A 112,503-nucleotide genomic window follows, 5' to 3' on the forward strand; every position below is an offset into this window, starting at 1 on the left:
AAACTGCGAAATATTAAAATTATTAAACTAGAATATTAGGTAACACAATTAACGACAGGGGGAGAAGAGGAAAAGGGGGGGGTCCAGCGAAAAGGGAGGTTTTAGAGGCCTTGAAATTACGGAGAACGACGGGGTGGGGGCGCTGCTATACAGTCTTTGTAATGGCCCATGAAAATCAGACAAAGATAGGAAAGAAGACTGTCATTGCATAAACTTAATTCTCAGGTTTCTCATGGAAAGGCTGTTTTTCAGTGACTGACCGTTATATGCAATAATGGAGCGTCTGTTGATCTCTACACGGGTCCCTGTTATCATTTGTCAGCGGTTTGTGCCCGTGAATACCAAACTTTGCTGCCAGCATGTGGTCATGCGAGACAACGGCAAGAGTTTACTGTCTTTGGAAGTACTTGAAAGGCAGACAATAAATGTGCTCAGAAATTATGCATTCAGATAGATAGTGTTTTGTTTCAAGTAGCAATACAAAATAGTATTCACCAAATTGATAAAAAGGCCAGTACAAGTACGTGAAGTAATACAGCAGAACTTGAAAGTTTGGCAGAAACTTTTTACAAGCTACAAGTATGTCGGTGAAAGGTTCGCAGAAAGTTCCTGTATTTGAAACTATGAGCTGTGAATAAGTCGTTTTCATGAATAATTTCCACATGACCTTTAATCCTGATATTTTGTTGATATGCATTCCACTTGTTCGATTGCAAAATCTGTAAAAGCAAACAACCCTTATCCTATTGTACTGTAGCGTTGCTGCACTCGTGCTGCACAGATATGGTAGGGCATCGTGAAACGACTTTTTTAGCCGTTGCCGCACTGGTAGATGCAGTAGCTAGCTCTGCAGTTGCTGCGGATCCGTAGCCCTACCACTCCCTTTGCTGGTTGTGTCCCCACTCCCCCAACACAACCAGCAAAGGGAGTGGTAGGGCTACGGATCCGCAGCAAGCTCTGCAGCTACTTTTGGCAGTGAGAAGGAATTCTGCAGATCAGCGATGTGATGAAACTGCACATCGAGTTCCCATTGACAGTTGCTGTGCAGTGTCATAGTACTGGGCAGCAGGTATCTTTCACGACAGGTGAAGGGTTGTCTCAGTTCATGGCACTAGTACCTGCTCGAAGGGGTAGCGATGACATATACACAAGTATGGCGTGTGTACAGAGTGAAAAATTTGGAGGTACTTTATCAACAGAAACAATATACATCATCAACTTGCAAATATTAATATATCAGTAACAATTTATAAGAGATTGAATATGCTAAACAGTGAAGTGACGCTGAAAACCAGAGAAACTCAGTTGCATTTATATTATATGTCGTTCAACATTTTAATTTTCCCAATAATAAACTCAAAGTTCAGATCATGTGTACGTGAAATTTGTTATGCAGACATGACTGATAACATGTATTGATACGCATTGAACTTGAATGGCTCTATCACAGCAAAATTGAGACAGAACTGAGTATTTCAGAAAGCTGGACAAGGATGTTCAAGAAAATAAAAGTTAAACAACCCTAAAACACAAAACAAAAACAAATGGTTCATAATTTCAATTTTGGGTACATTTCATGTTCAGTTCATGCAATGTCTTTTTGACTGGCGGTTGCTTAAACTTCAACTTGACTTAATAAGAACAATTTAAACAAAGAAACCAAAGGCATAAACATGTGTTCGATTCACGGACAACCCGCCTGTATGTATGTCATGATCATGACATACACTGATACGCGACGATGACAATCGGTAAGTATCTCGGTAAGTTGCTATTATTTATGTATTCTCAACCATGCTACAGAAGAATAATAAATTCAGTATGAATCGGTAATCGCATGAGTTTCGAAAAAAAAAAGCATCTGTGGTTAAACGTAGCGATATGAAATCATGAATAGATCATGACTAGATCATCAGATCAGAATTAATGGTAGTCTACAATATAATATTGATTTACCGACATTTCAGTTGTAACGCCAAGCATGCAGTTCCAGGAATGTACAGTACAGGTTACTCAGACAATACGAACAGGTAATGTGTACAGCCTAAGTAATAAAACTTCAACAAACAAACAAACAAACAAACAAAACGCAAACAAAGAATACACATGTAGTCAAACTGTTCACACAAAACGTAACTTCAGAGATTGAGTAGACAATTTATGTCAAGGTGTTTTTGTGTATATTTTACCACAATCTTACATGTTTAGTTTATTTATTCATTCATTTCATTTCCATAATTAAAAGAAGTGTAATTGCATCACAATCTATGATTACAAGATACAAAGACTTCTATTCTTATGAGGTATAAAGACCTCACGTTATAAACTCTCACTGTGTATTACAAAAGTATATACAACAGAAAATGTTTCAGTATATAAATAAATAGATAGATAAACTTATATATAATTAAATCAATAAGTCAATAAATAAATGCTCTTACAAGGAAATACAATTCTTATGAAGCGTTCGTTCTCTTTTTGAAAGACGAATGAGCTAATGCCAAGCTAATGAGTGTCTAGCACTTCGCCTGATTGTTTTCGATCGGTTCCATTTTTGGTGAGATCATTTCGGTCTCTTTGAGAAATTCTCTCGAATCTTTCCTACAATAATTCCCTTGTATCATAAGTTCTCTTCTGTAAAAGCATACAGTCGGAACCAAATTCGAAATTATAGAGCAAACTTAGCGAGTGATATACACCGGTCTCCGTGCTCTGCATGGGGGGCTGCATGTTACCGGCTACGCCTCCCACTACAGGCGTACGGTAGTCCTGCCATTGTGCGCGCCATGCTACCTACTAGTACTGTGCGACTGCTGTACTGGCTTGCTCTACGCGGTGTAAACGCGTTCTGGTTCAGAATTTGGACGATTATTGATAGGAATACGACAACTTGACATCGAGAGATATATTTTGCAAGATCTAACATGGGCATCATAACAACAAATGCATGTAACGTGTGTACGTTGCGATTTTACGGGACCGTGTTTGAACTACATCCCAGTGGTACATTCCGGATCTCAGAACACCATGACTTGCTGGAGTTGACATTTGCCGTCGCAATCTTCAGTAGGAGGCCGACAAACGACTGTGAATTACACCTGACATAAACTGAACATAAATTGTCTTCCCATCTTACGCCTATACTTTACTTGAGTGAGTTACAAGCACTGCATCAGGAAGCTGCTACGGTTATATGAAAAACAAGCACATGTCCAGCCAGACATAGCGGTTGCATGCAGAACGGTTCGGAGGGAAGCTGTACACGATCGTGTAACAGCTGATGTAAATAAACAACAGCTGACGGCGTGGTGAAAACCCGCGGAATTTTCAAGCTCCAATCATCGACGAGGTTGAAATTGATCCAAGAAGCTATTTTTAGCGGTAATAGCTAATTTTCACGATGTAAGCCCACTGATTGGCTACAAGAGCATTCCATTCATTGATGTCATTGACCGAAAAATGACGGGAGAATATTATTATAAACAAATCATACATTACCATTCTTAACGTACTCGTGTCCTTGATCTGCTGTGGAACGGTATTTTGTCACATTGACGATAGAGTAATGATTGTTACCGAAGAATCTAATATGATCTTTTCGGAAAAGATCAGGGAATACGCTGGCCTCTCCAGTATGTAATTATTCAATCCAAAGTAAATTCTCCTAACCTTTTATTGAATGGAATTTCACACAGCTGTTAACATTATTTGCTTGTTTCCCGCGCCATGCCAACTGTCAGCTGATCCAGGAGACAACAGATATCCGTCACATGTAATATTCATCCGCCTAAAATGTACCTAAAATATGAAGGAAATTTTGTTCCATTTCATCCCATAGTTTAACGAAAAAATAAATGTCTCTAATTTATATACTTGTTTGTGATCATGAGATAATTTAGGATATTTTTAGACGATAGTCTTTGGAAACAATTTCCAGACATATCGTAGTAAGCGGAAGGATAACTTCGTGAAGCGTCGTCGCAGCTGAGTGCCGGTCCAGCTGTTTCCCGCCAGAAAAGCACACCATTTACTCAACTATATACGAAGCCGGTAGTGAGGAGCCTAAATTTGGTTATTTCACGCCAGTAGCAGTATCTGGATTTACGAAGCATCAGTACGGGAATATTCAATAGCAATGGCATTTCAGGTCAGAAATCCCGAAAAAGCCAAAGGATTGCATGATTACCGCGTACAACACGATGCCGTCGGCGGACTGTGCAGGTAGGGGTTTAAAAAGCAGCCATGTCAGCTGTTCGAATCGTAGTATTTTCTAGTAAATTTAATTATTATTTTTTTGCAAAGCGTATAATGTATTTTAACCCGTCATACACCCAAATTTTCAATTTTTAGCTTGAAAAAAAATATTTGAGGGGAAGCAGTGCAATTTACACGCAAAATTTGGGAAGGGCAACACGAACGGAAAAGACGAGAAAATTCAGATGTATGTTTTGAAAATGCGATCACATGGTCTGTGTTGACATTATGTATTACGCGAATTTTGCGAAATAGCGATCGGCAGAAAATGCGTTTTTTGCCAATATGTGGATAATTTTACAGCTTAGACCAACAGTAACAGTAACTTGTAACTTTCATCAAGAATCTGTGTTCCAATGATTTTTAGTAAATTTTTATTTACATTTTTACTAGGGCGTTACGTGCAAGCATGGTTTCATTGACTGTCCACCAAAAAGCGTAGCAAGCATGTTTCTATTAAATCCTACGTCCAAACAAATCTTTTGGAATAGAAAGTACTGTGTTTGACTATGGGAAATGGTATTATCATTTAGTTGCTTATGAAAGGGGGTATTTTTCTAAATTTTATATAAAAATATGGAACAAAATAGATGGTCGATCATGGTCTTTGTTGTGAATGATATGAGGCGTATGCAAATGAGATCTTATGTGTAGTTGATCAGCTGTGCTCTTCGTTGCGTTGGGCAATGCAAGCACCGAGAAAAGTGAAGTTACAAGAAAGTCATCCGGGAGAGGATTCTATGTTTGTTTGTAATGCGCCTTGGCTATGTCTACCTAGCTGCAGCGCACCTTTGATTCGGTTTTGAAATTTTGCCAGGTTTGTGTCGGAGGTATAAGCCTCGTGCTTGTGAAGACAGTTCTGAAATATTTTGATGGTATTTGTTCCACAGTAAGAAGTGTTTTAGGTTTATGTAAGGAATATCTAATAAATCTATGAAGTATTTTGAAAAATTTCTGCATTTTATTCGAATGTTTAATCATTTTCATTTTATATGCCTACTGAGCTGAAAACGGAAGACTGACATCGCTCACTGAAACTTGGCAGTGTGCCAACGCGACATTGCTATTTCAATGGAACGTACCACACACGTTGTGGGTTTGGGTAGTCAAGCTAAAGATGAGGGACTGCACTTAGTAGTGGCTAAAAGAAATGAGGGGCCTAACAATAATACATTTTTGCCGATTATTTCCGCAAGATTTTTTAAAAGTGTTTTAAATTATGTAATTTATTGCAATACCTGACTCTGCAAATTGATGTTAATGTGGAACAAGAATTTTTTGATAATTGTGGCACTGATTAATTTTTTGCATTTATTTAAGACCAATTGCAGTTCAACTGCTTTTCTCTCCATCGTCTTTGAAGGTGATTTTTTGAGAGCGAGTATGACATATAAGTTATAAAACCGAATTGAAATTTAAGTTACAAAGAGTCCCTTCTCAGCCTCAATGTGATATGATGTTTGGCCTTCAGCCAACTGCTAGGCTAATGAATAACTGTCAGACAGACCTTGATTGGCCAGTCTTTGCCAAGATAATCTATGATACTATGAATGGTGTGAACATTCTATACACACTTTATTTAAATTGTACATGAGGAATATTACTTTTGATGCAAAGTCAGTCTTCAAAACATCCCCATGTGTTAAATATTTTCATCACGATAGTTGGATGTTTTAATTAACATTGAGATAGAAAATTTTGTTTTTTAAAAATGAGGGCAGCTTTAAATATCTGTATGGTTATTTGTCAAATTGTCTTACCTATAACAAGGTAATGTCCATACTTGTCTATTGCCAGTAAGGTGTTCTGATTGAGAAAAAAATTGAAAAGCAGCAGCACTGTCTGTATTAATTAGACGGTATTCTGTATGTTTTGGCTGGAGTATGATTCCAACCCAAACATTTGTTGGGCCACACCTTAAAATGTGTTGAAGGGGCTTGGGGCCAAAGGGGAAACTTGGCCTCTTGACTTTGCTATGAGCTCTTTGTACATATGAGGAACAGAGGTACTGATTGAAATTCCATCTGACTGCGTGACACAAGGGTGTGTCTAGTGCAGGCTATCAGTCACATGACTTGAATGTTATGTTTTGAGGATTGGGTCAATGAAAGGTCAATAAAAAAAATGCACAATCCCCAGCATGCAAGGAGGAAGTAAACAAACAGTGACCTAGATGTTTTGTTAGTTGTTGTTGTTGTGGTGGTGGTGGTTTGGTCAAGATTTTTTGTTGGGCAGTATTTCCGTTGCTGTGTTGGCTGTGAAGAGCATTTTAAATTTAGATGAGGAAGTTTGCTGTCAGTCTTAGCATCCTGCTGGCTGAGTACATGGCTGAGTATGGACAGGTCATAGTACCTAGCAAGTAGTTAATAGATTGACAATGGAAGAATAGTGCAAGTGCTGGGATATTGGCAGGACATCTGTCACTGAGGCAAACATATGACAGTGATGAACCAGATGATGTTATTTAAAACCAGCTTGGATGTCACTAAAGGGTCAAAAGAGAAATAGGACAGGCATTGCCCTCCCCTCCACTTTGGTTGACCTGTTACCCCCTCTGAATGAAATAGATTAGAGAGACTAGACTACATACTTTGCATAATAATGGGACTCTTTATGCATGACAGGTGGAGGGTTGGCACATTGCCATGTGAAATGTTTATGATGACATCACCATGTATGGCTTGTACAGATGGGAGGAATATAATCTCCATCTACTTAGACATTTAAATGTTATTCATATTGAATGCACAGTATATTTATCATAGAGGCAGCTGTGCCTATGCCTTGGCAATTTGCCAAGTGTGTGGGCAGGCGTCCAGATTATTTTTCCCAGGTGAATATTTTTATCTAATATTTCTGCTCATGTACCATAAGGTGTATTGAACATTAGATTTTACTAAAAAATATTGAAAATACAGATTTATGTGGTTCAGTTTGAATTTTACGTCTAGTAATAATAATAATTATGTTGGAATTTGAGACAATACTATCATTGATAACAGTTGTCATAATGGAATGGAATTTTCCCAGGAAGTAGTGAAGTGTAACCAATGTTGATGACAGGTCAGACAACAGAGATAAATCAGCTCCATAGAAAATATTAAGTTCATGTCCTACTGTATATTATAAGTTTATTAAATTTTAGCTTTCTGCTACAACAATCAATGTTACATGCCTGTTATATGCCGTAGTAACATGACACAGGAAGCTATGCATTGGTATTGTAATTCAAGTCATGTGTGTACTTGGGGAATTATGGAGAATGTACATCCATTGTAAATTGCATGGAATATCAAACAGATTTATTTCATTTATCACACAGCTGTGTTAGTACATAGTCCAGCCTTGTCTGTTTCGTTACTGTGCCAGCAGTTTTACTGTAGTTGCATTTCCTAATAAGGTTTTTAAAATAAATAAATCAACTTTCATTTGCTAATGACAGTTGTCTTTTTTTGGTAACCAGCTTGTTTAAATCACTATTCAACCAAGTACAACATGTGACTTGAAAACTTTGTCAAATAAATGTATGCAGGCGATGAGCAGAAAAGTTTTGAAATGGATGCATCTATATTTTATTTTCTAAGAAAAGAGGTGAATATATCTGCATTGATTAATGGTTCATTGAAAACTTTGATGTATTCACAGTTTGGGAAGAATGTCTCCAAACAGCCAAAGGGAGCAAGAAAGGAAGATTAGAAGAGAAATTGCAAATAGCAATGAAAGGCGTCGTATGCAAAGTATTAATTCTGGATTCCAGTCTTTGAAGACTTTGCTACCACATTCAGATGGTGAAAAATTGAGCAAGGTAAAGATAGGGCTGAATAGATTTCAGATTTTATTGTACATTGTAACTTCATATGGGTTGTTTTATCTCTTATGAATCATGCTATGTTTTTATTGAACTATGAACCACAACAGTGAAACATAAATCAAAACATTACTGCTCAGATACTTCCTATTCAAATGTGGATATATGATTGTTAATGCAAAGTTATTTGCATGATTAATTCATCACATTTTAAGTGGTTTTAAGAAGAGCCAATCTAAGTGAAACCAGTATTTTCTGTAGTGTATCATTTTAATAAATTCTATTATATTGATGGATGCATTGCTTGGTCCTACATCCATAACATTGATGAGAATCATGTCAAAAGTAGAACAAAGGTATAAAAATAGATGACTTATTTGCAGTATTTGATAGGTGATGGTAGTTTCTATTTTGAGCTCATCATTAGCTCATCTGGGATGACCTGAAAGTCAGTGACCTTTGCAACTGGTGACCTTCCTGATATGTATTGTGGTCAGTGACCTGTGTTACTGATGGCTGTCAGTGTAGCTCACAAGCATGGTCAATAAACTGTTGTATTGAAAGTGTCAAGTCATTGTATAGGTCATGGTCAGTGCATTGCCAAAACAGGCCTGTGGATTTCATAGTGTGAGTAAGGCCACACTCAGTGCCCTTCAAATTAATTAAAATGTTGAGGTCTGACTTTGTGGTCTGAACTTAAGATGATTTGTATTTTGCTGTTGTAGAAACTAAATGATTTGAGCAATGTGCCTAATTCATGTCATCAGTTACCATGTTTAATTACACTATAAAGATATCACAGTCTGATTTTATTTTAACTGTGTTAATCAGACTAACCTTAGCTATCACGTGCATTCTTTGTCTTATACAGGCTGCTATTCTGCAACAAACATCTGATTATATATTCAACCTGGAGCAGGACAAGACTAGATTACTTCAGCAGAACACACAGATGAAGGCCATGCTGAGTAAGAGAGGCATTGAGTTTGGCAGCAAAGAGTCTCCACCAAAGCGAAGGAAGAATGATGACAGTATTTCATCAGATGAAGGCATTGGTAGTCCAGAAATAGAGGAATTATCCGTAAGTATACAATACTTTTCTGTTGCAAAATTTCAGAAACTTCTGAGATCACAACATAATAGACTATTTGTGTCACACTAGAATATTTATTATGCTTATACAGTGTGTAAATAATGCACTGATCTTCAGTTATGGAAAAGATAATATGAATTTTTCTGAGCAGTTAGTGCTGTATGTGTCGTTCATCTTATAATATTTATTTCCATGGCAACAAACAGATGGAAGAAATGCAGAAGGAGATGGTGGATTTACGTCAACAGCTGGACCGTGAGAGAAGACTTCGTATGTTACTGGAGGAACAGAATCGCAGCTTAGAAGCCCAGCTGTATCCTGAAAAACTTCGAGAGATTGCAAAACATGTAAGTGATTAAAAACCTTCCTTGATACAAGTATCAGCATTATTGAAATTAATAGTGCGGTTAAATAATTAATGTTATTTTTGTTGTCATTTCAACATTTTTTAATTCTATTTTTTTGTGCTTATAGGTTCAACTCCAAGAGCAACAAAAGTTGATGGAAACACAGAGGCTGCGAGAACTTCAAGCAGTGAAAAGCCTTCAGTTGAGCCAACCTCCTGTACCAGTACACATCATTCAAAATCCACCAGTCATCACAGCCACAAACACCGCCAGGCAAAACCTAGATGCAATCGTACAAGCCATCAAACACCTTGAAGGGGCTAAAGAAACACCAACTCCAGAAGATAATGAAAGGAACAACAACTATGAAAGTGATGATGATATGAGTGAAAAAGAACTGGATAATGCAGAGCCAACAGATATTGTGGATGGACCCATCACTGAAGTGCAAACAGAAGAAGTAATTAGTACATCTGGAACTGTAGAAGTTAAACATGAAGCAGTCACAGTAGAGTTAGTTCATCCACAATTTGGAAAACCTCAAGAGTTAACATCTACACCAGGAATTTTTGTTTCATGAAACAAACTATAATTTCATAGAAATATTATATTATCAGTGCAAATTTCTGTATTTGTTTTAATATAAAGTGTATAAAAGAGAATTTTTGGGTTCCCAATATTTGTTTGTTATTGTCTTGTCCATATTGCAGCTGACTGCATCTTATTTTGGTACAAATATTTCAAGTCTTTTGGATAAACTAAAACAAACTCTGGGAATACTTTTTCAACTATTTAACGGTAAATATTTTGAATGCAGAGCAAAGCTGTCTGTATATCTCTTCTTCTTCAGAGTCCCACTTTTCTGGGAGAATTTTGACCACATTTGAAACTTAAAAAAAAACCCAAAGGAAAACAGAAAAGCATTTGTCAAAATGACTAGTGTATATTTTTAATCAGTTTTTTAAGTTAGTTCATATTTTGGACTTATTAATACTTAAATGCATGTACAGGCAAAAGGCAGTTACTGTCCCAGCGTTCCTAATTCCAGTCTGTCATACTGCTTTTGGGCTCTGAATGTTTTTTCATGAAATGCCAAATTGTTACAAATAGAGACCCGTGGTCCTTTTTATTGCAAAAAAATAGTGCAAAAAGACATAAATTGACTTGTAGCCTGACAGTGCAGAATGTATTGTTGTTCTGATTGCGTAGATAGCTAGGTAGGTGTGTCCTTTGACACTTTGTGTATTTCAGGCTGTCTTTGTCAATGCAACGATGTTCAATGCAGACAGACTAGTAGAGTTAGTTGGTTATTTAAACTGCAGACATGCCTCTGATTGACCATATATCCCTAAATCTGTGATTGCTTTCAACAGTCAAGAACTATCAGTGGAGAGAGATCTGATACAGTGCTGCCATACAAAGATGATACAGGGTAGAAAATTCCAACAATGCTATGAGGAAAACATTTGGATCACTCCACTGCTGCAAAACATTGTGAACTAATTTTCAACAGATCAGTTCATCAGTATTGCGGCCATGTCAAAACTTTGGACTTCTTACTGTGGCATCTCTATATTGTGCAATGGATTATCCTGCTTTGAATTCTACAAAACATTATTTTTGTACAAGAAACTGCTTGATTTTTTTCTTGATATATTTTTTGAATTGGACACAAGTAAATTGAAAAATAGTAATGGAAACTAGCAGCAGTGGAGTTTTGTGGTATTTTCAGAGGTGATGTATTTCTTGCAGTAGAAGATTATTCAATTCTAACGTATACCTGGTAACATTTTGGAATACACTTCAACACAGTAGTTATCTCACTGACATAATTTTGACCCTCTTTCTAGTTGGAAACACTCTCCCAGTCTGCCAGTAAACCCCCTATTAAACAAAAACAACTTTTACTGTTTTAAAGAAAACATCTTGTAAATTTCACTTTCTATATTGTGTATCCTGTCATTGGCGTATTGACAAATATTTTGTGTATTTATTTATATTTGAACAAAAATATACAATGTTGTTATGGTAAGGTGCAAATGTACCCTTATTTATATATAATACCCAGGATGTCGAAGTAGTTTATTAGATTATTTCTTAAACTGAAAGTCTATAATCTGTGTGGTGTATTTGTTTGTACTTTCTATGTATTTGCTGTGAGTCCTGTTCAAGTAATACTGTGTAAAATGGTTGATATATCACATTGTGACAAGTAATGCATTACATCTCAAATGAATCAACTACAGTCATTTTCTTTCCATTTTGTCTTAGGACTGTTTGTAAAAGTCTTGTTTTCTCTTCTTCACTTACACTGTATAAGGTTTGGTTTTAAGATGTTTGCTTCACAAATGAGCACATTACTGCTTGGATATTTTGTTCCTGCAAATTGTCTAGTCAGGAAATTCGCTGTGGTACACTTTACAAAATTGTTAGCACATCAACAGATGTTGTTACAAGATTTTGACACATCAGATGTTGTTACAAGATTTTGACACATCAGATGTTGTGACAAAATTGTGACAGCAGATCTTTGACAATTTCATAAAGATACTATCTGCAAAGTTTTGCAAGTGTTTCATGTTTGTGCTGTAAATCTGTGAAACAAAATAGTTTGGAAAGTCAGCTTAAGAAATCGTACTCTTGTAAAAATTGATATGACAATTGTAGCAATGTTATCAGAAGCCTTGAATGAGTCTGTTTCTTTGGTTGCAGGATTTTATTTGGCTATTCTTTGTTCTTTATATGGTTTGTGGCATCAGAAGTTGCTCTTCTTCAACTTTGACAAAAAGAGTTATTTAATGTGGCATGTGATGCCTGTCTATATTGTATATATCCTTTGAATTGAAGCACATTTTCTGTTGTTTTTCCCCGAGTCAATGATATATTTTGCTGTATGTAACAAAGTTAGTTTGTCTAATCGGTTCATTTAAATTTAAACATTAATTAAGAAATGGAAGAAAAGATACTGCCGTGAGTGTGTGGGGGTTCGAATCCTGTTTGGGTTATAGTAAAAAAATTATATTCTTTAACCTGAGTGGACAGTATTGCTGGTGGATATTTACTTGTCCCCGAGTCTGTCTGATAGCTCAGTAAAAAGCTTCGTGCTTTTCCGATTACTATATGTGTGTGTACTGTGTCTGTGTGTGTACTGTGTCTGTGTGTCGTCTGCTCCACGCACACCGTGTTGTTCGGTCGCGCACAGAATTGCAACATCTAAGTCGGTTACTGTGACCAACTCTTTTAGGGTTGGAAGCAGTGGCCGACTGGTTTTGTGTGAGGCCTATCAGCTAGGCGATGTTGCCGTGAGTGTGTGGGGGTTCGAATCCCGTTTGGGTTATAGTAAAAAAATTATACTTATTTTGATACTTCATTGTAAACTTGAATGTGATATGGTTTCAATGCCGTAAAACTGACAATAAACTGATACTTTTTTGGTTCTGTTAGGAATGGCAAAATACCAATTTCACTATGCTTGAGTTACCTATTTGTTGCCATAAAAGATTCTTGTTCTGTAAGAAAAAATGCTGTTTTTTCCAGAATATGAGATCCACACAGTATCATGTATGAAACATCTTATAAAAAGATATGAAATTTGTGGAAACATACAGATTTATGTTGTATGTGAAGTATTGAGTCAATATCTGTATGTAAGTGCAAAAAGTCTCAGTAATTGTGTAAAAGTTTTTGGTTTTTTTGACAAGCATCACAGAGATTGTGGAATTTCATTCATGTGACAAATGGTCTGTGCATGTGCACTTCCATTGAGAATATGGTGAGAAACTCTTACAGAAATACTCAGATTTTGTGATGTATTCACATTGTAGTGGTAACAGTACATTGAATAAAACCCCATATATCCTCAAAAGAATGCTCATGTATTTGTCTTGCATCTTAAAATCTAGTTTCATACTATCATGTTGGACGTGGTACTATTGCAAATACAAAATCAGATCTGAATAATTTATGTTAACTTGAATGGAACTCTTTCACCAATCATGCTATTTGAGTTAGTATGCAGACACATATTTTAAACTCATAGTACCATCGTAGTCAAGGCAGCCATGATCCTTAGTCACAGTGAGTCATGACCCGCCCACACAGCAAATTTCTGTGTGTACACCAGTCAGCTTCTGGTGCAAATCTATACAGTGTTGAGAAATTAATCAGTAACTGCAGTGCGCTCCCCTCTGAATTCAGCTATCTTTGTAGGTTGTTAGCAGCATATCCCAGCCGCCCAGCCCTCTCAAATGAGGCGGAAGGGCATATCCCATCCACCCACTTTGCCCTCTCAAAAAGGAGACAAGTAAGCGCACAAGGAACGACGCCCTCTTATGGATAATACCAGATCGCCTTCGTTTCGATTGCTATCCCCTTTTAAATTGTCAAACTCTCACGTATCACGAACATTACAGACCGTTGAAAGGGAATTTTAAATGCACAGTCCACATATGGAGGGACCGTGATTGAGTCAACGTAGTGTTTACTTCATTTTTCACTAAAATTTTGTTGAAGTCCTGTGCAGCTTGTGCAAAGGTCCTGCCTACGACACAAAGTTGGCCACTGGCACTGCAGCGTTCTAGCTAAAGTAACTTCTGTGGTACGATGGAAGTTGTGGAAACTACTTTCTAGTGCCCAGTGTTCCCCTTATAGCATTTCGCTGTTCGAAAGTATCGTGTAAATACTAGTATTCTGTTCAGGGTACTAGGATTATACCGACCGGGCTGTGCAAGTTGTGCGTTCACATGTCATCAAGGGGACTAACAGTAACACGAAAATCAAGATATATATCCTTTCGATGATATATGTGATATATATATGAGATGTATGTTTTTCTTCATTGGAAGTATCCAATGAAGACATACAAAGGAGCAACGAACTGAGTTTATTGGGAGATTAAATTAGTCGTCAACATTTCGCGATACACTAATGACCTGAAAGAAAGAGTCATTTAGGTCAGTATATCGCGAGTCATTAACCGACTGATTCAATCCGCTGATAATTTCAACATGGTATAGCTCATTTGTATTAGGCAGTGTTTTGGTAGGTCACTGTGCTCAGTTTTTTACAAAATGACAATTAGCCAGAATTCACGATTTGCCCACTCTCTCATGATCGTCATTTTGTGTGCTCTTCGACACTAGCAATTGACCTGGCCAGAGTTGGATTAACTCAAGTTGGCTTAGACTGGGAAACCCAAAAAGTTCACTGATGCGTTTATTTAATAACTTGCCTTAGGAATATGACTTTACAAACTGCTAATAACAGGTCGTGTTGAACACCTGTGAGCGGAACGGCACGATACGTGTTTACTTTTTCTGCGCGCACATCCTTTACTGATATACGGACTTGTGATAGTTTTGGGGAGACTTGAAAAATTTTGATCATATAGAGGGGGGATTTTAATTTTTTAGGTTATTGAGGGGGATCTGAAAAAAAAGATAAGATTTCAATCGCGATCCCCCCCCCCCCCCCCCCAAATCGTTATTTGTGAACGCAGCCTAAAGTATTAAATATAGAGAGAAGACCATTGAGGAAAAACACGATAGAGTAGCAGTGAAAAAGAACAGAGTTCTTTATTTGGAAATATCACGGGTTGCAATGAAAGTGTTTAGTAAAAAATCCATAGAAGATACATATCATTATTGAAAATATTACATTTGAACTACCCACACTTCCTTGTGATGTCATCTCATGTGAACCTGTGTGATCTTGCCACAGGCGCCCGTGTGCTGGGTTGTCTCCGGGGAGTAGTCTGCAAGATCGATCGATTTTCTACTCGATCTGCCCGCCACTGCTTGTGGATCTTGCGATATTGTACAGGTGTGAAGTGATCACCTTTTCCGTACGGAATAAACTGATTGTTGTTATTAGTTCTGGGTTGTTACACATGTAGCTCTATGTACCTCTTAAAGCCCACGTGACCCTCTTTCTGATATGCAAGGTCATGAATGCGTTAGGCAAGAGACTTTCATTGTATCTGTAGCCTTATTTAAAACTATTGGATTTTACTTTAAATTGTTGATCTTTATTGTCATAGTTGAGCATGTTGCCTGCAAGTGCAAATAAAACAGGATTTTAATTAGATCACTTTTTCGATCTAGTGTTGACGATTCACGTTTTTTGAAATGAAATTCAGAGAGTGAATTCGAGACAAGATTTTCAAATTCAGGTACGACAATGCAAACGCAATCAAAACACAAGCCGAGGCACGAAAAGCCGTACAGTTATAATAATAGCTGATCAAAATCTATCCCCCACCTCCTGCAGGGTGCACTCAATAATTGATACTGAATACAGGGTCACTCCACAAACTTTGTGAAATGACATGTTGTGTAATATATTCACTATAAAACGAAGACCTCTCCTTTAGTAGGACGAGTATCAAGAGATACTCCGTAAAATCCAGTTCGTTTTGTAGTAAGAAAACAGACTGACAGTTACCCGTGTCACTAATCGGAAATTTTGAGACGCCATCGTAAGGGTTCACTCAGTGATCTTTGGAGGGGCGGTCAAAATGGGGAAAAATCATAAGACACTGAGAAAAAAAAACCAGTTTACTGTTCTCACGAAAAAAAGCGTACAATATTTTTTGGGTTGGTTCGAGTTTGGAAAGCGAAAAAAATGCATCTCGGATGGTTTCAGGTTTTTTGAAATAAAATTCAGAGAGAGTATTCTAATCACAGGCGTTCGACTGGATGCAAGCAAACCGTCACTGATGCGACCAGTAAAGATAATTATTACTATTACTGGTTGCATCCACTAGTGACGGTTTGCTTGCATTGAGTCGAATGCCTGTGATTCTAATGGTATTCTAACGTATTAAAGATACCGTGAAACAAACTCCAAATATGAGTGTAAATTTGGTAAGGGAACACGTTTTCATGTTTTCTGCATGCGATCTGATGTGCCAATTGCACAAATGGAATGGCTTTCAAAAAAGCTCATCATTCTGAAAAAGCAAACAAACACACATGATGAACCATAACTGTAAGCTTAGAGAAATATCTATTTATGAATAAAATTTGTGAAATGCCATTATATGAACTATTGCAGACCCTAATTAATTCAAAAGCCCCATAATACTATCAAGGCTTACGCAATGTGTATTAACAACACCGTGAACGGATTCATCATCATCATCATTTTGAAATACACAGTGTACATCGAAGCATGATTCATCGACGTAGCTTGCAAGGAGATATATGTATATACATGTATTATTGATCGTATAAGTGTATCATAACACACGCTCCATTAAATCTATTGTCAAAATTAAACCGATGCCTTGAATAGTTTCACATGATGATTCATTCATGATGACGGGTCTGTGAATCATGGCTTATCTATGACGAACTTGAACATGATCGATGTTTGCATCTCAGCTAAGCATTGCAGTACATATTCGTTTTAACTGTTAATTGGAAATCCAACGAATGCTGAAGAAGGCTTCTGTAGATATAATGGCGAATATTATAATATGTCATTCCCGCAGTAACCACTATACCGCGGGCTTGGGGTTTATTCCAAAGAATGAACAATTATATATGCGTTTTGAAGATTAGCATATAATCGATATCTATTCGCTGATAATATCATTCCTTTGATTGGCGTTTGCGTTGCCAGTTGTTGAATGCATATATATATATATATATATATATTATATATATATATATATATATATATATATATATATATATATATATATATATATATATATATATATATATATGATATTACAATCATTGGAATTATACTAGTAAACAAAAAAGACGACAAATTAAGAAAACAAATTGAATCACTGTGGATCAAAAAACTAGACACTCTCTTTCCTACCGGGATGAATGTCCGTCCAATATTCAAATGAGCTTCAAACAGCGCCACCATACATCAGTGTATAAAGCAGTTACGCTAACACATCCACACGCCACTTTCCATCCTAGGCGTAGGACCAACAAGTGTCGTATTTTCCTTGTAACCTCCAGGTCAGTCCCTTTACTCTCTCTACTCATGTATATTTTCAGACAAACGAGTTTTTTGTCACACAATCCCGTCTGGGTAAAATGTACTTTAACTCAACTTCATCTTTGTATTTCCCGTTTTCAGTATACACCTGACGAAGCCCTAACTTTAGAGCGAAACGTTGTGTTTTTGAGATATAATAAAGACGTCATGATCTGAACAACCAGGTGTGGAAGTGTGTTTCAATCCATCCACTTTCTACTATATATATATATATATATATATATATAATATATATATATATATATATATATATTGTTGTAAAGCTCTTTTGTCTTCAGTCTCGGTCGAAACTCCGCGATGTCGACACAAGCACTTTTTTCCTACATCTTGTAATGCAGTTTTGTAGGTCTTGTAAGTCAACTTGCTTTTGACAATACGATGTAAGGGGGAATTTTTTGTAATACTTGTAAACATGATGAGTTTTTCGAGGGTACGCTGTACGCTCGTTTGATGTGACGACCACCGCATACCACATATTATCTCTGTTGTGTATCATTTGTTTCTCATTTCTCGAAGTTAGTATAGATCTGCTATGTTGGTATGCGCTATCCAATTGTAGCGTTTACCATCAGTAAAAACTCTTTTTATGCAAAATGTCTCCGCAGAGTGATAGTGTACCGAATGTAAAGAAATTCATTTTATTATCAGCATCAAAACGGAAGAAAGGTTGGATGCGGGTACCCATACCACAGGGAATGGAGTAATCTTGTTGTTGTTGTTGTTGTTGTTGTTGTTGTTGTTGATGGTGGTGATGATGATGATGATGATGATGATGATGACGATAATAAAAAATATTAAAAAACAATGTGTCATTCCTTGCTGTTGTTTGTCGATGTTGTAGATAATTGTAAAAGAAAACTGTAATCGTGACCAAAAAACGACGTAGGTCGCCCAACGTCACTCCCGTCCTATTATACAACCGACGGGAGTGACGTTGGGCGACCTAAGGAATGACACATTGTTTTTTAATATTTTTTATTATCGTCATCATCATCATCATCATCATCACCATCAACAACAACAACAACAACAACAACAACAACAACAACAACAACAACAAGAAGATTACTCATTCCCTGTGCCCATACAACTCAAGGATTCGTGCTACGAAACTTTTGACACTGATAGGGGTAGTCTTCAATCCCTGGTTCTCGCATGTAGTTCTTGTTGATATTCAGTATTTACGTTATGCCATTGTTTTCCATTGCAAAATTGTATCAAGTCCATTGTAAGCTTATAGGACACAACATTCTCGTTGTTCACAGAAAATATTGTGATGGCGAAAATGGCTAAATGCACTATTATATAAGAAGAATTTACCTGTTTCGTTTTGTTTTTGTTTTCGTTTGCTTGCGGTGGGGGGGGGGGGGGGTGCACAACAAGTTTCCGTATGCCATATTTCCTCAACTTGTGCTTGGGTATTGTAAAGACTCATATACTAAAGGTCAATTTCCAAAGGACGATGGGAACCAACAGCTCTTGCCATATGGTTTCACTTGTAGTAATTTCAAACATTTTCACTGACTTGTTGCCAAGCAAAATGTAGTCTTCTTACTCCATTCTACGGTTGACTGTCTCATTTCAAGTCGGTCATAGATTATGAAAAGTAACATAGCGTATATGAAGTCATCAATCTGAGATGGTTTGCCACTTATATTTAAAGCCATATTTCAAGTCACGGTGTGGTACTTTGGATCAGAAAGTAGGAAATACACTTTGGTAATTTTATTAGCTTAGCATTATATTTATGTTTAATTGACCTGTGTATGTACCGACAAGAGATCTACGATCTGAGAAATTGCGCGTGACTCCTACACGCGGCTATTTTAATAAGTCCTACGGTGAGAGAGCATTTTCGGTATGTGCTCCTTTGCTGTGGAATGCACTGCATGCGGAAATTCGTTGCGCCAGAAATATTCTTTAAACACTCACCTTTTTACTAAATTTTACCCGTGATTGTAGTTTTTCAATTTTTTAGCTGCCTTTTTGTATCTTTTTAAACAATTGTGTACAACGCACTGAGACGTTTGTTGAGTGCGTTCTGTAAGAATTAAATATTATTACTATTATCATTATTATTATTATATGAGTTACTGTGATGGTAGATATGGAATTTATTCGGAAACATAGTGGATGATGGGGCTGATGTCTTTCTTCCAATTTGTAGTCATACTTTGCTATTGCCTAAGGGATCCTTTTCGTAGCCCCAATGACGTTTATTCTGCGAGTATTGTGTTGCCGCGCCCCCGAATTTAATTTCTAATGACCGCGTGCGGTCCTCAAACTCCGGACAGTCCCATAGGAACGGGTTTTCACTGAAATTCCAAGAGTTTGGTTTCGAGGAGGCTACAGTTTCAACCAGAATGGCCGCACCTATACTTGCCCAAAACCACAGTTCCGTGTGTTTCGATACATAGCGGCCGCCGCGTGGTATGCATAGAAAAGTAGGCTACCTGCCCAAAACCTATTGATCTACATTTCCATGTTTAAGTTTCTTCATAGTGTTCTTCTAAATAATGGAAAACCGTGTCAGTAGGAAAAGGTTTACACTAAGTTATGTTTGTTTTGTGACATTGTTGAAACACAGAAGCATATGTTCTGGGATTGTACCGGACTCCATTTTTGGCTGAAAGTAACTGGCTTGATTCATGGCATGAGAAAGATTAAATGCAACACGTGTTTTCATGACTTCAAGCCGCTTGGAAAATGATGCAGATAATCGTATCACAACCACGTTCTTGTTATTGATATATGTATACGTACAATATACGAAACATGGCGGATTTGCCAAAGCAAGGATATTGCACTATTGAAAACCTTGCAGTTGTATATTTACTGCGTTCAAAGAAGAGTTGATGCGTAGAATAAGAATTGAAAATAACATAAACAGTGAAACAGGGTGAAACAAATGGACGGGTTTGGTTTCTTACATTTGCTGAACTAAATTATATTGACGTTTTAAACGTGTGTAATTTTGTTTTATGGTATATTAATATGACAGTAAAAGACCGCAGGGAGGGGTGTATGAATGCGGGCAGCAAAATACGTGAGTGTCACTGCTCGACCGTATGCTATCTCAAAAAAATCTTGATACTAAACTTGCAAAAGATGAAATACAATAAGATTCGGATGATGCAGTAGCAGTGTTCCGCCTGCAAGAATGAAAAGCCAACGATCGATGCTTTTAGTTCATTGATAATAGCACAGTCCCTCTATCCACATAAGTGAGGCAAGTAATTAATGTGTAATTTTCAAACGATACACTTCATAACTTATTGATGAAATGACCCTTTATTTAATTAAGTTTAGACACTGGTACGTTAGGAGACTAACACGATCGTCAAATGTTGTGTCTTCAGTGTCTTTATCTGGCAACTTCGTGGGTTTGCAATGCCCAACTATTATCTTGAGCGAATGATAATTTTCAAGTTTACACATGATATGGTTATCCTATGACATGCTTGTATATGTCAGCCTTGTCAATTTATTATAACCCATTATTATTTTAAGAACAACTTTGGTATAGGGCTTTTCTTTGACTGTATAGGAAGGTTTGTCACGCTGGAGGATAGAATCCAAATTATTATTTAAACCAAGTGATATTTGTATTCATAAATTTCAAACGGACAATGAAACAATTGAGTAGCAGCGTTGACAATAAAGGAATGCCCAACTTGTTCACAAAAGTGTGTTGTTGTGATTTAATTGGTGGTAATTAATTATATATCGATATGCCCACTTAATATGTCTATTGGCCGCACACGGATTATCCGACATAAAGAAATTTTAAGGTGATACATTCACACATTGACCCAAGGAAGCGTTCTAGGGGTGGGCCAGCAAAATCGGAGGGGGGGCCTTAAATTTGAAAACTGCAAGGGGGTCATATATCTTTCAAACAGCACAGAGGGGGTCACTTGATTTTTATAAGTATTCATCCCATAAAAAAGCAGTTTATTGTACAAAAACATTTTGGGAAATAAAACGACTGCATAATTTCATTCTCTGAAGTCATTCACTGTAATTTGAATAAAAGTATACATATTATCTGTCACATAAACATTTTGCCTTGGCAACTCTATACAGGCGTGTCTTCTTGTAAATTAAGTTGCTGAGGACAATGAACAATTCCAATCAGCCGTAGGCTGAGGTAAGGCAATGATTAGATGCAAGCTATATGTTTAACTGAAACCTGGCTTACATTGAAGGGTTTACCTTGAGCTGTTCCATATACTGTTGATATCTGACCAGTTTTCAGGAAAAAAGATGTGCAATACTCATCTGGATAAATAAACACAAAGGCCGGAATATAAGTGAAAAGTTTCAATGACTTTTTTGTGTCGATTAGCAATAAGGAAGAAATACATAGATATACCTATTTGTGTAATTATAACTCTTAAAATAAATATAAAATATGTGTATATACTATACATTGGTGAACTGTATATGGAGTACTAGAAGGAGGGCTGTCTTGAAAAAGGAGCAAAATGTGAGTTCTGTAACCTCCAACCCGTCACTGGACCCAAAATGGACAGAATAGCGCAACCTGTTCCAGATCCAAATAGGCCTTATCACTTCAGAGATGTATTTCACATTCCAAAATGTAACTGCTGATGGTCAACCAAGACAACCCGATGACTGGCAGCCCACAGAGAACATTACCAGACTCTACAGACAAAACCAAGTATCACTTGCTGACCATGACAGCATCAAGGAAGTGTCACAGAAATATGCAGTGAAAGAAGAGCATGTCATCAGTTGTCTTCAACATCTGACATTGTTGAAACAAACACGAGTGATAAGAGAAAGTCGAAGAAGGCAGCAAAAGAAGGAAGAACAAGAAAAAAGTACGACTTCAGGATTACGACTGGATCTCCATGGTAATGAATAGCTCACTTAAGAAGTTCTCTGTAAAAGAACTGAACAAATACTAGTAACAACTCATCACAATCTGTCAACCAAAGGGAAAAGGGAGACAAAATAAAAGCAGTTACCTGTGATGTACTCAGGAGAACACGATTGGAACTAATTTGGGAGAATTGGATCTTCATATTTTTCAGATTTCTCAAACGTGTTAGGTGCCCCATGGCTGAATGTTGCAATATTGCAAATTACCCATAAAAACAAGTGTATAACGTAAAAAGAAAGGCAGATGAGCAAATGAACTGACATTACTCACTATCCAATTATGCCAAATTAGTTCCAATCGTGTTGGAGAGAACAAAAAACCCAAAAACATGGAATCTCAGCGAAAGATAATAAATCATTTGGAAACTGTTCAAAATACAGATAGTGACAGCGGCAGTGACATATCTAGTCTTTTCCCTAGCCGGAGTATTTTTGCCTTCGGAGAGTTTTGAACCTTCGCCCAAAGTAGGGCCTAAGCTAATAGACTATGACATATCAGATTCGAACTCACAGCTTTTTGCCAAGGAGGAGGATGATTATGTTGTAATCCATGAAACTGGCAGCACTATAAGTGATGAAGAAGTTTTTGAACTTTCCGAGACACAGTATACAATGTATACGAGAGCTGGAAGAAGAGCAGGATCTTTGAAAAAAATATGTTTTCCATTTTAAGATGTTATAGTGTATCTATGCAGCGGTAATGGCCAAGGGTAAGAGCTTATCATTTAAAATTTAATCAATTCTTTAATATCGGGTGAGGGTCATGAAATTGTTGTCATCTTTAAAATGGGTCATCATTTTTTGACCAATGGGTGGGGGCTCACTTATTTTGACTGATGCACAAGAAGAATTTGCCGGTCCGACCCCCGGCGATAATAACTGAACGCTCCCGTATCTCTTTGACCCTATTTGGACAGAAAGCTCTGACAGTTGTAAGAGTAGGAGCGGTTTCTACCCACAATGCAATTCGCCGGAAATAAACATTTTCCGGAGTATCTGCCATTTTGGGAGCGTTCGTTCGCTCACAGGAAGTGATGAAGTGACTGAAATAACGTGAAATGTTCCCCTAGTGTAACAACTTCAGTATTTTCACACACTGCTATCTACAGGGTAAGTGTTGTCCATGTACAATTTACAGAAGAAACGCATTTTCGCCGTCGCGGACATAGTTTTGAGGGAATGTTGATTATGATACTATAGCGTCGCGTCGTCGTCTCGCAGTCTGGATCCTTACAGCGTTTTTAATCGGGTCGGTTAATAACACTTTTCGTTGTTATTCGAATGAAAATCAGCTTCTCTTTCACCTGTGTATTGATGAAGTATTTTGTCGAAATTCTGAATTCTGCATATGTTGGTGAAACTGGGTGTATCATATGCATTTGACTTCGAATTCAGTGTACGCAGGTACGAGTACTGAGCTAGTTTTCAATTCATGTTTACGTTATATGAAGTCAACCAGGTACAAGTCGACATATCTTTCTTTTGGTATAAGTGACAGAATTGAAGATTATGAAAGATACGCCGTAACTCTGAGATGATTTGTCTCATACAACTAAATGGCTGCTCACAAGCCTTCATCGTGTATGTAGTACCTTTTGTGTACTAACAGTATTGTCACGTAAAATACACACTCTTATCTTGGTTTTATCTTAAGTTTAATTCAAGTACAATACATTCAGAGACGGCTCTGTAATACTTGTACTTTTGTGAATTGTACTTGTTTATAAATGAACACAACATTTCGAATTCACACTACATGAATTGAAAATGACCTTTAGCCCTATTAGTTCTTGATGGTACTCTGACAATGTTTTTGTTAAAAGCTGAAAACTAGCGGATTGTGCTGCTGTTATTGATACATTTTACCAGTGTTTTTCAACCTATCTGCAAAGTCCCTTTCATATGTCAGAAAATTGCAACACCAGTATCAGGTTGTGTGTACAACATGCTTAGAGACATGGTCTTTTAAAAAAGAACATGTACACTTGGTATGGTCAGGTTTTCTCCAAGACTTGTAAACAAAGTAGATATCAACAGAGTTTCAAAGTCATTGTACAGTGCAATAAGATTCCCCTTTGTAAATTAACATATACTTGTTATAACAGGTAACAGTAGAAAAACAAATAAGCGATAGAAAAACAAAACAAGTTGCTAAATCAAAGTTCCCATACCTGATTAAGATTGACTGGATATGTTCATGGTCACTTCAAAAATATCTGTACTTACAGACAAGATGAATTCATCCGTGTCACAGCCATTTAGTTGTATATTTTTTCAAAGTTTGATCAATGTCAAAATCAGGATAGGAAGGGCATGCCTATGCAAAACACATGATACGAAGTTAGAATGTTGTCAAGTCAACAAATATAGTGCCCTTGTTATTTGAATTGATGGTTGAGCAGATATACCATGATTTTTGAATGAAAAATGTTACAAGGAAATGATGATTTAACCAGGAATTCACTAAGTGTATGTCATATTGTTATGCTATAATAGGACCCCAAGGAAGAGAAACTGTCAAAATGTCAACTCATATAAGCCTAGAAGATGCACTTTCCAATGTGGACCTATTGGAAGAATTGCCACTACCAGATCAACAACCATGCATAGAAGCCCCAGCAGCAACTCTCACATATCAAGCCAATTTTAATACTAACTTTGAAGACAGAAATGCATTTGTTACTGGCGTTTCAAAGTATATAGAAGAGGCAACTGTCCATTCACAGTTGGTAGGTATCAGTATTCAACATTTATACCAACTGTTTCACTTGCTTCTTGTTTCTTATTTAAACATGGAAATCAATTTCTGCATATTGCTATGATAAATATGTGGTTACAAAGTGGGATTAACCATTTGGGATTCATAATAACATTCTTTGTTTGTTTGACCACTGCATCACGCTGTTTCCAAATTACACAAGTTGCATACATCTAAAATTGCCATTTATGATGTACATGTGACTACTTAAACCAATAAGAAGACAGTTCATGAAAATTGGTCAGAAACAGTGAGGGTTTTGAAAAATCAATAATCTAAATTGTTTATAAGAAAACTAAATGATTTAGCTGGCTGAAGTGGTGACCTTGCTTGAGTTATGACCAGCCTGTTGGCAGTTGCAAATGGGATAAGTATAGCATGAAGATTATTTTCTCTGCCGCTGAAAAATAAACATGTAAGGTTTGTGCATGATAAACCGTCATTTGTACTTCTTTGTATAATTGCATTCATATTGTGCAACACAATAGTCTGATTGTACACCCAGCAGGAGTCCTGTTACTACCTGAGACTTGTAATTTTACTGTCATAATTCTACTATTAAATCTCACCATCCATACAATAACGTTGCAGCTTCATTCAGGATGCCTACTGGAGGTAATACTTTCAACAAACACCGCTTCTCTTACTTGATAAGCATTTCCCCTTGTAACATTATATTTTTAAATTAGTTTGTGCGTTTTGACATTCACCATGCATTAGCAGTCAACTGATCTACGCCTGCTGTTATTCATGTCAACTGACTGGATTTTTTTCTGTGGTGTTGCGTTCTGCCAAAATGCACGCAATAGAGTGAACCCTCTGACGTCTACCCCCGTTTTTGTTCCAGAGTAGCTACATGTATGTCTTATGTGCTGAAAAGTATTTCAAAAATGTTTATTTTAGAAATTTGTGTGTTGCAATATACTCTGTCATAGCACTCACAACAAACAAAAAACCTGACTTCACTCTTTTTTGTTGTCTTTGAATTTGTACGTTTTTATGTGAGAAATGCATGCTTGGTATGTGTGGTCTGTATTATATATACCAATTTTTAATACAAGGATAATTTAAAACTTCTCAAAATATTATTGATGTCTTATAGTTGCGTTATTTTAGCTTTGTAAAGTGTTCTATTCTGGATGCATTTTACTGCCAATGAGTGTTGTTATGAAATCATTAGATTATTTCAGTGAAACTAGTGAAAGGTGTTACACACCAAATTCATTAGTACTTTTTTGAAAACTTTTGACTTTTGGAAAGGAGTATGATACCACTACAGAATTTAATGAATCAACCAATCATCCTCAAATGTATTCAAATATGTATTAAGTATGTTTAGGACACAGGTTGATATTGATGTTATGTGTCAGTTGTTACTATTTGTGCTACACTGTTAAATATAGAGTGTTAGTTTCAATAAGGAATTAAGAACTTGCAAACAAGGAAATGTTCCATAAGAATCTACAGTTAATTCAATAAAAATATTACAATTTGGTTGTAGATAATCTTCACCAAGTCTCATTCCACAGTGGAGAATTATAGCACCTCTTAAAAGCAATATGCTTGATTTAATGTACAATCCATTCCAGTTTACACTTAGAATAAAGAAATATACTACAAATAATATAGACTTTAAAAATTATAATAATATATAAATAACAAAACTTTAGTAATTTCAAATTACCTTCACCCAATTTTTTTCAACCTGTTTCCTTGTTCATTCATAAACAATCAAAATAGGTTATGAGATGAAGTGACTTGTTTGTGTACCTCTCTGATTGACTATCTGACATGCATCAGGAAAATAACAATTTTGCAGTCGGAATGTGTCAGTCATGTTCAAAGAGATTTGGTAATGAATCTACATTCCTCAATACATAGTCATGTGTAACAATAGGGTACTGAACTTTAAAAATATCATTGACTTTGTATACGATGTACAGCGGACTGAATTTTTTTGTCTCAAACGCAAATATTCAAATGATACACATTTAAAGAATTGGGGAAATATTTACAAATAGTTGGCCTGAAAAAAATGTTTGGTTTTCACAGATTCATATTGTAAAACACTTCATGCTATTCACTTTTTGATATTAATGTCATTTATTTTTCAGTGAAGAGGCTTGAATTAAATGTTTATGAACACATAATACAAAAAAGTACATTAGGCAGCAGGAAAATTATGTCATTTGGTTTTATTACCCGAGTATTTTCCAATTTAATTTAATTTTGAGAGAAGTAGATTTCTAGAACTCTGCCACAAATTGTGATTATGAAGGAATCTGATAAATAGAGGGATAAACAGACTTTTAACCTGTTCACCTCAATTGCCAGTGAACAAAGCCAGAATCACTATTATGTCAAACCATGGTCATAGATAGAATGTGCATTGGGAACATTTTTTCAGATGCTTCAAATTTAAGAATACTTTCTGATCTGCTGCGTTTACAGATTCATTTGGAAACCTGTGAAGTAAATAAAGTTCCAAATATTTTGTTCTCTGAAAATCAATTTTTTTTTTCACATAGAGTCAACACAGGGCTGTGGCAATTTTGAATTTCAAGTATCAGTTAATCTTAGGTAATTTTTTCCTGTAATCCTAAACTTTGCAAAGTGACCCCTGATTTTTCTTCTTGATTATTAAAGAGCAGTTTTCAGTTTCCAAATATGAGGCAAGTAACCTTAAATGTTATAAAATATTTAGAAACAAACAAACAAACATTGAGAAAATGGAAATTGCACTTCAAATGCATGGCTGTTAGCTGTTTTTATACAGCTGTATGGACTTCTTACTGCACAGCTTTGTAAATACTTGAGGCAAGTGGAAGGAAAAAAAGAGAAGTAAATGTGATCTCTACAAATCAGCCTTAGGCAATTGAATGAGTCAACTTCACAAAAATGTACAGAAACAATAATGAAAAACTGTAGAACATGTTTGTAACGTGAAATGCATCCAGAAAGACACTTTGAAGATTATCAAGCATGTTATGAAAAAGCAAATATTTGTGAAAGCTGATTAGTTAGTGGTAGGTAGAAGTTAGATACCAGAATATGTGTACATGTGGCTGTGATTTGCATGTCTTTCTAACATTCTCATAAAATTAATGTGTAGTTTAATCTTCAGTTAGACCTTACCAGTGTCTACTTCTCTTTATGTCTTTGGTACACTTTGAAGAAATAAATACACCAGTATCTTGCATGCAAGATTGGTATTTTGCATGGTGTTACACAGGTATATTTTACAAGATTCTGTCAGGCATGTCAAAATTATTAAGTTCAAATTTCTTGCTACAAAAAAATTCACCAAGCCTCCCAGAAAAGTTGTCAATGATAGAGGAGAAGCCATATTGTAATTTTAATCATTCATACTTCAGTATTCTTGAAAATCTGAATGCAAGTGAACTTTGTGAACTTTATTGATAAATGACATATATTTTGTAGGGGTATCATGTATGAATGATTGACAAATTTCTGTCAGTGTGTACTGTGATGTACCATGTTAGGCTAAATGCTTAGAATATGGTATCTTCTTTATATCTTACAGTATTTTATGAACTTTTTGAGTCAACTTCATGAAGTGTTACCTTCATGAATTAGACCTACACTAATCTCTGCTATGAAAAAAGATGTCACTATTACATGGTACTGACATGAAAATGATAATACTCATGTCATCTACGAAGAATTTCTAGCTGCACAGACCAACGTTACATGAAATTATTTTTAGAATACAGACACCCAAGATGTTTTCATTGAAAATTTGACATGAAGAAATAGCAGGCTGCAGTTGACTCCAATGTCTACCCAAGATAGTAAAGGGCCACTGTGTACCATTGAAAGTTTTATTTGCATTCAGGTTTCAAACAATGAAAATGTCTTTCTGTATTAAAACTGGTAGATAAGGTTACAGGTGCCACTAATCTACAAGTTCTCTATCCTAGCAGCCTGAAACTGAATTTAAATGCTTTGTTTTCTGGTCATTTTCAGAATGAGATGTTGGAAGAAGGGAATGAGTATGCTGTTATGTTGTACACATGGCGCAGCTGTGCTAGGGCTATCCCTGCAGTAAGTCAATCAGTTTTATTTCAGTTAATTCTGTCTCCACAGTTGCACCAATCAATTTAGCTCACCAATCTCTACCTTGCACCACATAAATAGAACTCTACTGAGTCCATTTTCACAAGAGATGGAATATTTGACATGGCAGTGCAATAAGTTTAACAACTTCTAAAGACCTCGTTCCAGGCTCCACTAATAGTTAACCTTTCCTTCAAATGACTTACCAGTCAGGACAAACTATGTTACTAACCTTAATCATTACTCTTTGTTGATAAGCATTCTTTTTTGATAGAATCAAAGAATCCAAACCTTTTCTCAAATTTTAACTTGCCAATAGAAACGTTAACAGTTCAAGCAGGTTTAACTCAACATTGAAATGTATGAACCTATGGTTTTCAACACTTTTTAAGACGGCGCTGCACCCAACACTGCGTATTTTGCTCAAAAATAACTTTTTTGAAAATATTCATTCAATTTTAATTAATTTGTTAACCCAAGATTAAAATATTGGCTAGGTTTACCTTTTAGCTTGTCAAGCAGTTGTAAGTTGCTTGATACACAAGTGTTAATTTATGCAAATATATGCAAATCACCGTATTTCCTTGTTTCTTTTCCTCCCAATTTCAAAATTTCCAAAGAATTTAACTCCATTCTGGCTGGGTCTAATTTTCTGAAATTTTCAAATTCTTTAAATACTATATAACAAAATGAGTATTTTGTTTGGCAATAACGTTCTTACATTTTAATAAGAGGCATTTTAATTTTTCTTATCATGATTTTGATCACTTTTTTTAGTGTCAGTCTTTCAACCCATGCCATTTTAGAATGAGGAGACAATGGCAAATAAAATGGTCATTTTGTGCTACGTATACTCTTCTTTCAAGTGAAATATTACATTTCAGAAAATAGTGTCAAGTTTTTTACTTAAATTTTATTTTTATCATTAATACCGAAATTGAGATTTTTTACCCCAAATATACACCCACTACATCTTTCAAGTAAACTACTACTGCTATACTAAACTTTAGATTCTTTGCTGTTTGAAAATTATAGTATGAGGGGTTTCCTTGTCATCTTTGATGAGAAATATTGCTTTGAAAAAAACTGTGTTGGCAACATGCAGCTCCACCTTAATTTGTATTAGAATCATAAAGATATGCCATGTTGTTTGATGTACAAGTTGGTTCATTGACACTGGTGCCTTGTGTTCTAGTATTCTGGGTCGTCGGTAATACTAAAAAGTCTACTTCTGTTAGCTGGACACTGTTTGGATCTTCACTTTTTTGAATTGTTGAAGTGACCATTGTGACTTTTGATGTCCAAAATGTTAGATGGTATAAGTTGACATTTGTTGATCATGTTTGCTAACAAAGTCGAAATTCTATAGTATTACTTGATTTACTTGCAGTATTTTGCAATTAAGGATTTTATATACTTGATGAGAAATTGAATGTGTCTTTTACAAATCACATTGATAAAGTCATTCCTAATACTCATCAAAGATTTTGTTAGAATACAGCTTATCAATGAGAGTTATGTGGGTTTCTTTTTTTGCCCTGAATCCTACATTTACATGTAGAAAGTAATTTTTCTGTACCATTTGGTTGTATCGAGAATTTTTGTAAATTGAAGTTGAATAATCCTGTTTGTCCTTACAGTTGCAAAGACTTTCATTCCTATGTTGTTCATGAACGGTGAATAGTCAATACAACTTCAAAACTATGTACGTAGAGAGAAATACTGCCAGTCTACAGGGTAGTATGACCAATGGTCAATGCATTATCATGTCAACCTTAATGCTGAGAATTACAGCAATCATGTTGTTAAATGAATTACAATTATTTACCATAGCTATCTAATCATTTTTCAGATCAAATCCAATGAACAGCCTAACAGAGTTGAAATTTATGAGAAGACAGTGGCTGTATTAGAACCAGAAGTCTCTAAACTAATGAACTACATGTATTTTCAGGTAAGGAACTGTTTTTCTCACATTCCAGGCCACTGGGAATGTGGGATCGACGGTGTGGGAAAAATCGATCCAACACTCTTAGAAACTGTTCCACACTCTGCAGTAAATATTACACGAGCTCTGATAGGGTTATAAGTAGCCTTTCCTTCCACGCGCAAAATATTATCCAATGACACGATGAGTAACACACGCACAGGAACTAAAGAGTAAGCAGGTCAGAGTACGGGGGCAGACGACAGCATTGTCATTATTTTGGGTAACGTTGTACGTTTTTTGTGACCCCGAAATGGTGACAGACGCACAAAAAAAACGGACGAATTTTCCAAATAATTAGTGAACATAGGCTACTTGGAACATATGGCTAATTTTTTTTTCTGTTGGACATCTCGTCCGTAGCAGAAGTTGAAGTATCGGCAGCAGAACTCGCCACAGAGCTCGCGTATAATTGACACGGAATACTGTAGATGGCCACTAAGTAGGATAGTCGCCTATACAGTGAGACATTCAATGTTTCCAGTATGAATTTAACGCATTTTGTGGTCATGTGAGAAAAAGAATCTCACACACCAAGGACCTGGGATCAGATTTCTCACACTCGTTGGGGATATTTTGTCTCACACGAGCCTGCGGCTAGTGTGAGACAAAATATCGCCAACTCCCCAACGAGCCTGCGGCTAGTGTGAGACAAAATATCCCCAACTCCCCAACGAGCCTGCGGCTAGTGTGAGACAAAATATCCCCAACTCCCCAACGAGCCTGCGGCTAGTGTGAGACAAAATATCCCCAACTCGTGTGAGAAATCTGATCCCAGGTCCTTGGGGGTGTGAGATTCTATTATTCCCTCCATCACAAGTGGGTTATCAACAAATATTTTCACAACATTTCTGGCAAATATGTAGATCCAGATACCAGTATATTGAGCTATGTAAGTGGTCTGAAATCACCAAAGTGCGCCTGCAAACTGCGCCGGCGCATTTCAAACTGCGCCCCCATTTTGCGCCGGTATATTGCGCCGCCCAAACTGCGCCCTTACTCTGCGCCGCGCCATTGCGAAGTTTCAATGTCAAGCACGTATATTCTATTTTGGTTTAGTCAGGCGATTTCAAAGAAATATTCATGTTTTTCGTGGGGAATATGGTGAAATGTGTCGCTAAAATGCGGAGGATGGGAGTAATTTTTTCCGACACGTATGTGAAGTATGAAATAACATCACCCGAGAGGGAAGGTAACTCGGCCAGTCGAGTGTCATTTGCATCGTAAATCGACCTTTGAATCTGTTGTAGTTTCCACCCGAACCTTGTCGGTAAATACTTTCACAGTTAAAAAGGACGCTAAATTTTACTCTCAAACTATTTCGATGGCCAAATATCTCTGCCATTATACGTTTCGTAGGGTAACTCTATACTCAGTATATGGCGAGAGTGTCCTAGCTGTCTCAGTGTCTGAATAGGCGGTGCAGCCGTAAACCGGACACTCCATACTTTCCTTGTTTGATCGGAACCTCGTGGACCGTAATTCTTGCTCTAATTCTGCGACCTTTGAATCGCCCAATAATTGCTACTTCCAACTCCTGACGACCCCAAATGATAAGGAATGCGACTGATTCTGAGACTCTCAGTTCATAGAAGAGTCAAAGTACGATCACTTTGCGACTGAACTTGAGACTCCAATTTCGCTTTGTGATGTACATTTGCGAGTGAATTTGAGACCGGGTCTGAGACTCTTATTTAACGTGCAAACAGCAAATGCGACCGTCCTTACGACTGACTTCCTGACGTAAGGTATGTAAGGGTACCGGAAATCGACAAGTGCGAGGCTAAAGTTAGGAGAGCGAATGTGAGGGCTTGAAGTGTACGTGCTCACTTTGAAAGTGCGAGCGATAGTGAGAATGTGAAGTGAACTCGGTCTGTACATAGTTAGTGCTTGTCAGCATTTATTTCATCACTTTGGTCGAATGAAAACTTACGATCAAGTGATTGCTAAAACAGCGATACGATCTCCATGGAAGTACAGTGCTGTGTATCATGAGCGAACCGCTGAGTGAATTCATCATTGAAGTCCCCGATGGAAAGTATTGCACACACTTATTTAAACACCAAGAAGTTGATATATTCGTCTAAATAAAATATGAATGAGACATTCATCTTTACATAATGGAGAATAGAATATTATATCTGACTACGAAGAACTTTATTCACCAGGTTTTAAAAATCAGCAAGAGACTGATCGGGCTGGGACGTACGATTCACAGACTGATTCAAAGTGGTGGTCAAAGTGAAAGGGGACGCCATGAACACTCAATCCCGATGGGTATTTATATAGTTATGTCAAAAACGGGAGTCACAACCATGATTAGGCTATTCAGAGTCAATTAATTTGAAACGGAACAAATGATAGCACACAATTACATACAATCTAGGTCTAGAATCCTGTGACACTATGGCGGGTTTCCGAGTCCCTGTCGCGGTTTGGAAAACGACCTGCTGACAGCTGATGACAAAACACGCTCATACTTTTGATCATAGACCCTGGAGCGATGTTTTGGATGATTTCTAGCTTCCTTACCCTATAAAAACTTGAAACTAAAATGAAAGACGAAAAAGATCCGTGAACGGACGAGAGATTTCCTGTAGAAACTTCAGATATTTACTGAGGCGGATCATCTATTTTTTTACATGCATGGGCGAATCATGGAAGTGAAATTTACTTCAATGGACGGATCAATCGGAGCACCGAGAATATGGCATTTCCCGTTTGATTTCTAAAACATCTAACAGAAAGGAAAAAAACTGAAACGACAACTGATATCGTGTCATTTAAATACGGGCTTTTAATTGTTCATTCATTTTAGTTATTATCGTCGTGCCGTTTTTAGAAGATTTTTGAGGACCCAAACGACATCATGTGTTGGTCCATTGCCATGGAATCCTATGCCAACGAAAGGCGGTGACTTTTTTTCAAAGTTGAATAAAATTTCCTTTCTGGTTGTGTTAGTCAATTAATCGCAATATGTTCGTTCCCAATTGATCATAAACCCTCGATTCTCCCGTCTATGATTCGATATTCACCGACTCATTCTTTCTCTTCTTTGTCGATCGATGAAAGTTATTTAATCTTCAATACTCTGTCCTAATTTGACTAATGTAACATCTTCACCTATATTGTCATTAGTTTCTAACCAACGTACAAAAACTTGGCCCGTTTGCCAAAGCACATGAGTCTATGATTGCATGAACGGCCGCACTCTATGCATTGGGAAGATATTCATGTTGCAGTCTGCCCGGAAAAAAAAAAACCCGAGGATGTTTAGGCGATAACAAAGGCGATGACTCAGTTAAATAAAACAAAACTAAACTTCGGACATCATATTTTTGTCTTGGCGTACACTTGTCGGTTCGATGTGCGACCATACGCTGATCGCCAATATTCTTTATAAAGCTAGTCATAACAATTCTGCGACAATTTCTCCTTGTGAACGTCCTTGAACCCGTAGCCGCGACCATTGTTTTTTGATGTGTTCCGTGCTTGATGATTGGTAGAATTAATGTATCAAAATTTGAAGACACATGTGACTGAACCCTCTGATTGTTAGACAATTGACGGTGTATAGGGGCGAGACGGAAGGCAACAACAATCCAAGGACCAAGCTAGGGAGCACCATGCATTGCATGCTTTCTAACAATGAGCCGCCTGTTCCATAACTATCATACCATAACGAATCCGGCTTTGACCAATGTTCCTGTCCTGTTTCGGATGATAACTTTCGAGCTGCGTAACCGATGTTGAGGTTCAGATATCCGAATATCTTTCGTGTTCGAAAGGCTTATTGATTTACAGTGAATACAACTTTTGTATAATTAGTTTACGTGTACATAACCCAGCACACGAGGAAAAGCCAAATACTTACCAATACCAGTTGGAAAATTTCAGCGAGCTAGTCGCTCTCAGAGGTCGAGGAAAAAAATACGTCGGTATCGTTGCTCCGCCATGTTTATTGTTGTTTGTACGACTAGTTTGAAAGTCATAGACTTTCTTAACGGGGAAATTCATATTGCCATTCAATATTTTACGCACGAAGTCACCTGTCACCTCCATTCGGAAGCAAAAACGTTTACAGAATGTTTTTATAGTGAAAACTAGCTCCAGGCCGTGACATGTCTCTAGTTACGAAGAAACTTCGTAAATCAAAATCGACATCAACATTGAGCGGTGATCGTGAACCGTTAAAAAAATGTCGGCAAAATAAAACATCAAATGGCTAAACTTTTGGGAGAGAGAGGGAGGGAGGGGTTTATGCAGTCGCGAACTGATCATGGTCTTTAGGATGGATAAATGCAGGGTCGGTTTACACATTTGCGCTGCACAGATATCGAAAATGTACAGATATTTTCCCGAAATTTGACTTATTTTATAACATGAGTAGAACAAAACCAAAAATATTGACGTTACTCTTCGGATGTTTGACTCGCAAGTTTGCTAAAGTTAGATTACATGTATACTTACAGAAAATGGTCGCCGTAGTCTTCTGTTCAAAAATATATGTTCTTCAACACCACGTTTCTGATGATCGGTGATGTCACATTTTATTATTTTTATAAATATAAATTAATGCACCGATTTCAAACTATAATTATTTTTTCTTTTCGAATTGAGAGAGTTTTTAGTAGTTCTGTAGACGAAACGATCGAAATAGCAGAGTATCTTGGCAATGGCACGACATCTATGCTATCGTTTAGCTGCAATAATTGTACAGTTGCAGCCAGAGCCCCGGGTAAGCCGAATTCGGAACGTAATAACGCCAGTTGCAGCGGCGTCGTGGATTGACTGTACCTTTGTCATTTCTGTTGAAGTACACCTGTTATTGCTACAAGCATTGTGGGCTTCATGAAACGTTGTTTCTCTGTACATGTATACTGGTCTTGCCGTTATATTCAGTGTCGTATAATTTGTTGTTTGCATGTCAACACATTGGCCTGTGTACAACCTCCAGTGCACACTAATCGTGACCGTAATTTACTCAGACATAAACATTCGATCCCGTCCGTGAATGTCAAAGGTGAAAGGGATTAACTTGATCCCGGGTATCAAGTCCCTGGCCTTTAATGGCGATGCAAAATCACAAATTTTGACTGCTGCTGAAGCCATGTCCTTTCACGATACCGCCAAGTGAGTGTAATCCGTCCCATACAAACATAACATGGTCTCGTACCTCCGAGACTACATTCTGAAAACATGTCGAAAATCTTACTGGCGAAAGATATATTTTCACACCTTATTGAAAGAAAATTTCTTTACTGCAAGCTTGTGTTTCAGAAGTAACTTATGGTACCGTCCGCTAACTACCTCCATTGGTCCACGTACGTACGTATGTGCGTAGTCCCAAAACAAATCCACGTCATTTTTCGAGCTGCATTTTTTAGTGCACGAATATTAATATCTATAGTCTACACTGCTAAAGCGTCCTGCTACGCAAGTGCGACTACTCGATGTTGTGACACTTGGAGAAGTGTTTTGGCGCAGAGTAAGGGCGCAGTTTGGGCGGCGCAATATACCGGCGCAAAATGGGGGCGCAGTTTGAAATGCGCCGGCGCAGACTGCCGGCGCACTTTGGTGATTTCAGACCGCTTACATACCTGGTATATTACATTGGTACCAATACAGTGACTCTTTGTGCAAGACTAACATGATGATTATCTATAAGCAATAATAATAATCTCCATTATCCATACAAGTGTGGACACATTTTTTGCTCACGTGTGAACACGTGAGCATATGTCGCAGCGATGTCTGTCTGTCTGTCTGTCTGTCCGTCTGTCTGTCTGTGTGTCTGTCTGTCTGTGGGTCCATTTTCTCAAAAACGGATGAACGTATTTCAGTCAAATTTGGTAGACATCTTCAGAATTCAAATGGCTAGAACTGAAAAGGTTTTGGTGGGCGTGGCTTGGATATTAATGAAGTTATGAAAGTTTTAATTTTTCTGTTACGCCGCGTATGACAAGTGAAAACAACGCTGTGCATTCCCTGTGTGCGTTCCTAACACACAGCGTACACTGCGTACGTACGCAGGGCTAGCGAGAGAGTTGCCGACATCGACGGTTTATTTACGAAAAAAGAATAAAAGACTGGCATTTTTGGAAGCGATCGAGTAGCTGAGGTAGGCAGGGATACGACTTGGGCCCAAGAACGCTGAATTTCGGCAGTAATTTGGCTTTTTACGTCAAGTCCAAAAATGGATTTGAAGTCACCACTCTACGTACGGGTCTTTGCAGGGCTGTGGTGAGCGGGGCTATTAGCTGTAGCGGAACACACAGCATCGTACGCAGGGCTAATACGTTCTCTACCTAGCCTCATGGCATGGAAGTGCTGATGAATAATAACTTTGGGTCAAAGGTATTGAAGTGTCCAATCAGGTTCGTGCACAGAGTCCAAGGCCATGACCTACTTCATGTACTTCTGCACTGTTTTGATTTTGCTTCGCCAAGAACGTATTCGTCATTGTCCATAGAAGTATGTTTGCTCTCCTTTGAGGTTGTTTGTGAAACAAATTCCGGGATAGGCCTTGGAATGCATACGATCGGCATCGCGGCAGTGCATGTAGATAGCCCTACGAGTATGGCGAGAGTGTCCGGCTTTGGCTACGCCGCCTCCCACCTCCGGTAGGCGGCGTAGCCCCCGGCGTAGCCAAAGCCGGACACTGTCGCCATACTGGTAGGGCTATGCATGTAGCGTACCATGCTTGTGTAACTGCCGAGCTCAACGTGCATTCACGGTTGATACTCGTGTACAATCATGATGTGTTCAATTCTGATGAAGATTCATAAGTCTTACTTTTGCAGTCTTTTTTCCGTACGACAATACGTGTTACTGTTAGACGAGGTGGCCATTTTATGATAAGTTTCAATACTGCACAGCTACATAGCGTCACTATCGTGTGATCGAGGTACAGCGTTGTTGAACGGGATACAGAAACTCTGCAGAGGGAGCGATCGTTGACATGAACAGTCAATGTACTTCAGCACGTAGTCCGCAGATAGTGGATCGAGAAAATAAACGTGTCCCAGTAAATAACGGAATATTTATGTACATTAACTCGATATTAATCAAATTTCCAGCTCATCGCAAAAAAATGTATTGCAAAGATTAATTTGTCACTGACAAATACTGCACTGTATGGAAAAAACAGTCTGTAGAATAGTTCAATTTCGAGTGGTATTACCCGAGACAAACACTTGTGTTGTCAATTTTGATTTCATTTCATAAACTTCATACTTCATCGAGTATCGTGTATTTCAGCCTTTGTGAAGCCATTTTATTGATATTTTCAATTTTTGTCTTGGCTTTGTTGTGGAACATGTTGAATCGTCTCCGTGGACATGTAGGCAAAAGTGTGACGGGGTCGAAGTGACTTGGGTACCTGGGGCCGACCAAAACCAGTGTGAATTACTGGGGTCAAAGCGGACAGCGGCCGGGATGACGTGTTCCCCAAGCGAGCTACCTTCAGAAGTCTGTTTCATCGCAAAAAAAACGTCAACTTTTAAAACCCGTCATTTATTTACTGATGTATTCTCAGCATCACAAACATATACGCCTCTGCTATGTATCACAGCAAATAGTTATATTTGAGCGCCCCGTAAATGGGATCCTCGTTTTTTTGGGAACCCGGAAGTGTGTCTTGCTCAATGCATTTCCTACCCATAGCGAGGGAAACTGCCCGCGTTCCCATGCTCCCATGCACCCTTTTTCAATGCCAGTGCAACGCCATCTGTGCAAAATTTGTGGTGGTATGCTCCCGTGTGATGGAAAACCTCTCTTATTCTAACAATGACGTAGTTGACTTTGGACTTCGATTTCGTAAATGTGATGTCCATGCAGTGAGTTTGGTTGGCGCGCTTATAATGCAATCTTCGCCCGCCTGCGGTCCGATATCCCGCATTTATTAGCGATATTTATCTGTTTTGACTTGACCAAAGTTGGCAAAACTTGCTATGTACATTAAAGATACTATGATACAAGATTATGAAAGTCATTTGACATTTTTTTCAGCCAATTCCCATATGCATATTTAATGAACCTTCCAAATTAGGGATATATACTGGCATTTACTTGATAAAATTTGGCGAAACATGCTGTGTACATTGATCATTATACCAGGTTATAACAGTATTGAAAGTCATTTTGCATTTTCATGTCAGCTAATTCATAATTTGCATAAATAGCTAACAAGCTTTCACGGTTGGCATATAGAGCTTGAAGGACTTGACCAAAGGTAATTACAAATGCTATATTGTGAGACAATGACAGTACTCAAAGAAATTAATTATTTTTATTTCAGCTAATTACATATTTGAATACTTAATGACCTTTAGAATTGATCTGTGGTGAAATTCATTGTGTTGATCATAACACTTTAAATGTAGCAAAGCATGTAGCAAAGGTTCAAACTTGCACATAAATGCAATATATAATGAAACACGTGAGCATTTTCAGTTCATATCTGGTTCACATCAAGCTTTCCATAAAAGAACAACACTAAAATGGTATCAAATTACAAATACAATGTACGTAATACATGAAACATTACAGAATAAAAATTACACTGAGAAATGGCAGTCATTATATCCTAAAAATGAATATTACTACTCATCATGTCTTTTTACCATCTTGAAATAGCCATTGCTGTTTTCATCCAATGATAAGTAAGATTATAATACCCAATATCTCTGTCAATTGTCTTTTATTTCAGAGGAAAGCAGTTGATAGGTTTTGTGCTGAGGTGCAACGACTTTGCCACCATGGCAAACGAAACGATTTTGTATCAGAGGCATATCTTCTTACTCTTGGAAAATTTCTCAATATGTTTGCCGTCTTGGATGCTTTGAAGAACATGAAATCCAGCATTAAAAATGACTATGCCCAATACAGAAGGTGAGTTTTGTTTATCCAACAATTTTCCATCTCATAATTTTGTCTTACTTCCCATTTTAAGCATTTCAGTGAAAACAATAAGGCAATATCATGATACATAAAGAGGAAGGAAGGAAGAAAAAAGAGCAAAAATCAATGAAATCCAAGGACACTCTACTATTTACAGATGTATGTCTTTATTACCATCTTATGGGACAGATTCATCAACATAGTCACACTTATCAGTATATATATTATCAGTAAATCAATATATAGATGCAATATGTATTACCACTGACTTGTAAGTTAAGGTGACTATGGTTGTTGGTAATTGGTAAACATGTAAGATTTTGCTTCTAGGGCAGATGAAACTTGATACCTCTAGTCAACCATGTCAATGATACTTCTGCTTATTCAAGGGCAGGGATAGAAATGTTTTTTTATTTCCTGCCTTAAAAGTTTGCTACCTGAAATAAAATTAGGTTACAATTGTAAACATCTAATAAGCAATGTGAAGTGTACATTATCACAGATGTGTGCTGTTTTACAAGTCTATTTCTGCTGCATTTAGTCATGCAGGCCTGTGTTTTATGCATCCCAGTTACTGTGCACAGTGTATTAGGTAATTATTGCCAAAATGTTTGATCCACCCAAATAAAGATGTTCACCAAAGAAGAAAGTATACTGTGGCACAGTAGTAGTATGCACACAATCATTTTAGTTTTAAAGGTGTTGTGTTATAGTTTATATGCTGTGGGCTCAATAGCATCATGGAGATAATGTTTCTTTTACGTAAGGTTGATGGAATTTCAAACACAATTCTTGAAAAACAAGATATCCTGCTATATTTACCTATTTTTAAATATTTTTGAAATCTGGTTGAATCTGGTAAAGTGTCAGATTATGATAACATTTTACCCAGAAATCTCTCATTCGATATTTTGATAATATCAAGACATTGCTAGTGATGATAATTTCAACCCCATTAATCTAGTAGAACCAGTCAAATAGTCGTGCATGCTGACAAAATGGATCATTAAGCTTTTGGCAAACTCATTGATTTGACACAGTGCTGAGACAACGCCTCAATGCACTGTTGTAATAGTACTGACTAAGGAAGGGGATGGGCAGTCACGTTTATAGGAAGGAAGGAAGGTAAACTGTTTGAATATCTTGCAACATTTGTCATTAATCTGTGGTAAATGTCCTGATTTGTAGTTTGTTTTTATACAACCTCAAAGGCGGGGTAGAAATAAGTGGGAGAAAATTACCACCAGCAAGACTTTTTGGTGGCAGATAGGTAAAATATGGTGGCATTTGCCACTGTTGCCATCAAGTATTTCAATCACTGCCAACTAGGTCTCAGTGGTGTATGATTTGACAACTTTGCTTGTAAAAGTTTTCTCTAAAAGGTATGCACTAATAAGCTTATTCACAAAATACTGGGATTTATGTCCTTGTACATTGTATGCTTTGGTAGTGTCCTCAACACTACACGTTTCCGACAATGATTTACTCAGACAAACGCCGGCATTTTGCGAATGACCTTATAATACCATAAGAAATATGGAAATTTTTACAGTATATTACCCCTGTCAAAATATTGAATGACGGAAGATACATTCACAGGTGTGAATCTTGTAATTACTGTAATCGAAAGTCTGCATTCTGTCAACTCTACTTGACAATTTCTTATTCCTCTTGCCGTGTTAAGAAACAATCTCTGTGATTGAAAAAACAGATACAGAGTAATTTATCATGTTAGATGGATATGACAGACATCGCTGTGGTATGTTTGAACTGTGTTGCATGTCTGTATCTGTAGTTGCCTACCAAGCTATATGTAGTTTATACATTACTAGTCAGCATTCAATATATCAGTGGGTTTGTACAGAGTTCAAAGGTCATGTAAACTGTGACCCAAGTATCTGTTGGTGGCTTTGTCCTGAGTGAAAGGTTACAGATGCTCTTCAATTTACGGTCACTGAAATGACTGAGTAACTAAATTTTAAAACCTCTATTAGATTATCTTTACTTTGTAAAGTCTACTTATCTGACTTTGTAGAGTTGATATCAGAAGTTTCAATGTAAATAATTCAGTGATTCAGACCAAAGTTTCCAGAAGGCATCTCTGCTAAGCTGGTACAGTTATATGGAGGATTTTTCACAAAATTCATATCAGGGTAGATCTTCCCAATTTAAGACATTCAGTGTGGTTTTTGCAAATGGCTTTTGAAATCGTACCAGGTTATTTTCCATTTTACAAACCATATTATCTTCTAAAAGTGACACGTCAGGTTCACTGAAATGCAATTATCATGTCATTTACATATGTGTATATGACTAACAAATGTAAAATTGTACATGTACTTGAGCCAAAACATGGCTAACATACATGTATTCTGTCTTCTTTATCTATTTCAGGTGAGAATACTAACACAGCCTTCACACACAAATTTTTCTGTCATTATGTACATGTAAACATTTGTCACGCTAAGTGTGTATGACAAAAGGCCTCAATATTAGAGTAGGAATTTCACTTTGCTGTCAGTGTCCAAGGTGTTACTCATCATGTGTCACACACAGTAATTGGATTCCTTTCACTTGAATTGTCACTCCCAGTTCGCCTATAATGCACACTTGGGCTAATTCACAACTGATGGATTCTAACTTAAGAAAAACTGTACAAGAAGATTGTGCACAAGACACTAGAGCAGGACACTGCATTCATAAATCCTTACATTATTTTATATCTTGGTCATATTGAAACATATCAAAAGTAATGGCCACAATAAATGGACAATGTGCTCCTATCTGGCTCCCATTGCAATATGAGTAGTAAGGTTTTCATATCTGTAAAAATTACTTACACATTTAGCTTACAAAGTCAACGTGATGTAACTGATACTGGATAAAAATAAGTTTTGAAAATGATTGGTTCATTGTTCTTCCATCCTTCTACCAAGTAACATCACCAGACAAAACAAGTTTTTTCCCTGTAATACATTCTTGATTGCAATGTCGTCACAACTGATACCTATATCACTCACTTCAAGTGTTTTTTAATGCTTGAGAGATTTGCAAAAAGGATGTTCATTTGCAGTTTATGATATTTCCTGACACCTATTATAAGCTTTATATAGTCATGAAATAAATCTATGCTTGCACTGCAAATGTCCTTCATACCAGTAGTTACTGCCCTCTGCTATGAAAACATTCACAGCAATGTTGAACATGGATATAACCTATGGACATTAATAAGTGCCTGTGCATTATGGGCAAACTCAGATCACTTATGGGAACTGATCACATTTTAGTACATTACAAATGTCTGTCAGTCCATTGACATTGACATTGACATTGGTTACAGCCATCTTTCCAACCATTTGTTTGATTTCTGAAATTCATTTGTGTTAATACAATTTTTGGCCTGATACTACTTTAACAATGTAAAGATACACTGTAGTAATTACGTTTGTCTAACATCATTTGCCTTTACATGTATCTATCAAGAAACTGAAAAGAAGTATTTTGTTAATTTTCATGATGGCAAATGTATGGTGCGTGTGCAGATCCTTGCTTGCTAATGGTTAGCTTTGTATTTTGGGTCAGTCAAGTGTTAATTTTGACAAGGCTTATAAACAGCATAGAGTTCTGTAGTTGAGATGACAACATTCATTAAAGAAACCATCACTATGCCAGTGCTATCTAATACATGTAAAGGTTGTGCCACAGCTGTTATCTAGCATTTCAACCCTTCCATACCCATACTGTCTGCTATTTGGAATGATCCAACCATGCTTTAATTGGTCAAACCATTGTGCCTGGAAAAAGGGTATGCAAGTAGTTTAAAATGTAAATGCAGGGTTGCATTGCATTGTCACTGAATGTGCTTCATTGGCTAACAAGATATGCTTCAAGCCAAGAAATGAGGCCTAGCTACAAAACCTAACCTGTGTTAATGATACAGACAACTAACAATGCTGAGACATCAAATGCTACGCAACAAGACATTTGGCCAACTATCATTGAGGTAAACATCTTATGCCCTTCTCTCATAACAAAAGTTGTGCAACATACTAAAAAATTGATATCCCTAAATGAACCAGCAATGTTAAGTATACCAGTGCTTACAAAACCATATGCTCTGCTTTTGTCATCTTAAAACGCCCAAGGTTTTTTGATTTTATATCAAGTTCTGACTTTTACAAACAGTGAGAACAGGAGAGTATCAGGTCTGCGTGATGGATTTTGCTAAAACAACATTGACTGCCATATCATCTTTATAATATCAGTGCTAGTCAGTGTTTTAGTTCCTAAATTCATTGTTGTTTATTTTGCCACTGAAATCAAAATGTCATGTTGAAATCTAAAACTGTCAAGTATTACAAAGTTTATGACAACTTTGTGGGATGTTAAGGTTATTGGTACACTTCTTCATTGTTTATGTGTCCATTGTGGATTCATCTTATGATTGATATCAGTGGATTAATTCAGCAAATGCTGAACACTTTCCATATTTTCCTGTACTAGATTGAACAGAAGTGTGATCTATGACAGACTTACCATAAGCCTTTTTCCTTTAAATCTTTGAAAAACAAGTCCTTCAGCAATACCATTTATATTACATAAGATTTGCGATGAACAAACTCCAAACAGTAGAACCAACTTTGACCCAAATGTAATTCAGTATAAAAATGCACCAACTAACCTGTAAGAGCTCATTGCCTCTCTATAAAATTTTGCTGAGTGAAGCTTTCCCTTTTTGAAATCTTACAGAGAATATGTAATGAGAGTAACCGTTCCACACAGTTCAGTCTTTATTTTTACAAAAGTAGTAGATTTCCATGACTTTGTTACACAAACATCTTTTGTATTTTGGGATTTTACTTATTTCTTGTACATTCAAGCTTGAAGCATGTTTATCAGGGTATTTATTCACAAATGTTTATCAGACGTTGTCACAGTGATAAATCATGGTGAGATCACTATTGCAAGTCATCCATATTTCTTCTAACTGATGATACAGGAATGTTTGTGTAGTAGATTCTACTTTTTCAAAGGAACAGTTTATGCAGTCCAGTCTTTGTAGGAATGATTAGTCATCATATCCGTAACTCATGTTAATACCAGATCACAGTCTGTGAATGGTCTCATTTTTCACACCTATATACCATGTGTATGTAAACAGTTCTCCAATTTTTGTTTTGCAGCCTAAGTGGCCATCTACATAATTACAAAAAAACAAGTGAAAAGAATATGCAAAATCTCACATAAAATATCAAAAATGTTGTCCAGGGGAACATTTTTCATACAACAACTTACAGTTTCCATATTTTCACCTTACAGAGCTGCCCAATTCCTACGTAAAATGGCAGACCCTACATCTATACAAGAATCACAAAACTTGTCCATGTTTCTGGCTCACCATGATAAAATAACCAACACCCTGAGAGAACTTCTAGAGAAGATACATGGCTATGAAGATCTACTTGCTGACATCATTAATATCTGCTGCTATCACTTTGAAACTAAAATGTATTTACTGCCCCATGAAAAACACATGTTACTCAAGGTAGGCATTTTGTTCTTCAATGAGGTAGCTATTCTAAATCTGCATTTTCATTTAAAATGACTATGTTTACCCTTTCCATCAAACCAAAGGAGACCTCCACTATCAGGTTGTAAATTTAATACTTCCCTCATTTCCCTTTAAGGACTGAACTAAGAATACTGTATAGATACATGTGCATGGCTTGACAACTGCAATACTCGTACATGTTCTACTGCCTCCAAAAAACTGTCCGTCATGCCTTTTTCGTCTGTTTAAGATAGCATCACCAGTAGAGTGTGATAAGGAAATGCCATTGGCAAAGTCAATGTGTTGTGAGCCAACTTTTAAAGCTAAGAACTTGATTTAAATACCCAAACAGCCTACCGTCTGTTGGCACTCAACCATCAGATATAATTGCATTGATACACGCTTGGTGACTCCTGTGAAATGACTGTAGGATGCTCGTAACATTTTGCCCTTAACAAAAACACAAATATGTGAACAAGTTTGTCACAGAACAGAAACCAATAGCTTTTGAATATATATATATATATATATATATATATATATATATATATATATATATATATATATATATATATATATATATATATATATATATATATATATATATATTACAAATTTGAGTGTATATTTGTTTTAACTACAGGTCATGGGGTTTTGTTTATACCTTATGGATAGCAATGTTAGTAATATTTATAAAATGGATGCCAAGAAGAAAATAAACTTATCAAAGATTGATAAGTTTTTTAAGGTAGGTTTGAATCAAATATATAGTCATACAACCTAGGGATCAAAACAACTTTGTCTGGTTTTGTTAATGCTCCATACTGAAACAGCAATGAACTCGCTGACAATTTATTTACAATAGTTACATCATTGAAACCAGGAATTGATACTGTTTGTTTAAAAAATAAAAGGTTTCTATCATTTCTTCAATTGTGCTTTCATTTCACGGTAAGTTCTGAATGTGAATGAAATTTAAGGAAAAAATGACACCGTTTTGTCTCTGATAGCTAAATAACCCTTTCTAAGCAGTAAGATTATCACAGTTATAATCCATTGTTGTTTGACTTTCTGTGTCTTTCAGCAATTAGAAGTTGTACCACTCTTTGGTGATATGCAAATACCACTTTTTACTTATGTGAAAAATGGACCAAACTACAATGAAAACAAATCTCGATGGACATGTAGCTCCAATAGTGTAAGCCATCAGTATAATCTACTTGAACAATTGGTCAGTATTCGTGAAGACCATACAAGATATATCAGCAAATTGGCAAGGCACAGTAATGAGGTGAGTGCTAAGCTATGTGTGTTTTGAGTTTCTGTCATGTGTATCTGCATTATAAAGTACAGTCCAATGCTTGTATGTATATGTTTGTCCAAGAGGTGAGCCAACATTTAATTAGTAAATGAAAGAGAACTTTTTCTCGAGAAATACAATTTCTATACTGGACTCACAATAGATCCTAAGATGTTTACCACACAACCACTGTTACCAAAGTCTCCTACAGAAAATAATGTTGATATGTTTGCAACAGATTCAACAATAAGTTGGACATCTTGTATCTTTCAAAATCTCATCACCTTACATAACACTTGAAAGCTAATTGTTAAGCAAATAGAAATGTATGTATTATGTACATTAGATGATATCAAATGCTTGCCTGTGGTAGAATATTGAGGTGTACCAGTCAGCATTCAAGTATGTAAACTACCTACCCAACCATGTCTCTGTAACATCATTTCTTATTTTGAGTTTGCCACTATCTCTGATTGTTCCTTGATGGCTGAAATACATAGTTAGACTTCAACATCATTATTTTACTTCAATTATGTTAGGAAATGCATATATAGTGTGTCAGAAGAATGTAAAACATGAGCAGTGTCCTTTGATATGAAAAATATCTTGTGTACTTCACTGCGTTACAGTTGACATTGTCATTTGAGTGGGCTCTCCACTTGCCACTTCTTAAACATCAACAAACAATTTTGCCATCTAAGTTGACAGCTGTGATCTATGTACTACAGAAATTATTGCAATTCACAATTCAGATGACTAGGACATTTTAAAATCTCTTTGAAATAGCAATAATTATCAGTGGTTTCTAGCTTGTCCCAGGCAGTCAGCCATCAGAAAAATTTCTGTAAAGGAGGCCTTGTTATATGCATTGCATATCAGTTGTACAGTCACAATCACAGATCAGAATAGAGATATCAAATCAAGTAGTACATATTTGAAAAAGTACTGTAACACATCAACCACAATGGATATACAGTGTACGTGAACCCTGCTGTCAGTGGTATGTTTTCATGGTGTCTGAGTGTTTTCAGCCCAGTCACCAATAATCACTGCAGTTCCAAGTAAACTGTCAGCAATTTAATTTTTAAAATGTCCTGGCTAGCCATCTAAATGGTAAATTGCAGTTATTTTGTAGCTACATGTACACAGTCAGTCTAATAGTTCACAAATTTAGACAGTGATACTACACTGGTACTACTCTCTCAGTTAAGGGTTGACATGGGACGTTAAAAGTATATGTTCAGCTGTAGGAGGTTCTGTACTCATTCAAATAATCAGTGCAAAGCCATTGTAAAAGACAACAGTGCAATAAATTTATCATGGCAGAGGCAATACCAGATACCAATACAAGACAATGCCTGGACAGTTGAAGCAGTGTCTGTCTTGCCTGAATACTGATCAGTTTTTAGACTTATATAAACTTTGAAATGGTGTGAAGCTGATGGTCTAGTCAGTGAGATAGTTCAGTGAGAATGACAGACTGATAGTTTAGTCAGTGACACATTGTTAGCTCAGCATAGTCTGGTCAATGGCAAACTAGTATTTAGGTAAATGATATGCTGATAGTTCAGTCAGTGATCAACAGATAGTTATACATGTAATCAGTGACATGATAATGGTTTGGTAAGTGACACACTAACAGTTAGGTCAGTTATACACTGATAGTTTGGTCAGTGACACACTGGTAGCAGTTGAAGGTATACTGTCACCTGTTCAAATTTTGCCACAGTTATCGTGGAAAGAGAAAATCTAACCAATCAGAGATTTTAAGCGGGTGGCCGCTTTTTAAAAACAGCGCCCTCACATGGGCATTTTGAATACCAAGGAACGCCCCTCTGACCATATATGGGCATATTTAGATTACAGGTGACTGTATACCTTTAATCAGTCATGCTACTGATAGTGTTGACATTAACATATCCATAATCAGTCAGTGACAGAACTTAAAGTTTAGTTGGTATCTCTGTGTGTCTTGTCAAAGGTATTTTTACTTGTCAGTTTTACCAGTGTTTGTTATTCAGTGGCTTTCATTACTGGATCAAATCAAACAAAAAGGAATAAATAAAAAAAGCAAATAGTACATAGGTTAAAAACAACTGTTATTCAAAAAAAATTATCATACAGTTAAGGTTTAATGTGTGTGTATGATTAACTTTTACATTTTTGATGTGTGATTTTTTTCACTGTCATTTATAGGTTGTAACAACCGCACAGAAGGAAACCAGTAGATCAGACAATGAGAATAAGGAGTTGTATGATTTAGCATTGAAAGGTCTTCAATTACTCTCAAGCTGGACTGCCAGAGTCATGGAGTTGGTATGTTACTGCTTTCAGTGTTTTCTAACTTGTGTAAGCTGTTCTCAGAAAATGAGTATGTGTCTCAATTTAATAGCAAAGTTGTATTTATGTAACATCATTTTCATATGACTACACAAGTTGAAAAGCATAACCCATCAATTTGACTTTTATGCAAAGTGTTTATTGATATCCAGTTAATGGTTAAACTAAAGTGAAGTTATTTGACATTCAATGGTTTATTGAAAGTGAAAGTAAAATATAAAGACCAGCAGAGTATGTCTGTGCTTAGAAAACCATGACAGCTCTCTTCTGATAGCACTGGTTACTTGTTTATATAACTTACTTGTTTCTGATACTTTTAACTAGTGGCAGCCTTTCAAAGTGTTGTGAAGATTCCATAAGAATTCTCTAATGATATATATTGAGTAGAGTGAATGTTTTGATTGATGTGTGTCATTTTTTTGCAGTATTCATGGAAACTGGTACATCCTGTGGACAGTTACTCCAACTCATGTCCCAAAGAAGCTGAAGAATATGAAAGGGTTTGTCTAACATCACTCTATTTTCAAGTCTTTAATGAACCCTTGAGGCCGTATAGAAATTTAATTGTGGAAGGAATGGGAGTATCTTTTAAACAAAGAGTAGTGTATTTAATCACATTTCGGAAATTATCAAGGAAAATTGCGCTGACTGTGCATTTGTAGTTATGGTTACAAGTGAATTAAGTGAGAAACATTAAACAGAAACTCACACTTTCAGCCGTTATTATTTCAGTAGTTTAGAGCTTGCAAAACTAAAGTGGTTAAAACAGAAGTACATTGTAGATTTGTGTTGCTGTTTGTGTAGAAGATTTTTTACTATGCAATTTTCTTGTTTAATTTCTACAGGCAACACGATACAACTACAACAGTGATGAAAAGTTTGCACTAGTTGAAGTTATAGCCATGATTAAAGGATTACAAGTTCTGATGGTCAGAATGGAAAGTATTTTCAATGAAGCAATACTGAGAACTATTTATGCTGAGATTCAGGACTTTGTCCAGTTAGAGTTACGGGATCCAATGAGACAATCAATCAAGAAGAAAAAGAAACTTGTTGAGAGGTAATTGATTCCATTGGAGATCTTTTGCAATCAGTGTGGGGAAAGTACAGACCACCCGAATCTATTTGCTGTGATCCATGCAGGAATACACACTAGCCATTAATTGTCTTCAGTACTGCCAATTCTGAACAGCACACCATATGACAAGTTACATCATTGATAATTTCTGAAAAATTGTGAAACATGTACTTTAATTTGGCAGTTTGCATGTTTTTTGATGACTAAGAAATCGTTTCTTTTGCTCCCTCTCTCACAAAATGTTTCTTCTGAAGTGACAAATATACTTAGCACAAAAAATAAATCCTAGGCCATAAAACATTCAATTTCTGACAGGTTATGGGAGAAATAAACTAAACAGTTTGTTGATTGCTAAAATCTTAATGTTGTATTTGAAGTTATATCAAGTCAGTTCGTGAAACCTGTGCTGATTGGTTAAGAGGAGTTGAACCCCATGATGATCCTGCATTACGAGGAGAGAAAGATCCAAAGAGTGGTTACAATGTCCATGTACCAAGACGAACTGTGGGACCTTCAAGTACACAGGTATGGAATAAATGTTAATTTAAAAGTGTTATGAAATATTCAGTTAAATCATTTCATCATTAATTATGTTGCTCCAAATTATATCAACAATCTCCTGAACCGGATGAGTCTTCAGTTTCATTGCCTGTTATGAATTCTCTTTCATTGTTGAAAATTACCAGCTGAATTTACATCTTGTCTCAAAATTTTACACAGCTATTCGAAATAACTTTGAAGCATATTATCCCTCAATTGCACATGTATTTCAAATACAAGGAGAATTTATCAGAGTAAGAAATAGATAATAGATACCTGGCAAATTCTAAAATGCAGCAACAGTGAATTACATTAACTGTGTGTGTCTAACCTGATAACTGTGTGTGTCTAACCTGATAACTGTGTGTGTCTAACCTGATAACTGTGTGTGTCTAACATGATAACTGTGTGTGTGTCTAACCTGATAACAATGTGTCTAACCTAATAAACGTGTGTGTCTAACCTGATAACTGTGTGTGTCTAACTTGATATCTGTGTGTCTAACCTGATAACTGTGTGTGCCTAACCTGATAACTGTGTGTGTCTAACATGATAACTGTGTGTGTGTCTAACCTGATAACAAGGTGTCTAACCTAATAAACGTGTGTGTCTAACCTGATAACTGTGTGTGTCTAACCTGATAACTGTGTGTGTCTAACATGATAACCGTATGTGTCTAACCTGATAACTGTGTGTGTCTAACATGATAACTGTGTGTGTGTCTAACCTGATAACAAGGTGTCTAACCTAATAAACGTGTGTGTCTAACCTGATAACTGTGTGTGTCTAACTTGATAACTGTGTGTCTAACCTGATAACTGTGTGTGCCTAACCTGATAACTGTGTGTGTCTAACATGATAACTGTGTGTGTGTCTAACCTGATGACAAGGTGTCTAACCTAATAAAACATGTGTGTCTAACCTGATAACCGTATGTGTCTAACCTGATAACTGTGTGTGTCTAACATGATAACTGTGTGTGTGTCTAACCTGATGACAAGGTGTCTAACCTAATAAAACATGTGTGTCTAACCTGATAACCGTATGTGTCTAACCTGATAACTGTGTGTGTCTAACATGATAACTGTGTGTGTGTCTAACCTGATAACAAGGTGTCTAACCTAATAAACGTGTGTGTCTAACCTGATAACTGTGTGTGTCTAACCTGATAACTGTGTGTGTCTAACCTGATAACTGTGTGTGTCTAACCTGATAACTGTGTGTGTCTAACATGATAACTGTGTGTGTGTCTAACCTGATAACAAGGTGTCTAACCTAATAGACGCGTGTGTCTAACCTGATAACAGTGTGTGTCTAACCTGATAACTGTGTGTGTCTAACCTGATAACTGTGTGTGCCTAACCTGATAACTGTGTGTGTCTAACATGATAACTGTGTGTGTGTCTAACCTGATGACAAGGTGTCTAACCTGATAAACGTGTGTGTCTAACCTGATAACTGTGTGTGTCTAACCTGATAACTGTGTGTGTCTAACATGATAACTGTGTGTGTGTCTAACCTGATAACAAGGTGTCTAACCTAATAAACGTGTGTGTCTAACCTGATAACAGTGTGTGTCTAACCTGATAATTGTGTGTTTGTCTGACCTGAGAACCATGTGTGTATCTAACCTGATAACAATATGTCTAACCTGATAAACGTGTGTCTAACCTGACAACTGTGTGTGTCTAACCTTATAACCGTGTGTGCCTAACCCACTAACAGTGTGTGTCTAACCTGATAACTGTGTGTGTCTAACCTGATAACTATGTGTACTTAACCCAATAACAGTGTGTCTAACCTGATAACAGTGTGTGTCTAACCTGATAACAGTGTGTGTCTGACCTGAGAATCGTGTATGTGTGTCTAACCTGATAACAATTTGTCTTACCTAATAAACATGTGTGTCTAACCTGATAACCATGTGTGTCTAACTTGATAACCATGTGTCTAACCTAATAAATGTGTGTGTCTAACCTGATAACAATATGTCTAACCTTATAAACGTGTGTGTCTAACCTAATAACCGTGTGTGTCAAACCTGATAACCGTGTGTGCCTAACCCAATAACAGTGTGTGTCTAACCTGATAACCATGTGTGTCTAACCTGATAACTGTATGTGTCAAACCTGATGAAGTGAAATTCACATGTACAAGACAGCTTAGATCCAGTTGTGTACATGTATAGTCTTGTATGAGCAGGGCCATTGCCTACCCTTCAATATTTTGCACATATATATTACATTTGCACCCAATCTATTCATTGATTTGAAATACTTTGTTTTTGTTAGTTGTATATGATGAGGACAATGCTGGAACTACTGATATCGGATAAAAGTGGTACTGGAAAGAAGACAGTGCGTAAAGAATTAGATCCTCTTTCATTAGAAGCAATTGACAAGTTTCATAAGAGATCATTTTTTTATCTTCATTTGTTGAATTTCTCAGGTGAGTCACTCAATGTTTATTGTTTCCTCATGGAATTGATATCATACCCTATTTAGGTAATCATATACACTTGTAGTAGTTATCTCCTTGATTAATCTTTCACATTTTACCACATTCTTGTTACATTTTTCAGACATACGGCACAAGACTGCTAATAAATTTCCCATAGGCCACCATAGTAGCATTGAGCTCAGTTTTCCTTTTTTAAACATTCATCAGCATGATCCCTCTTGACAGGTGTTAGGTCAATGTCAGCTTGACTACTGATGAATTTTTTGTGTGGGCAACTCCACAGAAATGTTGAGTTAGTGATGAAAATAGCGCCCCCAGTGGTGTTTTTGACAAAATTCAGTCCCATTGCTATGATTTCTATGGCCCCTAGAACTCATATTACCACAGAATGCTACAGCCATCATTCACAACAGTTCGAATTTTGATTCAAGCATGCCATTATCTTTACAAAAATACTCCAAATGAAAGTTCAAACCAAATAAGCACCCATGCAGGTATCAAATCTTAAAGGTCCACACTATTTTTCACCCGAACTATCTTCATGGGTAACTAACCTGGAACCACATTTAAAGAAATAAAATTCTGGTTTCTTACCAGTAGGGCATGAACAGTGATGTGAAAATTTCTGATTGCTCCATGTCGTACTACAAACATGTATCTAAGGTTTCTTAATCAAAACAAGACCTGTTAAGAGCAAACACTGTAAATTTGTCATTCAAATTACTGTAACCATTCCTGTCAGTTGTCACTATATAAAGTGTACAAAAACATATATTGTGTTTGCTATTTTTCAAAATGAAGGTTAAACCTTACTGTAATAAAAGTTGTAGTAGAATTTGTTGATGAAAGGGTTGTGCAATAGTGTATTGTTGCGTTATGAGGTTTCATGACATCTTAAAACAATTCTGAAATGTTAATTAACATTCATTTCCTTCTAGCTACCATGAATTTTCAGACTAATTTTTGTTGTGATGTATTTGTCATTGCTACAGAGGCACTGCAGCAAGCTTGTGATTTGTCTCAACTATGGTACAGAGAGTTTTACCTTGAACTTACCATGGGTAAAAGAATACAGGTAAGAGTTGGTTACTGCCAGACAAGTGCAATTACGGTATAGCAGTGTGTAAATATGCAACACAAAGTGACACTAGCAGCAAATAGTTTAGAGGGACAAAGTGGCTGTTTTGTGCATTCTTACATTTTAGGCAAAGGTCAAAGTGTCAAAATCAAAAAGTGATCATATCTCTTTCTTCTACATTGAAGAAAGATACTTACATGAATGAACAGAAAATGAGAAATAAATCCAGAAGTGCCAGACTGAAATTTCTATATTTCAATGAAACAGAGATGTGAGGCAGGAGATGTACATGGTAAACTTCAATTTGGCTGAATGATTTGCTACTTTGATTTTTTTACAGTTCCCTATAGAGATGTCATTACCATGGATACTGACAGACCACATCTTGGAATCCAAAGAACCATCCATGATGGAGTAAGTGTTCCATGAGAAATCAAAGCTTTGATACTATAGGAAAGAATTTTCTGAATATTGATTTCTTCAATTTATTGACTTGAAAAGTTACAGTGCAAACAAAGCCTTGTTCTTCTGATAAGGGAAAAAGTATGTTTTGTGGGAATAGGGTAGATCAGTAAGAAATATTTTTGATATTTTTTATTTATTTTTGACCCATCAAAAAATAGCAAAATTTGGCAAAACATGGATGATTTTACAAAAATGCAAAAAGGTAAGACGACTGTAAATAGTGTATGTTGAGTTACTGGTTTGCTGAAAGAACAGTAATTATGGTAGATAGCAGAAAAAGTGAAGATCAATTATGTATCCAGTCAAGTTGATATGCCATGGTAAGCTGCACTTGGCACTACACTGCTCTGCCATACAGACAGAAGTGAAAAGACTCTCTCCAAGATAGTTTCATAATTCTGCAAAATGACTCAAAAGGATATAAACTATTATAGAAAATGTTGTGTAAGTGTAGATTCATAGCTTGTTTTTGAATCAGAGATGTAATTTATATCACTCTGCAGGTTGAATAACAAATTTGAACTGATTGTTTACCAAGGCAAACTCTCAGTTAAAACAGTGTATAAAAACCTTGTTTTAACAAGTGTGTTAGGATACCTATGCTATTGTAAGGCTCTGTAGTTCTGAGTGTGTGTACATGTATGTGTGTGTAGCATGAGTTTACAGGAATTTTAGAGTTCTAATATTCAAAACACCGATTGATATGGCTGCCTTACAAATCCTAAGAAAGAGTTTGGAATAATCATTAGATGATAACAGAGTTACTGATTTTGTGTATCATACCTAAGTTGTACACTGTATCTGATCTTTCTTCAGCTGTCTATGATGCATAAAATGTGTAGAAACATGCTTTGATGAAATTAAAGTTTGTAACTTCTTTTTCGTCAGGTATGTTTTGTATCCGTTAGATTTGTACAGTGATAGTGCCCACTATGCCCTAACAAAGTTCAGGAAACAATTCCTGTATGATGAAGTGGAGGCTGAAGTGAGTATAATATAATACATGCGAAGTTTATATGGCTTCAGTAGTCAGTTTGCGTAACTGCAAGTCACATGTCTATTCAGTGTACTTTAAATTTCATAAAAGGGATTTCAAGCTTTCAGAAAATGTACATAGAACTGCATAAGCTTCAAGTCTGTGCTTTGAAGTCAAATGTTATTCCATGGGCGCCTAGAGAGTGGGTACCACAGTGGAAACTGGAAATAAAAGCCTTTCCATGATCTGTTGTCACTAAAACACTACAGTAAAATTAAATAACAAAAGCCATAACACCAACTTGAACTTCAAATTTTGATGAATTGTTGTCAGAAAATCTCTTGTCCTTCTGTATACTTTTTAAAATAACTTTCCAATTGTTAGTTATATTCTCTGATCTGAAAATTTATGTGCCACATGAGTGGGTTTATTGTGACACATGTTTACATTTCTTTGTGAAGTACAGTACAAATAATAACTTTTGGACACACAAATGATTAGCCTTTTGTGATTCACCGATAATATATTTTGAACTTGAGCTGAATATACTACATGTTGTATAACTTCTGATATTAAATCCTTATTCGCACTGACTTTGTATGCCCATGATGCAACATACAGTAAACACAATTGGAATGAGATTGTATGTCTCTTGATGCAACATAATAGTAAACACAGTTGTATTGAGATGGTACATGTAGGCCCTTGGTGCAACATACAGGAAACACAGTTGTAATGTGATTTTTAGTAGCAAGAGTGAAAATCCAAGAAATTTTAGAGTTCTTTCAGTCAAATAACAGAATTTATTTTAAAAATGAAAGTCTATTTACAGTTGTGCTTCACTTAATGTCTCTATACCAGGTCAATTTATGTTTTGATCAGTTTGTGTACAAACTGAGTGACCAGATCTTTGGATATTACAAAGCACAAGCTGGAAGCATGCTACTGGACAAGAGATTCCGAGCAGAATGTGCAAACCATGGAATACATATACCATATCCACCTACCAACAGATATGAAACACTCCTCAAACAACGACATGTACAGGTAAGAATATCGCAAAGTTCATATCACTTCAAGCTGTTTGGTTTTAGTGATATGAATGCTGTGAAAAGTAAAATTGTTCTAATTATGTAGAACATATTTATATATCAACATATTTTGTGATAGAAATTGAATGAATATAATGAAATACATGTAACACAGAAATCAGGTGCATGCATGAGTAAAATTCAAACTAGTATTTGTCTGCTAGGTATCATATTTGGCTGACAAGACTTGCTGCTTGATCATACAAATGTTCATCGCTGTCATTGATCCAATGATTCAAGATAAAGAATTCGATATCTGTTTTGCCTGTAGTGTATGTTCATTACAACAATATCCTTGACTGATGTTAGTGAGATTTGAACAATTGTTTGGTAGTACCTGCCAATAAAACAGATGTGAACAATTGTTGGTCAGTACATACCAATCAAACAGATCAGAAAAGGTTTGAGTGTGTAGCATGCATATCACTAGTATTAACCTCTACATTCATTTTATTGTAACAGCTGTGTACATTGGGCCCCAATGTCTCCTTATCATAGCTAAGTTATTGTCTGTGTCCCAACAGACATGATATGATAGCCGATCAATGTACAGGTGTAACACGCAATAAAACTGAACTTTATTTTCCTTGATTTATGCTGTTAAACAATTTATCAGGTGTTTGAAATCAAACAGAGCTTTGAATAATCTTCCATGCAAGTAACTGTGACATTTCTTGCATTGCCTTTGGTTTTGAATAATACCATGTGTAGCTGCTTCTGTGTTTATTAGAACGGATACTACCAAAGTTCATCTGAAAAGTTGCCATGTGTGAGTTTTCAAACCAAATGTTAATCCTCTTTCTACCAGACTCCATAGACAAACTATAAAAGTAAATACCACTTAGGAGAAAGAGCATTAATTTGTTTCTTATTAATGTACCATTACTGCCTATAATCTCATACTTATAGGGGCAATCCTCAATCCCTGGTTGTCACGTTAGTGGTTGTTGACATTGACTGTTAAAGGTATACTGTCACCTGTTCCAATTTTGCCACAGTTACCATGGAAAGAGAAAATCTAACCAATCACAGATTGTAAGCGGGTGGCCGCTTTTAAAAAACAGCGCCCTCCCATGGGCATTTTGAATGCCAAGGAACGCCCCTTTGACCATATATGGGTATATTAAGATTACAGGTGAATGTATACCTTTAATGCGATTTTAGTCCTGTGTTCTTCTCAAAAATTTGTGCACAATTAGTCAATTTGCACAGAGATAAAGCTGATAAAAAAGCTGCCTCTTTAATTGTTCTAGGATGACACAGAGGGATTAGACTGTTAAAAATGATGGAACCCTGAGATCAGCTTGTCAGCTTTTCTAGTGTATATTTATCATGTGATGTGACATGGCATATTGTTTGTATTAGACATTCAATTCAAATCTTTCTGTCTTTATTGTTATCCACAGCTTTTAGGAAGATCTATTGATTTGAATAGATTGATCACACAACGTGTGAGTACTGCCATGCAGAAATCATTAGATCTGTCAATCAGTCGATTTGAAAGTGGAGACATCACTGGCATTGCAGTAAGTTCAATTCTGTATCCTGTCTTCATTTTCAATCCTCTGTTTTGTTACTATTCTCCTACCTACTCTCTCCACAGATGTGATTTGAATTCATTATCTATAACCTGAACTCCATTGTATTTACAAAATGCCATGGAATTTTGTGTTCCTTATGATGATTTCCATCAAGGACAGTTTTCATCTCCAAAAGCTGCAGTTTCAACTATCACTGCAGCACTATAGTAGCCATGATTTGTTGCCAATGCTGTTCACACTCTGCGGTATACAACTATGCAGGAAAGACAACTGCTATTTGAAAGGACATCAACATACTGCAAAGATCTATGGTGTTTGATAGTTTTATGTATTTTTTCACATTTCAGGAACTAGAGGGTTTGCTTGAAGTCAATCGGTTAACACATAAACTGCTGAGTAAATATTTAACATTGAGTGATTTTGAATCAATGTTCAGAGAAGCCAATCACAATGTATTAGCACCATATGGCAGGATTACTCTACATGTCTTCTGGGAACTCAACTATGACTTCCTTCCAAACTACTGCTACAATGCATCAACAAATAGGTAGGTAATAAAATCAACAATAACAGATCATCTCTTTACAGCCAAAATTTGGACAGGAGTGTCAAACCATTTTATGAACAAACCAAAAATCGTTGGTCATCTCATCTTGTTCAAGCACAGTTATATCTTTTTGTATCCTGTTACATATTCTAGCAATCACCTCAGGTCCCTGCCATACTGTATTTTGTTGCAGTGATTAGTACATACAACTGTCACTTGGCTGTCAATGCATGATGTCATTTTGTACAAAACAATCTCACAAATCTATTTCATTCTTCAGGTTTGTTCAGACCAAGTTTTCATATGTACAACCACTGGGACGGGACAAACCACCTCATTCAGCTGCCCATTATCTCTATGGTTCAAAGGTAGTTATGTACTCTATCTGAGTATATTGTATTTCCAAAGTCTAGATCTATTCACTGTCATAGTCTCATCAGCTGTTTGGCTGTTATGTTTTGTAGTTGACACGTCTCTCAGTGTCTCTTGATTGAATTGGTCACCTGCAATTATTCAAATTCAGTCAGTTCAATTTATTAGTATCTGTGACTTGTATGCTCATAGTGTTTTCTTCTGTCACAACTACAGTTTTATGTTTTATTTCCTGTCCGTCTTGTGAACTCAAGTTTGTGCTCTTGAGCACATAAAGACATGTGTGATGGCATTGGTCATAGCTGTTGTTGAGCATTGACTTTGACAATGCCCTGCTAGATACAACTTGCTACAGGGATAGGAAGCTAGTCATCTCAGCTTACCTTGGCAAATAGGAATACAAAAGCTGCATTGTTGTCTGTAACAAAGTTGCATAGTAGTGTGTAGGTCAGCTGTACAAGGTTGATGAATCTTTGCCATTTCTTAATGCTGTATCATTTCTTGTTCCCATCAAGGTGTTGAACGGTGCCTACTCCAGTATCTACAGCCTTTACGGTAACTTTGTAGGTGTGCCACACTTTCAAGCTATGGTTAATCTCCTTGGTTACCAGGGGATTGCCGTGGTAACAGAGGAACTTCTGAAGATTGTCAAGAGCCTTGTAAGTGCACATACCTGACAAAAAATTATTAGATATATCTGTCTAGAAGCATGTTGCTTTTGTTTTGACATGAATGCTTGAAAAAATGAAATATTAAGAGAATTGACAGTATACGCTGTCTGTATGATCACACATGTGTACACCCTGCACAGTTCTGAACACTGAATAGCACTGATCGCAAATGACGTCACTGTTCTCTCTCATTAATATGCATAGATAAACATTTGTCTGCATTTTCCACATAAACGACGAAAATAAAGCCTGCTAGTGTTACCTGATAGTATTAAAGTCACACTAATTCGTATGAATTTATGGCTCAGACAACAAGCTGCAACAACAGCCGTGCATCCAACAACAAAATTTGTCTGAATTTTAGGCAGCATTGTCAGAAGTTGTGCGCGTGCAGCTATATTTAGTAACAAACCAGAGGCTATTTGTTTTTGCCAATTTGTCATGTGTGAGAGTTACAGCTGTTACAGTGTGAAATGTTTATGTTGTTTGTTTTCATGTTGATGGTTGGATCTTGTGAGCTGAAAAAAACACAACAATCATGTTGCTGTATTATTTTTGTGAGAAACATAAGAGAATATAATGAACTACATGCATGATATTTAGGTCAAATATAACTTATTGAAGATTTTTTTATCTACAGCTACAAGGTACCATTCTTCAGTATGTGAAGACACTGATGGAAGTGATGCCTAAAACATGTAAACTGCCAAAGTATGAGTATGGTTCACCAGGTAAGTTGACTTCAAGGCATTCTAGCAATAGCGCCACCAATGTGAAGCTTAACAAATTCTTTTTAGTTTCCATTATTGATTTGCAGGAATTTTGGAACTGAAGTTTCACAGTTTTCAAAGCATTGAGAATAGAATATATAAGCACATGTACAGTATCATTTAATAGACATTGTAACATTGAATCATCATAGTTTGGCCCAAACCCATTGTTATCAATGGGGATTGTGGACCTGTACACAGGGAATTAGGGGTGTACAGGTTCAGTCATATTTTAAACTGAATAAGGTGTGTGTAAGTTTGTCTGATATTATCACTCTATTTGGAATTACCCGGTAATGTCTTAATTCAAAATGAATAATTTGTCCATCAAATTTCACAGTGTGACAAGATCTACATCTGTCATTTGTTGTTTCTGAGATATCTTAGACAGTCACTTAAATTGTGTAATGGAGATACTAATGGTAATCAAGGGACCGTTTTTATGGTTCTAATATTTTGTACATGGTAATATACAGATGTTTTACATTTTAGTTTGTGAAGGTATCTTTGAGCACAATTGCATAAAGTGTTTCAAGAATTAAAACTTTTTGAGACCTGAACCATTCCGTGGCTAAGTGAGGAATGTTGATACCAGATGATTAATGAAAGGAAGTTTTGCAGTTGAAAAGAGTAGGCTTAAATGTTTTCTGTTGGAGAAGTCATTGAGAATCAGCATAAAAGATCACATTAAGGTATACAGAAGATCGATATGACATAACAAACAGCATCAATGAAAAATCAACATATTTAAAGATGTCACTAGTCTGTGAAAAATGTATATTCATGTTATTTTACTGGACTTAATGTGGTTAAATTTGTTCAATTCATGTTTCATAGGACATAACATGCTTCACTGTGTTTTAATGCAATTCAACGCACTAGCAACAGATAAACCAAGCAGGAACAGGGTTATGCACAGGTGGTGAACATTTCATCAAAATATTGTTTATTTTCTGTCTCAGCTAGTTTAAATATTATCAAAAATAAAAGAGAAAGCATTTAGCAAAACAAATAGTAGTTCTCAGATCTGTAGCATGTTAAAAATTACACGCCCATAGCCATTGAAGTCTGAAACAGGTGATGTTATATCTGTAATACATTGAACAGCATTATAGTAAATATGCATAGAGCTGAAAGTTATGATGTACAAGATCTGTGTAACTTGACAAGGTATTTGTGAATGGTAATGGAATGTTGACAAAGTGTTACGCAGCAAGGACATTGTGTCTGTCTGTGGTAAACATATGCATCATCTTGTCCTCAGATTGAAGGACAGGTGACCAGTTCCTGGCATAGCAGCTGATACGTTTATCACATGATGTCAACTACTTTCATGAAAGCTACTGTATTGCTATCAATATGTATGATTGACCAGTAAGTGTCAGCTGCATCTTTACAGTTTGACACAGGATCACAAAATGCAGTGTGATAAACATGTCAACAACAGACACTATTAAGTGTATTCACATCTGTGAAGTTGTGTGAGTGATGTCACTCCAGTTATGATTTGACCATTTTGATGTTCTGGGGAAGTTCAGCTACATCCATGATGCTACATAATTATCATTTGACACCTTTGCAGCGGTAATAGATGTTTCATCACAGACATTCTTGAAATTGCCCACTCTGTATTTGAGATTTTAGTGCATGAAAGTGGGAGTTAGTGCCCAAGGGTCTGTCTTTTCACAACTGATGAATTAGACATCAAGGCCATGCTTCTACCTTCCTTCACACATGTAGATTTCAAGAATGTTTAGGAAATTCCAGAAACTTTAAACAAAGTTGACACAAAAATCATCATCATTGTTGTACTATGTAAATGTCTAACTTGATAACTTTGGTATGAGTCATGGAATTCCTCTGCTATTGGAATGCCAGTGGTGAAAAACACCAATTTGTTAATGAATCTATCCTGTTTTTCAGTTTTTCTATGATTCGGAAACTAGTAGTACGTGTAAGGATTATCAAACAGTTTTTGCATTTCGTTGTGTTGGATTTTTGTGCACCAAGCTACCATGGTAGAGATTCTGGTAGATCAATTAGGATAGCTTCCACCCTGTGAGTCTTCAAACCCCTCCAAGAGGATATCAAATGAAACATCCCATACAAACTTTCAAGGAAAATTGTTCAAAATATTATTTCCCTCCAGAATCACGTCATAGCAGAAGTTGTCAAAGCTAGAAGGTTGTTCAGCATTTGAAACATTTCAGATGTTAACTCCCTTGGTAGAACAAGGCCTTGGAAAGTTTTAATGGTTGTAACAGTGTAAACATGTAGCGTGATCTTCAGCATCAAAACAACACATGCTAATGTAGTAATGGCTAGTGTCTACATTAGCAGAGCTGCTCTTTCAATTTTGTTGCAGGTTACAACTTTTTCCTCAAATTTTCAAAGCCACCATTGGTCAGCTTGTGCCTGATGCCCACCATTGATCCCGCATTACTTGTGTCTCATTGCATTCAAAAATTGCTTAAAACTTGTGAGTGCCAAAGTCATATGTTATCACCTTTATAAATTCTACCCCTGTCAATTTTTTTTTCAGATTTTTGCCAAAATTTTGATAGGAAAGTGTAGCCAATGAAACGTGATGTCCATTAGTCCAAAATTATAAAAAATTACAGAAAAATTAATAAAAATTGGTAAAATATTGCACTAAAATTTTGGTGGGAAAAAAATTACAGACTCAAAGGGTTAATTCTAGCCCTGCTATCAAAGGTATACAGGCTTTTAACTCTCATCTGTTGTCATCTAATCTAAAATCTAGCCTTACTTTGTAAGTTCTGCCAAATCAAACCTGATAACTAAGTGTAAATTGAAATGTGTGGCTAGGTTCTAGACATGTTCATGTGTAAATGTTCGTGTGTAAATTGAAATGTATGGCTAGGTTCTAGACATGTTTATTTGTACCCACCAAATCTTGAAGATTTATAAAAAAGAAGTGGTTCTGTTGCTTTGACATTTAGTCATTTGATATTCAAAGTTAGTCCTCAAAGTATAATTTAATTGATCGATGATAAAGTAAATTATGATGAAATTAGCAAATTTGTAGTTTAGGGCGAAATTTTTTCATTTTAGGTCAGAAAATTTCTAAACCAAATGTTCCAAGAAATAACCTGATTAAAATTTGTTAAATTTTCAGCAAGATTTTTATACTTGTAAAGAGATTTGTTTTTCATGTTTGGTAAAATATGAAAGCACTTTTGTTTCAAGATCTTGAAAGGGGTTGTTTTCGCTTCAGTGTTTAATTTGAGACAGATTGTCTGAGTCATGGTTGAATTTTTTGTGTAAAGTCAGCAAAAATGTTATCTAAACATCAAAATGATAGTATTAATCATTATCTAATAGTTAATGCTTGGATGAGTCACAATGGAATAAGATTTTTGTTATTTTGTTTAAATCTGTTCACCCAGTGGCCTGTAAACAGGTCCAAATTCAATGTTGATAACAATGGGTTTAGGCCAAACCATTGCTATGAAAGGGATAAAGATGACATAGGTGTACTATCATTTTCTAGGCCACTTTTAAAATGTTACCGTCTTTGTTTGGAATCAAAATATTATTCTTTTGTCATATAGAATGAAACATCTATCAGTCATTCAAACACTGATGTGTAGGTCATTTGTAAGCTGTGAATTATGTAAAGAAATAATCTTATGTAAAATGAAAGTGTGTTTTGAATCATGTACTAGCATAGAGAGATCATTTAGAATGTTTGGAAATGAAGAATTTAGGAAGTCTGAAACAGAAAGGGACTTTAAACCTTGGCCATGTTAAAGTTCAATATTGCAACACACAGTCTCAAGTACGTCACAGAAAACCTTGGCACCAGATGACCCACAAAACTTGGTAATTTGCTGACAAATTGGACATTTAATCCATGTTGAGTTTCATATTGTTTACATTAAAAATGACTGTATCCTTTCATAATGGAATTGGTGTTGAATGTGATGCTTGCAGGTGTTCTAGGCTACTACCATGCACATCTGGAACCAATCATCCAATATGCTGAATTGAAGACTGATGTCTTTCAAAGCTTCCGGGAAGTTGGCAATGCTGTCTTGTTTTGTTTATTGGTGGAACAAGCTCTAGCACAGGAAGAAGTCTGTGATCTTTTGCATGCCGCACCTTTCCAAAACATCATTCCCAGGCCCTTTGTGAAAGGTAAAGTAATTCTATTAAAAATAGAATGCAGTCTACCCCTCAAAGTGTACAAAATGTAACATGAGAGTGCTCACAGCAATGGAAGTATCTTTTATTGATTTTGATAAGGACTGCTTGGAAATAAAACATTGATAAATAGAACTGTGTTGAGTGTTTGCAACAGCTGCCTTGCAGATATGGTCATGACCTTACCAAGGTCATAAAGTTTAGCTTCATTCATGTGCTTGTGTAGTCAAGGCTGTTTATCAGACTTCCCACTTAGCATACATTCCAACACTGTAACTTCCTACTGCATGTCACTCTGCATAAATATTCTGTGTAAAGACATGCAACTTTATTGTAAGGCACTGCTTGATTTGTATGTCTTGCTGAGTGTTACACACAGATCTGCCAGAATGGCCTGCAAATTCAAATGTTCTCTCAGGTGATATTATGAATGTATGCAATGTCTTTTTCTGGAGTACCAGTAATTACAAAACAGATGTCAAATGATGAAGCTTGTAAATAAATGGAAGAATTCTCATAACTCTTCAGGTTTAAATCTAGCATATTAGTGTTCTCAAAACCCCAAAACACCAGTTCACATAACCTAACATTTACTTGTTAGATTCTGAACTTGATATTTATTTTCAATTTGACTAAGTAGCCATTAGCCCTGGTACATTGGTGAAGATCGTTGCGCAGCGTGCACTTCAGTAACATGTGACAGATGTGCAATATGATAGAATGTAAACATGATAGTCATTAAGTCCATGTATACACTGTGATAAACATGACAGCATACAGCCCATACATACCTAATACACTACAGTGGCCATCATACAATGTGACTTGTATTTCCTAGACTGTTGTCAGTGATAGTCATCTTCATGGATGACTAGTCACCCAGCAATGCTTGTTGGTTTAGTAACAAACCATTGCAACAATTAGTCACTGTATAATCTGGAGTGCATTAGCCATCTTGATTATATAACACTTCCTATCGTTCCATGAACATCTTCAAAATTTAGGAAATTTGTTGCCCACACCATTGATGTATGACACAAATTGTGAAGCCTTTTCCTGCCAGAGAGTATTAAGACTATTACTTCCCATTAGCCAAGTCAGTAAAAAGCAGTATTGAGCCAAAACATGACGTATTTTCACCCACTTGGCTTGGTATGTTATAGCATCTTTAGTCCAAAAAAATCAAGTTTACAGTATTTATGTTTTCAACAGCCTTCAAATGTACAGTATTATGTTAAAATACACCATATGGAATATGTTGTGTTTCATTGACTTTAATCATCTTGACCTGATGGTGAAATATGGACTTGACAGGAAAAGGGTTAATGACAGGGCTCGAAATTAGCGGTAGTCCCGCGTCCACAGACTACCAACTTTTCCCTGGGGCTACCAAAACGAAGGAAATGGTAGCCCACACGGACTACCAAAGCCTGGGACATGAAATTTAGTGGGCGACATGATGTTGATCGCTGTGAGATGACCGACGCTCATACAGTCAACCCAGCTGGACACAGAAAGGACATGTCGACTTTGTTGCGACAAACTTTCAATAAAATAACATTATCTGAACCTATGTACTTGGATAACAGGCTTCATTTTCAAAGTTACTTAATCACAATTTATCAATCACAATTAAACACAAAATTATTCAAACTGCAAAGAAAAAGCTGTCGAGCCATCCACAAATTTCGCTTTCCGAAGTGTACGAGATCATCCCATGATATGGTGGGGAAATATAGTCAAAATTGCCACGAAAGTATTAGCAACATGACTGTACCAAGTTGTCATCCTGAAATTCATAGCCAATCTATTTTAGCCATGTTATTTTTACACATGCTGAGTGAAAAATCGTTGTCATTGCGAACATCATAATTTGCATATAAGCTCTGCGTATGTGTGAATAGGTCGACGCGTCGTCAAACTTTGAGGCGTCACCGTTGTCCACTGCACATGTTATACCGTTCTCCTAAGGCTATGATCTGCAGGTATTGATGTCAAATGACTAGAAAATTCACTTAGTGGATAGAATCAGGCAAAATAAATCGTTCATTGTTTAGATATAAATAAAAATATCCTTTACAAAAAACCCCTCTTCATTCATGCATGGGCTACCAGACCTTGTCGCTGGGCTACCAACTTCAGAAAATGGTAGCCCAATGGGACTACCAGGGAAAAAAGTTAATTTCGAGCCCTGAAGGATGTAACTTTCCCTAGGATAGAAGAACATCTGTACATGATTTACAGAACTTTTCATTGATTTGTTAATTGAAATTGCAATACTGTATTAGCATGATTACTGTAACGTGTATAGGTGATTGCGTAATATAAAATGGCAACCTGTTGTTAGAGATGATTGTGTAATTTGAAATGGCAATCTGTTGTAAAGGCCATGAGATAACAGTGTTGTCTCAAAAACAGTTACAATTTAATATCTCAAAAACAGTAACATTGCAAAAGATATGGACCATCTGACTTGCAGAATTGAACTGGTGAGAATGGAGACCCATTGGTAATTAGAAAAATTGAGAATAAATGGGAAAGATGACTGATATGAGCTTCTCTTTGGTTACACCAGCATAGTGAGTGGGAGTATGTGTACCATTGTATTGTGTAGCATAAGGAGAGGGGATATTGCAATCAAGAGGCTGTGAGTGAGTCAAATATGACTTATAGATGAAGAGTAACTGTCACTTTTGCTAATATTTTCATTATTTTTGTTCTATTACATACATTTCTGCAGCTTCCATATGCTAAATGTATGAATAGCAGGTAGAGCGTTTTGGATTGGTGGTGTCTCTTGTCTGTATGTATGTATGTCAGCGCAATGAGACATCTGGACAACTTATACATCTCTTACTATCATGAAATTTGGTGTCAAAGTGTACCAGCATTTTTGGAACAAAACTTACAAAAATATAAACATGAACTTATAGGCAAGCAAAAAAGTTTTAAAAATATACTGAGTCTCCTAAACTGTTCCTCATATAGATTTGTATTTGGTATACAGATCCCAAGGGATGCCACATTGTTCATGTTTTCATTAAGTTTGCATGTTCATTTTCTAAAATTTTGTTTCTGATTTTCCTGCATGACTGATAGCTTTGAAATTTGTTATAAATTCCTAGGAACACTGTTATTCAAGATTATTCAAGTGATGATGAAATTAATATACACAGATATTTTGGGTGGTTTTATTTTTGGTCAAAATATAATCTTCTCCAGAAGTACTTGTCCCATAGGATTTGTTTGATTAGTTGACTGCTGGAGATGACCTCGTTAAAATTTGTTCAAGAATGATGAAATTTGCTTATGAAAATTGTTTTGGGGGGGGGGGGGGGAAAGATTTCCCAAATTTGTTGAAGACTATTTTTTCTCTAAAAGTAGCCATCATATGGACCCCAAAATTTGTGATATAAGTTCCTTGGATGACTTACTTGAGCACTGAGTATATAGTGATGAAATTATTGTGAATAGTACATTTTGAAATGGTGGTTTTGGTGGGGGGGGGGAGCAATTTTCTCTTTTAGGTCAAAACATTTTTTCTCCAAAATCACTTGACTAATACGTTTCAAATTTTCAAACTTTTAAGTTTGAACCACTATAATTTCTACTTTTGCCAATTTGGGAATATTTTTTTGAAATCCCATAGATAGCCACAAATACTTCAACATTGTTTTGATTATTTTTTAAAGATAAGAAATTTTATTCAGCCTCTTTTCAAGCAGCCATAACCTGCATATTTGTGTTGTACGACAAGCAGTGACTTGCATGTAGCCAATGGAGGTGACCATAGTGCAACAGCTGTATCATTTGGAGCATGCAGATCTATTGTAGAGTGAAAGACAGTATGCTCATGAGTCATGACTACCATGTAAAATCACTCAGATCACAGCACAGAGTTGTCAGATCACTTTGTGAAACATGTCAAGACATTGAGTCCAAGTAAAATGAAAGAGTTCAAACATTAGGCCAGCATCTTCAGGAAGTTTGGTCGGCACCAGCTGTGTTCTTTTACTTTTTCAGAACTTTCATGTTTTATTCATTTTCTTGTTCTAAGCTGAGTTGAAACTCTGGCATAGAAAACAGTGGAGTTGGATTCAAACTATTGTGGTGAAGCGGTCGAGGGAGTAGACCATGAAATGAATACAGAACAGAAATAATGAAAAAATGTCAAAGAGGCAGCTACTGATTCTTTTGAATTAGAGAGTTCATCAGCAACTTTATTTTGTTATAAAGTGAAGAAATTCATTGAAAAGAATTTTTATCATTTTTTTTTCCTCTGGTGATATACATTTGCTCAGCATCCATTCAATATTCTATCTGTAGGTACAATTTATGATAGGCATCTACAGCATGTGCCATTTGGCAAGTATTGCATGGAGTGACTGTACGTACATGGAAGGTATACAGTGGAAATAGAGAAATATAGAAAGAAAATAAGTAACAACACATTTTCTTCTGAAGCACAAGGTTTGTCATATGGTTTTTCTAATATCCATGAAATGTTGTCAAACTTTACTTAAAAAAGCGAAAACAAAACTTTAGACATCCTGTGTGGAAATAACATTTAGTTTAGTAGGACCTTGTCAAGAGTACAGGATAAGTGCTGTTTGGATCAGTTCCAAAAGTTTTGATAACAGCTATGTAACAGCAATGTAAATTAGGCTTTGATAACACCGATATAAATATAGGTCAGAGTATTCATCATGACATGTCTCCCCGTGGTCTACAGTCTTTTCAGTTCTGTTGACATTAATTTGAACAATAACAGCTATTAGATTTGTATAATAATAAACATTGGAAAGATAACACCATAAGGTATTAGTGGCAGAAACATTGTCCATTATGTGTTAGCAGATATGCTTACACTGATGGCTGTGAACAAATTTGGTGGTATTTTTAGAATTACCAGTACTTCTATTTGTAACCTGATATATTTCTAACAAGGTTTGACAAAAAACCAGTAAAGGTTTATTTTCTCAAACAAACCCTGGTGTCTTTACGGCAGAAGCCACAAGTTATGTTATTAAATTGTGTAAAATGTAGTATTCATGGATGTTAATGACTCTGCTAGTATTCTTATTAGAGCTACTGCATTGTACTTGGCCTAAAGTTTAGACATATTCAGTTATTTTGATTGGGTCAATAACTCAGTACTTCATGAGAAATTATCAGTTTATATTTTCACATGCTGTATCATCAGCATGGCTAAATCAACAATGATGGACACTTGTGGTGAATTTTCATTTCATTTGTAGCAAGACAAAGACACTGGATCTTAAACTGTTAAAAGGAAAAGTCCAGCAATACAGCCATACATTCATGCATTCAGAGTGTCCTGCCATTATACACAGCATAAGGTTAAATACATTCAGGGACAGGTTTCCTTCAGTCAAATTTTTACAATATTTTTCTCATCTGGTGCCCATTTGGATTCATTTGAAGCCTGCAGGGCAAATCAAGTTTCCACTGCCTTGTGGTTTTGAAAATCCTCAAATTTTATATTTTCCCCACACAGACCTGTTAACACAGGAAATAGTGACTATTTTGAATTTCAAATATAAGTAAATTTTAGCTAATTTTTTCTCCACCCTCTAAATTTAAACTACTATTCCTTATTTATATTCTTGATTACAAAAGAAAATGATTTACTTTCCGTATTATGTTAATGAAGGTTTGAACAAAAGTTAAAGTGTCTTCTCTATGGCCAGTTTTAACTTAAATAAATGATATCCTTAGTTTTGATGAAGCAATGGGTGAATATCAGTGATCTTACAAACATGAAATGTACCATTTTTGAAATATATGTAGCCTAGCCAGACAGAAAGTGGCTGATTTCATCAATTAAGTACTGTCAAAAGTGAAGTGCAGTGTGTACAATGCAACTACTTCATGCTGCTTTTAGAGGGTTTTCCCGGGGAGAAAACTATTTAGGAATGTTGCTGAAGTTGTAGTGCAGTAATCAGCACAAGACTTACAACTCCTCAAGTTTCAAAATATCCTGTCTGGCATTTCATATCCCTGCTGAAGTGTTTTGTGAAATTTGTCTATAGGTCATGTCAGGTCATGTCTGCTGACAGTTTGTAAATCCATGACCTCCTTCACTTGTTTCAGGACAATGATAAGAACGTTCAATACACCCAGTGTATCCATCTCTGTAATTTGATGATGTAGCAATTTACTTGTCCTTGACTTCATTTTATCTGCCAGTGATTTCTAAATCACTTTGGTAAATAAATAACAAGACTTTTAAAATCCTTGCTTTTCAGACTCTGAGCAGTTAGAAACCAAAATGAAGAAACTAGAAGCGAAATATGCGCCTCTACAGGTTGTTCCAATCATTGAGAAATTAGGCTCTTCTGAGGTTAGTATTGTGTCAAAGGTTAGCATCAAATGCTTGCCTGATTAACCATCCATACATAGCTATTACAGCCTCCAAGCAATCTTCAAATTGCAGAAATAATTATGCAGACGCTTTGAGGATATTTGAAAACCACAAAGTGTGCATGAGGCTGGTATTGTCTGAGAGTGATACACACAGAGCTAAATGTCCAAGTGGATATTCCATGGTATTTTTCACAATGACTTGGTTATCATATATCTGAAATTCTTCCACATCTTACATTCTTTACTGTCATTCATGATAATTTCTCATCAGTGCGGATTTTCTCTTGTGAAATCAAGGACATTACACTCACAATTTTGTAGAAATCTGTAACAACATCATTCCCATTGTCAAGGTTATCTGAAAATTTATCATTCAAAGTCATTCAAGTTTCTGTTGGCATTGCTGCTGTTTCTCCTTTGTCATTGGATTTGTAGATGTCAAAATAAAATGCACATACATACAATATTTCTATCTGTTATGATTCTGGTTATTTGCAGCAAGCAATGATATCCTTTCAAGGAGATCTGCTGACCAAAGAGAGACTTTGTTGTGGATTGACAATGTTTGAGATTGTCTTAACCAGAATCAAAAGTTTTCTGGATGACCCTGTATGGCATGGAGAACCTCCAGCTAATGGTGTGATGAATATCGATGAGTGCACAGAATTTCATCGATTGTGGAGTGCAATTCAGTTTGTAATCTGTCTGCCACTCAAGACTCATGAATTTACTGTAGAGTAAGTATCAAACTGATTTTTCACATCAAATATCATGTTTTCTCAAAACTTTCTGAAAATAAAAAAGATAGGCTCTGAAGATGTGAAGGTAATGGTGAGAGGAAATGTATCAAGAAAAACAGCTATGGTCAAAAGAATCTGACACACTTTAGCGTGTGAACTTTGTCAGCAGCTGGCACAGTAAAAAGTACATGGCACCTGTTAATTAAATGTTGGAAAACACTTGAATGATCTGTGTAATGAGAATGTGAACAGTAAGTGTGAACAATGAGTCATTATACTTCCAGTTCTCACTGAAAACATAACCTTGGGCACTTCTCACAAAAGACTGCACAACCATTTCAACTATCCTCAGATCCGGAAGCTAGGGTGGTATTTGTTTTCTTAGCTAACCAGTGATGTGGAAGGCACCATAGCATAGTATTAATATACCTTTTCATTACCCTGTTACAGCATAAGCTGTGTGTTTAAGGCTTGAGTCAGGCTTACCATTATATTTGCCAAGATTTTGAGTGTAGGTGTGGAAAACAGAGCTGAGAAACACTTTTACACAGCAAATACCGGTAATTGACATTGTGTAGCTAATGAACATACAGGATGTGTTTATAACACTGACTCATACATACACTAACCTTCTACTGGTTCTAATTCATAATGTGTTAAACATGTGGCCAAAAGCAATGGGCTCATGAAGTAGTCAGTCTCTATGTACTTACATCCAATTTCTTGATTTTGGTAGAGTATAATAAAACAAATAAGATTCCAAGTATCATTTCTGCCATTACCCCAATATTGTTATTGGTATTTCAAATGAAATTGCAACCAAGTTTTTGTGTAACAAAAGTATAGTTTCAGACAAGTGACTCATGTAATGGAAAATGTATCAGTAGTTCAGTGGCAGTCTTAGTGGTAGTCAGCTGAAATTTAGAATTCCACTTGTAGATATGAAAGTCTTATGTCTTTTAGATCAAATGAAACATTTAGAGGGAAAGTGACTGCAACTACTCTCCAACTACTTTATTTGAACAGTGTTCCCTTTCCTATAACTGGTTGTTACCCCTCCTTTCTTCCAAGCCATATCTTGGTAAATGTGTAAACTTCCAATATTTAATGTAGCAAATACTAATACATTATTGCACACTGCTAATCCTTTTGACTCTCACTAGTATTCTAAGTACACAAAATTGAAAAAACTTAGGTATTGTACAAGGTGTGAATCAGAGCAGCATAGTCATTTGTGTCTGTACAATGCAGGAAATGTAAATTTGCTCCCCATATCTGTCAGTACAAAACTGCTCCATAAGATAAGTTAAATAATAGAAGAGGAGTACCCCAAGACCACATGCAAATTTTTGGGCATATTTTCTCTTTTTTGGTGAAGACATCATTTTCTCTGATGCAACTGGTCTGATAGCTTTGAAATGTGATGTGAAGCTTCTATAAGATGCCCTGATTAACTTAGTATGTCAAATTAGTATGGAATTTGCATTTTAATTTTTGCTAATATTTTGCTCAATTTTCGTCAAGAATCTCCTTCTCTGAGACTAGTAAAGGCAATCAAATTTGGTTTGCAGATTCCTATTCAGTTTTGTTCAAATGATAATGAAATTTGGATGAAAATTGGATGTTCTCAGGGTTGGTTTTTCTTGTTTTAAGTCAAAAACATCTTTTTCTTGGATGTCTTTCAAATTTGATGGGAAGCTTCGTAGGGATGTTGTTATTTAGTATCATTTCAAATTTTGGGATGTAGTTTTTGTTGGGAATTTTTTCACTCATATATTGCTAATGACTAAACAAGTTACACTGCCATATAATCAGTGGAGCTGTATCAGCTACAAGGTTGCCTGTTCCAAGAATAAAATGATAAATTTTGTTGAGACAGTAACAAAAACATCCAAACAAAATTTGAATTTCCCAGGCTACCGCAATCTTAACTGGTCTCCCTCTTACACAGTCTATTAGTATGCCTTTATATGTGTGAAGGAGTTGATACGTACATGTGACTATCTCATGTTGGAATTGTTTTAGTGTGTGGATGTGTATTCATCAAGTCACCAGGGAAATGACATCAGCTGTCAACAGTGTTTCTTAATGGAAACTCTACATGTGAACAATTTGATCAGCTTCCAAGATCTAATGATATGTGATAGTTGAATTACTAAATGCATAGACCCCTGAAAAAAGAGGAGTGTATGCTGGAAGCTGGTAGCTGCCCAAGACATACTGTGAAATTGCAGATAAATCTAAGACTTTAAGACTTTGAGTGTAGGAGTTAAGTGACTGGATAGTCAGTCACCAATTACTTGCATTTGGAAAATTCTCTTTTATACAGTTTGTACAGTGAGTGAGATTCTTCATCTGAAATTTGAAAATGATCACAAAAGTGGGATGGGTAAGAAGTGAAACATGAAGGACTGTGAACATTTTGCAAATCAGATTTTATATGATTAGATAGTGATGCATGCCAACAGCTGAAATCAAGTACATACGCATTCATGGTTTATTTCCGCATAACTTGAAAGGGAATGGAGAAAATGTAGATATTTGTGTACACCTGAATTTAATTATTGTGCTACACTCCGTTTCTTAGATATCTACTGATTTACAACTTTGTTTATTACTGACAATCTCCAGTCTGATATCTCAATTGTCTGCGCCTTTCAACATCATAAAATTTTACTCTTTGGTTTTATTTGTACATATAAAAGTATAATACTTCCTTATGATTGTAAGAAATGAAGACAATGTCTGTTCTAATTTGCTGAGTGACTGATAAAAAAAGCAAACATGTATATACGTGTAGACAAGTGTGAGTGGAGATTTGTGAAAATATGGTGTGACCTTGTTTTAACATTTTATCGACAATAAGAAGCTGAAACACTCAAAAAATTCTTGTGAAATTCAATGCCATATGGTTTTAATTCTTGCTGTGTTTGTCTGCCAACAAGTCTACAATATTTGAATTGTGTGAATTTGTTCTCTTTATTTCCTGCTGGGTAACCGTGACATATTGCTGTTTTCATGTCTTTCATATCCTAAACCAGGAGGTGTGCCTGGATTCCGGGTCAAATTCATTTCCTCCAGTTCAATAAGAGAAAACTAGCACATGCAGGTTCTGTCAGTTTTCAAAAATGTACTATAAAGAAAAGATTTCCTTCCAAACTTTGTCATCATTTTGATAAACAGTATTTACCGCTGTGTAGACTTCTTCTGTGTGGCATGTCAGCGAGCTAATCTGACTACTTGTATGTTTTTAAAGATATTCTCATTCATTTTGAATGTGTTTGAAATATTTTTCATATTCAAGTAGTCATATAGTGATGCACAACTTGACAGAACTTAGACATATTCAACATACAACAAGCAAACGACACTGGGCTAACCAGTGAAGTGGCAAGTTCCCCACCAGTACAATGATGCCTACTCTGATGGTAGATCCTATACACTGGACTTACCAGTGTAGTGGTCAGTACCCTACATGCCACCTACTGTACCATGATACCTCCTCTGATGGTGAGTCCTGTACACTGGACTTACCAGTGTAGTGGCCAGTACCCTACATGCCACCTACTGTACCATGATACCTCCTCTGATGGTGGATCCTCTACACTGGACTTACCAGTGTAGTGGCCAGTACCCTACATGCCACCTACTGTACCATGATACCTCCTCTGATGGTGAGTCCTGTACACTGGACTTACCAGTGTAGTGGCCAGTACCCTACATGCCACCTACTGTACCATGATACCTCCTCTGATGGTGAGTCCTGTACACTGGACTTACCAGTGTAGTGGCCAGTAACCAACATGCCACCTACTGTACCTGTGTTGACAAGACGAATTGGTGGCATTGTAATAACTTTGTAGAGTAGATCAAATAAATTGTACTTTATACAAGTAGAACATGGAAAATACATAAATTTAATGCAGCTTATGGAGCTTAGAGATAATATTGTGTGCAAGTAACCAACAGTGTTAAATTTCTAACTATGTTATTTTGTGTTTTGTTAAATTCCAGCCATGCATTGATCCTCAGAGTGCTGTGAAGTCATTTGTAACTAACATTATAGAAAATACTGCAGTAGGGAAATTCAGTTTATTGTTGAACAGCAGTTGTTTTAAGAGTCACATAAAAATAAATTGACAATAAAATCCAGAATGCACTCTTGATTTGAAATGAAAGAAATGTGTTTTCCTGAAGAATGACCTTTAAAAATGAAATAAAATACATTTTATTTGCTTACGTCAGCCACAAAAACTCTTAATGATGTAGCACATCATAACAACCATCATTAAGTTGAATTTTGAAATTTTTTCCACCAGGGAGTGTTTTGGTGAAGGTTTGAACTGGGCAGGCTGTGCTCTTATTGTCTTACTATCACAGCAAAGACGCTATGAAGGTTTAGATTTCTGCTACCATGTACTTCGTGTTCAGAGGACAGACAATAAAGATGAAACAGTCAAAGGAATTGTAAGTACATATCCTACCATTGTTAAATGATGCAAGCAGGCTTGATCTTACTTATTTCATGGGTGAACTTGAATCAAATTTAACTTTTTGAACTTTGACATGATCATCCTATCACTTAATGTGTTAGTTATTAAATACTATTTTCAATAAATCCAAAATATTTCCAGGTTTGTGTCTATGTAATTTGACTACAAACCTTCAAAATTGATGTATATATTTGTGTTCAACAATTTTGATTTCTGAAGAAGGGGAGCATTATTAGTCTCCTACCACAGCCATACATAATCTCAACTCTGGAAAAGAAAACATTTTATGAAATATCTTCTGTACAGACAATGTCATGTTTTGAACTTTTGTAAATTGCTGCTTTTTTGTTTTTGCTTTGTGATGTGACTTCTTTTATTCAAGCATTTATTTTTCAACCTTGAAATGATATAATGTTGGGAGTGTGTTATTGCATGTGTATTTTCCATCAGTGTCATTGTATTTGAAATGTTGACAATCATGTACACATCATAATATCTGCTACAACATACTGTGCACGTCTATTCTTCCCTTTATTCAGTACATTAGTATTGGAGATACAACAAAGCATTTTAGAATATACATTTTGTCAATGAACAAAATTCACATTTTCTCTGCCTTTGTTGTTCCTTTCTTTTCCAACCATAATGATGTGTATCTCTTTTCTTTTACAGCCACTGAAGAGATTTGTTGACAGAGTAAGGAAATTCCAAATACTTAATCATCAAATCTTTTCAATCTTGAATAAGTTTTTGAAATCCAGTGACTCTGATAATTTGCCAGTGGAGCAGGTACGATGTTACCAGCCACCAATCCATCAGTCTGTCGCTAATAGTATTTGAAGACCAACAACATGCTCCATAGTCTGCAATATCCCATGAACTATCTCTCAGATACCGTATATCAAACAGGGTCATGTAAAAATTCCATTAATTCTTGAAACTATTTTCATCGTAAACGTTATTCTCCAAAAGTTCATAGTTTATCTGTTTAATTGACTTTGTTTCATACCAGGTAACATACTTTTCAAATGACACAAACCAGTCATATAATGTACAGTAACAGTTTTTAACTGAACAATTTTCAACAGAAACTGTCTTTTAGATATTGTCGATCACTATTTTAACAACGCATAATGATAATTTGATGATGTTGTGAATGTTTTGATAAAATGATAATTTAAGGATTGAGGAAGAACTAGAGTTTAAGTATGTTTATTAATGATACCTGTAGATACAAAAACAACATCAAGCTGAATTGACAAGCGTCAGATTTTCTTTTTGTGGCATTCTTAATTGTCTCTCAAATGCGTATAAATATTTGTAATGGTATTGTTACACTGTACATCATACAGCATCAAGAAAACCATGAACAACTGCGTTGTGTCATTTTGGTCTTTATACCCTAACTTTGTAGTTTAATATTGAAAGCAAGTGACTCTCTAATTTCTGTAGAATATTAAATCTACCAACGACAGCTGTAGATAACAATAAATACCAGATGTCTGATACAATACTAACTAAGCATGAGGGGCAGTGGACAATATAAGTATCAAGTATTATTGAATGCCATTGTAACTTACATTATAGTCCTTCAAATATTCTCTGTATTCTTAATGTCTTTTCATATTTTTCCTGCTTTTGACTTACAAAAAATGATATATATAATTGACATATCTTTGTTTCATTTTGTTTATTATTTATATGTCCGGTATTTAGAAGTTATTGTGAATGAGAAATGAATCTTTTCCATATGGTGAATGGTAGAGTGTATTGGCGGTATATAAGGAGAGAAGTTAGCTCCATGGCAGCTACAGATATGGGTAGCTTGGTGATATGCCTTGTATTTGTACAATCTCATTGTAATGTCATTTTATTAAAGCTATTGGAATTTCATACTTCTAATGGCCTTCGAAACCTAGCAATTTATGTTATATGAAATTTTAAAAAGACACATTTCAGTGCATGTAGCTTGCATGAAGCTATAGATTTGGCTTTATGTATTCAGTGTACTGAAAATGTTGGTGTAGAAAACACAGATTACCAAAGTACACTGATATTGGTGGTGTAGAAACACTGATTACCAAAGAATCTGTTGACTATTTCAAATGAGTCAAGTACAATATGAGAATTTTCCCCTTGTGAATCTCACATGCCATTACTTTTCATTTTTTTGTGATGTATAATTTAAACAAATACTGAAGAATAGTTTTGTGAAGTATAACAAAAAATCACATTTGTTATTCAGTGACTTTTATTAGTTATAATTAATTAGATATACATCTTGTTTAATATTATGGTGCTAATAGTTTAACACCTTATGTAGATACAAGAGTCTGATTGTTCATGAAAATATGATTTGAAAATCAGAAGTCCAAGCATAATACTATGGTTTGTCCAGGCAACTTTCCTTTGAACAGTCGCAAGATGTGTGCATAAAAGATAATAAATATTTATTTGCAGTTTTCATATCAGTATCCACTGCCGTTGGCTAAAATTACATCCGTTTTCCTGATCTTTCTGTAAATTGACTAAATTAGACATGATATTGGTTGATATTGTAGCAAACATTTCATTTTATTTCCATTCACTTATGTACAGTATTTCCTGTGTTGTATATTTAGGAAATAAAGCAGTTTGCAGCAAATACCACACATGTGATTTCTTTATGAGACCTACATAGAGAAATCTGTAAGCTTAAAATGAGAATTATCATATCATTAGAAAAGCAACATGAATTTGAACCATTTCTTTGTTCAAGAATATCATTTCTTCCATGTCTAGACTCTTAATATACAAATATAAAGATTTTATTTACAAGTTTTGTTTCTCAAAGTTGTATTTAATATACTTTGTGTATTTAGTGTGTTGTACACAATGCAGCATATAATTAATGAACTTAAGTAATCTATTTGAAAAGGGGATCACAATTCTTACAATAAATAGTAAGATTACACAGCTGACAATCATTGTCAGGGTATACAAACTGTTTTAGCATACCTGTAATGTATTGCATTCATTTTTGCATTGATTGAAAAATAACATTTCCTTCCTTGCATTTTACAAACTTATATTATTTGTTAGAGTTGTCATGCCAGCTTTTGAGACTTACCAGCTATAGCTGATTAATCTTGTTGGTAACATCAGCTGTATTTTAAATGTAAGCAATGATACTTTCATGGTATTTGTACGTGTTCATTGTTAAACACAGAGAATACTTGTTAAGGGTTGATGGAAATAATTTCAGCTTTAGCAATCACTGCCTAGTAGCTGCATGTACTATAAAACATGTCTGTTCTTTGTTTTTATAATCAATAGTTATCAATCCTGTCATACATTTCACATCACTGGCTTTGTATTGTCTCACACATTTCACATCACTGGCTTTGTATTGTCTCATACATTTCACATCACTGGCTTTGTATTGTCTCATACATTTCACATCACTGGCTTTGTATTGTCTCATACATTTCACATCACTGGCTTTGTATTGTCTCATACATTTCACATCACTGGCTTTGTATTGTCTCATACATTTCACATCACTGGCTTTGTATTGTCTCATACATTTCACATCACTGGCTTTGTATTGTCTCATACATTTCACATCACTGGCTTTGTATTGTCTCATACATTTCACATCACTGGCTTTGTATTGTCTCATACATTTCACATCACTGGCTTTGTATTGTCTCATACATTTCACATCACTGGCTTTGTATTGTCTCATACATTTCACATCACTGGCTTTGATTTGTCTCATACATTTCACATCACTGGCTTTGATTTGTCTCATACATTTCACATCACTGGCTTTGTATTGTCTCACACATTTCACATCACTGGCTTTGTATTGTCTCATACATTTCACATCACTGGCTTTGTATTGTCTCATACATTTCACATCACTGGCTGTGTATTCTTCCAAAACCTCCACAGTTTTGAACATTAATATCCCTTGCTGTAATACATGATCTACGAAATGTTTAGGAACAAATGGCTCCTGTCAGAACCATCACGTATGAGGTCATTATCGATAAAGGTGAGCTGTGGTGTAACACTGTGACATTTCAGCATGTTTTATATCAGTCCATAGCTTTCTCAAATAACAGCCCATGTCAATTATTGAGTGACCTCCTTTTGAGGTCAAACATCCAGTTATACATTTCTAGAACATGTGGCCCACATTTATCATGGTCTGTAATAGATCAACGACACTTCTGTATTTTTCTTTGGCAATGGTATATATCAACATGCTATACATTAAAAACAAAATTTATTTGAAAAACTTAGTTCTTGGTTAAAAGGTTTGTTGGTGATAGATTTTTCTTGTTTCTTCTTGTGCTCGCACTGAAGGGTTGACAACCAAATGAGCAATCATGGCTTCTACAATAGGTATATTAAGATGTGATGTGTTGTAATCAACATCATGCAGAATCTGTTATCTACTGTGGCTGAATTATTGTTAACCCAATACTAGTATCTCCAATTTAGGACTAAGTACTGAGACACATGTTGACATAAAAACATTATGTAAAATGGTTTCATCCTATGTATGTGTGTGTGTACTTTGTGTCTGTGTACACATACACAGTCATGGGTAACAAATGATGAATTCCAATGTCTGTACTTGTCTCATGTCTACGTTAAAAACTTGAAACTATGTAATTATCTTCTAAATAAAAATCACCACTATTAAGATACTATTTGCTATGTTGATTTGATTGTTCATCACTTGGAAGACTAGCTGCAAGATGCTGACATGCAACATGGATGAATCTGTGTCTGTGTTAAGCAGAGAAAGGCAAAACAAGTAAACTTTGAAACACAATTGACTTCAATCTATACAGAGCCTATACCAAGGCCAAGAAGTTGCTATCAGTTGGAATTTGATTATGTGTCATTGAACCTGTGTGTAAGGAAACTTGAATGTGAATATGTATAGTGAGTTACAAGGATGTCTGAATTAAGTAGAACCAATTGAAGAGATGAAAGACCACACAGTGACACACATAGACATGTAATGGCTCAATAACCTTCAATACTCAGACAATTATTTCCACATGTGTGATGTACAGAAACACTAAAAGGTTTATTCTTGTCTGATTGTAAGGTTAATGTTGTCATTTAAAGCTTCCTGTTCCTTTTGATGATTTTACAATAATTTCGTTCTATACGTTAAAACAGTTTCTTGTTTTCCAAGATAATGTCAAAATAACTTAGAGTTCAACTTGTCAGTATTGGTTGCATGTGTGCAACATTTAATCATGTCACAACTCAATGTTAGTCCACAACAGCAGCTCACAGGCCAGTATACAGGCTCACAAAATACAGGGGCTGCTTAGGTAGGGTGTAGACTAGAGCCTGTTTGTAGTTTCCAGTGGCATGGAACAATACTAAGAATAGGGAGAGGTTCCATGAAAACAAGTAGGTTGCCTAGAATTCTGTTTACGTACACACCATATGTGACCAGTGCCTGCCCATCAGAGTACCATATGTGACCAGTGCCTGCCCATCAGAGTACCATATGTGACCAGTGCCTGCCCATCAGAGTACCTGAAAAGCAGAGGCAGAAAATAACGCGTAAGAATTAAGAAAACAGCTGTTTTTGTTTTACAAAGCGAATTCCAGGACATCACGAACTGAGTGAGAACGCCGGCATGTTTAGATTTTGATGAAATCCCTCGGAGAGCCTGGGGATTCAAATGCAAAGTCTTATTTACATCCCACATAAGACGAATAAAATGAACTTGCTGAACTCTTCATTGGCAAAGTTTCAGAAACATTGCATAGCTAAGCTAATCTCCTAAGTAAAGTGGAGTGGTCAACTACTTGAACTGACTTTAACTTTTATTGAAATGTCACTCAATTCAGTACTGCTTGTAAGCTTCAGAGAAAGGTTGAGAAAGTGGAGAACTTACGCTATCTGTTAGAAAAATTCCCAACTTATTTTTGGCGCCTGTGTGCCAAAGGTATACTGGGAAGGCAATATCACCATTCTGTGCATCAGTCTGTCTGTCTGTCCGTCCTTCCATCTGTTGATCAAACTTATGGAACTCATAACTCAAAAAGTATTGCACCAAATGTGACCAGCTTTGGTATGCTGAATGTTTGGATGAGTATCTAGAACTGAGTGGGATATCATGTATTTGATATTTGTTCTAATTAGCATAAACTTTGCATATTTGTAAATTTTTTTTCAATTTTTAGCTCCCATAGCCATATGTATATATGGCAATGGAAGCTATTCTTATAGGCTAGGAAAATGTCTGTATGTATGTATGTCTGTATGTCTGTATGTCTGTACGTCTGTATGTCTGTATGTCTGTATGTCTGTATGTCTGTCCGTCAACATCAAAAACTCCAAAACCGCTGTACATTTCATCTTGATATTTGGTGTGTACATGGATGATGGGCTGTAGATGAGATTTTGTTCAAATGAAGTTGTCATTGCCAAAAATATGCAAATTAAGTGAAAAAATGTAAAAACAGTCAAATTGAAAAAACTCAATAACCACTGAGCAGATTACATGAAAAATTAGCATGTAAGTACTTTGGGCTGACATGAAATGATTGTGCGCATCTTGGGTCAGTATCTTGGACTTGCTATTTTTCATGAATTTTTTGTAATTTTCTCACATTTTTAGTCAAAAAATCTCCTGCTCTGAAACCACAAGTCTGATTGATTTGAAACTTGGTATGGAAGTGCATAGGAGTGACCTTTCCCAAATTTGGGCAAATCGTGGTGAAATTTGCATATTTTTAGTTTACACGTCCATAGACTCCCATGTATAAGGCAGATCTCCATAGACTCCCATGTATAAGGCCACAAAAAATAAAAATTTAGTTTCTCATCGTATTCATATTGCAAAAAGGATGCAGTGACACAATTTTTAGTCCCCACGGATGAAGTCCAGTGAGCTTATAGATTGGGTCATGTCCGTCTGTTCGTCCATCCGTGAGTCCATCCGTTCATGCAGATATCTCGGATATTTTGACAAAATGTCATGTGACCTTGATGACCTTTGATCTCAAATATACATATTTGTCCATAACTCAGTAACCACAAGTGCTACCACCCTTCATATATGGTATGATGGGACAGCTTATGACGCCACAAATTGTACCTCATTAATTATGCACATATCTAATTTTGAGCGAGCCAATAGAGCTAGAGGTCTGATTTTTGGTATATAGGGATAACTTAGCAAAACAATTTTTTTGACAAAATATCATGTGACCTCGGTGACCTTTGACCTCAAATATACATATTTGTCCATAACTCAGTAACCACAAGTGCTACAGCCTTCATGTATGGTATGATGGGACACCTTATGACGCCACATATTGTACCTCATTACTTATGCGCATATCTAATTTTGAGCGAGCCAATAGAGCTAGAGGTCTGATTTTTGGTATATAGGGATAACTTAGCAATACAATTTTTTTGACAAAATGTCATGTGACCTCGGTGACCTTTGACCTCAAATATACATATTTGTCCATAACTCAGTAACCACAAGTGCTACTCCCTTCATGTATGGTATGATGGGACAGCTTATGACGCCACATATTGTACCTCATTAATTATGCACATATCTAATTTTGAGCGAGCCAATAGAGCTAGAGGTCTGATTTTTGGTATATAGGGATAACTTAGCAAAACAATTTTTTTGACAAAATGTCACGTGACCTCGGTGACCTTTGACCTCAAATATACATATTTGTCCATAACTCGGTAACCACAAGTGCTACACCCTTCATATTTGGTATGATTGGACACCTTATGACGCCACATACTGTACCTCAATAATTATGTGCATATCTCATTCTGAGCGAGCCAATAGAGCTGGATGTCTGATTTTTGGTATATAGGGATAACTATAGGAGAGAAATTTTTTGACCAAATGTCATGTGATCTCGATGACCTTTTACCTAAAATATATGTTTATGTCAATAAATGAGTAACCACAAGTGCTATGTCCTTTGTATTTAGTAGGATGGGAGACCTTATGACAACACATGCTTTACCTCATTAATTATGTACACATCTAATTCTGGGCAAGCGAATAGAGCTAGAGATCTGATTTTTTGGCATATAGGGATTAATTAGCAATATAATTTTTTTTTCAAAATGTCATGTGACCTCGATGACCTTTGACCTTGATTATACATATATATGCATATTTCAGTAACCACAAGTTCTATACCCTGCAATTTTGATAGGATATTAGACCTTAAGATGTCACATCTTGTACCTCATTTATAATGCGCATATGTATTTCTTGGCTGGCCAATACTGCTAGAGGTCTGATCTTTTTCCCGATTTAGAACCATAACTTAGACATGCCTCATGTGTTTCAAATTGGGAACAACGACATAGACCTATGTGCCCATAGATCTCAACATATACACTCAGTGATACTTCTTAATGACCACATTTCCTGCCCATCAAGACTAATACTCCTATTACAAGTGGGGACTATGTCATTGTAAATGACTTGTTGAGTTAATGGTTGTATCACAGTATTCGATATATCTAATTCTGTATTTTTTCCATTTTATATTCTGAATAATTACATTAAACATATTTCACTGTCTCCAGTACATTTCATTTAAGTATTTTCACTTCATGCACTTTATCCCTTTCACACATGTTCAAATATCTGACCAGAGAACAAACACTAAATAGTCCAGGATGGGAGCTACAGTGTCATTGACGCTATTTTTTGTTAAAAGTCGCCTCTTTAGGAATCACTTGTCCGATAGTTCTGAAGTTTGGTTTTTAGGTTCTTAGGGATGACCCTATCGTCATTTGACCAAATTATAATAAAATTTAAGTATGTAAATATGTAGGCCCAATTTTATCATTTTGTCAAAACGTATTTTTTCAAAACTGCTGGTGTAGTAGTTTTCAAGTTAATTGATAGGTTCTTTTTTTTGCTTGTGAAAATTATTAGGAAATATACATATATATATTTTTGGTCGGAACAAATCCGTGATTAAATGCTAGTCCTATCTTTTCCAATTTAGTTTACATGTTACATAAGAATATGTTAACCATACGGACGCCATAGCAGAATTCTCTTCGCCTGATCAACACTAAATTGAAATTGTCTGGATGCAGAATTGCCTCAAGCAGGCACTTGGAGTACCCGCTGTTACAGTAGGCTTAGAAGGCAAGGCACAGTTCCTCCATGCATCACGTGATGGATTGACTGTAAGGTAACGTCCCATTGAACACTCCATGCGTCTCCTCCTCTTCTCACCTGTAAACGGGAAGCTTTTTTCCGAATTTGTGACATCAAAATATCAAAATTTTATAACTGCAGTAGCAAACGATAGCGTACTGAGTAAGATACTCGTAGCAGTTCCATCGCCCACAACTTTCCCCACCACCATATTTATCGGGGAAAGTTGTTTTTTCCTACAGAACTGCAGCAGAAGGGATCCATGCTGCCGACGTACAACGTAGGTGCACAGTACAGGCGATCGTTTAGCTGGGTAGTCTGCTAAGTAGATCGATATTCTCCTCGATCTATCGATCCCATGGTCAATATGCCCCCCTGCAACCTAAATACTCACAAGGTGTGCAACAGATCACTCAAAAAACACACCACTCGATTTTCAAGTGGCCTGCGTGTGAGTATTTGGGTTGCAGTGGCGGGCATATCGACTACGGGATCGATAGGTAGAACAGAAAATCTATCTATTTGGCAGACTACCCAGCTAACGAGCGCCTGTGCGTACGTGACCCAGACGCAAGAATTCCTAGCATACACGAATGTGTATAATTGATGTCAAGATTTTCAGTTATTTAAAAATCCACAAAAGTTACACGTACATTTATTACTGAGAGGACGAGTGGTTGATCAGTGGTCGAAGGTTTTTTCCTAAAATAGAGATATGATGGAAGTTTAGTATGCACCATGAGTTCTACTATAAATTAAAGTCATCGTGGTTGGTGGCAGAGATTTAATCTCCGACGAAGTTTTCCAGGTTCTGTCATCGTCCTTCACCGAGCTATACCACCCGTTCTCTAGCATGTTACAAGGTCACATTCAGAAATAGGTCGCCTACACGAACTGAGCTCGTTTTGTACATTATCACTTGCGAGTTGCATAGCGCCCCAATGGAGAACACAAAATGTTGACATGGAAAGCTGACAATGTGACGCAACATATTCAGAGTATTTTGGACTGTCGCCAGAAACAAAATGTTCCATGACCAAAGATACATTTACAACAACATGTGTAAAGCCTGGCACTCTAACAATTGGCAGCATTGTGGGTAAATCACTTGTCAAGTGTTAGGCGTTGAAACAGTCACACAAACCAACGTACATACATAGGCCTACATACACACACACACACACACACACACACACACACACACACACATATATATATATATATATATATATATATATATATATATATATATATATATATATATATATATATATATATATATATATCGAAGTATACAGATGTCCCCGTGGGAAATTACAGTGCTCGATTAGGAAAGCAGAGCGATATAACGCAAATTACTTCAAGTACAAAGTGTTAATTCCTGTATCCTGCTATCATCAGATATATAGACACACAGCCACAAAACGATTTAAAGTATAGCACAATTGCAGTTCTTACGTATTGACGTTAAATTGCGTTCTGTCGCACAGTTTTCCATCTAATAAATATGCTGTCACTTCGAGATTTTTTCTAAAGGAACTTCGTGCTGAAACTGCGAGAAATTCAAAATATTTTGTCTCTCGTTTATCTTCGTCGAAGCGTACACATCAAATCATCGACGATATTTCTGAGTTCTGATAAATATATTCAGATATTCACCGAGATTGAAATAAGCTTACTGTTCTGTAGAGCAGTCTGTAATCATTATGAAGACTGTAAAAGTTTTTTTCTAAAGTTTGACTACTAGCTGCTCTCTTGGTGAAGATTTCATGAAATCATGATAAATAAACACATACAACATTGTCTAGCTAGGGCACTCAGGGTCACGCAGTTTACACATATCATTGAAGTTCTTCAACTATTTAGAATGACCATTGAAGTAACACAGGTCAAGGGACATTGACAAGCAGGTAGACTTTCAGACAAGAAAAGATGCATTAACAACGACCAAACAGCAGTACAGTATGACGGCTAAGATTACGCTGGATAAATCAGTGGTGCATCAGTGCTCCCCTATATCTCCGATCGATCCTGAGATGGGTTGGAGTCGGTGAAGTTTGTATTACATCGTTAAGCTTTGCAGAGAAATGTCTTGTTTTAGCTTTTTTCTGGCCAAAATAAAATACCAATGTTTAAGTAATGGATTTAAATTTCATCAGCTATTTACTGATAACATTAGCACAGCATTTAAACTGTATTCTTACAATATTGAGCGTTTTAACATTGCAAAGTCAGTTGACGCAGAAGGAACCATCAATACAGGGTTTATAACGATGCTGATGAACTAAACTGACATGAGTTCATATCAACGGAACATTAATACTTTGGGAGAAAGCGGGATTTGTTTCATTGGGTTTCAATCGTACTAAATGACAACTGCACAGTGATGACGTTACACTCATATGAAGTACTGAATATGCTTGTCAAAATGCTGAATATCACACTAGAAAGTTGAAGCTTCAATAAATACAGGTGTTTGCTGTATGTCCATACCTTAAAGTGCATAAAATATGCATTTTTAATTTGCCAGTACATTATAATCTATATGGCCTTTATCAGCTTGGTATGACAGTCATAAAAACTAATCTGTAGGTTTGACTGCATTATATAACTATAAAATACTTAAACTTCCATCGATTATTCATATCAGTATTGAAGTCTGTGTTGCCTTTACAATATAGACCAAACGTACTTTCCACGAAACGATTGTACCACTTGTTTCATTCATTCATTCATTCATTCATTCATTCATTCATTCATTCATTCATTCATTCATTCATTCATTCATTCATTCATCATATTGTACGGATGAGTCTTGAATTTGCTCCGTAAAAAGTGTGATAGTTTAATTCTTTCGTTGTCTTCAGAAAATCAAAGCTACTCTACCCAACCGTCAGTAAACGTTCACAAGGAAGAAAGTTCAACATTGAAGCCGAAAAGAAACTCCATCATTTGTTTTTCATGCCGGTCACATTTTTTTCAGATCTTCCTGCTATTGGAGTGGAGCTGTCATAAATAGTCTTCATCTGCACTTTCTTTAGAGTGGGTTCCAACTAAAAGTAAGTGAGTGTTTTGTGTCTGTCACACCAGGCACGTTGCAGGTCAATTGTTAGTAGGTTTGCTAAATAAATTACCATTTATCCCCAATTATATCGCTATTTGTAAATCTCAGTCCTTTCCAACATCTTAGATTTTAAAAAATCGTGCTTCAGCATGAATTCAGTACAATGTGTTCCCCGATTCAGTATTACAAAGTGACAAAGCAATTTGAAACCGTTGATAGCAATGTTCATATGAAAGAGTTCAGTAAGCATGTAGAGCCATTGCATTACACAACGTAAATATGTCGATTGAACTTAAGTACGGCTCATAAAAGATACCACTATATTATCAGTTGGTGAAATAAAAATCCTTGGGTCAACTTCCCTCTGTAACACTAGTAGCTGACGGCAATTCTTAAGCATACAAAAATATAATTTCACTGGACGTTAACTTGTACAGTGTCAACAAACATTGTTCAGACCAGTGGCTTTCGACACTCCAATAAACAATGGTATTGACTGAGTAAAAGAGACCCACTACGTGTTATTCATTTAAAAGCTGACCTTCTGAGGGGTAACATCTCATTCATGGAATTAGGGTGTCCTCCCATTCCCCACTTTGTATCAACATTCCTGTGTTGTGTCACATAACCTTGGTCCGGGAGAGAATCTGGTTCGCGGCCTTATGACTTGTCAGGAACACAGGGAATACATACCTAGGCAATTCGACCCGGATGGTGTCTTCTTGGAGATTTCGAAAATGAAAATCATAATGAGAGACTTTGGCAACTGGCAAATAGGTACCCTTCGTCGACTGGCTAGGACAATGTGTCGAAATTTACGTTCAATATTATAGAAAACTTGTCCCAGTGTCCCTCAATCTAGAAACACTTCCCCTTTCACTCCAAATGGTTTGTCTCCATTGTTATTGAACGACCGGAACTCGTGTTGATAGCTGAATGAAACGTAAACTCCACAAAAGTACAAATAGCGGTACTGGCTTATCATCGGTTAGAAGCGTTGGTGGATGTGAACGTAGAAGGAACACCGCCACTATCGGGAGTCAAGTATGCAACTCTACATCTTCTTAGTCATTTGTTGCAAATACCTGGTAACTGGTTCATCTCTTCCAGACACCTACTATGACAATCAACAGGAAAGCGAATCATTTTCAATTCAACCACCAGACGACTACCAGAGAGAAGAGTTCTTACTTCACCAGATGACCGCACCGCAACCACTTGATAATTCGGCACAGGACTCACTGTTCGATGTTTCAAACGACGTTGAGGATGGCTCAGCGATCGATTTTGGCAACCTTGAAGTTAAAATCGGAACTTTGGACAGGCGACTCAAAGATCTCAATGTGGAAGTTCTACAAAACACATTGAAACTGCTGAGAATGCAACAGAAAGGAGAGAAAGAGGGACCGTGGAAGCAAAAACTCGATTATCACTCAGAAACGATCACAAACATCAGCCATTCAGTTGAACGATTAGAAGGCTTGATACATTCGCAAGGCGACACAGAAGTGTTAAAACGACTTAAAGAACAAGCCGGTATCTTGGAGAATCTTACGGAAACATTAAAGAAAGCAGTATCTGTAAGCCAACAAAATGAAGAAGAAATAGCATCGGTGAAACATGCCCAGAGTCAGCGGTTTGGCGCAGCAGTTGGACGCCTGAATGAACAGGCAAACTTGATGAAAGACATACAGAAGGATATTGCTGTTATACAGCTGAGCGGAGAAACCGGAAGACAACAAAGTAGAAGTGGGAGAAGACAGTTTCAGGAATCTCGTTTTGATTTATCGCAGTCCATACTCGATATGCAGCGAAAAATCGGCCAAGTAGAAAAATTAGTAACCGTTGTTGAGGAGGAAATAAGCGACATAGAAGATGAACTGAAAGATGATATCGACGAAAACAAAGAGAAAGTGTACGAACAGGGAATTGATATGGTCCATTTGACCTATGACCTTCATCGTGTTGAAGAAGACCTGATGGATTACGCAGAAAACCACGATGACGAAATAGACGACATACGTCATAGCATCCAACGGCTGACAGCGGAGAACAAGGACCAATGGGTCGACATAGATACACTTGACGACACCGTGGACAATATGAGAACATACTGCTGTGAAGACAACGCCAAAACTTTCAATGGTAAAATAGCGAGTGTTAAAAGTGATCTTAACCAATTCCGAACACGTATGGAGGAATGTCTTACAGATATCACTGCCCAACTAAACGACATCAAGATAAAATTCGAAGACTTTAAAAGCGACCAGAACGGCTTGAAGAGCAAAATTGGACATCTTGAAGACCAAATGAAACTGGAGGAAATGAAACGAGAACAAAGTGAAAGGTATTACTCGTCAGTTTTTCAAAAAGCTAACTCTGGGCTGACAAGTTTGCAAGAAAAACATTCGTTTGAAGTAGCGGGAATAAAGAATTCTATCAACTCCCTGATTGACAGACAACAGGAAAATGGCGAAAAATTTTCTGCCTTGCGCACCAGAATAGAATATCTAGAACGGGACGACTTAGCTTTGGAGGATGAAATTCATGAAATACAAGACGCTATTCTTAAATTAACCAGTTCTATTCGTGAAAGCGCCGATTCAAACAGACTTTTCTTACAACAGCTTATACATGATTTGCTGGATGACAGACAATGAAATTTATATTGAATCAAGATTTATCTGTGATGGCAATTGATTGGCCCTATTATTTCGCTCATAATATTTGCGTATATAAATATATACAACGTACACACACGCATATATATATATATATATATATATATATATATATATATATATATATATATATATATATATATATATATATATATATATATATATATATATATATATATATATATATATATATGAAGCTGTTTGTAAAATCGCATTTAGCTATATGTCATTTGCATCGAGTATGGCGGAAAGTAATTGCATTTACATGTAAACGGGTCTTTGGCGTAAATTTCGCTCTAACAGCATGAACACATACAATTGTCAACTCAATACTTGGCAATAGATTATCAATTTGCAGAATTCAGTGTGTGGTTATACAACTTGCGTGATGGTAACATATATTTGAACAAATGCGTCCGAAGTCTAGGATCTGTCTGGCGTTGGGTACCCTAAGAGTAGACCAGGGTTGTCCGAACATTTTCTTCGTTAAATTATTAAATTGTTTTAAATTCATAAATGATTATGTAACTTTCATATATTATCAAGTGATAATAGTTATTTTTAAATTTCATAAAAAGCTCTTACATTTGTGAATGTAAAAACTATATGATTAAATCTTATTAAACGTTACTATGTTCATTTTTCATTGATGATATTTAGATTATGTTCGATCAAATGCCCTAAACATATTTTAACTTTTCATGCAATTGGCAAATACAATTACTTTTTGCTGCAAACGATACGAGAAGAGCGTGTTTTGCTCCAGTGGACCCAAACTTCTCGCTTCTGGTGTTTCAATTGTGTTTGTTAACGCGTGTATGATCAGCTGTAACAGACAAACAGACATATCGTGTGTGCGTGTATATATATATATATATATATATATATATATATATATATATATATATATATATATATATATATATATATATATATATATATATATATATAAGAACTGGTAAATGAATCGTTCAAATATAGGAAACAGAAACGAGTGTTAAGACAGCATAGCTAACTTTGTGAACTAAGTCATACTCTGTACATGTAGGTATGCAGTATGCAGATTTTTGTTACCAGTGTGTTTGCCTCTCGTCGTACCATTACACTTCAAAAATTGGAAGCGAGTTCTCTGATATGCCACGTGTCGTGTATCTGACCGACATGACACCGTGTTTGTCTTAGAAAATGTTATTATCTCATCGATCACCAGACTTTCACAAATTTAAATTTAAACATTGTGATTGATAGTACAGTGCATAAATCAAATCACTGAGACAGCTGGACAGATTTCAACTCGCCCAGCTGTACTGATGTAATGTAATACAACACAGGACATACCTCAGAGTATACTACACTTTTCTCTTTCGTTGATGTTAAACTTTATTACGTTAACTTTGTAGCTCTAAGTTCATCGGTCACTTCATTATGCAAATACCCGTATGCATGGTACTATATACTCTGTGCTACAGCAGTAAGTAGGTAACCATGATAAACGTGTCGTTATTGGTTTGTAAATTGATGCACAGACCATGTTACTTCTCCGTGTCTGCGATTGACCGGTAAAATGTTCGTGATAGTTTACAATTAGTTTGAGGACTCACAAATGTTAGCGTCCACTTTGCGTTATAGCAAACGGCCACGCCATACAATAGCGAATGCTACGTACATTTTACTCTTTGTAAATTATTAAATTTAGCCTTGTCGTTATGACTGAAAGAGTCTTCGCTTGAGGGCGCCCTTTATAGAGTGCGTCTTGAGGCGATTAATTCGGTTTGTTCTGTCGCTGCTGCGTTACTTTTCTGACAGTACAAGAATTTAACAGAGGTGATTTTAGATCATACAATTTAACATGTATTAATGAGGTGATTTTAGATCAGTACAAGAATTTAACAGAGGTGATTTTAGATCATACAATTTAACATGTATTAATAGTTTATGTATTTTTAGAGTGAGAATTTATACAAAGAGCTTGAATTTATTTCACATGTGTCATGGAATTTCTCGCCTCTTCTCAATATTTATCAGTTATTTTTTTAAATTAATTACGGCGAACATGGTGAACCGACATTTCGCCGAGATCTTGCTTACGTATTAAATACTTACCTTTAATCAGTCAGTTGAAATACGTTATTTTTAATTTATAAGGTATTATCAGGTGTTATTTTTTGACCGAAAGGCCACATCCATGAAAATGTTGGCAGAAACAACTTCTAACAACACTTTAAATCCAGGTGATCAAGTCCATTTTGATAATCTTTTATCACATTGCTACACCAGAGCTCTCAACGTACTTTTTATCATGCAAGAAGTTAAGTTTAGCATTTTCTCCATCTTTCAAATGTCCCCATATCATCGCAATTTTATCAAATTGAGTTCATTATTTCCATCGTTTCTGATAACAAAACTTATTTACCAGGTTCGAATCGTTTAACCTCACCAAAACGATCAGACATAATTTACTTTACTGACAATGCACATACAGTGTGTGGCTAATGATTGCCTTTTCATTTGCCAGCATTATCGTGACATGTCAAAAAGGCTCTTTTTGTCATGTATTTCTTTATTGTGTTTCTTCATTTCCTTGAATGTTTATGTATTCTTGAATAAAGATACCTCATTTGCTATAACTGACAGTCACACGTGTGTCCATTTTCATCAATGTTCATCTGATGCAAATACCATTCTGTCCGTGCACATAATGAGTCACATGATGTGATATCTGCTCAAATGTAGCAGAGTCCCGAGTTTTAGGAGGGAACCCTGCGTTAGATAGGCATATATATGAAGTTGTAAGTGTAAGTTGTAAAATCGCGTTTAGTTAGATAGGCAATACAAGTCCATATACTTTTGTTTTGTCATAAATTTGAATAAAATCTGATCAAGGACAACGCCAGGTTCGAGGAACCTAAAGAAATTTGAGGAGCTCGTTAGACAACAAATAGTTTTGAACATAAATAGCTAAAAGATTTTAAAAAATACAATGATTATAAATGTAAGGCACTCCAGATGAGCGGAAGATGATTTTTTTACCAAAATTGAACAATGGTAAAAAATCAATACAGAAGAAATGTGGTCGACGAAAGAAAAGCCTTCAGCCCCGACAGACAGACAGACTGTCAAAAAGTAAAACTTTCAGTTCAAGATTTGAGTCTGGAGAGAGAAATTAAAGAACGTGGATAACTTCTTTAGTGTTTCTTGGTTAACTATAGGAGGCGGAAGTCACTCGACCTTGATATAGAGTGCAATCGAGGACAGGGATCCAAGTATAGACTCTCTTGGCGAAAGTATTTCGCTTGTCTGTGATAAAATTTATAATTTCCGTTGCATAATATCAGGATGGTCTAGCCATGGCCTCGGTTTCCTGCTGATAACAGTTAACCAAATGATTAAAAAATCACCCGGCACTGCATCATCATGAATATTCTGCGGGTTTTATCACTCATCATCAGCACGTACAGTAACTAAACGCGTTTCACATTTCCGAACGATGGAAATTGCATCATGTTTGAAAGGAGACTTGTCAGGAATTCATGTCAGGGACAAATGACTTGAAACACACGACGTGATCGTTTTGACCTAACTCATATAACCAGTCGAAGGATCACACCGGATAAGGAATTGACCTAATGGAATTAAACCAGGAGGTAATTTCCCCGAACAATTCTCACGAGAGATACTTCATCATATTTGGGTTCATTATTGGTATACATGTATTATTGGTATACACACGTTAATAGAACTGCACTGCACCGCAGCTCAAGGATCTGCAACGATCGAATATGAGTCACGTGACAGATCTTCAGTCTGCAGTTGACATGACATTGGAGCACAATGGTTGATTTCATATTATATATTTATGGAACTATGAATGCCAGAAAATGATAAAAATACCATCTCGATTGATGAGGTTTTAGACTATGTATGTATCGTGCCTGTGACTGTTCACTGTGAGTCGCGTGATAACGGTTTTTCACTACGACAGAATATGTGATACGTGTGAACTTCGGTGATTTACTGTTTCTTAGCCAATTCAATGGATGAGTTATTTTGCATTTTTATCCCTAAACAACTTTATTCACTGGACACAACTTTGAAAGGAGAACAAAAGACTAACACGAGTAAAAAGTCAATGTCATCAAAATCTATTGCTAGAAACATGGATTGAGAATGTTGCTTTAACTTTCACTGCGAACATATGTATTCCCCTGTATTTTCATGGAATTTACGATGTAATGAAACATACAGAACTTTTTAACATGAATGTGTAAGAAAAAACGAATTTTAAAAATTTCGTACTTTTAAAGATACACAAAGGTACTAGAATAACTGGAATACGTCATCTGATCTTAATGCGGCCGATCGGATACTTCCGAAATGACATCATCAATTGTAATTTGCCCTTCAGAAATCATGATGACGTAATGTCAGGAGCTGTCAGCAATATTTTCAGTGTTTGTAAAATCAGAACAAACTATGATGTATCCTTCTCTGTGGTGATTATTGATCAGTGAATATATCAGAGTGTCTCCCCTCAAACTGAACAGAGTAGAAAATTCAGCTTTTCCAGAACAGTCTCTGGTTACCATGGTTTCATCAGTGCAGTATTGTTCATCACGACAGAATCACCGAATGCAGAGTTACTGTTAGAAAAACATGTGACCTTTGACCCCGGCGCCGAGCGCCCCACGGTAATAATCCGCTAACTGTAGATGTGCACGATACCTCCAGTACGGAAATGGAGAGACTCTGATCTGTTGAACAATAGTGGGACAAGGTCGTAGCAAATGCTAGAAATTATAGAAATAAAGATGGAACTCATTTCCCCTCAGCTGCAAGAATCCATGCAATCATGTATTTCAAAAAAACAGTCCCGTTTTACATCCATGATACGATGCAGTTTGTTGTCGAGTATCGCATAGACACTGCACAAATTTTGCCTTTACAAATTACTACCCTTATTATGCATTGGAACACAGTCACCTGTGGTCTATTCCGCTCTGCGTCTATATATGTGCCCCATAGACGTGTGTACATATGCCTGAGAAGAAGATGGGGCACATAAGCTTAAAGACGTAGAGCGGAATAGACCACAGGTGACTGTGGTTGGAATAACGTCGTACGCAAATGAATACATTTAAGGACCCAGACCCCCATTTCAGTGTTTCACGTCTCCTTGATTGCATGACAAATGATATGCTCTACGCTGTCCCTTTCCTACACTTATTTGCAATTTAACAAAAGGTCTGTGCGGGCTCGTTTCAGTGGCGGGTACTAGGTAGCTGTGGGTCCATAGCAATGACATCAGGTAATTTTTTCCAATGAAAGAAATTATAGTTCAGAAGTTACAAAGTTATTCCCGACGGGAATTTTGTCAATGCAATATGTAATATCTCCTGTATAATATATAAATGTACAAAAATGTTATCTTTTGCGTCGATAATTCCACATAAGTACACGTTTTAAATACATGAGGGCGCTATTCTGTTCTCGCTGTGTGAGCCACACTTGTATTTTTTGACGCCAAAGATAATGTCTCGTGATACCTTCGAATAGCAGTCGGGAGATATACAGTTTGTGCGTTGGGTGACTTCCAACGCCAAAACGTAACAAGAGCAGACGAAAATCTTCACAAGTTCGTGTAGCTCTAGTGACATCGGGGGCGTGACGATAAAAAGGTGCAATGATATGGCTTGAGCAGGTGTGAGTCTCCAAGGTCAGACGACTATGCGATCGAGGTACACATTAGCGATGTTTCACTGAAGACGAACGAGAACGAACGGTTCGTCGTATTTCCAAGCACACCATTGGTCAGCTTTCGTCGCATTTACATGTCTCGTCGCAAATTCTGGATTGGATGGTACCTAATTAGTAATCGTCAGCTCTGTTCGTCGCCTTTCGTTTCATTATAATATTCGGTCGCCTCATTGTAATAGTCGGGCCATGCTTTGTATTGCCGCCAAGACAATGAACAAAACTTGCAACAAAAGGAACTTCAATGCAGCGCCGTTAGACGGGGAGAACGTGATGACCGTACTTAGGTTTATCTCCGACCACTAACTAATGGCGATTTGTGGTTCAGCAAAGGGGAGTGATTGTGGTTAATCTATAAGAAATTATGAAGCCAAAGAAAACTGTTTTATGTATAATGCGACCAATGTTTTATGGCTGCTATTTACAGAAAACTTGCGATATATAGACAATTCACGAGTAGGCCTATTTCTTTAAAAATGGGCAACAAAAATACGTTTAGAGTCGGCAATTTCTTCTGAGATGTACATTTCACCTGTATTGAGTCTATATAGGTTGATGCTGGCATTACATTCAAAATGCAAAATATTTTGATAACGTATCTTGCCGGTTATATTTGATTCATTTAATTAGGGATGTATGAGCGGAAAACTGAAAGTAATGTCATTTCTCTAAATTGTCGATTTTGGGATTCTTCTTTGTAAGTATAATCAAAATGCGTAAAAATACGGGGTCACTGCGCTCGTTTGTGAGATACAAGACAGTGAATGTTAACATTTATGAGAAAAATGTTGAGTCGGCATTTTTTCACCGATGCATTTTTCTATGGGAGAAATAATTCAATGCCTTTTATCTCAAAATTTAGCACGGTGACCATAAAATTTTATTTGATCAGTATTATTTATTTCATTTGACTGAGCTTTGTGCAAATTTTCATGAAAATGACAATAGTAGAAGTTGCTTTATCAGCAACTTTCAATGTAATCCTTCAGGAAGAGACAAATTCCTCGCCCGCGTAACGCCCGTACATCCTTAAAGGTATGGAAATCGATCCCAGGGCCTAGGAGTGGCACATGTAAAACAGTGTGTATCTTTGCGTCAGAGGCGGAATAAATCTATTTATCCAGGAAATCTTAATCCCGATTGCTATGTTTGTACGCACATAGAGCCAGTCGACGTTAGGGACACAAAAAAAACAACACGAGGAACAAACGGGCAGTGGTTTGAACAAAATCAATGTACCCGGTACTTCACCGATGTCTGTAACTCAGTACATGAAAATATTCGTAGCTTGACGCACTTTGAATATAGCTCGTAACAAGGGACAGTGGAAAGCCCACAGAACTACGTGTACAACTATAACAGCCACTCATGTAGTTGGCGTTCAGTGAAGATTTTTCCGATCTACAACTTTGACGGATGATGGACTGACCTTTTCTACCGCAATTATTATCTCCCTCGATTCAGCACAAAATTTTCGTATGGACTGTTGATGCGGTGTTTACAGTTGTTACGTGGTGGTAAATCCTAGTCGTATTTACGACTGCTGCGTAAACAGTCACTGAATAAATTTTGCACGCATTTACGAGCACTGGATATTACTACCATTTTTAATCGAAAACCGTCCGTATACGCGTATGACGGTTGTGACAAAAACAACACAAAGAATCTGGCGTACATTGTTACTGCATTACTTTGACCAAAAAATCACCCAAATGCCGAACGGTGATCATACAAAACTCTGCTGCAGGTTTCTGGACTAAACGACCCCAAACCGACCGGGTCCCAGTCAACTGTGCCGGGCTCGACGTCTACTCTATCAGCGTCAACTCAAACTTTCACTCCAGAAACTTAACCCCACAAACTGGGAATATACTAAATTTACCTTGAAAAAATTTCAAACTGTGTATCGTATTGAAAAAATCTTACCGGGGCCACGGAGCAAATTAAAATACAACAAACCCCAACAGAAACAGTGGAATGATCATTAGTGCAAGGTCGCTGTATTATATGTCAGGGTGAAAAAATCTAGCTTTGAAATTTCTGGACGGTACAAACGGCGGGGCAGAATTAGACAAGATTACGACCAATGTGTTACCGCCGATGGTACATAACGTACTGTTGATAGCAGGTAGTTCGGTGTCCAGTGAGAACACGATTCCGAATATATCACGGCTGTTGATTTGAGCTGCCTTCGATCGAAAATTTCAACAAAAAGAATTGATATCAATAATTTTTCGAGATTATAAGTACCCGCTGTCTTCTCGCCAAATAGCTGCGATCAAGATCATTATGATAGAAGCAATTGACCGCAGAACACCTGCTTGCTGTCTTATACACAACGTGTAAAAAATGATTATTCCTGCTGAGAAATACGACAGCAAATATTGCAATGTGAATTTCTTACTATTTCCTCGCAATGGTTTTGCATCTGCGTTTATTTTGTCACGGTCACTGGACCATTTCTGACGATTTTTACTAACAAAGAATCAGTTCACACTCATCGTGGGAACACATTGCAAAGACGTTCACAAAATTTTCATCACATTCATCCCATTACCGTAATCCCCGTTTCAAAGACGTAGGAAATGTATAATGATTTGTTTATCTTGAAAAATCCCGAACTGAAGCCTCTAAATACAAAATGATTTTTCTTCTGAACAACTACCCGACAACTTTACAAACACACTCTGATCATCACATGGCGGTTGTAACCGTACATGTGCTGCTGCCAATGGAGAATCAAAAGACTTCAAATCAACAGTCACAACGTACGGAAAAAATATCAATATCCAAGCAATGTAAAACAGAGTAATTTTGATATAAAGGTCAATTTATTGTATATTATAAAAAATCTCCAGACCACTCAGAACAGCGTAAGATTATGATCTCACTCATTCTAATACTACACTCACATGGTAGGGTAAAAATATGGGAACTCAGATCGTTATATACTGTTTCCGTCAAACGAGTCCGCTTATCTAAAGACGGCAAAAATGGTAAAAAAAGACGGTAAAATGACCATAATTATTATTGCTTGTCTCTGTAAATTTTGCCGACTATTCGTTAGTAGTTGTCGAATTTCTTGAGTTTGTCCGAAAACTATTTCAGTGAATGACGTAAGTTTCAAGACACCCGAGTGCGAACGCAATATCGATATCGGGATAGCAAAATCAGTCACAGACAATCGAGGAAGAACATAAGAGTCGATTTAATTCATCCTAGGTTACCATGAAAGTAAAAAAGGTAATGTTGTGCCCTGGTTGGGAAAGAAAAGTTGATTAAGTTTTCAAAAAAACGTCAGCTAATACTCGAACAATTTAGTAAAAAACTAGCTCAGAAAAACGTATGAGAACGACATCACCGATCACGGCGATCTTCAGACCTTTTATCATGTTTCAGTCTGAACGGTCAACATTTGATGCTATAATCTATGTCAAGTGTCTCTTTTTGGTCAAATCCGACAGAGATGAATCAATCACGATTTAGTTTCATCGCCCCGACCCGACAGGAAATAATGAAGCTCATGGGCACCTGTATACATGTAATCGTGGCATGAACGTATCCAATGCCCGTCCACTGCATGAGCCATTGACCGTGCATCGCGAGCAAACAACGGTTTTGGACGTCACGAGAGCATTTTTTTTCGCAGTCTGTGAGCGGTTGAGTGGTTTGGGTAGGCTGCATACATGTAGATCGGAATCGAGTTGATTTCGGCCGAAAACAGTAAGAAAGTAGTTTTTCGTGCTCCGTCCAAATTGGATCCGCATGTTGCCGGTTTTGTCCATGGCAATCAGCAGAGCTGTGGTGGGAGGCCGTATAACGCCGGGAACACACGTCATCGTACGCAGGGCAAGGCCACAACATACTTCCAAAAGCGATCTATCGTAAAATATCGTACTGCAGGTCAACATACACATCACCCATTCATAGGCCTACAGGTACACAGATCAACGAACAATCTGCTTGAAACCATGAAGTAGTCCGTTTGTGTCTGAATTCATTGAGGCGCGTGTTCAGTAACCGTTGGTCAAGTTTTTTCGTTCAGTAGTAAAAATCGTTTATTCATTGTTGACATCGTAATCGATCCGATGTACACAACAAATGTTTGATCGTTTGCACCTTTGCGCGTCCCCTCGTGATTGGCAGCTGTTTGAATGCTTTCATCTATTGTTTGTTGGACGCTTCGAACACAGCATCGAAGCAGTTTTGGCATAAAAAATCAACTTAAAATGGAAAAAATGAGAGAATTCGCCAACAGGGTGATGCCACAAGTATTCACAAAACGTAATATGTTGGAACAGTGCTTTAATTTACACCATGGTTGTTGAAAGATCCAGATTTTCGGGAGCATTCGTTGACGTTGTTACCATGTGCCACTCATGTTGGATTATGAATCCCCAGGGAGATACGGGGTTTATAGGCTCCCCCTGTACGTTGCCGCCATGAACCTCGGTTCACCTGATACTGAATGTTTGATACGGCCCCATGGCAATAAATAGGGCATTTAGAACACCTTCCCACACATGATGGCGGGACCTTCCTTCAAGTAGGTGAATGACATGTAATTTTATCGATCGGCATTACCGTCCTGACACCAATCTGTCATGCATGAAGCTCGTTTCTGATTGGATGGCATGAATGCAGCTGCACTGTGGTGTCGAGTCAAAGCAGTACCGAATACGATAATGAGACGACCGAATATTATAATGAGACGAAAGGCGACGAACAGAACTGACGATTACTAATTAATTAGGGTACCACCCAATCCCGTTACAGAATTTGCGACGAAAGCTGACCAATGGTGTGCTTGGAAATACGACGAACCGTTCGTTCTCGTTCGTCTTTAGTGAAACATCGCTAATGGAACGTGAAGTAGTCGTTATTACCGGCACATCAACAGATATATTTAACAAGTTCATGGAGAAAGTTTCAGCATTCAAGTAGAACAGTAACCGAAGTGAGAACGAAATACAAGATTTAAAGAAGTGTTTTTCGCACCTGGATGATACTGTCACTGGGTATGGCATCATTTGAAAACAAGGTTAGCGCTGGCAAGGAAGAAATACGAAAGTTACAAGATAAAATGATAAACTCAGATCAATTAGAATATACAATGAAGATTTATGGATTATACATTGGGAGTGAAACTTTTGAATAAAATTAGCCTAGAAATTTGTAGAAATAAACTGATACACTAGTGTTAGAATGTCGGTAAATTACACTGATAATTGTCCCAATTTCACACCTGGAGCCAAAGACCACCGGTATATTTGATGAACTACTAAAACTCCTAGCAAGTTCTACATCCCAAGACCTAAATTACGCCAACTCAAAAACTATACGAGCTTTGAATTTTCCTAAAACGTTCCTTCCGAATGGAAATATATCAACGAAACATTTATGGAAGAAAATGCTGGGATTTTACAAGAGCAAGAAAGGTAGGAAACGAGCACACGTGGTACAATATGTGGACAACAGTTTGTAAAAAACGTTTGTAAAAAAGGCAAAGGGGGGGGGGCACAGTAATGGTTATTGAACTAAATGTGTGATGGAAACTGGTGTACGCTATCAATGGGTCACGATTTCGACATCCTCGCTTTCAAATGCGAGGTTTGCCCATGACCCGTCGAAGAAAGGAAGTTATGAATTGGTTACGTAAGGAATATTCATGTACGTACATGTATTGTCTGTGAGATTGATGTTTGAGTCCGAAGCACCTGTGTTTTACAGCGTGGGTGACACCAGAGAGCTCACACCGCGCACATTGTCAGCATAAGGCGCAGAGAATAATTTTGAGTTTAAATTACATTTTTAGCAGGGTGAACCTAATGATCGATATGATCTTGTCGATTTGTCCGTATAAAAGAATAATTTCACTCTGGTTTGTGAGTATGGTCAAAACGAAAGCAATCCTAAATTTTTTATCGACTTGAAAGAAAGAATCAACATGTTTGACAATGATTCGGTTACTTTTGTTGGGGATTGGAATGATGTCAGAGATTTTGATAAAGATTCAGCCAGCTGGACACATACTACTTTCAATAGGATGCGCGTAACCAAATCGTTTACGTGACAAGTATAGTTTGATGGCTATCTGGCGAATCATTTCAAGTCTTAGAGTCAAATCACGTGACGTAGGCACAATTCTACTGTTATTTAGAGTACGACTGGATTCTTTAACCATTACACTTGATTTTGTTAACGTAGCATTCATCATAATAACCATTCTACTATAAATTTGTCCCAATACGTCTAAATCAATGATAGGTGTTGAAAAAGTTTGTTTGAAATTCAGTGACGTCACTCTTACAATACGTAGAATATGCAGATCTTGCTTTTTTGAATTCACGAAACCGTGAATGAATAAAGGCGAGATGCAAATCACAAACCAGCATGCAGCATGTCGGATCACTTGTGAGGTGATACGATCCCATAAGCATCTGGAAAAAAAAAATTGAATTTGATGGGATCAAAAACAGCTTTAGTCGGAGATTGTTTCTTAGAGACCCGTGTCAGTTGCTCATCCAGGATATTTTCTATCGAAGAACTTTTTTGAAGAACACTATGAGCAAAAGAAGTTGGAAGAACTTGAAAAAATGAAAGAAATAATCGAGTGCTAGCTCCGGCCAAATGGTCAAGTGAAAGTGAAAAACCTACAAAGTATTTCTGCTCCATGGAAAGGGGAATCGGATAAAAATATTGGTAAGTAACGATTGGAATATATATATATATATACGTACGTACATGTATTAAATAATATCAGATCTAGATCTTTCCATGACTATGCTAGGTACTGATTTGCATGACAATCTGACAGATGTTTTCAAGTTTCAAGAAAATTATAGCTTTTCACACAAAATGGCTATCTGGCCGCCCATATTTGATGGGGTGACAGAATAAATCACTGTGCATATCTATACTGTAGTGTCTCGTGCTCTACAAAGTTTGACCCAAAACAGTCCAGACACAGCTGGATGGACAGACGCATGCATGAACAAACGGATGCAACCCTATCCACAAGTTCTCATTCTGGACTTCATTCAGTGGGGACTAATGATGTATGTTTTTTATTGGAATGCAGTTCATGAATTGAATAACAAAAATGACTGGAAACATTACCAGTTGAAAAGGGGGATTGATTACAATAATCTATCGGTAGACTGTGATATACAGAGTGACATGTTACTATGTCATATCCAATATAGCTGTGGATACCAATCTGTTTGTTGTAAATACTGCAAAAGACATTACCAGACGTTCTGTTTCACAAATCTGACAGTACTGGCATAACCTTTTAGGTTTGTATCACAGTGTCTTATAGCACTTATTTGTAGCAAGTTCAAAAGAAACTTTCCCTTTCTTCGACATGAAGTGAAATTTGCCTAGCTTTGAAACATGGAGAAAGAGACAGCTTTGAACTGTGAAGTATGTACAGGGAAACAAATCAACACACTGTCAATAGTAAGAATGCATTAAATTTATTGGTCCTGTGTTACGTGCAGAGAAAACGAACAAAAGGGTGAACTCAGCAGTTTCCGTTTAAACAAAATTTATTACGAAAACAAAACTAATTGCTAAGTTAGGGACAGAGTACAAGCTTTAAAAGTGTACAGACTACTTATCTCAGCTGGGACGGCAAAGCTCCAGTCTCAGAGTTGTAACAGTCAGTTGGATGAATGAACAGTCCTTGCAGGCTTGAAGCTGCACAAAGTCCACAGTATAAATCCAGCGTTGGCAGTGAAGGTCTTGAAAAGTCTTGAGAATGACTACTGCTGGAGTTTAGTAACACACAAGAGACACGATCCCAAAAGTCTGACTGGAAGCTGAGCACGTCCCTTTTATAAAGGCATATAAGAACAATCTAGAACTTTTATTGACATGCTAATTACTGTTCTAAAAATATCTCTCTTACACAACTAATCAACTTTCCAGAACATTCCAAACATGACTAATTGAATTCAAGGTTGTGAGGTCATTGAGGGTAGTGACCTTGAGAATGTTCTAGACTAATTGAACCCAGGTCATGATGAGTGTGGGGGGAAATGACCTACATAACACACCCCCTCTTCAAAAAAAGAAAATTTTTCAAAGAAAAATCTTTCTTTTACAAATGTAATCTTGAAAAGGATTTAAGTACTCAAATTTTGTTTACTCTAAAGTAAAATTCCTTGAAAGTGAACAACAATAAAATTTCTTGAAGTGAACAACAATAAACTCTAAATACGAGAGAGACAGTCTGCAATTAAATTGTCTCTGCCTTTGATATGTGTAATGTCAAGATTAAACTCCTGTAACATTAAACTCCACTTAGCAATCTCTGATTTTTGCCTTTAAATTTCTGCAGAAAAACAAGAGGGTTGTGATCAATATAAACCACTATTGGCTGATTTGAAGAAGTAACATAAACTTCAAAATGCTGTAAAGCTAATATCAAAGATAAACACTCTTTTTCAATTGTAGAGTAGTTTCTCTGGGATTTGTTAAATTTGCGTGAAAAATAGCAAACAGGATGATCTATACCATGACTATCCTCTTGCAATAAAACAGCACCAGCAGCCGTATCACTAGCATCTACAGCTAATTTGAATGGCAAAGTGAAATCTGGTGCAGACAACACTGGGGCACTTTGCAGTATGGCTTTAAGTGTATCAAATGCCTGTTGGCATTGCTCTGACCAAACAAACTTTACTTTCTTTTTAAGTAAGTTAGTCAAAGGCTCAGTAATTGTGGAGAAATTTGGACAGAATTTTCTGTAGTAACCAGCCATACCGAGAAAGCGCATCAGTTGTCGTTTGCAGTTTGGTATGGGAAAACTTGAAATGGCACTGATTTAGCATCAACAGGTTTTACCTCACCCTGTCCTACAGTATGTCCGAGGTAAGTTACCCTAGCCCAACCAAACTCAGATTTGGCAAGGTTGACAGTCAACATTGCTTTGCTCAGTCTCTCAAAGAACTTCCGCATGAGCTTGATGTGTTCCTCCCAGGTGTCACTATACAGGACAACGTCGTCAACGTAGGCTGCACACCCGTCTAGCCCGGATATGACGTCGTTGATCATCCGTTGGAACGTTGCCGGAGAGTTCTTCATTCCGAATGGCATCACCTTGTACTGGAACAATCCGTCTGGTGTAACAAAGGCGGATATTTCACGAGCACGATCCGTCAGAGGGACTTGCCAAAATCCCTTCAGTAGGTCAAATTTCGTCACATACTTGGCTTTTCCCACTCGGTCGATGCAGTCATCAATCCTCGGGATTGGGAAAGTGTCTGTCTTTGTTAAAGTGTTGACCTTCCTAAAGTCCGTGCACATACGATAACTGTGGTCTGATTTGGGAACAAGTATGCACGGCGAACTCCAGTTACTTTTACTGGGTTCAATAAAGTCATTGTCCAGCAGGTATTTGACTTCTTCCTGGAGATATTTCGCTTTTGTTGATTCAGTCTGTATGGATGTTGTTTTACAGGCTTACTGTCCCCAACATCAACGTCGTGATAGATGACGTTTGTCCTCGTTGGAACATCTTGAAACAGGTGTTTATATTCATGGAGCAGTTCTTTCACCTGTTGTTGTTGTTCTGGCTGGAGGTGTGCCAACTTTGTAGACTCCAGCTTCTCCAGGATTTCTGAGTTCTGAAGCTTGACCGAGCCCAGCTTTGAGTTTAGAGTATTTTCACTCAAGTCAGTTTCAGTATCACTATCTTCATAATGGTTTGAACTGACTGCACTGACAGGCTGAGTTATAGTAGGATTATCCCTATCCAAATATGGCTTAAGCATATTTATGTGACATAGCTGTTTTTGTTTTCGCCTGTCAGGTGTTATTATGATGTAATTTAAATCACTTAATTCTTATCAATTAGGTATGGCCCAAAGTAACGAGCATGGAGTGGTTTGCCAGGAATTGGAAGTAGAACAAGAACTTTTTGACCTGGTTCAAACTTCCGTTTTGAGGTGTTTTTATCATATTTGGTTTCATTGACTGCTGAGATGACTCAAGATTTTCTCTGGCTAATTCACATGCTTTAGAGAGTTTTGTACGAAAATCTGACACATATTGCAAAATATTCAGACAATCATCATCTGATATGAGGAATTTCTCTTTAACGAGCTTAAGTGGGCCACGGACTGTATGTCCAAATACAAGCTCAAAGGGCTAAAACCAAGAGACTCCTGAATTGACTCTCTAACAGCAAAGAGCAAAAAATGAATTCCTTCATCCCACTGCTTCTCTGTGTCAAAACAGTAGGTCCTAATCATGTTTTTCAAAGTTTGATGAAATCGCTCAAGAGCACCCTGACTTTCTGGATGATAGGCGGATGACCTATACTGTTTAATGCCTAGCTGATCCATTACTTGTTGAAAAATACCAGACATAAAGTTGGAGCCTTGATCGGACTGGACACATTTAGGGAGGCCAAATAAAGTGAAAAATTTGACTAAAGCTCTCACTATAGTCTTTGTCTTTATATTTCTCAGTGGTATGGCTTCTGGGAACCGGGTTGATGTACACATAATTGTCAACATGTACTCATTTCCTGATCTTGTTTTTGGTAGGGGCCCAACACAGTCTATTAGAATCCTACTAAATGGTTCTTGAAATGCAGGAATTGGCTGTAAAGGGCCTTTGGAATGGTCTGATTTGGCTTTCCTACCATTTGACATGTGTGACAAGTTTTACAGAAATGTGCTACATCCTGCCTGAGATTAGGCCAATAAAAGTGACTGAGAATTTTATGATAAGTTTTCCTTACTCCCAAATGACCAGCCAGGGCGTTTCATGGGCCAGGCGCAATATTTCAGCACGATAGGGCTTTGGAACCACAATTTGATGTTTTATAGCCCAATCGTCATCAACCAAAACATCTGGAGGTCTCCATTTACGCATGAGAATACCAGATTTTGTATAATAGGAAACAGAGCTATCTGAAGTTTTACCTTCATCATCTACCCTGTCAAACAAAGACAAAATATCTGGGTCTTTGTGTTGTTCTGCAATGAGATTTGATCTAGAAAATGTCTGACTTTGGTCAGCAGAAGTTTTACTGGAAGTTTCAAATCCACGAGGGATAACGGAATGCTCCGTGTCAAACACCTGACTGAGAAAGGTGTCATTTAAGTCAACATCTGTGACATTATTTTTGAGAGTATTTTGATTCTCGGAAGTTTTCTTTGACATGGCTCGAGTAATGGCACATGAAGGAAATAAATCGGGTATCTCTTGTTCAATTGGCTCTGGATCCTGATCTAAACTAGGATTATCAGTCACAAGTGATTGGATTAGTGATGACCTTGTCCCCAGCAAGGTCGTTTCCAAGAAGAAGGTGAATCCCTTCGAAAGGCAAAAAAGGCCTAATACCTAAAGCCACAGGTCCAGAAACAAAGTCCGAAGACAAATAGACATTATGGAGAGGAACAGGAATGTAGTCATTGCAATCTACCCCCTTAATAAGAACTTTAGAACCTGAAAATGACTTTTCAGAAAACGGCAGGGTATCTGCCAACAAAAGAGACTGGGAAGCCCCGGTATCTCTTAGAATTTTGACAGGGGTAGCAGAAGAAAAATCACTAGAAAGTGATATAAAACCATCATGAATAAATGGTTCGAAAATACCCATAATGCTATCTTGAGAAGAATTGACCTTGACCTCATTAATTGGGGATAAGAGGGGTTTAACCTCAGACAATGTGTTACACACATTATTAGACTCTAATTGAGTTGATGAAGAAATAAAGCCGGTTGGCTTAGATCCACTTTGACCACTTTGACCTTCACGTTTTCTTTTCAATTTGAAACACTCTGACATTAAATGGCCGTCTTTCTTACAATAATTACAAGAAAGTGTACCAAACTGTTTGTCAGAAGGAGATTGAGACTTGGGATCTGATGATGTGGGAGTGTTACTTGGATTTTGTGAACTGTTGTCATTTGATTTCCTACTCTCCTTTGAAAAATTCTTGGATGAAAAGGAGGAGTTAAATTTACCTGCATTGTTTTTGTATGAAAAGGACTGGGATGGTTTGCTGAGAAATGAAGATTTGTGGGTCAATGAATAATCATCGGCCAAACGTGCAGCAACCTCTAATGTATCTGCCTTTTGTTCATTGATAAACGTCTTGATGTCACTCCGGATGCACCTTTTAAATTCCTCAATCAAAACAAGTTGTCGTAATTTGTCATAATTCTGACTGACCTTTTCAGAAGAACACCAACGATCAAACAGTTGTTCTTTTGTTCGAGCAAATTCAACATAAGTTTGATCCTTCACCTTCTCAGAATCCCTAAATTTCTGACGGTAAGCTTCAGGCACCAACTCATAGCCCTTGAGAATTAATTCCTTCACAGAATCATAATCTGAAGCCTGCTCTACTGACAACTGAATGTAAATTTCTCTGGCTTTACCCACCAAAGCACTCTGCAAAAGCATAGACCAGGACTCCTTAGGCCAATTCAGACTCTGAGCAATTTTCTCAAAATGAAGGAAATATTTATCAACATCCTTTTCTTGGAAAGGGGGAACTAACCTGAAATGCTTAGTGATGTCAAACTTGTCTGAAGGGAAGAATTTTCCTGACTGTCCAAGCTCTAAACGTTTTATTTCTACCTGTAATCGCTGTTCTTCTAATCGCAATTCTTTTTCTCTCTGTCTTTCTTCCATTTCTAATCTTTCCTGCCTTTCTTTTTCTTTCTGTCTTTCTTCCATTTCTAACTGCATTCGTATTTTTTCTTTTTCTAATGCCTGTCTCTCTTTTTCCATTTGTAATTCTTTTTCTTTCTGTCTTTCTTCCATTTGTAATTCTAGTTTCTTAATCTCCAAATTTGTCCGCAATTCTAATTCTAATTTTCTGAGTTCAGAGGAAGACTCAGGCTCATAATCTTTTAAGGCAGACTCCTCAAAATGGCCAGAATTAACTAAATGTTTTGCAATCTTGAACTATATTTCTCATTTGCGCATAGATCTTTTGACATCTACTTTAAGGAAATTTGCCAGTGCTATGAGGTTGTCTTTTCTCAGGGAATTAAATGTGTCCTGATCAAGGTCATCCATAAATTCGTCTGGCTTGAATTCCGCCATAATTGAATTTCGCTGAGTTCACAGTGTACAGTAGTTTTGAAAGGCTGTCAAAATGTCGTCAAACGGCTCAAAATATTCGTCTACCGGACAAGCCCCCAATTTGTTACGTGCAGAGAAAACGAACAAAAGGGTGAACTCAGCAGTTAACGTTTAAACAAAATTTATTACGAAAACAAAACTAATTGCTAAGTTAGGGACAGAGTACAAGCTTTAAAAGTGTACAGACTACTTATCTCAGCTGGGACGGCAAAGCTCCAGTCTCAGAGTTGTAACAGTCAGTTGGATGAATGAACAGTCCTTGCAGGCTTGAAGCTGCACAAAGTCCACAGTATAAATCCAGCGTTGGCAGTGAAGGTCTTGAAAAGTCTTGAGAATGACTACTGCTGGAGTTTAGTAACACACAAGAGACACGATCCCAAAAGTCTGACTGGAAGCTGAGCACGTCCCTTTTATAAAGGCATATAAGAACAATCTAGAACTTTTATTGACATGCTAATTACTGTTCTAAAATTATCTCTCTTACACAACTAATCAACTTTCCAGAACATTCCAAACATGACTAATTGAATTCAAGGTTGTGAGGTCATTGAGGGTAGTGACCTTGAGAATGTTCTAGACTAATTGAACCCAGGTCATGATGAGTGTGGGGGGAAATGACCTACATAACACCTGATACATCATTAATTTTTTCTTATAAACTTCAATAAAACATCAATTTGAAATTACAAAAGTAAGTCCATGAAAATATCTGAATACATTTTGGTAAAATCATTTGGTATATCATTTCTAACTGTAGGAATTAAAACATGAATTATTAGCTTTGACATCACACTGCCTGACTATATATAGTGTTTAATCTCAGTCTTCAAAAGTCTGGCATATTTTTGAAAACTTGTGCAGTTTCATAACTTACAATCTTGAACAAAGTCTAAAACACTAAAATAAATTTATGAATGATCATCACACCCTATTGTGAGATAACATCACAACAATTTGGTTGAAATTCTTTCTGAAAAAAACTTTTTGCATAAAATCACCTGAGTACAAAAGATATAACTTTTTTTTGCAGAAGGATACACAGTATATCAGTACAAGTTAAAATAACGCTATGATTTTAAATTCATTTCGTAAAATATTACAACCACATTCATAAATTAAATCTTCTACAATAATTATATACATCATTCCAATCAATGAAAACTTAACAGCTTTTGGTAAATTTGACTGTAAAAAAATCACAACTGAGCATGAAACTCCGTACAGGATTAAAGTAATTATAATCAGTTATTAAAGATAATCTGACATAGATCACTAAAAATATCAATCCACCATATGTGTGAGTCCCTTTAGAAGATAAATAGTATTGGCAGTCCTATCCACCATATGTGTGAGTCCCTTTAGAAGATAAATAGTATTGGCAGTCCTACACCAAAGACCAGATATATTTTACAGAGTATGGGTTAGTCTCTGCTCTCAATGATAACAATGAGATGAACTGAGTGAAATTTTGCCAATGTCAACCATTCACACCCTGGCCAAGTAAAATTGGATGAAACAGCTGCATTATGCTATACACTTCAACATAGATTGGACAGAGGTATGGCATATTCTTAGCATGGCTATACAAACTGATGACAGATCAACAAAATACAGAAGCCATGTATGTTAAGATTCAAAAACTTACTGGAGTTTAATGCATCTAAACCAAAAAGTACCAATTTGACACCCCAACAAAAGTCTTATTGCCATTGAATCCTTGTTAAATATTCAAATAAATATCAGCTTTACTCTGAATATTATCATAAAAATCAGTAAATCATTGGTATAAATGAAAAATATTGTCAACATAAAATAAATGCATCCCTGTAAACAATGTTCACTCTATACTAGTATATTTTGCTAATTATTATTCAAATCATTTTCTGAATTTAAAAACTTGGCATTTCCAATTCTATTCTGTAGAAACCTATAGCTTGATTTTATAAACTTTAATAAAATCTATCATAAAAATGACAAAAAATG

At 36.5% G+C, this 112,503-nt stretch overlaps 3 protein-coding genes across 4 annotated transcripts; all 3 read left to right on the plus strand.

Moving 5' to 3' along the window:
• Window positions 1-3,990: 3,990 nt before the first annotated feature.
• LOC139130716 (transcription factor AP-4-like) lies at window positions 3,991-10,629 on the plus strand. The gene is made up of 5 exons (XM_070696488.1): window positions 3,991-4,221; window positions 7,900-8,059; window positions 8,934-9,143; window positions 9,362-9,502; window positions 9,630-10,629. The coding sequence occupies exons 1-5, from the start codon at window positions 4,136-4,138 to the stop codon at window positions 10,080-10,082; spliced, it is 1,050 nt and encodes a 349-aa protein (XP_070552589.1). The 5' UTR covers window positions 3,991-4,135; the 3' UTR covers window positions 10,083-10,629.
• Window positions 10,630-23,402: 12,773 nt separating this feature from the next.
• On the plus strand, window positions 23,403-81,422 carry LOC139130713 (cytoplasmic FMR1-interacting protein 2-like). 2 transcript variants are annotated; one of them, XM_070696481.1, is made up of 28 exons: window positions 23,403-23,542; window positions 24,929-25,161; window positions 25,782-25,805; window positions 29,178-29,255; window positions 31,120-31,221; window positions 39,965-40,146; window positions 45,475-45,700; window positions 46,350-46,454; window positions 46,791-46,997; window positions 49,203-49,322; window positions 49,772-49,846; window positions 50,192-50,406; window positions 50,802-50,949; window positions 53,256-53,412; window positions 54,417-54,499; window positions 54,843-54,916; window positions 55,856-55,952; window positions 56,805-56,990; window positions 58,441-58,560; window positions 58,923-59,122; window positions 59,403-59,490; window positions 60,010-60,153; window positions 60,806-60,896; window positions 64,893-65,096; window positions 71,372-71,466; window positions 71,988-72,226; window positions 76,549-76,696; window positions 77,395-81,422. In XM_070696481.1, exons 2-28 carry the CDS (start codon window positions 24,955-24,957, stop codon window positions 77,560-77,562), a joined length of 3,783 nt encoding a protein of 1,260 aa, XP_070552582.1. In that variant the 5' UTR covers window positions 23,403-23,542; window positions 24,929-24,954; the 3' UTR covers window positions 77,563-81,422. The 2 variants fall into 2 exon arrangements, with proteins under 2 accessions (XP_070552582.1, XP_070552583.1); XM_070696482.1 differs by lacking the exon at window positions 25,782-25,805.
• An 8,490-nt stretch (window positions 81,423-89,912) lies between these two features.
• LOC139130702 (putative leucine-rich repeat-containing protein DDB_G0290503) lies at window positions 89,913-94,282 on the plus strand. Its single transcript, XM_070696457.1, has 2 exons — window positions 89,913-93,506; window positions 93,549-94,282. The coding sequence occupies exon 1, from the start codon at window positions 90,021-90,023 to the stop codon at window positions 91,632-91,634; it is 1,614 nt and encodes a 537-aa protein (XP_070552558.1). The 5' UTR covers window positions 89,913-90,020; the 3' UTR covers window positions 91,635-93,506; window positions 93,549-94,282.
• Window positions 94,283-112,503: the final 18,221 nt, after the last annotated feature.

This window comes from Ptychodera flava, chromosome 4 (assembly GCF_041260155.1).
Source record: "Ptychodera flava strain L36383 chromosome 4, AS_Pfla_20210202, whole genome shotgun sequence".
Taxonomy (NCBI): domain Eukaryota; kingdom Metazoa; phylum Hemichordata; class Enteropneusta; family Ptychoderidae; genus Ptychodera; species Ptychodera flava.

Bases quoted from the DNA above. Each gene is read 5' to 3' on its own strand.
- LOC139130716 (XM_070696488.1), top strand. From the start codon at position 4,136: ATGGCATTTCAGGTCAGAAATCCCGAAAAAGCCAAAGGATTGCATGAT. The intron at 4,222-7,899 runs GTAGGGGTTTAA...ATGTATTCACAG, and splicing joins GCCGTCGGCGGACTGTGCAG to TTTGGGAAGAATGTCTCCAA. The intron at 9,144-9,361 runs GTAAGTATACAA...GGCAACAAACAG, and splicing joins CAGAAATAGAGGAATTATCC to ATGGAAGAAATGCAGAAGGA.
- LOC139130713 (XM_070696481.1), top strand. From the start codon at position 24,955: ATGTCAACTCATATAAGCCTAGAAGATGCACTTTCCAATGTGGACCTA. The intron at 50,407-50,801 runs GTAATTGATTCC...TTGTATTTGAAG, and splicing joins AAAAAGAAACTTGTTGAGAG to TTATATCAAGTCAGTTCGTG. The intron at 58,561-58,922 runs GTAAGTTCAATT...TTCACATTTCAG, and splicing joins GAGACATCACTGGCATTGCA to GAACTAGAGGGTTTGCTTGA.
- LOC139130702 (XM_070696457.1), top strand. From the start codon at position 90,021: ATGCAACTCTACATCTTCTTAGTCATTTGTTGCAAATACCTGGTAACT.